Below are 144,179 nucleotides of genomic sequence, written 5' to 3' on the forward strand. Positions count from 1 at the left end.
TAATCTATTTAAAACAGAGAAGATTAAGATTGCACTAAAAGATAATTCAAGCTAGGTAGATTAAAATCATACTTAAAATTGCTGCTTGTGATTACTTGACATATCCATAAATACATGTCAAATTTAATGTCTGGGTGAAATCACTGACCAGAAATCTATGTATTTTGGATTCACTTTATACTGTGATTGCAGTACCACATTGTGGACACCTCTTTTTTTAAAGCAAGGGATCTTATTTGTTAAATGATGCTATCACTTAGGCCTTATTTTTATTTGGAAAAATAGTTTAGGTAATTGACAGACAAGTATATTAGTTTCTTGTTTTGTTTTGTTTTGTTTTTGTATCAAGTTTAAGTTACTTTGAGAATTTTATGGTATAAATGTTAAAGGAGAGAACAAAATCTGGAAAGAATCCAGAGAGTAGCCATGAGTGATGTTACTACTAAGTGGCCTAGAAAATAAGATATATGAAGAAGACTTAAAAAGGTAATTGGCTCATAAAAGAGAATTCTAAGGAATAAATTACTTAAAATTCTATTTGAGCCCCAAACATAACATATAAAAGTTTACTTAAATTGTACCAGGGAAAAGGTTAAACATAAAGATGAAATGTGTTGTTATATACTAGAATCATTTCTGAGATTGGTGCTTTAATAGCATTTTGAGGGCAAGATGCTGAATTATAGTTTGTGCTACTTGGATTAAAAAATGTTTATTTTTTCTCTAGATACACCATTTATGATGGTAACAAATGTTTTTAAATGTATTTTGCAAAAACTGGTTAAATGAAAAGTACATGCAGCAATGGCAGAATGAAACTATTTCAAAAGATCTTACCAGGATGAGGGTCGGAATTTGTGTGTACAAGGATAGAGTACCATTCATGAGGGAACTACTGTAGTTCAGTACCAGAACTCAGTAGTTTAGGCTCTAAAACGTTTTTATATGTGTAAAAGAACTCTTTATCTTTTGACAGACTAAAATTAACAAAAACAAGAATACTGATGCAAAAAATCATACCCCCAATATATTCATTGACAATGGAGTATGTACCTGTCATGTATAAAAGATGTTATCATGTTGGCCTGATCACATATTCTTGTTCAGTAATTAGGGTTGTGTGCAGAGCAAAACTGTAGTTTTGTTTGGTGAATATAAAATTACAATAAGAAGAAAATTAATGCGTTGAGCAGATAGATCAGTTTATACTTTGGTCACACAGCACACACTAAAATCTTAGTGGTTCAATATAACAAAGGTTATATTTTCTCTTGAAGAAGTAAAGAAATATGTATTAGTTCTCAAATATTCAGTTGAAAGTGACACACACCACTTTTGCTCACATCCAATCGACCAGAAGGGTCTAATTCAAAGAAGGTTGAGAAACGTGGAATGCATGCAAATATTTGGGGATCGCAAATGACTTTGTCCTGGTTAGATCAGTGAATTATTTAATAGCATGGGTTAAGATAGGCTACTGAAACTATATTTGTAGTTCCAATTAAAAATCCATTTTTGACAGAACAGAATAAAACCATCTTAATCATTATTGGAATGTGCATTTTTTTTACCCAAAGAATTATATTTCTTAATATCACTAAGCACATTATAATGCTGAAAAGAAATGTTGGGGAAAATTATCATTTAAATTATAATGGAAAAACTCTAAAAAATCAGCATTATTAAAAACTGCTGAAAATTCAAAATCTAAGTAGATGACTAAACACCTGGCTTAGAGGAAGAATTGAATAATTGGCTAAAGAAGACATTGAGTGCTAAAAATTTAATTTTTCAAAGACTCTGAAATTATACTGAACATTTCTGAAGATATGAATATAAACGGGTGTCTGTATGAAGGTCTCCTAAAGAGAAAATGGGTTTCAAATGGAGAAACTACCTGGTGCCTGTTCTGTTGTCAGTGTTCCTGCTGTACTGATTCTTAAATATTATGTTAAATATAATCTCTGTTACTATTGATTAGTTTATGTTAATTGAAGAAGGTAATTTTTAACATTTTTTTGTTTCCTCCTGCATATTTGATTGAACTTTTTCTTGTATGTTTGGTCTTGCAATATCACTCAAGCTATATCATTATTTTTCTTAAGTTTTAATTCCTTAAAATTTTGTAATTACAATTTAACCTTCCTTATGTCTAAACAACTCATAGCCGTGTTAAGACCTGTAAGGTAAAGTCTCAATAGACATTTCAAGAAATTCAGGAGCAGTCCAACCCACCAACCCTGCTGCCGCAGTGTGTTTTACTCCTACGTGCTATGTCTCTGGGCAGTTTTATGATGGCCTTCCTACTGCTGATTCTACCTACTACACAGCAATGTAGGCACAAATGAAAGCTGAGCATTCAATCCCTCTTTCCTGCAAACTTGTTTTCTTTTAAATCTTTTTTAAGTATACAGCTCTTCCTCAAATGTTTATTACAATGTCTCTCCTTTATGTTTATTTCATCTTAACATTTCCTCCCCTAAGGTGTGAACCCAGTCAATACATTGCATACATTTATACTGGGGTGCCACTCACTCACTACACAAAATATTAAAAATACATTAAAAAGTCAGAATAAAATCAATCGTCTTTTAGTGTAGATGCCGGACAGTGGGCTTAAATCATGAATAGAGTATGATCTCTGTACTTTGGAGATCACAGAAATGTTGCAGGCATTGTGACAGAACAGAGAAATATATGACTGTCTGGTATTGTCAGAGGAGGTTTCCTGGTTGAGGAAATATCTAAGTTTGATTTTAAAAGAGGAATAAGAAAACGCATGCAGTTCTAGCTCTATGAAGCAACCTCAGTTTAACTAGCTGGGTTAACTGCCCTCTGTGAATTAGTATAACACAGCCCCAAGGCAGGGATGGAATAGAAGATTGCTTCCTGATGGAACCCATGCTCTCCAGCTCCATACAATTGAGTTGCATGCTTATCACATACTGCATTTATTCTTAAATAACATGATTTTAGAATTAATTACATATTATATAAATGTAGCAGAACAAAATAAAAATCTCTTATATAAAACATTATTGGAGCATTTTGAAAATAATTGATTCTCGAATACATTGCTGTCAATTTAAGTATAGGACAATGCTGAAAGAAATGGTGGGAAAAAAATAAAGTAGTTACAATAACAGGTTTTTTTTAATGTTGTTCCAATACAGTTGTCTCCATTTTCCTGCCACCACTTTACCTCGGCCCACCCCTCCCCACCCCCCACACTCCATCTTTCACTCCTCTGGCTTTGTCCATGGGTCCATTATACATGTTCCTTGATGAGCCTTTTCCTTCTTTCCCCAGTCATCTCCCTCCTTCCTCCCCGCCGGTTACTGTTAGTTTGTTCTCTATTTCAATGTCTCTGGTTAGATTCTGCTTGCTTATTCATTTTGTTGATTAGGTTCCACTTGTAGGCGAGATCATACGGTATTTGTCTTTCACCACCTGGCTTATTTCACTTAGCATAATGTTCTCCACTTTCATCTATGCTGTCACGAAGGGTAGGAGCTCCTTCTGTCTTTCTGCTGCATAGTATTCCATTATTTAAATGTACCATAGTTTTTTGATCCACTCTTTTACTGGTGGGCACTTAGGTTGCTTCCAGCAGTTGGCTGTTGTAAATTGTCCTGCTTTAAACATTGGGGTGCATAGATTCTTTCAAATTAGTATTTCAGGATTCCTAGGATATAACACCAGCAGTGGAATTGCCTGGTCAAAAGGCAGTTCCATTTATAGTTTTCTGAAGACATTCCATCCTGATTTCTACATTGGCTGCACCAGTCTGCATTCCCACCAACAATGTACTAGGCTTCTCTTTTCTCCACAACCTTGTCAGCACTTGTTGTTTGCTGACTTGTTTATGATAGCCACTCTCACTAGTGTGAAGTGGTATCTCATTGTGTTTTAATTTGCATGTCTCTGATGGCTAATGATGCTGAACATTCTTTCTTATGTCCCTGGGCCCTCTGTATGTCCTTCTTGGAGAAGTGTCTGTTCAGGTCCTTTGCCAAATATTTTTCATTTTTTTAATTTGTTTTTGGAGAGGGAAAGGGAGGGAGAAAGAGTAGAGAAACATCAATGCATGGTTGCCTCTCACATGCTCCTCATTGAGGACCTGGCCCACAACCCTGTCATGTGCCCATGTGCCCTGACTGGGAATCCGAACTGCGATCATTTGGTTCACAGGCCAGTACTCAATCCACTGAGCCACACCAGCCAGGGCACAATTTTTTATTGGAATATCTTCCTGGAGTGGTGTCCTTTGAGTTCTTTATATATTTTTTAGATCACTTCCTTGTCTGAGATATCATTGGCAAGTACATTTTCCCATACAGCTGGTTCCCTTTTTGTTTTGCTGATGTTTTCCTTGGCTATGCAGAAGTTTTTATTTTGATGAAGTCCCATTTGTTTATTTTTTCCCTTTATGTCCCTTGCTCTAGGGGACATTTTGGTGATAACTTTTTTTTTAAATTCAGATTGCTTTTTAGTAGAGTCCTATGCTAATTCAAACATCCCAGATATAATTGTTTATGGATGTGCTTATTACAAATCATGGAATTGTAGTCAGTGGGCCCACAGTAAAGAAATACACTCAATTCCACATCAGAATATATATGTATTTTTAACTTATAGCACATTTTTTAAACTTTAAATGTATTTTATTAATCATTGTCCACCTAACATTTTTTTCAATAAAATTACCATTATTCATTTTTATTTTTTTGGAAAAGAACTTTTTAAAAATCAGATAAAGTAACCAAAGTATGGCACCAAAAGCCATTGTTGTAGAATAAAATAAACATGACTGTTTTTTTCTTTTTTAATAATTAGTTTATGTTCTCATTTGATTCTAAAACAAAATTCAAAGCTAGTTTTTAATTAAACACATTATCATGGAGAAAAAAAGAATACCAAGAGAAGAAAGTTTTATTGTTTTTTTTTTTCAAGAGATACCATCAACTCCGTAGTAGACACAGAAAGTATACACAATGTGAGAGTGATAAAACTTTTGCCATCATGAACAAAAGAATGTTCTCTATTACCAGATCACTGAAAGAGTACTTATTCTTCCACTCAACTTATATGCCCAGCATTGCACAGGTTACTCAGGGTATTCAAGAGGAGTTCCTGTCTTCTGGGAAGTAGGACCTGGTGTGGTCAAACAAACAGAACATTATAATTCTGCATTCCAAGTAAGTTCTCCAGTTATAAATACTACATAAGAGTATTAGATTACCATTTCTGTTTTAACAAATTACTACAAACTTGGTGGCTTGAAACAATACACATGTATGGTCTTACCATCCAAAAATCCAGAAGTTCATAATGGGCAGAATTAAAAGATCTCTCTACCACTAATATCAAGGATCCATCAATCAACACATGATTATTAAGAACTTTCTATATTCAAGGCTCAATATATGGTACTGTCACTGTTCTTGTGTAATTTATAGCTCTTTAATAGATGAGCTAGACATTAATAAAATGATCCCCAAAATGTAACATTGCAGTTACAACAGAGTAAGACCCATGAAGATAAATTTTGTGAGAATAGGGGAAAGACCTATTACTGGGGACCAGGGAAGGTCTGGTCCGTGAGGATTTAGCACAGGGAGGAGGGGTAGGGAGTGCATTTAACCCAGAGGACAAAACATGTAAAAGACCTGGAAGTAAAGATTGAGGTTCAGTTAAACAATTAAAGGAAGAAAAGTGTAGGTTTTTAAAAATACCTCTGTTGTTAACACTTTAAGGTATTTTGAGTAAGAATCTTGATCTGATTAGACTTGTTTTGTGAACTAATTTCACTGGTAGAGATGGGCAAAGGTGGACACAGAGGGACAGGTTAATAGAACTTCATTGTAATAGCCCAAATAGGAGATAAGAGTTTTGTTTTGTTTTGTTTTTCAGGGATGAAAATGTGGAGAATAAAGAAAAATGGATGGAGTCTAGAGATCTGCAACAGGAAAGACCACGAAAACTGCTGGTGAATTTGAAAGATGAGATAAGATGAACTATAAACAATGATTTCTAGTGTTCTATATGGGGAAAGGGAATATATGCTAATGCTGTGCAGGGTTAAGTACCATCTATAGAGAATTGAGTTTGTTGGGAGAGGATACAGAGTTACTTGTCAGATGTGTAGAAATAAAAATCAATTTTTTCTGAGTTATGATGCATTTCTGATTTGTGGGGTAGTAATCAAATAAAAAATAAAAGGATATCAGTAATGGCTTAGAGAAGAGGATCTGAAGTGCCCATTTTTCTACTACTAAGTATGGTTTTATCTGGGGTGAGTTGAAGGGTGGTGGGGAGAACTTTACACACAATAGCATCTGGAAATTTCATGTTTATATAGCAAGAAACAGAAGTGTAGGGATTTTTCTACTTTCTGGTCTATCAGTACAGATTTAGAAAGTGTGAAAGGAAGGTGGATTGCTAATACAATAAGTAAATTAGGAAATTTGGGGTTGAAATTGGAATATTACAATAAAATTTCTACAGTAGAGCATATTAGTAGGGCAATATCAAGGTTTAAGTGTTGACCATGGAGATAAATTAGTTGCACTTATTGTTTGACATTGACTCTTTTCCCAGCTGTATGACTTTAGGCAGGTGACATAAATACCTTGCATTTATATGTCTTATTAGAAAATAAGGATAACAATAGCTGTGTTGTAGGCTTATTGTGAGTTTTAAATGGACTAATATATAACATATGTAGCAAGTACACAGTACATGATGAGTTGTGCATGTTATTTTATTGTATATAGTATATGGATCTTTTCCCATATTTTTACTATAATATCCCCTAAGTATAGAAATTTTTATCCACTTAGCAGAATAAAATGATACAACCAATTTTACTAGATATTTCCTGTGTAACTCTTTCTTCAAGGAATAAGAAAATAGTAATATTATTTTTCAACAACTTAATAGAAGTTTCTTTTCTTTTTTATTGCTGTTCAATTCCAGATGTCCCCATTTCCCTCCCATTACTTTCCCCTGCCCTACCCACCCCACCTCCCACATTCTATCATCCCTCCCCCATTGTCTTTGTCCATGGGTCCTTTATACAAGTTTCTTGACTTGAACCTTCCCCTTATTCCCCCATTAATGACCTCCCCCCTTCCCTCTGGTTACTGTTAGTTCTTTGTTTTTGTGTTTCTGGTTATATTTAGCTTGTTTGTTTGGTTTTTTTTATTAGGTTCCACTTATAGGTGGGCTCATATGGTATTTATCTTTCACCACCTGGCTTATTTCACTTAGCATAATGCTCTTCGGCTCCATCCATGCTGTCACAAAGGGTATAAATTCCTTCTTTCTTTCTGCTGTGGAGTATTCCATTGTGTAAAGAATTATTCCAAATAATAAAAAGCAAAGGCCTGCAACCAAGACTACTCCACCCAGCAAGGCTCTCATTTAAAATGGAAGGTGAAATAAGGAGTTTCCCAGACAAAAGAAGGTTAAAAGAACACAAGTCCACCAAACTGGCATTGTAAGACATACTAAAAGGACTGCTTTAATAGCAGCTTCTTAATTGTAATAGAATTCTAATGGCTACAAATAAAATGGTTGCCTACTTGTTTGAAGCATTATTTAGTATATTTGCATAGGTACACTTTATGGTCTTATAACTCTTACAGTTTCCTCCTTATTGTTATTGCAATTATTAAAATTTAGCTGCCACTGGACATTTTCAGTATTAAAAACTCTTTTTTAAAGCAAGAGCACAATTAAGTTGAAATTAAGCCATTAAGCTGAAATTAATCCTCTCCAAATATGAACAAGGCCCTCTGTAAATAAAAAAGGAAGGAGAAATATCACTCTTGAAAAATTTACCACTTCCAAATCATCTGCTGCATATGTTGTCTAATTTAACCATCATAAGATACCTATAACTGAAGCATTATAAAACAAATATGTAAACAGATATGTAAATACTATTGGACAAGTACATTTTGTCTCCAGGCTGAGAAAACAAATGCCTGGAGACAAAATGTACTTGTCCAATAGTATTTACATATCTGTTAAGTAGTGGGCACAGTATTCAAATTCAGGCATCTAACTGGTTTCAACATTTGATTTCATTTTTACTAGGTTTGTCTTTATTTGTAGAAGAATTTGAGCTATCTGTAATGTGAGTTAGGTGTAATTTAGACAAGAGAAAATTACTTCATTTTATGAAACATTTTCTAGTAGCATTCTGGATATCAGAAACTATTCTTCAGGGAAATAAAACACTCTGTGTTGGCAACACAGGAAATACACATCTGTAGATTTCATAGTAAGTGTCGCAGAAATTAGGAAAGTTGCAGATGATATTTTTAGAAGTGCACTTGTGGCAGATCAGATTCCTGAAGACTAAAAAACGGTTGTCATAACACACTTATCGAAAAAGCATTAAGGGATGACAAGTACAAGAACAGAAAATTGGTTAGCATAACATACATTATGGGGGAACTACATTAGAAAAACAAGTACAAAGAATAAAAGCTTATAAAAGCATGCCACGTTCAAAGTGAAAAATAAAATTACTTCAGTATTGCCTCAACAACTTATTTCAGTTATCATTTCAGACACAACTTCCAATTACCTGTGGAATATCCACAAATATTTATATTTATAATAGTTTACCACCTAAAACCATGCATTTATTATTTTCAGTGCAGCAAATATGTTCATAGCTCCAAATAAAGAAGCACATAAGGTATCAGTAGCACTCTCCCAATTAAATACATTAGCATGATTTTGTTTTTGCTCTTCCTATAAATATGCCTGGCCAACCAGTTATCTAATAGGTAAGTGTTAGATGTATAGATTAATAGTTGCTGCATATCCAACCACTCCAAATTCAATGGTTTAACAAAAAAAATATTTTCATGCCACTGTGCCTTCTACACGTGGCAGGGAAGCTGTGCTTCATGCTGTGGGTTTGGTTGGGCTTAGCCATAGAGCTCTACATTAGGTGTGTTCACCTTGGGGCCCAGGCTATGGAGGTGGCAGCTACCCATGCATGCTGGTTAATTTTAGGTGTCAACTAATCCCTGAGCCATGGGGTACCCAGATATTCATTCAGTGTTATTTGGGGAGTTTCAGATGATGTTAACATCTGAATCAAAACCTGGGTAAAGAAAATTGCCTTCCCTAGTGCGGGTGGCCTTCATCCAATCAGCTGGACATCCGAATAGAACACAGAGGCTCACTCCCCCTCAGGTGAGGAGGAACTCCTTTTCCTGACTACCTTGAGCTGTGACACAGATCTTTTCCTGCTTTAGAACTCCAACTGAAACATTAGCTTTTCTTGAGTTGTGAGCCTACTGGCTTGCTGACTGCAGCCGGGTAATCTCTTCTTTTGAAAACAGCTTACGTAAGGCCTAAGCACAGAGCTTGCTTACTAGTACTTTCAACTCTGTTTTATTAGCCAGAACAATTGCATGTCCAAGCCTAGAATCAGGGGGAGAAAGGGACACTATGCTTATTACGTGGCCTTGGTAAGGGGGAAAAGTGGTACCATTTATTCATCATACCGTTATTTTGTGACCAAAGGAAAAAAAAGAAAAGCATAGATTTGTAATTGGCATAATGGTTATGAATTAATTGGACTAAAGTTTGTGTAGAAAAATAGAATATTACAAACAAGTCTGAGGTGGAAGAAAATATATATTATAGTGTACTTAAAAATGATAGTCTTAATGTAGTATAAAGACAGTAAAGATAGATAACCTATAAAAGAAAGGTTGGAAAAATTGGCAGAAAGAATGAAGTGCTATCTTCTGAGTTAATTAAACTGTTATCATTAGCGTAAATGAAATAGGATGGCACCAGAGAGTTTTAAAGAGTAGGGAAAAAGTGATCATATATGTTCAATTATGAATTACATCTGATTATGATAATTTCATCAATTTTACTCTCTTAAAGAATCATCTGTTGTTTAAGCCCTGGCTGGCATAGCTCAGTGGATTGAGCAAGGGCTGCGAATCAAAGTGTCACAGGTTCGATTCACAGTCAGGGTACATGCCTGGGTTGCAGGCCATGACCCCCAGCAAACACACATTGATGTTTCTCTCTCTCTATTTTTCTCCCTCCCTTCCCTCTCTAAAATAAATAAATAAATAAAATCTTTAAAAAAAGAATCATCTCTTATTTAATTATGGGTCACAGAGAAAATGTGTACTTAATTGTGAGGGTGAATCTGATCATGGATCATAGGATTTAAGTTCCATATAGACAGAAGAGGGGATAACCTACACTATACAATTTCACAGACAAATAGAAATTACTTACCTAAAGTACATTATTTCATTTATTTATTAATTCTTATATTCCTCCATGCCCCTAACCCCAGTGTAGGTTACAAGAGGCAACACATGGTTTTTAATTTACATTAAAGAGCAAAAGATATATAAAACTTTTAAATTGTTTTGTCAAGGTCATTTTGTCAGTGAATTTATCAAATCCTTCTTTAAAGATCTTATTCTTACTTTTCAAGACTTATCTTCTGCTCTTTTTTCCTTTATGCAGCATGATCATTAGCTTCACAGACACTGTTTTGTTTTTTGTTATTATTCCCACTGGAATTTGCATGCCAATTACTCTTTATATATTGTAAGTTGTTGGAGGACAGAGGCAGTAAATTATTTTTTATCTTATCATTGCTCATGAAATATGTGTGAAGCATATTTTTTTTTCAGATACTAATGTACACAACAAGGACAGAAAGAGATTGGATACAGTTTTGTATTGATTCTAGTAGTACTGGCCCATAGCAAGTGCTAAACATATATTTCTTGATTGCTATTATGTACCAAAAATAATTTTGAATAGTTTTCTTCAATTAGCTTTTTAATATTTAAAGCTTAGTTTGTGTCAATAAAACTTTATTCTTAGCCAAAAACATATTTGATGTTTTTTCTTGTCAAAAAATATCTCTGTAGTAAGCAGAAATTTTTCTTCATGATTTTTATGCTTAGTGTCACATCAGTGAATATATTACATTATGGGGCAAAAATAAAGCTTTGCAGATGTAATTAAAGTTACCAATTGATTGCATTTAAGAAAGAAAGATTATGTTGGATTATTCAGGTTAACCCAAAGCAATCCCGTGAGGACTTAAAAGCGGAAGAGGAAGCCAGAGAGACGTGGATAAAGGGTCGGTGAGAGATATGTGAAACATGAGAAGGCCTCCATCTGCTTTTGCTGACTTGAAGATGGAGGGAGCCACATGAAAAACATGAGTATTCCTCGTGGAGAAGTGTTGTGCCAATGACTAGTGATCTCGAAAAAGGAACCCGAAGCTTAGATTGACTCACAGCTCTGCAGACACGTTGATCTTGACCTTGTAAGATTCTGGGAGGAGAATCCACTTATGCTCTCCCAGACTTTTGACCTACCCAAACTTGAGATAATAAATAGGCATAGTTGTAAGCTGCTACATATTTTGGTAATTTGTTATGCATTAATAGAAACCTACCGTATGAACTAAATCATTGTTCATTGCTATCACGGTTTGAGTTTCTGAGGTAACACTTAAATATTGACATTTATCACATAAGATTGATAAAAGTATTTAATTGTGTTTTTAATTTATTAATTATAATAATGATACTATATTTACTTTTAGTAAAAGCATAATCAGTGAATGAACAGTATATAAATTTATATATGTTTCTAAAGAGGACTTGTATTATAATAGAAAAAGGACTGGAACAACTACCTAAATAGTAGACTTTAAGTCCAGTAGTACCCTGTGACATTGAACAAATCTTTTGTCTTCTCAGAATACTACACTTTTTGTTTTAAAAATAGGGGTCATACTAGGTCTCTTCTCTACTCAACAGGGTTGTAAAATTCTAATGTTATAATGTGTTACAAATGTGCTTTGTGAAGTATAAAACATAATGTAAATGTAACATAATTAAACTACAGCTAAGTAAAATATTAATGTTTATTATTTTCTTAGTTAATTAAAAATAGTTTCCATAATTCCTTACTAATTATTTTTCATGATTAGATGTAGCTTTCTCAAAAAATTTAGATGGACTGATAAATGGTTTGGTGGATATTTTAAGGTGTATGTATTTAGAGTTTAGAAGATGTGTTGGAAGGAAGATTTAAAATGCATTTAGAAAACTCCTCTTTCTGCATAAATGATTTTAGAGGGTTAATACCATTGCAAATGTCTCACTCTTTAAATGTCACTGTATAATTTATGTACTTTTTGAAAGCAAAGTTGCTCAAGCAGCAAATTCAAAGTGACAAGGCTCTTTATATCATATATGCAGCATTATTAATTTTGCAGCATTTCAAGGAGATGCTAAAAATAGTATGTCATTAAACCACAAATGTACATAGTTTCCTAAGGTCTAAGTACTTACAAGTCTAAACTCACAAAGAAAAGACGAAAGCATTACAAAGTTCATAATATAAATAACAGAGTGAGAAAAACATATATTGCCTTAGGCATTATAATTAATGATCAATAAATCCTTATCAGTTTTATATATTATTATCTCAGTTTTAGAATTTCACATGTTTTCCTTTAATGTGGTAATTCTTTTGTACACCGGGACCTCTCTGTTATTTTCTGGCAATCAAATTAACCTAGTGAATATTTAACATAAACAATCTATATGTGAGTGTTTTCATTAGATCTTTATTAATACAGAATTTTAAACTTTTAAGATTTTTTCTTTTTTACTGGTTTTGAATATATTGCTATGATGTGCTTCTACAATATTTACTCTGAATGGGTTTGCTGAACTTCTTTTATCTGTGGTTTGTAGTTTTCATCAAAGATAATCCTTGGCAGTGATTTCTCCCAATATTTTTTTCTTGTCCAGTTTTGTTTTCCTTGTGCTTCATTCTATTGCTGCATCTTCAACTGCACCAATTGCTCTGCACTGCTAAAAGTTCCATTGTCTTATCTTTTTAAATTATTGGTCTTTTTGCTATTTTTTAGTTCCCCTATCACCATATTCATAGTTGTGTTTGTATTCTTGAGCATATGGGGCACATGCATTATTTCTATTTTAAGATATGTATCTACTAATTCCCTCTTCTCTCTCATATCTGTATCTCTTTCATGTGATAAACTTGTCTGTTGGCTAGATGTCATATGGTTTTTCTTTCTTCTTTATTCACTTAGTAATTTTACATTGCATTCTGGATATTATGAATTCTATATTGTTGGGTGATGAATTTTGTTGTATTTCTCTAAAGAGGTTTGGGCTTTTCTTTTTATGTGGGTAAATTAATTGCCATTGATGTGAGCCTTTGGAACAGGTATTAAGCATTGTTAGGGTGGGTTCAGAGAAATCTCTGGTTTACAGCTGATTTTACCTAACTTCTAAAGTGATGCTAATATGTAGACTGTCTGACGTCCCATAAATTTAAGTTTATTTCTCTTTTTAACAGTTTTTGAGCTCTACTTTTTGTTTAATTGGTATTCCCCCAACTACCTCAGGGAATGTCACCACATTCTGGTAAAGACCGGTAAAATGGGAAATATTCAAAGAGACCTATCTGTAGTTCTCTGAAGCTCTCTGTGCCGTCGACTCTTCCCTGCTATAGTGCCTAATGCTTTTGAGCCTGCTTTGCATCCTTTATCTCTGACTTCTGGCTCTTCAACTCATTGAGATTGCTTGCCTTCGTTTGGTTTCTCTTTCAGAACCACAACCTGGAAACTGCCTTCAGAAAGAACTGGTGACAATCCTAAGGCTGGCTTATTTTTTGCTTTTCTCCCAAAGATCACGGCCCTGTTCTAGGTGTTGTCTAATGTCTGAAGCATATTATTTCATACACACACATGTGTATGTGCACACACGCACACATAAATAACAGCAGGGGTATTCTTATGGCAGTGCTTTATGGGAATACTCTTAAAGTCATTTTAAAAATAATTTTCTTCTATCATTCACTGAAAATATCCAGAGATAATGGTATATTATAGGCATAGGACACCCAGTGCCCAGCTTTTTTGCTTGAAAATACTATTATGCACCAACATGAACCAGCACCCTTGAGGGGTGTCCAGCCTTTTGGTGTCTCTGGGCCACACTAGAAGAAGAAGAGTTTTCTTGGCCCACACTTTAAATATACAAACAGTAATGAAAACTAATGAGAAAAAAGTTTTAAATAAATTTATGATTTTGTGTTGGGCCACATTCATAGTCATCCTGGGCTGCATGCAGCCTGCGGGCTATGGGTTAGACAGCTCTGCTTAGAGCGATGATGACTGATTTCAAATATGGGACAGGGAAAATAAAAGATGACTCTGGAAATTCTCATTACACTAGGAAGTAAAAATGCTAAACAGTAATAATAAAGCTGATATGATTATACTTCGATAAAGCAGACTTTATAACATGGGGTATCACCAGGTATAAAAACATTCATAAAGATAATGTGTTAATTTAATAAGATTTAAGAATATTAAACTTGTATCTACCTAATAATAGAGTTCAACAAAACATGAAGTAATGATTTTCAGAACTAAAATGAAAACAAGTGAAATCCATCATTTTTGTTGGACATAATGTATGATTTTAGTTTACATACATTTCTAGAACATTAAAGGCTAATCTCATCTAAAGAAAATCTCAATAGTGGCTGCTCTTGGTGGGACTTTGAAAATAAAAAGATTACGATATTTTGTCATGGTGATGAAAATACATTTTTTTCTTAATTGGGATAGTTGTTTAACAGGAGTCCCATTTTTTAAACATCTTGAGTCATACACTTAAATATGTGTATTTTATTCCATTGTAAATTCTCAGCAAAACCTCCTATCACTGCCCAGTGTTCTGCATAACAGTCTTTTGTCACTTACCACATTTAATATTGGACTTTCTATGTATTTGTATGTCTTACATTGGTATCTCGGTACTTGTCATTAATTCATTCCAGAACTCATGACGAGTTCTGTAAACCCACAAGTACTGAACAATGAAACATTTTCTCTTGCAGGATGGCATCGTGACTTATACAAGTTCTTGCAAGTGCAATAAGTCCCAAGGAAAGACCCAGTACTGAAACATTTTATTTTTCCTTTTCAAAATGCAATGAGTACAAGGTTTGATGGGTTTTGATGCTGACAGTATCAAGGTATGACTGTATTTCCTTCTCTGTTGTGTTTGTGGAGTCTTGCCTGAGTTATTTATTTACCTTTGCCATCTATTTATCTATCTATCTATCCATCTATCTATCTATCTATCTATTTATATTTTTAAAAGATTTTATTTATTCATTTTAGAGAGAGGAAGGGAGGAAGAAAGAGGAGAGAAATATCAGTATGTGGTTACCTCTTGCATGGCCCCCACTGGGGACCTGGCCCACAACCCAGGCCTGTGCCCTGACTGGGAAGAGAACCAGCAACCCTTTGATTGCCAGGCCAATTCAATCCACTGAGCCACACCAGCCAGGGACCTTTGCAATTTATTTACTTTGTCCAATTTAGATAATTAATATATATCAGTTGAGAAAATAAAGATTAACTATAAATATTCTACCCAACATTTTAAGTTGGACTAACTTTGTTTTGTATTACATAACAGGGACTGGGAAACAGTGCCCCACACAGCCCAGTTCACCCACTGCTTGACTTGGCATGGCCTACAAGCTCAGAATAGTGTGTCTGTATTGTAAATGGTTAGAGGAAAATAAAGAAGAAAATAGTGTATGGCAAATGAAATTTTATATGATATTCAAACTTCAGAATGAATAAAGATTCATTATAACACAAGAAAGTAAAAGATGAAAAAAGATACACCATGCATATGCTGAGTATGATAAAGCTGATAGGACCTTAGGATTCAGGGCAAGGGGTAATACCAGATATAAAGAAGGAAAATTCATAAAGGTAAAAGTTGAAAGTATTATTGCCAGTTCTAAGATAGATTTCAGGAACCAGATTTTAACAAGTCCTATGTAACAATACCTGCTGTAGGGTAATTGGAATAACAAAAATAAATTCTAATCATGAGCTACACAAATAATCAGCTATTTCATAAGATGCAAAGTAACAGATGGGGTCATGCAACAGATTTAATAAGAGGAGCATAAATGATTATGTTGGCTACAGAAGATACAATTTAGAAAGCTGTGAGATAAGGAGATAACTGGTTTCTGCCTACACAGTTTCAGCAGCTTTGCAAAGATGAGATTTATAAATACTTTATAAATTAAAGAAATTGACTACAGCATTACTAAACTGAAAGTACCACCTACACCACTTGTACAGTTTTCTATTAATAGTGAGTGAAGCATTAGCTGCCAAGGCCTTGGAATAAATTATTATGGAATTAGAGCTTGCAGAAATGAATTATTGCCTTTCATATGCACATTACTTGTAGCAAAAAAAAATACCATATTTGGAGTCAATCTCTTGTAGAGTCCAAGAGCTACACAGTTACAGTGACATAGAGCTTAAACTTATAGCCTTATTAATGTTTTATAGAATTGGGGTGGGGAAGATAAAATGGATAATAATTTAAATGAAGATGAGGTGGTTCTTCAGTACATCTTGATTCTTTTTTGGTCTCTTAGCTACTTCTAAGAGTACAAGAAGGTACTTCTTGTTTTAAGAAACTCATTCTGTGACACTACTTATTAAGGAGGAAATACATACAGCATTGATTACATGAAAGATTGTAGTTAGAAAATGTTGAGGTCCATGCTTAATAAATTGTGATCTACCTCATCTCTGCCATGTGGGTGAAAGCAGGTTTCATTTCGGGATCACCTATCCATAATTAATGCAGTGATTGTAACTCTTATTGGCAAATAACAAACCCACAGGGGATTTGCTTAATCAAGAAAGGAAAATTTATTAGCGCAGTACAATATACAAGTAATTCACAGTTTATAAGGACCTCATGTGCCCAGGCCTCAGGAAAAGAACCGGAACCACCACCATGATTGCCATTAGGGCTATCTGTCTCTTCCATGATTACTCTGGGTGGTTTTCTTGTTCAGTTTTGCTCCTGATAAACCAGCTCTCATAAATGATAATGTTTAGAATCTTCTATGGTAGAGAGATGCCATAACTAAGATTAAATGTCTAGAATCTTTGCTGAGGAACTGTTTGGCTCAGTTGGTGTCAGGTAGCACCTCTCCTGTTCTAATCACAATGCGCCCACCCGCAGCCCTGTCCAAAATAAGAAGTCTCACTGTTCTAATTGGACAAGTACTCACTAGTCAAACTGGAAACTAGAAAATACAGTACTAAGATCAAACTGATGAAATATCAGTTGTCTAAACACTACTCTCACCCATAAAACAAGAATGTTTTGCTTGTGTTGGTGACAACTTTATGGGGTTGTGGAGCAGAAAAATGAAATGATGTATGTTAGTGATATTGGCAATCTGTTTGGGCACCAGTCACACAAAATTCCTCACTATATTTAAAGAATTTCTTCCTTTATGGTTCTTGTTGGGAAGGTAAGCATGCTGCACTCACTATAGGAGCTCAAAATATTAGACTCTCCTATTCTAAGACCTTCTGACTAGGCATGGACACGTAACTGGGGGCGGAGGGGGCACACCCAGGGACATTCCACAGGGACTGTGCATCTCCATGGAGATTTTTATGTTGGGCCATGGCAGCTCAGGTGGTCATGTCACTCACCCTCATCTTAGTCAGTGACAACAGCGGGGCTGTGGCGCTATTCAGTGTTACATTGTGTCTCCCCCTGACCAGGTTTAACAGCCTTATTAGACCTTGGCTCTACTTGCAAGCCTGGCCTTCCAGCTTCTGGTGGTTTTGTTTTGTTTTTTCTCTCTATGCTCTTCAATTGAAACATATAAACTCAATATATTTTTCAATAAATTTATTTTCTGTGTAGGCAGAAAAGATTTAGATCCACTTGAATTGGTTTCCATTGCTTGCAACTTAGGACTCTAATAAAAAATGAAAACTAGTAAGTAGTGAAAATGCTCATGAAATAAAATTCATTAATGTGGAAACTGATTTTTTATTTAAATGCCTCAATCCACCAACTGAGAAAGCTGTTGAGAAAAAAAAAACAGTAAGAAAAATAGCTCAATATGAGTCCATGTCCCTTTTTTATTATATATTTTTACTTTAGTTTTTTTACAGTTTACCTTTAATAGTGGTTTCAGGTGTACATTGTAGTGGTTAGACAATCATAAACTTTACAAAGTGTTTCCTCTGATATTTCTAGTACAAACTGGCACATATATAGTTATCACAATTTATTGACTATATTCCCCATGCTCTACTTTTTATCCTTGTGACTATTTTGTAACTACTTATTTGTATTTCTTAATTCCTTTACTTCTTTCACCCAGACATCCAATGCCTCCCCGGCATCCGGCAGCCACCAGTTGGCGTTTTGTGTCTATAAGTCTGGTTTGATTTTGTTTGTTTATAGTGTTCCTTAGTTTCCACGTGTAATTAAATCATATGGGAGCACATGCCCTTTTAAAAGTAACACTTAGTTACATTTGTCAGAATTCATTAAAAAGACATTCAGTATTTATACATTGAATTGTATGTAAATTATACTTCAAAACAATAAGAAAAAAACACTGGAAAATACTGAATGTGATTAATATATATGAATAGTGAAGTATTTATGGGAATGTACTGATGTCTGTAATTTTATTTAAAATGCATCAGAAATAAGATAGATGAATCCGTAATTAGAAGGTTAGGCAGACGAATGTAGATACATAGATATACGATAAAGCTAATATAGTATAATGTCAATTCCAACAGAAACATAGTACATACATGAATTTTAACTGTAAAATTCTTTCAGTTTTTCTGTGTGTTTTAAGTTATTCTAATAATATGTTGGAATAATAACAAAAATCTAATGATTCAAGAATCAGCACTTCCTAAGATTAAGAATGCATTCTCAACTATTATTTCTTGCATTTGAGAATCTAGGTGAATCTCTATTCATACTGTTTTCATAATCATAATGTACATTGCTTTAACTCTTGTACTTTTGGAGTTTCTAAATGTAATGTATACCATCCTCACTGTTTACCATGACTCATCTTAAATATTCAAGTTTTTAATTTTGCAATAAATAGTTATGCATTTTAGAAATACAAAAAGAGCAAAATCTGAAAATATAAATGTTGTATATACTCACTACTAAGAGATACTTGGTATATGTTCTTCTAGACTTTGCTCTAATAAATGCCCTGTTAAAATCTGGAGACCAGGTAGTGAGGGATAAATACCATACAATCTCACCTTGAAGTGGAACCTAATCAACAAAATCAAACAAGCAAGCAAAATATAACCAGAGACATTGAAATCAAGAACAATCTGACTGTAACCAGAGGGGAGGTGGGAGGGGATAAACAGGGAGAAGGGGGGAAGGGTTTTCAGGAACATCTATAAAGGACACATGGACAAAACCAAGGGGGTTGAAAGCAGTGGCGGGAGGTTGGGACAGCTGGAGTGGCAGGGAGTGGTGGGGGGTGAATGCAGACAACTGTACTTAAACATCAAAAAATAATTAATTAAAAATTTGGAGAGACTAAAGCAAGTATATAGGAAGCATGTAAAATATTATCTATGTCATTGAATAGATCTGGGGAGAAACACTGCTTTTTAAAATCCAAATTTGTCATTTTCCACCTGAACTTTATCATGACAGATAGTTGTTTTTATTCTTCAGATTTCTCATTTACCTATCCCATGGTTATTTTATGTTTTACTGATTTCCTCAGCTTGTACAGTATTGTACAGATACTTCATAATACAATACTGGTTTATACTGTCTCAGTAGCTTAGGGACTGAAATATTTATCAAACACTGCTTAAATGGCAACATTATGAATAGTGCCAAAATAATATTGAGGAAATAAAATTTATTTTAAGAAACATTAAACAGGTCATTGTGTCGAATGGTTAAGATAAGTAACTTCTGTGAGCCCCAGTTCTTGAAACTTAATAGCTTTAAAAAAATAAAATAAAATGCTGTAGCACCTCAATGGGTGCAAATCACATGCTCTGTAAATATAAGTGATAGTTGCTATTAGAATGTAACCGTTGATTTGCACTTGTTAATACACTGACACACAAAAGTGCTCAAAAACAATTTTGTGCTCAAAAGATGTTTCAGCATTTTCCAATAAATGCTTTGCACATCACTGATATTTCTATTAAGCCCCTTTCATTGATAATTGTGTCCTATCTTCAGCTTAGATAATTACTGAACCCACAACCTCTGAATTTGTTGAGTCTCAGTAAATGAGATTTTGTTATTTAAGAATCTAATAAAATGAACCTCACCTAATGTTCACAATCCTTTAGTAAGACATGATTTCTTTTTCCTTTTTTCTTTTTTTTTAACTTTAAACAGGACTAGTGACTCTGATACTCTATTTGTGAGTAATGGGTCATTAAAGTAAGTACAGGTTTTGTTCCTTATGTGTGTATGTGTGTGTGTGTGTGTATACATATATATGTATTTTTTCTTCTTGACTTCAAGCATTTCCATTTGTCATGTAACAGCAGTTACTCATCTATTCAAATCCTTTGTAAAATTCTCACTTTCCATCAATGCTTGCTGTATTTCTCAATCACAAACAAGAACAAATGATATGTTAATTTTGCTGTACCCCTTATCTAATGGAATTTCCCTTCCAACCCACCTTATGTGAGTCAATTGACATGGGGCAGGTACCAGCTTCACAGATGGATTACTAATGGCAACCACACAGCTGCTGAGTTTTGCAACACAGGTGCTTGGATTGGCTTTGTTTGCCTGCCAGCAATATGCAGATTTTTTGGCAGACCCCTTCGATTGTAAAAAGAAGCAAAGACAGAGCACATACCCAGTCAATTGACACTCATTTTATTCTGCAATGGCACTACAAAGTTGAGTCAGGCTTGCTGCTATTATTGCCTCTTAGTCTCTGACTCACTGTCATGTTCTTGACCCCTATGTGCAACTTGCAAGGAGACCATTTTGGTTTAATTACAAATGTGCAAATTTAGTATGGAGATAATGTTTCTTTATATAATATTTACTAACAACAAAGAAACTCGAAGACAGTATTTTTTCTTTCCAATTCATAATGAAATATTTTGACCGTGTGTGTGTATAGTTTTTAAAAATAAAAAAGCATGTTTGCTATTAGTTTTCAAATTAAACTTTTGATTTTTAAAGCATACCTTTGTCCTTTGTACTTGAGAAAGAGTGATTGCTATTTATATGTATGTGGGTGGGCCTGAAAATACTGCTTGTGAGCTATTTTTCAGCATGAGTGCATATGAAAATTTGTCTGTAGTGAGAATTTATGCACTGGGCTGGTTTCCAGGAATACTAATATGAATTAGAGATAGCTCACCCTTGAGGAATTCATAGTAGAGTTGATGAGAATGTTAGTGTGACACTTTATATTAGAAAGTATAAATAAAGTGAAGTGATACTGCTAGGGCAAAGACACCTGTCTGTGATAAGGGTCAAGGAGAACTGTAGAAAAGACACTGACGCATACTTAGGGCCTATAGGATGCATAGTACTTCACTAGGAAATTATGCAGGTGCCGGTAGTTCCAAGGAAAATGAAGAGCAGGTTTGTTTTGGAAATGAGATTTCTGTATGTTAGAAAAATAGTCATACTAGAAATGAAGATCTAGGAATTTATCCTAAGTATGGGATTTATTTAAACATAAGCTAGGTCAATTTTAATTATCTTCAGAACAGAGAACTTGAATTATACCCTCAACTAATAAACATGTTCTGCTTCCTAAGTTTTCCCATCTCAGCTGCCCCACGTAACTGTACCACCATGTAATGAGTTAATTAGACCAAAAATCTTAGATTAATTGTCAAGTCTTTCTTTTTCTTCACACTCATATTCAATACATATAACGCTTTGATCATTTCATCTTCAAAGCATATTCTATCTTCTTATTTGGATCTTCACTGTGAGTATTCACCTTCATGCCGCCGTCATCTCCTGTCTACTATTTTGAAAGCCTCTTTACTGGAGGCTTATTACAGCCTCCTCATACTGCCTTTCCCAGGAATCTACTTGCCACACAGCAATCACATGAACTTTTAAAATATAATTGAGAACCCGCCATTCCTATGTTTCTTACCCTTCTAATAGCTCCTTACTGATTTAAGACAAAATGCAAATTCCTAATGCTCTTTTAAGACCCTACAAAATTCAACTTTATTATCTGTGGTTCCTGCTATCCTTGCTAAGCTCCAATCTTTTTGTCAAACATAGTAAGCTTATTTTTGCCTTGATGTTTTGGCACTAGCCTAGAATGCTCTCTTAGATTATTTGAATTGTGGACACCAAGGAAAAGATTCATTTGCTGTGAACCTCAAAAGGAATTTATTTTGAGTCCATAGAGTCCATAGAGATGGACTCTATGGTCAATTAAGGACCCAAATTTTATAAATAATAAGAGCTTAGTGGCTGCTTGCTTACAGGGGCTTCTCACAAACTCTGTATTCAAAGAATCTCAGACTGACCTCTCTGCCTCCCACACTATGCCCTCGTCAGTTATGCCTGGCTGAATAAACTTTACAAGGGAGTTCCTGCCCCATCTAATCAGAACTGCTCCATGATGACCAGCCAGAAAGTGCACACATTGGATACCTCATGTACGTAAAATGGACCTAACTGGACCATGGGCAAGAACTTTTGCCTTGTTTTCACTTTGTCTTGCGGAACACAATTTAGGGTGCTCACTGAGTCTGTGTCTCCTAGGCTACAGCTCCTTTTGCTCAAATAAGTGTTTTTAATTCTTTATTATAGTCTAAATTTTGGTTAACAACATGAAGGTCTTGTTCTTGCTATCTGCATCTCAGATTTAGGTCATGACCACTCAGCCTAGGTCATCCTCCAGGCATAGGTCATCACAGTGCCCTCTAAGTAAGACCTCTGGGTAGTTGGCAATGGGAATAAGGAATTCGTGACAGAATATAAAATGATGCACTACTTTCTTTATAGAGAATTTTTGCTGTGTAACAAAAATGTCAACGATAATATCTAATATGTAAGAGTCGTACTTGTTTTATTTGTAAACTATAGATACCAATATGGTGGAAATTCTAGAAAGAAGTTTTTCATCTTTGTGGGTGTGTTGTCTGTTGTCATTTTCTTAATTTATTTTTTTATTTTATGTTTTCCCATCACAGTTTATCCCCCATACCCTCTTCTACTTACACCCATTCCCTATCCCTATAATCATCATACTGTGGCCCATGTCCATGAGTTCTTTCTTCTTTTTTCTTTTCTTTCTCAATCCTTCCACTCCCACCAACCTCACCAACCCCCAGAGTTGTCAGCCTGCTATGGGCCTGCCTCTATTTTGCTTATTTAGAGTTCAGTTTATGCATTATTTCTTTATTTAAAAGATTTTATTTATTTATTTTCAGAGAGGGAAGAGAGGGAGAGAGAGAGAGAGAGAGAGAGAGAAACATCAATGTGTGGTTGCTGGGGGTCATGGCCCGCAACCCATGCATGCACCCTGACTGGGAATCGAACCTGCGACACCCTGGTTCGCAGCCCGCACTCAATCCACTGAGCTACACCTGCCAGGGCTTATTCATTATTTCTACATGTGAGTGAAAAAGCTAGAAGTAGCTTTCTGTTGATCATAAATCAGTCCTGATTATCTGATAAAGACCTGTATGAACATGATATTTTTCTATAAATTATGAATGCAGCTATTTTATTTATTTTTTAAATTGTATTTTTAATTATAGTTGACATTCAATATTATTTAATATCAGTTTCAGTTGTACAGTATAGTGGTTAGACAATCATATACTTTACCAAAGTATTCCCCTCAGTATTTCCAGTACCCACCAGGCACCATACATAGTTATTGTAATATCATTCACTCTATTCCCTGTGCTGTACTTTACAACCCTGTGACTGTTTGTAACTACCAATTTGTAGTTCTCAATCCCTTCACTTTTTTCATGGGCATAATATTCTTATTTTTAACCCTTAGTTACCATCCTATTACATCTTATCAGCCAAAAAATGGAGGAATGATGTGTGTCTGGGTAACATGAAGGTCAAGGGAATTCTGTTAGTGTGTAGTTACAAGACAAAAATGTCAGTGCTACTTTTCCTTTATCTTGTGAGAGGAAGAAAGGACAGAGGCTCGGCAGGTCCGCATATCCATTTTATCTATACCAACAGCCTAAAGTACAGATACACTCTGCAACTGATTGAAGTAAATTGTAAGTGCTTATTTGAACATTGCATTATGGAAATTAATGACTATAAATTGTATTTTCATTTAAGGAGTTTTAGTGTGTTTTTTCCCATGTAAAAGAATTAATGTCCTGGTTAAGATCCCAGAATTATGTGCCACAGAGCATGGAAGAGCCATTTTGGCCTGGAAATGTTAAGGGCAGATGTGATCAGTTATTCATAGACATTGAAAAACTTTAATAAATCTTTTGCAAGTGCATAATTTTCAAAAGCACAGCCTTCGTGGATTAGTTAGCAGTAAAATGCTATTCCAAGCAGTTGAAAGTATTAACATTATGGATGGAATTATATCTCATCATTCATTATATTTCTGAACAATTCCTGACAAAAAACAACTGTGTTGGTATTCAGTTGTTGTTACTGAATATTTTCCTCCTGAGACTAATTAAACAACAGGTTTAGCTGCCACTTTAAAATTATGTTATTATTTGGTTCAAATAGGTGATATATGTACATGTTATAAAGTAGAAAGGCACTCAAGTGTAGAACATGCAAAAAAATTCTCAGTTCCATATTTCTATCAAGCCATTTAGTTCCTTCCTCAGAGTCATTCACTGTTATTCTTTTAAAGTGTGTTTCCAGAGATAATTGTTTTCATTTATTGATTTTTTTGGAGAGGAGGAAGTGAGAAACATTGATTTGTTGATCCACTGATATGTGCATTCGTTGGTTGATTCTTTTTTTTTTTAAGATTTTATTTGTTTATTTTTAGAGAGAAAAAGGAATGAGAAAGAAAGAGAGAACAACATCAATGTGTGGTTGCCTCTCTTATGCTCCTTGCTGGGGACCTGGCTTGCAACCCAGGAATGTGCACTGACTGGGAATCGACCACGACTCTTTGGTTCACAGGCCCATAGTCAATCCACTGAGCTACACCAGCCAGGCATTTATTGATTCTTGTATATGCCCTAACCAGGGATCAAACCCACAGACTTGGAGTATCAGACAAGGACCTAACCAAATGAGCTACCTGGGCAGGGCCCAGAGACCATTGCTTTCAAACAAAAATCACAATACATCCATAATGTTATGCATCCTGATTTCTTCCAATTCAAAAAATTGGAGACTTTCCTTATCAACACATAAAGATTTACCTAATCTGACTGCTAAGTGGTATTCCATCTTATGAGTAAACCAAATTAGCTTCAATACTATCTTAGTATTACTAGACCTTTATGTTTGTTTGTTTTTTTCTAATCTTTATATACAGAAAAAATATTTTACAGTCTAGTTGAATTCCTAGGATATGCAAACTACTCTCGCTCTTTCTTTCCAGAGAAATAGGGTCCTTTCTCAATTTATAGAGAAAAAAAGTTGTATTTACCATACTTTTCCTTGATTTATAAAAAACTCTTCTGTCCTCTTATTTCAATTTTCACATTTAGCAAACTGATTGTATTAGATCTCCTTTCTTAATCTTTTCTATTAATCTTTTTCTCTTTTTTGTACTTTGTTTAGTTTTATTTCATTTACTTTTCAATCCTATTGCTATTTTCACTGTGTTTTCAGCCAGAACAGTTCTCTTTTGTGTTGCTCCTAGTGTGGGATTTACACCTGAGAATTGTTTATCCCTCTTACTTTTTTCCTCTGATTTACTAACACATGTGCTGTCTTTCTCTGTTAAGTGCCACATCTTTTTAAAATTCTTGTATTTCTGCTGTAAAGTATTGGTCATGCTATCTCTCATTTTATTAAGATTTAAACCCTGGCTGGCATATCTCAGTGGATTGAGTGCTGGCTGTGAACCAAAGTGTTGCAGGTTCGATTCCCAGTCAGTGTACATGCCTGGGTTACAGGCCATGACCCCCAGCAACCACACATTGATGTTTCTCTCTCTCTCTCTCTCTCTCCCTCCCTTCCCTCTCTAAAAATAAATAAATAAAATCTTCAAAAAAGATTTTAAAAAATTTTGTGGCAATTTTTTGTCATAATTTTATCTGCTCCACGAAATCATTTTTTTTCCTACTGAATGTGTTTGTCCATTCTTTATTTTTCTGTTTCCTTCTTTTTATTCCAGAGTTTTTCTGTAAATCTAGTGCTGGCTTTTTAGTTTCAATGAGTTGAATTCTGGGATCAATAATTTGCAGAATTTTTTTTGTGTGTAAGGCAGTTTTTCTTAGGGCATTATTGAATTAGGGCATGATTTACTTAGTTTATTATTGAAGAAATATATTCAAAATATATATTTTTATATTTAAGGCATTTAAAATGTCTTAGCTTAATGATCCCTTCATGTTCATTTTGACCTTCATCAGCCAGGAGTATCTTAAAATAATGAAAAGAAGAGGTATTGGGTAAATTTAATGTCTGAGCAACAAGAATTTAATTTAACTTAGTTAGCAACATGATACCTCCTGGCTCTAATTAAACAGAGCTCAATAAAAAATAAGTTTTAAATTTTAAACAAATAATTATATAAAGTATATTTGAGAGTTATTGACTTATTTATAAAGAAATAAAATCACTGGTAGAGTGCTACTCAAACTGGAAATATAATATTGTGAATTACTAAAATAAATTTAAAGCTTTTGTGGCTATTATCTGATGGTGTTAACATACATTTTTAAAAATATTTTTAAAGATTTTATTTATTTATTTTTAGAGACGGGGAAGGGAGGGAGAAAGAGAGGGAGAGAAACATCAGTGTGTGGTTGCCTCTTGTGTGCCCTCTACTGGGGACCACACCTGGGACGCAGGCATGTGCCCCTACTAGGAACCAAACCAGCAACCCTTTGCTTCACAGTTTGGTGCTCAATCCACTGAGCCACATCAGCCAGAGCTTAATATACATTTTTGATTGTCTTTTTTTATAGAACAAAAGTGTGATCAACAATTGATAATCATTGTATTGAAGTTACTTTTTCTGGGTGATGTACCTCTCTGAGATTCTAATAAAAATTTATTACCACACTGATTTACCTATAGTTTTTGAGAATGTAGGTTTCTTTTTTTTTCTTCATTTCAGCATAGGAATTTGAGCATTAGCATAATATATAAAACCAACCTATATCTCTATATATTTTTAAGATTTTTAAAAATATTTACTCTTATATGTCAGCATCATTTGGACTCTACCATTTAAAATAGTCATATTTCTAGTACTAAGGACTGAGTTAAGCAAAGAGCATAACAGACCTTTGAAGGTAAATCCCAGTGTATCCAAGGGTCATGCAAGGTTGAAATAGTTTGAAACAAAACAAAGAAATAAAATGAAAAACAATATGTAAGAGTCACACTTGCTTTATTCAGAAACTACAGAAGCCAATATGGTGGAAATTCTAAGCAGAAGTAGCTTTATCTTTCTGTGTGTGTGTGCATTGCCCATTGTCATTGTTTTAAATACATATTTCTTTTATTTGTTTTCCATCACAATTCATCCCTCTATATCCTCTTCTATATCTACCCACACCCCTCCCTCCATAATTACCACACCATTATCCCTGCCTATGAGTTCTTCCTCTTTAATCTTTTTTGCTCAATCCCTTCACACCCTCAACCCCCCTCCAGAGCTGTCAGCCTATAAGTCTGTCACCATTTTGCTTATTAGTCCAGTTGGTTCATTAGGTTCCACATATGAATGAAATCATATGGAAGAAGTAGCTTTTTCTTGGTCAGAAATCAGTCTTGATTATCTGATAAAGAACTAGTTTGAACATGTAATTTTTGTAAAGAAATTTTGAATACCACTATTTTATTTATTTTTTTAAATTTCATTTTTAATCACTATTGACATTCAATATTACTTCATATCAGCCTTTACTTAATATGCCTTTACTTCATATGCCTTTACTTAAGGCATAAAACATAGTAGCTAGACAATCATACCCTTTGCAAAGTATTCTCCTTGATATCTCCAGTACATGGCTAAAGCAATTATGTCTATCACACCTACCTTCGAGAACAAACCTTCCGGAACTCACGTAAGTATCTTTTTTGTGACAAGGCCTTCCATTAGAATTTCCTCATAGACCCTACCATATGGTGGATTTGCCCACTGATAGGTTAAAACTATATTAAATATAATCTGTTTCCTCTTCCTTTTCCTGTTTCTTAAGAGTTAGACCAGGAATTCCCACCTATTTCTGCCAAAATTTGTCAACACTTATTCACATAACACTGTATTAGCATAGGGCTATGGGAAAATAATTTATCTAAAAGAAATGGAAGAAATGATTATGTCCAAAGAATACTTGCTTTTGAAATTGTTAATGCATAAAAATAAGAAAATTTTAGAATATTTATGAATAATAAAAATTTATTTTGAAAGGTTAAAAGGAATTTTTGCATTTATGAAATTACATCAACCATAAAGAGAATAAGTTGAAATGAAAACTATCTGGGAGGCAAAACAAAAATCACTACCCTTAATAACAGTGGTAATAAGATAATAGATTAGCTATAGAAGGCAAATCAGAGAGGAAGAGCAAATATCAGGGGGGAAACATCCTAAGTGAGAGTAGTTCTAAGGAAGCAATAAAGAAAAATTAAAGGGAGACTAAATTGGGACAGTTTGATGTAATTAGACTCAAGAATAATAGGACCAGAGGAGGTGAGAATAGAGTGGACAGAGGAAAAATAAGAAACATATATTTAAAAATTGTCACAAAATAAAGATACATTTTAACTAGTAGATTGAAATACCTTTGACGACTTAAGGAAGAATATGTTAGATAAATAATAATTAAATATATTTGGCAAAATTATACATGTGTATGTGTGTTTGTGCATTTCAGTTTACTATGACTGCTGTAATACATTAACACAAACTTTATGACTTAAACAATTCAAATTTTTCCTCTCTCAGTTCTAGAAATTAGAAATTTGAAATAAGTTTCACTAAGTCATAACCAAGGTCTCATCAGGGCTACCTTTCCATCATTGGCGCCAGGGAAGAATTCATATTTTTGTCTCTTCTAGATTCTGGTATCTGCTGACATTCCTTAGCTTGTGGCTGAATCTCTCCAATTTCTGCCTCTGTGGTCACATTGCCTTCTTTCTCCTCTTCTGTGTTGTCAAATCTCCCCTCGGTCTCTTTCTTATAAGAATACATGTGATAGCATTTAGTGCCCTCCTGGATACTCCAGTAAACACCCCCTTCTCAAGATTTTATAACTTAATCATTTCTGCAAAACTATTTTACACACTACAAGGTAACATTTACAAGTTTCAAGATTAAGAAGTAGATGTCTTTTGAGGACCCATTACTTAACCTTATGAGCTACATGTATGCATGCATGCATATGTAAATCTTATCAGTACCCAAAAAGAGATATGGGTTGTATGCATGGAAACAAAACTCTACTTGTTTTTAGATTTTTATTCTCTCAATAACTCAGTATAGTTGAAGAAAAATATTTAAATGGTGATATTATAAATTTAACCAAGTATTTATTTATTTGCAAAGGCAAAGCAACCAAAAGATTCACTGAGCCATAAAAACCTTGGTTTATTTTTTCTAAAGAAAACATTTTGCTGAATTATAGATAGAAGGTAGATGAGTCAAGATTACAAACTTATGGAGAAGAGAGTTGTTTTATAAAAGTCTCGCAGTAAGCACTATGGCTTAAGAGAGACTCAAACATCAAATCAAGTCTCAGTGCTAGAGAGTGGGCTCTGCTCAGTCCAGATTTACACTCAATCTCTACGTAATCTCCTTCAGTCCAGTGGCTTTGTATAACATCTTGATGCTGGAGACAACTTAATTTATATCTCCAATCTAGAAATCTTCCTTCAACTCAACTCTCATTTAACAAAGAGTTTTTTTTTCTCTTTCTTAGATATCTAATAGGCATCTGGAAGTTAACACACTCTCAAACAAACTCTTGTTTCTTTTTTTTTTTACTTTTTAAAAAATTTTAATTGTTCAAATACAGTGTTCTGCCTTTTACTCCCATCCCAGCCACCCTCCACTTGTTTCTTTATTTAGACCTTCTGGACCTACAACTTTCCTTTTCTCAGAATATGATAAGCCTATTCAACCAGTTACTTAGGCAGAAAATGTTTATTTACACCTCTAAATTAACATTTTTTAATTAACACATTGAATGAATAAATAAATTATGAATTAAAATTTCTCTCAGTAAATACCAGCACATATTTTAATATATATATGTTATGTAAGCATATACATTTTTATAGTAGACAAAAATTCACATATATGTAACTATATATCAAAAAACTTAAAAAGTTTTCTTGGTATGATTACAATTTTTAAAAATATTTGCTAAGATTTATTTTGATGAACACACATCTTAAAATTTTGAACCAACACTATTAACTTTTTCTACAAATAAGTCAAAGAAAAAAAGAAATGATAATTAATTGGGATATGGATATGAATCATCAAATTATTTTCAAGATGGAGGACCTCCTCAGGTACTTGTCTTCTTACATGGTAAAAGTAGTTTATCTCTAAAGTTGCCTTTAAAATCTGTTGAGTAGGAGTGTTTTATATGGGAAAATATCCCAAAATATTACACTCTTGAATTTCTTTAGGTGAGATCCAGGTAGATTTAAGAAAACTGATACCCCATGCATTGGATTGATACTAGCAATGTGATACTTTTCATCAGGACATTAATATACAATAATTTAAATATTTCTTCAAGGAATAGGGATAATTTAAAAAGTTGAAAATATGATAAAAAGACATCATAGAAATATCAGAATGTTTTCCAGAAATTGAAAAATATATATGAAATAGAATTCCATATAATAGTGCTAGACAGTGATCAGGAAACTTAGGTGTTCTGGAATTTGACACAGTCCTTGGAAGCCTTACATCTACTTTAAGAGAAATAAATAGTTGCCTCTCTACTTGCCTTTAATGCCAGGGAAATTGAGAGAAAGGACATGGTACTTACTCTCCATCTTTGAAATCTTCAAAAATCTAAAAAGAAAGAAGGAATAGTAGGGTTCTGTTAGAATTTTCACTTAACATTTTGCATATGACTTCAAAGAGAAAACTCCAAGGGAGATTATTAAAATTTTATCGTTCATGGTTATGTGAAAATGTTAATTCACTTACCAAAGAGAATATTATACACACATTTGGTTTAAAATTGAAATGCTACAGCAGATGTTAGCATTTGAGTTTTTCATTCACTTAATACCTTGCACAAAGATAGTAACTTCAAAATTATCATATTACAATGTTGTAAAACAAAGGCACATTTCAACTAAAGAAAGCCAGAGAAATATCTTTAAGAACAGTGGGAAAGGAAGAGTCTTCTTGCATGAAAAATGTTGTTTTGGGCTTGGGGCTATAGACTAAAGGCTCATTTCCATTGCTGTGAAAAAACCATAGCTAAACCAAGTTATGTTCCTTCCAAACTCATGTTTCTGGGAATCACATTTCCTAGGGCCTGTACCCAAAGGCCTAATAGTATAATGAAAATTTGCATTATACATATAAATGTAATCCTTTATATCACAAGGACTTCTAGACAACAGAACAAAAATCTGTAGCTATTACTTTGCATTAAAGAAAATTAAAGGAGAAGAGAAAAAGGAAAATAAAAGAAATAATATGTGAAAAATGAATTTGTTCCCAGCCATTCTATCAGGAAAACAACATCACCATGAAAAGTTACATTTGATGTAGAAAGGAAGAAGAAAAATATTCTGAAATATTAAGTAAATGGTAAAAATTAAAAATGTCAAAAACTTAAAATTGACACAAATATGCAAACTATTATCTGCTTAACTTCTTACAGGGGTGTTCAACCTTTTGATGTCTCTGAGTCATACTGGAAAAAGACAAGTTGTCTTGGGCCACACATTAAATATATTGTGACACATAATCACAAAAATATCTCATAACATTTTAAGTAAATTTGCAATTTATTGTTTGAACACATTCATAGCCATCCTGAGCCACATGTGGCCCCTGGGCCACCAGTCAGACACCCCTGGAAAATATTAGGGGAAAACCAACAAAAATAGGCATTCAATACCTCATAAATTCAAGTTCTGCCACCCTTTTCATTAGGTTGTTAAGAGAGTCATTGTTTCTGATGAATATCTGCTGCAATAAAAATATTTGCATTTTCCTAGTTAGAAAGTGGAAAATTGGTAGGATTATAATGGTTCCTAGGTCTTTTAAGAAGTCTTGGCTGTTGGTTTAAGCTGTTAAAGTAAAAATTTAGTGGACAAAGTCAATGGGAAGGGATGATTTTATTCAAGGCTGCTGCAATAGAGGAGAGAAATTGAACTCCTCTGTAACAAAAGCTGTGAGGGTGTTAAGTGCTAAGGTGAGTTAGTTAAAAATTTCTTGAGGACATTGGGAATGGGTTGACCAGTTGGTTGTGTTGAACACATTGAGTCATTATTGAATTTGCAAATGTTTTTTGTCTATGATTAGGCCATCTGTGTTTGGTAATCGGCTCCCATCAAAGTTATGATCTTACCTTTCCACAGAGACTGGCAGATGAAGGCACTATCTTTTTAATCCCTAGTTTCAAAGGAATAGTTCCCAGGTCTTTGAGAAACACATGTCCTGTGTAGTAAATCTGACAAGAGGCTGGGAGATTTACATACATCTCCAGGGGTGGAGAAAGAATTAACAATTGTCAGATTTCTGAAATAGGTCAGAGGCCTGCAGTCTGGAAGAAATCTGTCCAAAGTTTAGTCAAACTGAGGAGAACATAAGAGAAGGAAGGAATTCCTACCATTCATGACAGCATGGATGGAACTGGAGAGCATTATGCTAGGTGAAGTGACCCAGGCGGTGAGGGACAAATACCGTATGATCTTACCTATAAGTGGAAGCTAATCAACAAAACAAACATGCAAGCAAAATAGAAGCAGAGACATGGAAATAAAAAACAAATGGACAGCGACCAGAGGGAAGTGGGAGCAGGATAACAGGGGAAAGAAGGGAAAGAGTCAAGAAACTTGTATAAAGGACACATGGACAAAGACAAAAAGACAATGGTGGTGGAGGAAGGGTTGAATGTGGAGAGGGGAGGGGAGGGCAGGGGCAAGTAATGGGAGGAGATGAGGACAACTGTAACTGAACAACAATAAAACAGAAAACAAAAAACAAAAAAGGAGTATCTTGGTTAAGGCAATGACTGAATTTATAGTGCAGTTGAATTAGCTATATAAGTAATGTTTCTCTGGTGTTTTTCTTTTTTCTCCCCCTTGGTTAAACTTAAGCATAGCTATCATAGGTAGATAATCCATGCACAGATAGATAGATAGATAGGCAGCCAGACAGCCAGACAGACAGATCATTCTCCTGGCATATTCATTTCAAAGATTTTAAAAATTCTTAACGTTGTTAAATAAAATTTTATAGTATATTCTCCAGAGAATTATTTGTTAAGTATATTTTTTCCTCCCTGACCTGTTTGAAGGAAATCGAAATAAATAAATAAATAAATAAACAAACAAACAAATAAATAAATAAATAAAAGCAAATTAAATGAGAGGGTTTTTGCTTAATCCTTTTACTTTTTTAACCCAGCCCCATACCCCCTCTCCTAGGAGTGTTAGTCTGGTCTCTGTCTGTGACTGTTTCTATCTTGCTTGCTATTGTATTATGTTAATTAGATTCCAGATGTGAGTGAAATCATGTGGTACTTGTCATTCTCTGGCTGGCTTACTTCACTTACCATAATGCTCTCCAGGTCCACCCATGCTGATGCAAAGGGTGAAATTTCCTTTTTTATGGACTTGTGGTGTTGTGTAAATATATCAGCTTTCTTATCTACTCATCTACTGATGGATACTTGGGTTGCTTTCAAATCTAGGCTATTATAAATAAGACTGCAATGAATATAGGGGTGCATATACTCTTTCAAATTTGTGTTTTGGGTTTCTTTGTACATATTCTCAGGCTATATCTTACTTTAGTTTTTAATACGTGACATATGAATAGATAGCCATCATATAGTATAATGCATTCTCCTTATTTGAATATGGCAAAATCCCCTTTATACTCCATCTTGGAATAATTCAGTGAAAGTTTTTATGGTGATCTTTTGCTGAACATTAATAGACTCCTATGTGTATAAATGCATGTATTTATGCATCTACCTCTGTGTGTGTGTTTGTGGTGGTCCTTTCTTTATTTTTTGACCTTCTGATGGTTCCACCAAGATTGTGTCTGTAAATGACCTATTGGTTTATCTTCACATTAAATGCATTCAGTCAAAAACCTTGTATTCCCTTTATTTCTTACCATCTTAATTTTAAAACAAACTATAAAGAGAACCTTTTGCTCTAGTTGGTGTAGCTCAGTGGATTGAGCATGGGCTTCGAACCAAAGCATCTCAGGTTCGATTCCCAGTCAGGGTACATGCTTGGGTTGCAGGCCACGGCCCCCAGCAACTGCACATTGATGTTTCTCTCTCTCTTTCTCCCTCTCTTCCCTCTCTAAAAATAAATAAATAAAATCTTGAAAAAAGAGAGAGAGAACCTTTTTTAAAGATTTCATAAGACTACAACTACCACAGGAAATTTGACTGCTGAGTTTGCTTTCTTCAGCAATGTTTGGAAGGTTCCATTTATTAGAATATTCTGTTAAAATGTCACAACAGAAATTACATTAAGATTTATCCATGGAATTTATTTTCTGATTGATCAGAAATTAATTACTTTACTTTTAAAAATTATACCTTTCCTCTTGATGTTTCATATATTAAAGATTCCACATTAAGAGGGGGTTCAAGTGATTCCGAGAAGCATAGTGGATCCTGGAAGGACCCTGCAATGGCGCCTGAAATCAAAGCCTGATAACGCACCTACCACTTGTGTATGTGTGTTTTTCCCTTCATCTCAAGATAAGGAAGAACTAGAAAGCCAAAATGTCCATTTCTAGCAATACTGAAATGCTGTCAAAAGTGACTTTGCTTTTATACCAACTCTCTCTAACCAGCTGAAGCTGATCAAGTACCATGAACTTTGAGTGAGGATGGCAGACTCGTACTAGCTCTAACTATAGTCACACAGGAAAAAAGAAAATGAGACTGACTTAAACAGTGTATGGACATGTAGACACACTTTGTTACATCTTGAGTACTAGTTTTCAATTAATATAAGCAACAAGTCTGCAGGTTTTTAAATCTTAACTTGTACCCTTTAGTGAACTACAGTGAATTTATTCACTAGGTATGATCCATTGCCATGCAAGTTAGTAAATGTAGTTTTGTAAATTTTAGGTTTTAAAAATAGTATTATTTGTCTGTCAAAAGTATAAATATTTGTCTCTTAGAATAGAACAATGTTCTTATGAAAACTGAACAATTGTTCCTAATCTTTCTGGGTCTAGCCAAGTTTTCTATCCCAGATAGTACGTAACTTCTGACTTTAGATTTCTGCTCATCTATTTTTTTTTTATTAGTTAGTTATAGGAAGAGCAATTTACATAAGCACATGTTTGGGGAAGGTCAAAGAGTGGGGAGTTGCAAAAGGGCAAGAGTTGAAAGAATAAAGAATATGATTTGGTGATTCTAAGCATGTATATATTTTTAAAAAATATAAAACTGATGTATATTGTTTTACATTTTTTCTCTTAGTAGCTTCATTTTGTTTCTACCCAAGGGACCAGTCTTCTTTTTTTAAGATTTGATCTTGTTGCCCTGGCTGGCATAGCTCAGTGGACTGAGCATGGGCTGCAAACCAAAGCATCGCAGGTTCGATTCCCAGTCAGGGCACATGCCTGGGTTGTAGGCCACAGCCTCCAGCAACCACACATTGATGTTTCTCTCTCTCTCTTTCTCCCTCCCTTCCCTCTTTAAAAATAAATAAATACAATCTTAAAAAAAAAGATTTGTTCTTGTTTTATGGTGAAAAAAAAGGGAGGCATAAATATTCTGTTTCTTTTTGTTATTCACATTGACATTAAATTCATAAATTAATTAGATGAAACAATATTGTAAATTACAGTATCCAATGTTTCAAAATCTAATCATTTAAAAAAATACCCATCTATGAGTGGTAATTCAAATAAACATCCAATTAAAAAGAGAATAAAAATACTTTTTAGGAAATAAATGTTGAAGTTATTTGGGAAATAGACTTGAAGCTGTAAATCATTTTAATGTGCATATAATTAATTGTCAGTTTTAAATTGTGAAATTTACTTAAATATGTTGTAGCTTTTTGGGTTTTGTAATGCTAGGTAAAATGCTAAATGATAGATGTGAGAAGTCGATATTATCCTTGTGGCATTTTTGTTCAGCTATTTAATAGCTTTCCTACTAGGCATGTAAGAGAGCAACCAATATTTTTGCCTTGATTTACAGGAAAATGAACACTCTATAAAGGGTAAATCTATTAATTAGAGACCTGTGCAACTTTCTTTCTTGCTTGTGTAATCGTTAAATTGATTTTTCCAGTCCATCATGTAATTGCTCCAGCGATGGAATCCTGCTTTCCACTCTTGTTCTGCTTCATCAATATTTCCTTTAAAACATAGAATAAATTGAATTAATCTAAATTTAATTTTTCTTTATGTTAATTGTAAAATAATTTTTATAACAGATGCGAGTTTTTTCAAGTACACTGCACAGCAATTTTTATTTTTCATTATTTATTATTAGCTTTTCTTACTACCTGAATAGCTTTTAATAAATTGTATGTCATATAATAATGCACATAATGTACTTGTATTAAACATATATAAGGTACAAAAATGTATAATACATAAAATGCAAACATTGGTGTATAGATCATATGTTGAATTACATTGCATTGCATATGTTTGTTTTGTTTCTAAAAATATATATAATATTCATTTTATTGATTACCCCACTCATAACAAAAATTTTAATACAACTTACTTACATAAGTAATTATAATTCAGAGTATTATTTCTGATGAAATGTTTATATCACTATATATTTGCAGAGATAACTTTGCAATTGGCACTCTGTATCAATTTTGCACTCATCCAATATCAATATATTTTAATTCCAAACAACAATTAGTTGTTAAAAATAGTTTATTGAAACTAGTATTGGAAAGCCATTTATTAATTGCTTTGCAAATTAGAAAGACTACTAAAATAATCTCTGCATTCAGTAATTTGCAAAGTACATTCATGTATCAAGGGAGAGAGCTGTTTTTGTCAAAAATAATGTGAGGCAATGAAGCAAAAATGGCCTATGTACAACAAAAATCTTAAAATCCTGACTTATTTGAAAGCATATATCTTGCATTAAAGAATAAAGTTTGTGAACAATAGAAACTTTAAATTATAAACTTTTAAAATCATATATTTATATTCCAGATATAAATAGTCTAGAAGATGCTTTTCATTATTTAAATTTATAAGTGGTTTATACCTCTGTAGCTATTTTCCTTTGTAAACATTTAGGATGGCAAGCTAGACATTGATTTTTAAAAAATTTGTTACTTCTATTTTCTTAAAAATAAGACTTAGACTTTTTTAAATATATAATTTTCTGTGAGGAATTTTAAATAAATGATTATAAATTTTAAGGTATTAATTTAGAGAAGACAGTTCATATGTTATACTGTAATAAAATATACATACAAGTACCTTTCTTTCATTTATACAATAATGAGGTGCATTCATTGATTCATTTTTAGTTTATATAAAAATCAAAATACTTAAAACATTTGTACTGCCATCAAAATATTCTCTGTAATTTAGATTAAACTGAGGTTTGCAATGTTCATAATGTTTGGAAACATTCAAATATTTGAGAATTTATACAAAAATGTCCAATTTTTATGCAAAAATTACTTTTAACGTTCAATGACTATAAAGGCTCAAAAACATTAGATGTGGGAGAAAGATGTTTAATATCATAACCAAATTAGCCATTTTGTATTATTTCTTATGATAACTATTATGTTTAAAATGCTATATGCATGGAAGAAGGACTAGAAAGTTCAGAAAAAACAAAGTATTTGATATAACAAATAAATTATTGGCAATTTAGCATTTAGATCATAAATTCAAATACTTAGAGAAATTGTCTCAGATATGATTTTCTTTTCTTATTGGGATAATTCCAAAACTATTAATTCATATACAAGCAAATTTATTTGCTTATGTGTCATAATCAAATCTCTGTGTGATATATTGTATTGACATACTTAACTTTATATTGTATAAATGCTCTGCAAACCTGACAATATTTTTCATTTGAAAGTACTGAACTTTGACTGAGATGATAAAATATAAATAATTTAAATATTTTTAACAGACTTCAGAGAAACTGAATATGCTGAAATAATATTTTGAGTCTCATGACATAAATCAAAACCAAAACTGAAAGTTTTTCTCCTCCCCTCACCCTCTCCAAAACGAGACTATTACTTAAATGTTCATAGATTTACCATCTGTGAGAAGTAGATTACAATGTACAAACAGCTCTAGCCAGTGTGGCTCAGTTGGTGGAATGTCTTCTCATGGGTCAAAAGGTCACAGGTTCATTTCAGGTCAGGGTACATGCTTAGGTTACAGGTTTGGTCCCCAGCTGGGGTACATTTGAGGAAATTGATTGATATTTCTCTCTCACATCATTGTTTCTCTCTCTCCCCCCCCCCCCTTTCTCTTCCTCTCTAAGCATGTCCTCGAGTAAAAATATAAAAATAAAACCCCTCCAAAAAAAAGCCATGCAAGGCACTACAGTGTGAAATAAAAAACATCAGTTTAGACTTTGTAGAGACATGGGTTGAAATTCCAGATTGAGCACTTATTGTATAAGTGATAGAAAGAATTTTCAACTTAGGTCAATCCTTCCTCCCTACAGAAACAGTAATAAAAATAAAGCCATATTTTGTCTTGTCAATTAAAAAAGAGCAACATTTCAAAGGAGCTGATTCTATTTAGTCAAGTATGACAAGTTAAAAAAATAAATCAACACTAAGAGGTAAGTCAATCCAAAATTGTTAACAGTTCACATTTGAAGAAGAAATTAAATTGATATTGAATTTTGTTGAGCATTATAAGAAGACTATTTTATGTATTTTGAGAGTTCACTGAAAATGTCTTCTGCTCCTCTTACTACTTGCATATTTCCATATTTGTTGACAAATTATTATAATTACTGAGAAATACATATTCTTTATGCAGTATATCAGAATTTATTAGTTTTCCTGCTATAATTTTGGTTATGTGATGATGTAAAGGGACTTACATAAACTCAGGCTAGGCTTTGTGAAGATTTCATAAATAAAGTGAAACAAAATTGGAATTTTATTTAATTATAGGTTAGTACCCATTTTTGGTGTTGTTGTTGTAATGTTTTGTTTTGTTTTTAATGAAGGATAGAAAATCCAGAATTTGGAAACAAAAAACATTTTGATTTTTTTCTCCAAATCAGTTTTTCACTTTCATTTTTTGGTTTTCATTCTTGCTAAATGATTAGCAAACAGAAGTACATGATTCTTCTAAGTAACCAATCCGAGTGGTAACTCAGGTCTTAAACTTATATGTGGTCTTCTTTAGTTTTGACAAGTAACAATGTGTCACCATTTATTCAAAGGCCAAAGGAGCCAATGGATATAATATGTGAAACTGAAATGTTTTCTTTTCTTTTAAATAAATACACTCTTTCGCTTTTAGTGAAAAATGTTAATTTCTTGACATTGACTGGGTAATTTCTCTATTTTCTTTTTCCCCCCAATGAGATTTTATAGTTAAATTTTTAATGAAAACTCTGAGTGTGATAACATTTGAAACAAATATTGTACATTTTATCTCTTGCAAGTGCACATAATAATAGCATAGGCATGTGCTAATGTATGGTTGGAAAGTTAAGTGCTAGAATTCATGTGTTTAAACAAGTTTTAGGGGTTGTTTTATTTGAGAACATTTATTGCTCACATGTAAACTACTACTTATAAAGCTTACTGAATTTTCATCTCAAGTGAGGTAAGCATTATTACATTTCTCCTTTTAAAAAATCCAGTCTTTAATCATGCTTTGAAATTTTACTTGTAGAGCTTCCTTTTTTAAAACAATATTTTCATTAAAGTTTCCACCCAGGTCATCTGAACAACTTCAATGTTCAAAACATCAAAAATTGAAATGTTTGAAGTTTTGCAACTTGAAAAATATAAAGTTCGATAAAAACATGTGCTTTTAATTTTCTAAACACCTTCATAAAATTATTTATAAAACCTAAAAACCTTTAATTTTACATTGTTTTTCTTTGTTTAAATGTAATTTTATTGTTAATGAATACATTGTTGATGTTATAAAACCACATGCATTTACTTTAAAATTTATAAAGTATGTTTAATGTAACTTTTTTGATAAATTATCTGAGATAAATAGTGCTGAGTTATTGTTATATTTGCAGGACACATGGGACTATTCCCAGAGCATGACAGTAACCCAGAGCTAGCAGGGCATTTCCCCACAGTGCTGCTCAAACTAAAAAGCTGTTCAGCACTGCATAAGAAGGAGCAGAAACTAGCTAAAATTTTTAATGTTTGTTTATTAAATCTACTTTATGGCAGTTTAATATTTAGAGATAGAGATTTTGAAGTACATCTACGGAAACTGCTAATTCTTAAATTTCATTTCATCAACAAATAAATTGCAATAGACCATATGTGCCTGAACCGGAATGGCTCAGTTTGGCTTATAATGAATTAGTTAGTCATTTACAATCCCTCCAACCCCTCTCTTAATTTTTCTCAAATGACGACCTTCTCATTTAAAATATTTTAAGTAAAGATTGGGAACCTGTTGTGTGTGATATGTTAAATGGTACCTCTTCTCTTGGCAGATTAAACATGTTACTTCATTGTTATTCACACCCAGAGGACACAAGGGCATCACTGTGTCTCGGCCAAGGAGTGCGGAGCCCATCTCTGGATATATACTATGTCACAGAACATTTGGTAATATGCAGAATGCTGGTATATAAGAAACATTTCCCAGACAGATGGAGTACATAATTATAATTTTGGTGAATAATGTGTGATAATCAGAAGGCATATTAAATAATAAAATATAGCTCCGAGGTGCCCCCATTTGCCTGAAACTAACCCCTTCCCTCTCTAAGGGGGGGTTAGTTTCTAATAAGAAACTAAACATATCTATTAATTTGTGATATTGAATATATAGTTTGAAAATTACAGTGTTACGATAAACAGAATGATAAAGTGTAAAGGAAGTGGCCAGCAATATGTCTGAAGGTTGAAAGTCAGTTTACTTTTATTTGAAAAAATTTAGGTAGAAATTGCCTGGAAGAGTCACGTGTATTATAAAACAAATGGTCATTTTAAACCCAGGCATTGAATTGGTTATGTATGTTATTTTTTTACTGTCACAAAAAATGTGATTATTCACGTTGGATGTTCAAGTTGATTTAAATAATTTTTCGCTAATAAATTTTCAAATAATATAATATTTGAACCGATTTTCTTAGTATCTCCCTACATAATTCTAGAAAACCACTCCTTGAAGATTAGTTAACTAAATTACTATCCATTTACTGCATTATGCAATATATGTACATGTTCTTAGATAAATGTCTCCAAGTTCTGAATACATTTAGAAATATTTGTATTGTTTTAAATGTAAATTTTAGAGTTTTCTCTTTTAGAAATTAAAAGTTCCACTATTTATCAATAATTTGTTTTATCTCTGAGTATAAATTATATTTTGTTCTAGTTGTAGTTATAGATATTATTTAGTTTATGTATTTGTTTATTCATTATCCATGAATTAATTTCACAAAAAAAATAGCTGAATGGCCAACAGTACCCTATTTTAGTTCCACAACTGTTTTATGTTCTTCTAGGGAAAATTTTATATTTTACGTTTATTTGTTTAACTACAAAAATGCTACTTATGTAGTAAGCTCTCAAACATAGCCAAACACACCCAAACTTGCTGTAGGAAAGTCGTTAATATAATGGACTCATTGGAATCAAGTAATTAAAATGTTACAGATTAACACCATCACCATGGCCTGGATAGTCTAACTTTTCCCTCTTTTACATAACCCACAACCAATTATTGAACTAAATACTAAAAACACACACTTGTTATTTCCAAGATTTTGGGAAAAAACAGTGTCCAGAATCGGCATTGTTGATCACGTAGCTTAGTAAAAACTTTTGGTGACTCTGTGTTCAAGGTTAAATATTTTTGTTCAGTGCTTTTGAAGACAGGCCAGCTTGTACTGCTATTCTGGGTCCCATCTGGATTTCTAAATCAAAAGAAAAAGACATTATAGCTCCACTGAAATCATTGTTAGATAAAAAAATATTGTTTTAAAAAACCAGAGGTTTTTAACAAGTCAGAAAAATTTGTGGATCTGGTTTAATGAGGTCAAGCATAAATGAACTCGGATGAATGTTTTCAGTACCTCGAAGCAGTATGTTAGTTAAAATTGTAGGAAGTAAAATTTAGAGAACTTTTTACATGCATCTCTGCATAACATTCATGGAGAAAAACATATTTTCTATTCAATAATGATTTTTTTAAACATGCTCAAAGGTTAGTGTTATTATTTTTTTCTCTTTTCCCTTATCCCAGGCTCAGTCTTTTCACAATGAACATTAATAACATCTACTAAACATCTCTTGCATCTATCTCATTCTGTTTGTTGTCCTTATTGCCTGAGTATGGGACCAATTACACATCTCCTTATTATGTAATAAAACATTACTCTAGGAAACTACCTTTAGTCTCACTTTTAAGTTGATCTTACCTTCTTGAAGATCTGTTCACAGAATAAAATGCTTTTAAGAATTCCAAGTGAGTTCAGACAAAGGTTAATAAATATGATGCCACTCATTCTTCCAAGCTTATTTTCAGATATTTTCTTCATAAGCCAGCCAACAAGAATTAGGAATAGTTCCTTAGTAATGTCCTTCTTTATTTTGATTTCTTTGCCTTTGCTCCAGCTATTACTTCTGCTTGAAAGTATTTCATTCCCTAACATCAATTGTCTGATTCAAAACTTGTATATTCTCTTTTTGTGATGATAATTTTCATACGTCTCATTGTATTTTTAATAGTCCATTTTTTTTGTTTTTCCATTGCTATTTTTTCTCATATGCCCTCTTCTACCTCCCCTCTACCCCACACAAAAAGACAAACACCGTATGTAGAATCGTATGAACAAACAGAACTAACAAGCAAAATAGAGACAGATTCATAACTAGAGAGCAAGGATGAGCAGGATGACAGTAGGATGTGGGGTTGAGCGGTGGAGAGACCCATCAAAAGAAACAGAACTCATGGACAAGGACAACTGTGCCATCATGGTTTTTAAATCAATAACACTTGACTCTATTTTTAGAAATTTATAGTTCTGGCTTCATTTACACCTTTGCAGCACTCATAATATAGTACTACCTTGGTCACACAAATGGCAACTCCAATAGTGAATGTTGTGAAACTGGCTCCAAGTAGAAAATCCATAGGTTTTCCATTAATATATATTTTAAGCAAGAATTGTGAGATAAACATTGCTCTAGGCACTAGAAATAGAAATAAATACAGGAAACATAGTCTCCATCAGCGTATGTACAAACAAGCATATCCATGAAAACAAAGAACCACGAAGATATGGTAGCCTAAACCAGACATAAACAACAGGCACATCATCTGAAGGGGGAGCAATGGCTACGTTTGAAAGCACAGTAACTGAAGGAATGAACTCCAGTTGAAGGAGAGGAGACGAGGAACTGAACAAGAATGAATAGTTGGGGAAACTGAAGAAAGGGAACAGAATTACAATGGGCAGAAATAATGAGTGTTTGTTTCAGTTCAAATATTAATGAAAACCTAGTTTTCTTGGATGCTAGGGTAGGGGAAATACTATTAGAGTTATAGTTTTAAGATGTTAGTGTTAACACATTAAAACCTGACAGTCTAGAAAAATGGTTTAGACTTTAGCCTGTAGGTATTTACTATTCTTGGGAGATTTTTTTACTAAATGGCTTACTGTGAGCAAAACATTTTTGAATTATTGACCTGGGGGTAATATCTAGAATAATTAAGAAACCTGTAAAGTAGTCACAGGTACTTCCATCATGAACAGAAGAGTGTGGTGATAAGGAGTAACAAGCCATTCCTTTCTCTTAGAGGCATTCTGCCTTAAGCAAAATCATATAAGAAAAATTCCAGTTGAATTTTCCTAAAAGTTCAGCACATAAAATTCTTCATCATTCAATACTTTGTGTATGGAAAGGAAGTTGGCAGTAGTGATAGCAAATGTATTTTCTTTTTTACCACAAGCCTGTGAACACAGTGGGTTTTGGAAAGAGAGGCAGACATTCATCCAACATGATTATCTAGAGGCAGATTTTTCATCAAGAACTTATATCAAATAAGCACCACAAATTTATATTTTATAATAGATGCAGACATACTCAACCATGAATTCAGGCACTTTAGCAATAACTAGCTTTTGATGGACTAGTTGATTTTACTTAAGAATTGGATGATTTAATAAGATTTATTAATAAGCAGAGCTATTCAAGCTAAACCCATAATATAACAAGATTGAAACCTCCTGCTTTAGAGTATTATTTGGGAGAGGTCCTGAAGCAATTTCTCCAGTTCACAGATGGCACACTTGTCTAGTTGAATTATTGAGTCTTTCTCCTTTCCTTCAAAGCTTTAGAAACTAACAACTACAGCTGCTGGAGGCTGGATGTTACACCGGGATAACCACCGGTCTGATTCGGTACAGCAATTCTTATGTTCCTAAATTGCCCACTTGCCTTCTAATTCCACTCTAATTAACTTATGGCAACATTTTAACTGCACATTCATTTCTGGGTTCTGCAAATGGTGACTTAAGCAGAGCTGACTTGTACTTGAGTTCAACAGTGAAGCAGTAATGACACTGCCAGTGTTGATTTAACAAACTTTGTCTCATGAAATAACTCATGACACTCCAAATTACAATTCAGAGATAATACAGTTCCTTTGCCTATGGATTCACATTGAGTTTTCAAGAAGTGATTGAAATAGCTACTGAAAAGATGAAGCATTTTACTTTGTAATTTGAAGAAATATACAAAGACTTTAAAGTTTAGCAAGAGATATTATTCTCTTCCTATCTGTAACAATTAAAAAATTTTGTGAAATACAACATATTTTCCAGATATATTCTTAAAATACATACAATTTTAATCTCAACATTGTAAGATGCATTTAAACATCTTAACTTTACTATTTTAAAAACAAAATCTGTTCTTGTAACAAAATAGAGAATTTAAAATGATAATGCCTAAAATTTTCTATGAACAAGAATGATTTTTGTTTTATTTTCACTATCATATTATTTTTGTACTTTGCAATATCTAAAAATCTATTATGCTTATCTTCTTATATAGGTCTGAAAAGTTTTACATTTTATTTTATTTAACCAAGAAAAGGCAGATCAAGCCCTGGCTGGCGTAGCTCAGTGGATTGAGCATGGGCTGGGAACCAAAATGTTCCAGGTTCGATTCCCAGCCAGGGTACATTCCTGGGTTGCAGGCCATAACCCCCAGCAACCGCACATTGATGTTTCTCTCTCTCTCTCTCTCTCTCTCTCTCTCTCTCTCTCTCTCTCCCTTCCCTCCCTAAAAATAAATAAATAAAATCTTAAAAAAAGAAAAAAAAAGAAAAGAAAATTTAAAAAAAAAAGGCAGATCATCTTTGCAACATCTGTTAGATGCTAGAAATAATAAAGTGGAGAGTAGAAATAATAGGCAATGACCAGTAAGTATCAGTGAGGAGGGGCGGCAGTGAGGGGGGTGTAATAATGATGGAGGCACCGGTGAAACAGTGACACTAATAAACAGGGAAGGATACACAAGACGATGCTTTTCCTAAGGTCGTGTTCTTGGCTTCATTTTGCATACAGAAAACTCCTAAAGATAAAGAGAGACATTTAAAAGAAGTTTTCAATGTGTTCCAGGGGAATTTTCTGTGACTGCAATACATTTTTGAACTTAACCAAATTTCATTACTGATTTGGTTTAATTATGTGTTCTAAAATCTGCAATATTATAGTTGACTAAAAGAGAGCTTTCTTAAATTGTTATTAATAATTATATATATTCTTAATTATATAACCAATCAAAATAAGTTTAGGACCCACTGAATTCTATTATAGCAACTTTGTAGTAATTCATTAATTCATTTCCAATATCTCAATCATACTGGCTCCATTTTAATCTACAAAGCTAATCCTAGATTGATTGGTTTTATAAAATTTCTTGTATTGAACTTCATGGTTTTCTACAGGCTTCTAAGATGAATCTTTAAAAAAAATGGAATAATTTAAATAATTTTTCTTTGTATACATATACAAATATGCCTGTTTCTGTTTGAGTCTTGTATAGTATACAGATTGCATATGCATATTTGTGTATATACATATATGTGTTGCATGTGTGTCTGTATTCTGCAACTCAAATATTAAAGAAACCAAATACAATTGAACAAATATTAGTTACATAAAAATTTAATTTATATTATAACATTCTATTGCACCTCACTGTAAGGATGCCAAATTTTATAAATAATGAGTACATTTTAAGCATTTTGCATGCTCAGCATCTATCATAAACCTAAACAGGAAGTTCAAAAATATTTGTTAAAATGTGAAGTGAATAGCCTTCAGAACTTTGGATATTTATTTGCATTAATTCAGTATCTGTTATAAATTATTAATTTTCACAGTATTAGTAAAGAGAAACTCACTTTACTCTCATATGTTAAGATAAAAAAGTCTTGTAAATATTACTTTAAAGATTAAAAACTTGAAAACTCACATTGACTCTTTAAGTGCCTAAAGATATAATAATACTATATTTATCTTCAAAGTCCTGTATCAGCTGATGAAAACTAATAATATGCATGAGTGTCTCTTAAGCCTGTTCAATTATGTCCTCCATCTAGACTCACTGTCTATACTGTTTTCCCCCTGGATGAATAAAGACAATAATATCAGTTACTAAAGCGCCTTGGAGTGTATAATAATGCAGTCATGCTTAGAGTACTCTTTATAAGTGGATTACTTACAATTTAGATTATATTTAATGCAAATATCTAAATCTAGTTTTTATTGGTTATTTGCTCCCTTCTATTACTCAACATTTTCTTTGAAAACTACAGAAATGAAGGCAGTAATTTTTGAGGAACAGTTCCCTAGATTCCTTAGTTTGTTGTGTCCTCCTCACTCCAACAGGTTTGTTTGTCTAGGCAGGAATCTGGTCACCCAAGGGCCAGAATTGCGTTGATACAGTGGGCACATTTGCAGTGATTCAGACATTGTCTATAAATGCCTTCTTGAATCTAAATATAATATGGAAGTAGAGTCCATGTTCAATTTGGTTATTTTTTAAATTATTTTATCATCCTTAACTACGGATTGGGATACTTTCTAAGCTTCTTCACAGAGAGATTGGAATATAGATCTGTATGAGAGAAAGAATAGAAGGGAAAGGAAAGGACGAGAAGGAAAGGGAAGGGAAGAAAAGGAAATAGAAGGGAATCCAAAGGGAAATATATAAACTGTGACTTTGTTACTAAATTTTCTGAAAAAGTAAAATACATCAGTGAGCCAAACTTTCTAGTGGAGGACAAAAAGGAGAGGAATATTTATTTCCACTCAACACTAATAAAAAGAAACAAATTACATTTCAGGTTTAAAAATATCATTAGAAAATTGAAGTACATTTAGCTGTACATCATCTTTCAATCTGAAGATTAATTAGCAACTCTAGTAACTTGAGACCTGCATAATATGGGGCGAGATTTCAGCACTAGAAATGGGCAAAGGCCATTTACATTATAATGCAGTTAGACATGTGCTATGAAAATGGATGCCAGGTAAAGCAAGAAGAAACTTTGGTCTAAAAAATTATTTTAAAAATAAACCTAAATACAACATACAAGGTGAAAATTCTTAAGTGCTGCCTTGTGTTAGGAACTTTGTCTAATTATTTAAAAAAGATTTTTATTACAATCATCTAACAAAGGACCTGGCACTGGTTGTTAGTAAGTGAGGTAAATTCAATCGTATTTGCAGGGAAAAGTACTAAAAAAATGACTTACACACAAAGATTATATGCCTTTTAATCCAAATCTAAATCTTCCAACATATTTTCACCTTTGCTAAGATGTAATTTTTGTTCTTCTAAACTTACAACTAGGAATCAAATGTCCACTTTAAAATACATTTTTTTATGTTTTATTAGAACATTTGAATTTTCATTAGTAGTTAAAAGAGGTTTTGTACTCAACCAACTTTCCTGAATACTTCATGAAAGTCATTGGGGGTGAGTCATGCAAACAAATCAATTCCCAGTGCAAACATTTTACAATTAGGTTGCATGTGTTGAAAGGGCAAAATATTGTCAGGAAAAGGATCTCAAAGATCTTTATTACAGTGTTGGTATGATGGATTAACAAAACTTTCATTGTCTGGAAGATTATTTCTTCTTTCCTCCTCATTTTTTTTGGACAGAAGTTTTGCTTAATTTCCTGGAGAATTAAAGAGGAATACTAGGCAAAGTTGAGCCTCTAGCTCTCCAGAAAATTAACTGGGCTGAATACTGGATTGATCTAGAGAGAAGCAAGAACCTTTCTTTACTTCTTTCCTTCCTTCCTCCCTTCTTTCCTTCCTCTCTTCCTTCCTTCCTCCCTTCCTTCCTTCCTCCCTTCCTTCCTTCCTCCCTTCCTTCACACACACACACACACACACACAATAGAAGTTGTTTATATAGAATATACGCTATAATGCAATAACATAAATATAATATAATGCAATATATGATTCCTTTATCTAATATATAATAATATTTCTATACCATCATATAAATATCTTTATATTTACAAATTATATAAGTATACAATTTGTTATATATAATTGCATAATATAAATTTTATAATATATTATATAATATATAGCTATATAATATTTAACAGTATATCTTTATATATGTACAATATGTGTGGCATATTATATAAAGGTATATATAATACATAGAATGCATATAGTTATATATTATATATAATTATATATATAATTCCTTTATATACCCCTCCTTTCCTCCTTTTTTTCTTGCATCTTTTCTTTTTTTATTAGTTCAATAAATGTATACAGATATCTTGCCTAATTTCTAAGTGTTGTTCACTAATGACAGAAGAAGTGCTTTTATAATTTTGTTTGCACCTACTTGTTTTCTAGTGTCAGTAGAGTAATTGCTATCTTTGGGAAGGAATCACATGAATCTCAGAGGGGCCTGGAGGTTTGTGGAAAGTTACAATGCATTTGCACATATGATGCCAGAGAACTTATTTTAATAAGAGGGCAGACAGCAGGGACACTAGATAAGATAATAACCCCAGACTTGAAACAAATTAGTGGGGTTTTTTTGAGTCCTCCAAATTCTATCAGTTGTGTTCTTCACAACAATTTGTTTTAGTCTGTGCCATAAAGTTGATGACAACAAGCCCAATCTTCTAGGAATAAGCCTGAGAAATTCCAAGGAAAAGTTATGAAAACTTAATTTTGTAGTAGCATATAAAAGTATTAAAATAGCTTGATTTTAAGGAAACATGAATATTACAAGGGGCTGGGGAAATCAAATGCTCTAAAAAACTATACACAACTTTAAAATATTGTAATTTTTTCCTCTAATGGGTAATTTGAGCTTATCAAATATTTCTTCTTGAATTCAAAATTATTTCCTTTTAGCCCTGGCTGGCATAGCTCAGTGGATTGAGCGCGGGCTGTGAACCAAAGTGTCACAGGTTCGATTCCCAGCCAGGGTACATGCCTGGGTTGCAGGCCATAACCCCCAGCAACCGCACATTGATGTTTCTCTCTCTCTATCTCCCTGCCTTGCCTCTCTAAAAATAAATAAATAATTTTAAAAAAATTATTTCCTTTAGAACACTATTTGCTGGAGGGAGATCCCTATATGCACCTCCATTTGACAGAAAAATTCCATGAGAGCCGAGAGTGCACCTGTTTTTACCCATGTAACCTAGCACAGTCAGTGTTCAATGGAAGGTGCTTGGTAAAAGTTTTGCCTACCAGGAAGCTTGCTGAAATGAGGAGACCATTTCATTGCAGTTGAATTCAGTGCAATGCTATTACAAAGGTACACATAGAAGTATCTCCACTTTTCAAAGAAAAGGTTTAAGTAATATGATGAACACATTGCAAACTAAAATTTTAACAATGTATATATTTGATTTTATTTTTATATTTACAAAATACCGTTTCTGGGGAAAGTAAGGTGAAACGAATGTGTCATGTTAAGTTGTATATAAGAAAAAGACACTATTTTTGAAGGAAACTTTTAGCACAACAAACAGTTTAAGTTTTACTGCAATACAAAATAAACTCCCAAATTATGCTTGATAAATTTGCCAAAGTGAGCAGCCAACCATATTCCATTTGTAATCATTAATATGGTTATCGTGGAAAATAATACTATTTGAATGGTTAACTTTACATAATTTAATTAATGGATGAAAACACTTTACCAAAGTAATGTTAAATCTATACTAACATTGAATAGATAACAGTAAATATTTGCTACTTACCATATAATATACTGTCTTATTTTTCAATATATATTCTTCTATTATGTTATATGACAAATACTTATAAATTAAAATTATCTTATATTTTTCACTATTGAACGTTTATGATGTTTCATTTAAGCCTTCAATTATTAATCATTTAAGCATCATATTTTATTAGCATGGAATTGAAAATATTTTATAATCAAAGATGTCCATTTCTTACATTGTTGCAGTTAACTTTTTTCTGGAGATTTTCCCTAGAATTTTTAGTATTTATATCATTTTTATTTTTTTTTACTCAAAGGTACATATTATGTTCTTTAAATAAACTTGAAATTTTCTTGAAGTAGTGTTCTCTAATCTCCTATTCAGCATTTTATTCTCTCTAGGAAATATGCAGAAAGGTATTCTAGCTCCTAGTTGTTCATTTTCCATAATTAGGTATATGTCATTTTCTGGACAAGATCATTCTAATCTCAGACAACTTTACTCATTACTAACTCTAGTTGTTAAAATAGACCTGTATTCAAGCTCTACTAGAATTTCAGGCGCTGGGGTTGCTTTTTCACTTGTTCTCCGAAAGAACTTTTTTATACTAGTACTGGTACTGGTCTTTATATAAGTTTTACCCAAAGATTCTCTGCTTTTGCCCACATAGTATATACCTAACATTTCCTTAATGACAGAGATTTTGTTTTACTTGAAAGTAGAAACATTTAAGTCTTCACACAAGCACCTTTTTTGTCCTGAGGACCAAAGATAACCTCTTCACTTGTGAGACAATGAGGCCTTTCTATCAGGAGATGTATTACATGATATGGCCAGTATTCTGTTGACTATTTTTGAATCTGTAATAGAATATTGAACATTTTTTCAGAAAGCAGTTTGTTATTCATTCATTGAAATTTATTAACTTCTCTATGGGCAACACACAGAGCAATGAATAGAACTGATAAAGTCCCTGATCTCAGAGGTCCATCAATTTAATCTATGGAAATAAAAAAATAAAAGTGCATTAAATATTTAAAAACTCATATGATAATATTGTCTATAAATAAAGACAAGAAGTATAGCCAAATATCTGTAAAGAGCATGTAATAACACATAACAGGCTACTGAGTCACAGAAAATTGCTGTAAGAGGAAATAGAGAAGGATTATGCCAGCAAACCTTACTTCCTGCCCTGCATCTTGGCTACAGCTTCTTGGCTCTTACCTAGAAAGAGAAATGCGAGAAGGAGGAACAGAGTGGAATTTGCAGACCCTAAATACAGCTCAGGCAATTTCTTCCGGACTCTTCTTTAGTGACAATGATGTATGTGACTTCCAAATGACTTATTAATTATAGCTAAGTCAGTCACAGGATTTCACTTCGTATATCCAAGGCAGAAGGACTACAATAAAAACTACAACAATTATTCTCTACTGAAAAATATGATTTACTAACTTGTGAATTTAAAGGCAGTGTTGCCTGAAAGCCATTTTATGCAAAAATATCTAAGGTAATGCTGAAGAATTAAAAGTGTTGTTTCCATCAAAGTGTATGCTTTTTTAAGATTAGAGCTATATAGCGTGGGCTGTGAACCAAAGTGTCGCAGGTTTGATTCCCAGTCAGGGTACATGCCTGGGTTGCAGGCCACGGCCCCCAGCAGCCGCACATTGATGTTTCTCTCTCTCTCTTATTCTCCCTCCCTTCCCTCTCTCTAAAAAAAAAATAAATAAGTAAATAAAATCTTAAAAAAAAAGATTAGAGCTATATAAATATTTCTTGATACGATCAGATATGTTTTCAGCAGTTTAAATGAACATACAATTATGAGATTTAAAATATAAATATGGAACACAATATATAAAAATAATAAATATAATTTTAAAATTAGAAATATGAAAATATCCTTAATCTGAGAAGTAAAATAAAATTTATTTTACATGTAGAGAATGGTAGTTTTATAAATATATGCAATATCCCTGCAATATATTCATTTTATGACTTAAAGTTTGTTATTTTTTTCTGACACTAGGCGCTCTAAAGCATTAATTACTTTAGGTACAATAATTTGAAAACAATTTTAGTATTAAGAAATGAGGTAGAAAAAGCATTTATTTATTAAAAATATCACTTGGTATGTGACTCTGGGCAATTCGCCTAACTCATGAATCATAGATTTATTTGTAAAATAGGGATGTAAATGCATTTTACAAAGAGTGATTGTAAAGTATACATAAAATATTTCTTCAGAGTATTCAGAACCATGATGGATCTTATTAAAATGTTAAATGAGCGCTGGCTGGTGTGGCTCAGTAGACTGAGCACCTGCCTGCAAACCAAAAGGTCACCAGTTAAGATTCCCAGTCAAGGCACATGCCTGGATTGCAGGCCAGGTCTCCAGTAAGGGGAGCTCAAAAGGCCACCACACCTTGATATTTCTCTCCCTTTCTTTCTGCTTCCCATCCCCTCTCTAAATATTAATAAATAAAATCTTTACAAAATAAAAAATAAATAAAAACATATTTATAAAAAACATTTAATGAGTGGAAGCATGGATTTGATGAGGATGACAGGGCAATAGTGAAGATTGTAGTGAACAGTCCATTCTGGCTGTCACTTGCAGGTTTTCCACAGTAACATACACATTACTGGATATGTTTTCCCAATAAAGCTGTCAGGTAGGTTTTATTAAGGAAATACAGACACAGAGGAATTAATTACCTTTGCAACTACGTGGTAAACGTGGACTTCAAAATTAAGTATATCTTCCTCTAGTGGCTATGCTCTTTCTAATCCCTAATAGCTTATTGGAAGTTTAAAGAAAAAGCAAGGCTTTTTTTGTTGTTGTTGTTCCTTTTTGGAGATGAAAGAAATATCTAGCTATTCCTATGTAAGCAAGCATTTAGATTTTCAGTTTTTAATTTAACTTATTTCAATAATTTTAGGATTGGGAAGTAATTAAAATTAAGTAGTATTTCATTTTTTAAAACTGTAATTTAAAAAATCTTCAACCCAACTCTTTCTTAAAAAAACACATTCTATCAAATATGCATTTATCAGCAGTTTATTTATCTGTACAATATTGAGAATAATATCCATGAGATAGCTTTTAATTTAAATATGTATTTATTTTTATGTTGTGTCTCTTTTGCTACTACCATTATTTTCTCTTGTATTGTTAGCCTGCTCTTGTGTACGTAGTTTGAAAAAAATATTTTAGGTATATTTTTCCTTCCTACATTATAAATTAGTCATCCTCTATCTAAAGGGAAGTAAGAGGAGTAGAAAACATTGGTGATGAGGAGACACATCTAATTAAGGGTCATACCAAATGCATTTGCAAGACTTTTGAAAATTGCACTTGCCTCCCTAGAAATTTTTGATAAAGATACCCGCCTTATATTTTACCTTTAAAATCCCTGTCATTGTGACCAGAAGCAGGTAAGATCTCACTATTCAAATGATTGTAATAAATTTAAAAAAAACTGTCACTTAGATTCTAGTATCCCAAGGCATCACTTTAACTCAAATTTTCTTCTGCTTCTATCCTCTTCCTTGACAAACTTATCCAGTCTCAGTTTTAATTATCTTTATATGTGGGGACTCACATATCCCCAAATTTCTCTGATCAGCAACACCTTGCTCAACTTACAACAGTAATACTTCACATTTTTCTTACCAAGTCATGATTTTTTCATTTAGTTAATAAAATGGAGATAAAAACTCAAATAGTTAATAATTTTTATTTCTTATTTTTGAGATATATATTACAGAACAACAACAAAAAGTTTCATTAGGTTCCTCACTTTAATTTCTTCAACTTTCTAGCATCTGGGATATTTTTGGAAGTTTAGAAAAAAATTCTGCAGACTGATGTACTTTACAGTTAAATTATAATATTTGTTTATTTTGATATTATATGATATTCTTTTCTGTTTCTTTTTTTGCTGCAATCTCTCATAATAAAGATCATTTTTAAAGTAAGTAATATTTTCTAGAAGATTGTTTGCCCAATAAGTTTCCTTAGGAAATATAGCTGAATTTCTCCCTATCTAAAACACAATCATATTTAACACATTTGGAAAAATTTATAGTTGTTTTTAAAAAGGTATCACTGCACAGTACACTGAGATATTCATGTAAAAGTTATTGCAATCAGAATGAAGAAATTTTATTATTAGAAATTTTATTGTAAGCAGTATATTACTTATAGTAATATTACTGTGGTTACAATTTTGTTGATTTAAATTTCACTAAAAAAACTAACTACCAAATATGGTCCTGCTCATTTTAAATAATGTCAAGTATTTTGACACCAGCTATTGAAAAAGGAGTGATGGATATGTTAGATACTGTTTATGAATTCATGTATGTAAATAAAAAATCAATTAAAAAAATTGGACTTGTCACATACATACTTATTCTATATATCAGTTATAGACATCATTAGGAAACTAACAATTTGCATAAATTTTTAGTCATTTTTATGTTTAATTATTATTTTATAAGGGGTACTTTATAAGGGGTATTATTTTATAAGGGATATTTTATAAACAAATGCTACATAATTTGTTATGATAAGATTGTCTTTAAGAAATATCTCCTTTTTTAATGATATTAATTTGTTCTTCTTTTATAATCTTAATTGCTAAAACTTTAGAAGACTTAATCTGATTAGCATTTAGACTGATATGTATATATTTCTAAAATGCTATTCATATCAATAAAACAGAGGCATATACTATAAAAATGCTGAATATAGTCTTATCTATGGGCAAGTTATGAAAGTGAAGTGTAGGAAAAAATCTATCATCAATTATAGAGTGATATAATTAGAGTTATTTACTCCTTTTGATTTTGTACATTATTAACTTTCAACAATGAGAAAGCTACATTTTTTCCTTATACTGTACATTTAAAAGTAAACAATGCATTTGTATTCCTTAAGTAATTATGAGATGATTTCCTGTTATGATAAATGGATGTGCATAATAGTATGATATTTATCTTGTGAATGACAAAACAATGATACACTTTTATTTTTCTATAGTGTAAACATGTTTCACCTTAATTTTATGGAGGTTATTTGCAGGTTTGGGTAGGTGACATAAAGCCAACATGAGTGAAAATATTAAAGTCTAGGTTCAAAAAATAGCTAAATCCAATTTCCAGGCAGTTTTAATTTTTAAAAATTTATGAAATATTCAACTTTTATGTCAAGACTACACTAATATTCAATTTGAATGTTTTTAAAAAGATTTTTTATTGATATTTAGAGAGAGGGGAAGGGAAAAAGAAAAAAGAGAGAGAAACATTCAGTCCTTTGCCTCTCACACACCCCCACTGGGGATCGGGCCTGCAACCCAGGCATGTGCCCTGATATAGAATCCAACCCACAGCATTTCATTGTGCAGGGCCATGCCCAACCCACTGAGCCACACCAGACAGGACCTTAATGTGAATGTCTGTGTGTCTCCTCTGTGACATAATGAATACAGCTTAAATACTTAAAGAACACTTTTATTTTTAAAATGTTATGTAACAAAAAGCTAAGATGCATAGAGTTTAAAGATTTTTTACATTAAATATTCTTTAAAAGATGTTACTTCCAATTATGTATGTGCCTGTGTCATCTCACATGTGTAGCTATTTTGACCCATTGCTTATATTTAAAATCAGTTTATCAGTGGCACATAAGGCAAATGTTTGTTAGGTGTTTTCCTCTCTAAATATCTCACACATTTTAAAATACATTTTTTTTGTAATCCAAGGGTAGTGTACTTTCATATTACAGTACTTCCTTAGATAAAGTACATAATATAATACTGTAGAGAGTATACAGTTCTCCAAAAAAAGGTAGCATGGTTATTATGATTATTAAATTTATAACAGTAGAAGTTGACTTTAAGCATGTGTACTAGGACATGGCCACTCTTTAAATTTCCTTAACTGTCAAACTTTTAAAAAAGTATCATCAAGCTAAGTATTATTTTATTATCATCACATTGAAAATTGCCACTATTTCTTTGATCTTTCATGGAGGTCAGTAGAGTTTTACACATCTTAAAATTTTGTATGTTTATGATTTCTAGTAATATTTAAATTATCATTGTTAATCATGGTTGCTGTGTGATAGACATTGTGTTAATTGATTTAAATGCATTCTTTATTTTCACTCCAGTTATAGAAGTTGAGATTTATTGGGAGACACTAATAGCATGTTTTAGGTAGGCTAAATTGTTGCTTACTGAATTTTTTAAAATATATATCTAACAGGAAGAATTAGTTTTAGTATCTACAGTTATACTCAATACAAGCTACAGATAATTTATTTCTATGTTGTGATTTTCCAGCAGAAGATTCAAATTCACAGAGAAAATGTCTGTGAAAGTTATCCGTATTGTCTCTACTAAGCAGATTATGTCCACTTAAAATATCTTTATATGTGCTCTATATAGTGTCCTGGAAGAGTGTTTATTTCTAGTACATACCCTTCCTCCATCTGTGTGGTTAAGGTGTGTTTTAAGGGATTCACTACAGACCTCACATAGCTTTATCATTTTATACATGTGTTCCCATTCTGCCCTTGAGTGTGTTCCTTTGTTATCAGTTTTCCACTTGAGGGAAGGCCATGTCACTGGGGCAGCAATCATCACTGGTCAAATTGCCCCTGAGAGTAAGGATGCATGGTGCCATCTGCTCTGCTCCAGTGCCCACCCGGAGAACCGAGTTCTTCCATTTGAAATGAGTAGTAACTTGTTAAATACTGGTTTCCTTGTCGGTATTTGAGGCAAGCTGTTACTCCTTTTATCTCTTAAAAATGTTTTTTTGTTCTTTAGTATACCATAAAATGAAGAACTGGCATGGTTATTTTGTCTTATATGACAAACTGTGACAAGATCAAAGGATAAAATGGAGGGGGAATTTCTGGAAGAATATAACTATCTGAGGCAAGGTTAATACATGAAAATATGCAGTTAGTGATAGTTTCCCCCCCTTTTTTTTTTACAATTTACTTGTTATAAGTCAACTTTACTGAAATTTATTTCACAACAATTATCGAATGAAGATGCTGCAGAACACTATCAATAACTAAGATAAATACGATTATTCTTTTATTTTTTAAATCAGCCATGGAAAAAGCAGCTATGTTAAATTTTAATTAGTAGACCATAACATAAAAACAAAAGCAATGAAACAATTTTGCTCAAAAAGTGGATCACTCAAACTGCATAAATACAATTATTTTTATATTTAATAACTATGTATTAAGTGCACATTTAATAGTATACCTCGTATGTGCAAAAAGTAGTCCTCAAGTGCTATTATTTTTACTGTAGCATAGTCATTTTATTTTATCAAATTCATTTTTCTACATTGCATATTTCCCTGAATGCTAAAAGACACATAAAAGACACTATATAGTATGTTAACATGGTCTCTGGGTCAATATTTTGTCACTATTTTTACTGGTTCACATATCAGAGGTTCTTCCCCAAGCTGATTGCCTTGTTGTTGTTAGTCTTGGACCTCTGGGTCTGTTGTAAAGTTGCTTGCTTCCTGCCTTAGCTCTCAGAAAACTGCTGCTTCTGATTTGTCTCTCGTCTTTTTTTTTTTTTTCAGAACACCAGGTTGTTTTTTGTTTTTTGTTTTTTAATTCAATTACAGTTGACATTCAATATTACATTAGTTTTAGGTATACATCATGGTTATACATTTATATAACTTATGGAGTGATCTCCCAATAAATTGTCTCTCATCTCAAAAAATAAAATAGTTCTCTAAAATTTAGGGCGCATTACAAGTCAATAGGGTCCAGATGTTAAAATACAGCCCTGTATGTGGAATAAATACAGGGGTGGGTAAAAGCAGGTGTAGAGGTGTGAGTATGGAAAACATAGTTTATTCCTGTAGTATGACTCGGTTATTATAATATTTATCATTATTATTAATCTACTTTTGTTCCAACCCTGTATCAAATAAATGTTTCATGATAAATTGTTTTGGTGTTCAAAATATTTGGGTGCTGTTATTTTCCCCATTGTTTCTTATCTTTTGATTCCCTTAGTTTGTTCTCCACAAAATCCAAGTTATAAACAGTCTCACTTCTAAGAGCTTTCACTGTATTTAGATGCACTGTTTTCTTAAAAGAAAATAAATAATGTAATAAAATTAGGTGGGTGATTATGATGCTGACGCAAAACCAAATTAGTCACATTAATCACTGTACCTTTCCCATCAGCATAGAAACATGTGATATCTCCCACATAAAAGCAAAAACAAAAAAAACCTCACTCCCTCCCTTGTCCCCACATACCTTGATTTGATTTCCTCGCTCCACTTCAGAGTAAAGTTCTTTGTGAAAGTTGTTTCAAGTTGCAATTCTAATTATTCTCCTCCTGTTCTTCCTGGAATCTTCATTAAAGTTTTTGTTCCTACAAATCCTTCAAAACATCACATATTTCTGCTACAAATAGCATTCACATTTCCAACCCCACAGACCTTTATATAGAATTCCATGTAGTTTTCATTTTATTCATTCTATGTTTGATAGATATATTAGCGCCCTCCTTGAAATGCTTTCTTCATTTGATCTTGGGGAGATATTTTGTTCTCCTAGCTGCCCTTCCAACACATTGGCTATCATTCTCCCTGCTGTCATTCTCTCAGGTGGCTCTTCCTCCACCTGACCTCTAGTCATGGAGTACTCAGACATCTGCTCTGTATGCCACCGCCATAAATGACAGAATCCTGTCTCATGGCTTTAAATGTATCTCTAGCTCCTACCACTCTCTTGATTTCCAGACTTCAGTGTGCAAATAGCTATTTTGTTGCTCCAAGTGTCCGCAAATAAGCGACTTAAATTTAAAATGCAATTGTGACTACACAATCCCAACTATACACTCCCGTAGTCATTCTTCTTTCAGGAAATGGTACCCCTTCATCTGGTAAGTCAGGTCAAAATCCAGGAAGCATCCTCGTCTCCACTTACTCTCTCATATCGCATATCCAACCTATGGGTAAATATTGCCACATCTTCTTTCAAACCATATCCTGAATCTGGCCATTTCTTTCCACTTAAACCAAATCCAAGACGCAATCTTTTCTCACCTACATTTTTATATGGCCTCCTAGCCTTCCTGTTTCACCCTTATTTACCTATTGCTCAGAGAGATGCTTGCAAAAGTTTAGTATAATTATAAAATTTAGTATCATTAACACAACTGCCCCAAATCTTCTGTGGCTTACTGTTTCATTTAAAGTAGATTCCGAGGACTTATCTAAGCTTCAAATCTCATATACATATTGGTCTTCTATGCCTCTCTGACTTTACATTCCACCACTTACTACTCACGTATTCTAGCTTTCTTGTTCTTTCAACATCTTAGAAACTTCAGTCATAGGCATGTCCTCACTGCTCTCTCTTCTGAGAAAACTTCTCCAAGATATTCCCATGATAACTTTCTCCTAGATATCCACATGATTCCACTCATATCATGCTCTATGCTTCTAACTATGTTTAGTAATTTTAGAGTTGGTCATTATGAAATATATTATATGTTTATTTTTGTCTTTTTCCTTCTATTAGATTGTAAGGCCCTGTGAAGTAGAAATTTTCTCTGTGCTTTTCTTCCCAATATTTTTTTTGTTCTTTTTAACCTTTTTTTCCTGCATATTTTTCATTGTTGCTATATCCCCATTACCGAGGTAATGCTTGATGCATATAGACTTTCAAATATATTTGTTGAATGACTAAATATAAACAAATCACCATGATACATGATACATCTGCATACAAAAATTTTTAATTTGTGATTAGCAAGTGCCCTATAAAAATATAAATTCTTATTTTAAGGAGATTGATAAAATGTGTAATTCTGCGTACTTCCAGAAATATTACCAAACCAGCAAAACCATAACTGACATTATGGATTTTAAGTAAAACATGAAATTTAACATGTGACAACATTGTTTATTGGTTATTTTGTTTAAAATGGATTATCAGAAAATGTACTTTAATTAATATTTTAACACTAATAAAATAAACATTATTTTGATGTCAATCCTTTCAAACTGATACACCAAAAATAATTCAATTTAATATATATAAGGTAAAGAGTCACTTACTTTTGCATAACAGTGGTCTATTAGCAAGTAAATATTAACATTTCATTTATGATAAATCTGTTAGTCACCCAAACAGGTTAGCAGTAACTATTATAATAATAGGAAGAAGCCCAGGAAGTGTATTAACACATAGAAAATAAAAAGAAAATGCAGCCATGCTTCCCAGCACTCTGACCTTAAGTGTTACTGAGTGGGACGGCAAATGTGAGCAAGGATAATTTCTTGGGACACCTTCAATCTAGCCAAACACATTTTAGTTATTTTTGATGATGAAAAAGTAGAAACCAGATATCAGTTATACAGTAAAAATATTTAAAGTCATTACATTACATTCTTTGTCATTTGAAGTTATTATTTTGTATTTGAAAAGTTGTTTAAAGTATTACATATTTTGTATCTCACAAGTTTTGTTAAGTATTATATTCATATTATATTTTTATTATACTATTTATATGTATATATTACATTTATATTATAAACTTAATTGCAAATGATTAATTAATTCTGATGTGAGACTGAAGTTAAGATTTACAAATATGATACTTTTTTCAAATATGGAACATACTTGGGAAAATATGGAGAACAAATCACATTACTTCCAAGTATATGGATCCTATAGAGATGATTTTTCATGTTTTAATGAGCTCCCTTATAGTGCAAAAGCATTACTTTTCCCCTGTTCCCTATGGTAGATAGAGTATTTTCAAACACTTAGTCAAACGTATTTTACTTTTATAGCTCTTTTTACAGATGTAGCCCTTTGGGGATCTGATTCTTCCACCTCATTCCACAGTCATTGACCGTGAAATATTGCTGCACTCCTAAATGGCTTTGTAAGTGATCTTATGTACACTTTAAATTGTTTCATGATGTAATCCTTCCTTTTCAAATAAGTTACATGAATGAATATACTTTTTTTCCCACCTGCATATGTATTTTACCTGGTAAACTTGAAGTACTTTAGCAGGAAGGCTGCAGCTAATGTTTACAGTTTTATTTCTTGAAAAAGAATCCCTTACCTAAGTCCTTAGCAGGGATAAAATGACTTGAAATAACAGAACATTAATGCCATCATGATAGCAAATAAAATAAATCCAAGGGGGTTTGAACCCTTGCCCTTTTGCAAAGCCATCAAAATGTTCCAGTTAGGTTAATTATGATAATGTACCACAATAATTATAGAATCAGAGGGTAAGGATTTTTTCTTTACTCTGGAAACCACATGAGCTATTAGCTGTCAGAAAATCTAATTATATGCCTGATAATAATTGGACTAGATGGCCAGATGACAGACTTTCACAAACTTAAACTTGTCTCTATGTCATGATGTCTAATTTTAGCCTTTTCTCTGTCCTTAATTCTGTAACATTAACCAGGCAGGTATCAGCATGCTAACATGTGAAAATTATAAGTTTGCAACCAAATGCATTTCCTAAGCATATTTAATGAATGCTTTCAATAATTCACAGTGAAAGCGGCCTGGTAAATGGATAATACAAGGAAATGAAAGTTAATAGCCTTGAGTCATAGTTAATCTTTGTTCTGTCCCTTATTTGATCCAATTCTCTTTTTTCTACAACCACACTTTTCTCATCTGAAAAAATGCTTGATAGTGTCATCATTTCAGCATGTTTTATTCTAATTCTTGTATTCCATACCTCATTGGTGTAATGGTAGCATTCATGTTAATACACTAAATTTAACGACTATCTTTTTGCTATATTTTAAAAAATGTGTTGTCATGATATCCTAGAATATTATTTCAATATAATATTGAAAGGTATAATAACTGAATAAATTCAAATGTAACTTTAAAATTAATTTCTCAGTGAAGGGATTTGCATAAAATCCATGTACGGAGTACATACGCATGCTAACTTCCTATACGGACATTCAGAATAAGGGAGTGCTGAGTCTCCACTTTTGCTTGTTACTTTCCCTCAGTTTTTCTATTACTTTTAGAAGCATAAAACAATGCCAGGTATGAGTAATCAAGAAGTACATGAAGAAAACACAAATATACCCATTTGAAAAATAAGTAGGATTAAAATATTGTGTTTTAAATTGCTTTATTTTTCTGTCATATATAAGTAAGTAAGCTGGGAACATATCTACTAAACACTATACATTATTAGGGCAACTTCACATTATACACATTCAGTATGTTATTATTCAGTGCATTTCTAGTAGTAAATGCAGCTATAGTAATGCACATGAAACACCCATCCCTCTGTGTGTGTGTGTGTGTGTGTGTGTGTGTGTGTGTGTGTGTCTCCTAAACAATTCAAATCACAAAGTGCATTGCTCTAGGAATCTGGAAAATCTGTAACTTTAATGATTACAATTATAATTTAGTACACAGAAAAGTCCTTACTTTTATATTATCTCAATTTTTTTCAAATATCTTGTGAACTAAGAAATTAGGACATTGCATTTAATTTAACCACACCTAGTTTCTAGCACAAAAATCAAAAATTGCTCTCATTTTTAAGTAGATTATTGAACTATGAGAATGACAGTTTAATTATATACTTTTATTTCTATTTAGTAAATCATACCTTCTGTGATAAATTTCCTTGCAGTATAAAGGAGTAAACAATAAATAAAATATATGAGAATAGCAGCAGTCATGATGGTGTAAAGATACTTACAACTACTTTAATTGTTGTTTTTCAGGATATCAAAATCGGATAAAATAAAAGTGACTTGTGCCATAACATTTATTTCTAGCAAAAACTTGTTAGGAAACATTAGTCATTTCAGAGGTGCTCTAAATAAATTAATTATCACCAAAAAATGAAAAGGAGAAGAAGAAGAACCAGAAGCATGTTAACTGGCTCAATTTTTCAGTTTACCTTTATTTGTTTGAAAACTTAATTGATCGATTAACATTAAACCAAAAATTGTACATTTTTGGAGTGGAACCCAAGTTTAATGTTAGGTAAAAATAGATTAAAGTAGTTTGTGCTTGGTAGAGGAAAAATTTAATTTTTTCATAGAAAAGAGAAATACAATCCCCTGTCAATAATAAGTCATATTTCAATATGTCTCTATGGGAGGTATATTTATATCCCCATTTTGCAGGTTAAGAAAACAGTAAGAAATTTTACATAACATGCCTCAGTTTATGTATACATGGGATCTGTAGAAAGGTTAACACTGGACACATCAGGGCAATCACATATGACAGGGAAGACTGCATTGCTACTCAGGGAAAGGCTGCCCTTGAGTTAATCCAGGAGAGAAGCTCTGAATATAATACCAGAGAGGATATAATAAACAAAAGTGTTTCACTACAACAGTAGGAGGCAATTAGAAGGATACTGGAATAATGATCTTCTTCTGTTGTAATTGTATTTGGTCTTATTTTCCTTCTTTAGCTCTTCTGGTTTTGCTGATAAACCAAGTCTGATTCACCAATTTCCTGTATCACTGGGATAGTGTTGAAAGGATGTTATTAGGTGATGCTTAATTTAATTTTTTGGTCACCAAGTTATTGCTTGGATGAATAATTGATGGATATATGGTATACTGACATTTCAACATATACTATTACCATATGTTAGATATAATGCATATATGGACCTCTGTGCTATTTGTGTAAGATTTTAAGTTCATTCTTAGAGATGGAATTGAGGTTAAAGTAGGAGCAATCAATATATATGGATGGTAATTCCAGTTAGCAAAAGCCTACTTATGCCTCTGTTTTGTAACTAATAAACACTGCAACTAAAGATACTGAATTTGAACAACATAATGTTACCACAGAAAGTGTTTTCTTTATTTTTGTCAAAGACTCAAATTATAAATGTTTTATATATGCTTTGGAAATTAATTCAATATTTTAAAGTAACTGAAAAAATCAGTTCTTATAACTGAATGAGAAATGAAAGGTTAAGTTTCCCTTAAAATACAAATCTGAGAGAGGCTGGGCTTTTATCTTTGTCTATAGTGGAGTGACTGAAAGTGGATTAGCATTCCCAACATGAATAATTATAATACTTGGACAACAACAGAAACAAGGCAATTGGTTTCAGGAATTTGATATTAGATGGTGCAGGAATTTGATGATTGAAACCAGGGGAACTTCTAGGTGACTCCATGTTTAGTGTGGCTACTTATGAGGATAATTCCTTGTCCAACATGCAGGATGCTTCAGCCACAGCAGAGTACAGTACCTCCACTGAGGTTAAGACACAGAAATAAGACGTATGGAATATGGAAGAAGCTAGGGTCTGTAAAGGCAGAGCTCCAGAAAGAAGAGAACTAGGCAAAGGGGTGAACTAGAATTCTCTGCAGGGGTTCCCTGTAGATCTTTGGCTGAGATCTAAGCCAAATATATATTCACACATACACATATACGTATATACATATATACATACATATACATATATATAACTGACAAATTTTGTTTACATCTTATTAATACCTCATTAATACTCAGTGTTCAGCTGAATGAAAGCTCATACCTCATGAGTAAGGAATATAATGGGACTGAGTCTATACACAACCTAACAGATTCTTAAACCAATGACCTGCAATATCCTCAGTGAAGACAGACTTTTGAGTTTGAATGGGCCAAATTGGAGGGCTATAAAATATGTTGGATGTTCCATGGATCCACTCTAACAAAATATAAAACTAAGCCTATTATACATATGAGACCAATTCAAGTGCATACACATCCTTTAATTTAAGTGCCTGATAAAATAAAACATATTTTTCAGTGGAAGCATACATTCTTCAGAGGAGGATAAAATAATAGAGAATTTCTACTGCATATCATTCACAAAGTTTAGCACAAATTTGAAAATTATTAGATATGCAAAGAAATAGGAAAATAACAACTAAACTCATGAACCAGATATTAGATGAACAGACAAAACCTTGAAATTATTTTTGATATGTTTACGAACTTAAAGAACAATGCCTTCTAACATAGGAAAGAAAGAGGAATCTTTAGCAAAGAAATGAAACTACTAAAAAAATGAAATTTTAGATCTGAAAATTTAAATAAGTGAAATAAAAAAGAATTCAATCGATGGGTTCAACTACAAATTGGAGAACATAGAAGAATCAGTAAACTTGCAGGAAAATCAATAAAAATAACCATTTGAAAAGTAGAAGCAAAACTGAAGAAAAGGGAAGAGGACTTTAGTGACCTGTGGAATAAAATTAAGCAGCTTAGAATACGTATAATTGGAGGTTTGGGAGAAGATTTAAGTGTGAATGATGCAGAAAGAATATTTGATGAAATACTGACCCAAAATATCTCAAATATGACATTACAATTAACAGGAAGTATCTTAGAGAACCCCAGAACCCCCCAAAATACAAAGAAATCATACTTCATAACATTATGAACAAATAATTGAATATCAGAGATGAAGAGAAAACTTTGAAATTAACTTTGGGGTAGGGAGGGAGAGGTTTTGTATGAAGAGTATAATTATAAAAATAAATGCATGCTTCAAACCAGAACTGAAAAATCAAGAAGGCAATGGAACACACTTTTACACTGATGAAAGAAAATTTTTTTTAAAGATCAACTCACAAAACCCAAAATTTTATATTCTTAAAAAATATCGCTCAATTTTGGTAAATTCAAGATATTTTTATATAAAACAAAGCTGACAGGATTGTAATGAGCCAACCTGGACAATGAGAAATCCTAAAAATGTTCTTTGGCATTAAGAAAAATGATACCAGATGAAAACTAGAATCCACAGGTAAAAATCAAGAACACTGGAAATGGTAAATATGTAAGTAAATGTAGAAGACTATTTTTCTGTTTTCATTTCTGCAGTTACTGATTGTTTAAAGTAAATAATATTTAAGAGAGATTTTATATTAATGCATTGCCTAAATGTATGAGAACAATATAAAAATATGGAGAAGAATGCATGGTATACTATTAATGGCTTACATTTGTGAAGTAGTAAGAGTAAAATAAGAAATGGGAAGCAAGAATTGTGAAGAAAGTGGGTAATGTCTGTTGCAAAGTTAAAAGTGGTTCAATATTAACTCTAAGTAGACTGCGTTATGTTAAATAAATGATTATTGGTACTAAAGCAACTACCAGAAAAAAGCAAAGGGGAACAAAACATTTATATAAAATGAAAATAAATTTAAAAATTTAATTAATGCAAAAATAAAGCTCTAGAGCACAATAGAAACAATGAATTAAAAACAAAATAAAGCAAGGTTTTTTGCTTTGCCAGACTAAAATAAGCCAGACAGAGAAGGACAAATACCATATGTAGAATCTAAAAAAACAAATAAATGAATAAAATAGAAATAGACTCATAGGTTCAGAGAACAAACTGATGGCAGTTAGAGGGGAGGAGTGCTGGGAAACAGGTTAAAAAAGATGATGGGATTAAGATGTGCTGATTGCTAGTTATAAAAGAAGCATGGGGATACAAAGTACAGAATAAGGAATACAGTTAGCAAGACTGTTATAACTATGGTGCCAGGTGGGTGCTTGTATTACTAGAGGGAACACTTTGTAACCTATGTGAATGTCTATCTACTGCACTGGATATCTGAAACTAATACAAAAAAGTGTTGAATGTAAACTGTAATTCATAAATAAAATTAAAAAACCAAAAATATAACAAGGTGATATGCTTAAAGAAAACCATATTGATAACTACATTAAATGTTAATGGATTAATTATACCAACTCTAAGGAAGGTTAAAAAAACAGGTGGGTTAGATGAAAAGATGGAACAAAATGCATTATGTAAACACAACAGGGGAAACTTTATGCTTCTATCAGTATCAGACAAAGCCAATTTCAGAACAAAGAGAGACATTTCATTGTGATAAAACAGTCAATTAGGAATATGTAATCTTTTAAATGTGCATCTAATCGAAAGCATTAATTTAAGTTGTAAAAGGAAAGAAAGCAGAGATAAATGGAGAAATAAATGGAACCACAATTATAGTTGAAGATATTAATACCTATTTTTCCAAAATTTGAAACAAGTAGACAACAAAAAGAAAGAATATCACAAGACCTGGTGGGGTGCAAATGGAGACAATTGTACTTGAATAACAATAAAAAAAAAGAAGAAGGAAATAAAGTTCCAGACAAAATAATTCAATAAATAATCAGTTTTAAAATAAAAAAGAAGACCTGAGAACCATGAATTAGTTATTTACAAACACACCAATACACCACGTTGAATAACTGAAGAATGCACATTTTTTCCAAGAGCACAAAAAATAATCACCCATATTGATCATATATTAGGTAATGAAATAATTCTCAATATATTTCAAAAGGGAAATCTTACAGAGTATAGTCCCTTACTAGAAGCAGGTTAAATTAGAAATCCATAAGAAGATATCTAAAAATTTTACCAATATTTGCAAGTTAAATAACAGACTACTAAATAACTCAATGACACAGTAAAAAATCAGAAAGAAAAATTTAACATTATTTTGAATCTAATTGTAATGAAATATACAGTGTATGCCTGACATTTTTTTAAGAAGGAGAAGCATTTATTAACACATTCTATAAACCACAATCTTGAATCTTTCTGAAAGATAACTATAACTCCTAGTTCTACTTTTACCTTTCTTAATGTATCTTTTTGGAAAATGTGGAAGTACATATCTGCAATTTTTCAATATTCTTATTATTGCCATTTGGAATGACTAATTCTTTGTAATGGGGAGTGTCCTGTGCATACCAGGAAGTTCAACAGCTTCTCAGGCCTTTATTTACCGCATTTCCAATGGTGACACTTAAAAATAGCTCCAGATGTTATTACCTGGATTGAGAATCAGAGGTAGGTTTCCAACCCAAACACTTACCAACTGTTTTCATTGGCGCCTACTTAAATATTCTAAGCTTCTATATTTGTTCACAAGTTTGCTTTGAAAAAGGATAATTCCCATCAGAAGATTAACATTGTGTTTGTCATAGTGTCAACTCTTAACAAATATGAAATATCTCTGTTCAGCTGTGTAATCATTGACTTTACAGCAACCCATCAACTAAAATGATATCTTGTTATCACTAAACTACTTAAAAAGTTTAATTTAATCTTTTGGTTTATAGTTTTATGTATATGAATTTATCATTATAATTAAAATGTGTCAACCCTCATTTATTTACCATTAACATATGTTAAGCATAGAAATAGATTAAGATTGAACAATCTGTTCTATTAGGTATTACAGATTCTATTGCTTGATCTGTCACTAGCCAGTGCCATAAACAAGATATTTACCGCATCTGACTCTCAGTGTTCTCCATTGTGACATGAGAAAACATGAATTTCTTGTTCATTTCAACATGCAAAATACAAAATGTTTTAAAATTATAGGCATCGATAATTTTAAGAAATATTTCTCATTAAATTGATTATAATCTCTAGAGTTGTAAGAAGTAAAAACTAATTTGACTAATTTAATATGAATATAACCTTTAGGAAAAGAACAGAATAAGATATAAGTAATTCTAATTCAGCTCTAGCAACAAGATAACTCTTAAGCAGACATTTAAATTAATGTTAAAAAGACGCAAGATATTGCACAATTTCAAATAATACAATAATCCGTGTATCTTATAAAATTATATTTTTACTCATGCTAGCTTACAGATTCTCATTCAATCATTAACTAAATATTTGTTATGTATATATACCCAAGTCACTACTTTAATGAGTATCCGATATTACCACAATTTTTCTTTCAAGAAGCAAGTTTAGTGTAGTCGAGGAGGCTCAGGATACAATAAAAGATAGTGTAAGGACTAGGAACAGTCAATAACTTCTGTGAGAGCAAAAAGGTTGTCTGAAGCAATTAAAACTCTAAGAATTATCAATACACTTGATGAAACACATTAGTTGTTGAGGACCTTAAAAAATAGCAAGACTTCTATTACTAAAAAGAAGAGGGTAATTGTCCTAAACAGGGCACAGAGCAAGAACAAGGTAAAGCCTGAAATCTTTGATACCCATGATGTAACTGCCCTAACAAGCAGCCAGGCCCTGTTGAGAAATATGATTGGCAACAAGATTAGAGAGACTTTTTAATGCCAGGTGGAAGAAGTTTAGCTTTATGCACAATGAGTTAGTATCAACATTTTTTAAGAATTATATCACAAAAAGCACTTTGTAGAAAGATACACAGAGTAACATGGATTACAATAATTTTCAAGTGGGAGTAGGAAAAGAAAACCAGAAAATAGTAATACCACTATCAACATTCTTTTTAATTATAAAAGGCAGTATGACTGATTGGATTAATGTATTGACTATTTGGTGATTTTCAATAAGTACTCCTTTTAAAAAGCGATGCCCACATTTCTATTTTTTTATTATTCTAAATGACACAAGTTATTCCAATGTATACCATAAAATTCGTTTTTGGTTTACAAAGGCAGTTTTTTAAAAGTCTTATTTTCTATATATAGAAAATATACAAATTAAAGTATATATTCGAGCAGATTATTTTTTCTGACTCTTGTTTTAAAGATTTTATTTATTTACTTTTAGAGAGAGGGGAAGGGAAGGAGAAAGAGGGGGAGAGAAACATGTGCGAGGCTGATCAGTTACCCCTCACGCACCCAGAACTGGGGACCTGGCTTGAAACCCAAGCATGCGCCCTGACTGGGAATCCAACCTGTAACCTTCCAGTTCACAGGCCGATGCTCAGTCCACTGAGCCACACCACCCAGAGCTGACTCTTGAGGATATATTATACTATTTTTAATGTATGAGGGAAAACATGTTATTTTGTAAAGTTCTGTTTATTTATTATCAGCCATATGACACCTCAAGTGGAAAAACAGTTTAGCTAAACACAAGGAACCTTGTAGCTCCTGACACATGTCACCTGAAAGTTCTAAGCAAACCTGTTATGGGGAAAAATTCAACAAAACGGCAAACTCTGTATATTGGGCAACCTAAGAACCAGCCTCATGCATGTGTTGCCCTGTGGTTTCCCTGAGCCGGCGTGTTTCTGCATGTGTCAGTTGCCACTGTCCCCCTGCTTAAGAGATTGAGAAGATAAATGTGTACTCTTTCCGAAACCTGTGAACATTAAGAACTTTCAGGTTAAAAACCACAGTCACAGTAATTTCAATTCTCAAGGTAAACATCTGTTTTTGTACCAACTCCATCTTACATTGCTAAAGTGTTCCGCAGTGTTTGGGAAATGATATCACAAAATATTTTTTCATAAAAGTTTGTTGATGGTTTCCTTCAAGCATGCCAATGCAAAGAATTGAAATCTACTATGTAATAAAAAGCAAAACCACCCTAAAGTACAAAGAGAATAAATATTTTAAATGTTTCTGCGCTTTTAATGAAGTCTGCACCAGACACCAAGCAAGGCTAAGCAAAACAAAACAAAACAAAACAAAACAAAACAAAACAAAACCAGACTAATTACAAAAATTGGCACTTACCCATATTTTGCAAAATTTGCCCAACGTTTCATTATGGATCTACTCAAAATTTCCTCAGCTTTTGTGTAATTTACTCTTCTCTCCAGAGGTAAGCCAAAGACAAATTCAATTTCATAACCATGCATCACTCCCATCCATTCAGGCCAAGGGAGTTTAGATGACTGGTGTTCAAAATAGTAGAAAAAGGCATCATTTCCCAAATCTGTGAGCTTTTTGGTGAACTCCAAGGCAGGGCATATGAAGTTGTAATCCCCAACAACGTCATCCAAGGCCTCCCGGTATTTTTCAGCTCTTTGATCATCTAAAAAGTCCACGTAATGGAAAAGTATCGATTCCCTTCCAAGTTCACTCACTCCTTGAAAAAACATTTTTAAACCTTCTAGAAATTCTTGTCTAGTTATGATACTGTCATTATCTTTGCTGAAACCAGGAGAACCATATACCAAAAATGCTGTTCCTTCATCTTTATTAACACCCACCAAGATCTGGGTTTTTTTGAACTGTCCAAGTTGAAGTAGTGTGTCTGGCATGTCAGTGAGAAAATCACCATCCACCAGTGGACCAAAAGGTACTTGCAAGAGCGTACCGTAGGGAACAATAAATACTTCATTCAAAAGAATTTCCTGGGGGTCTTTATTTCGGAGACATTTGATTATCTCAGTCTCATTTTCTCTAAAGCAACCCATGAATTTAGCTAAGGTCAATGTTCTGTTCCTAGCTTCCTCAAGAGAGTTGACTGCCCAACGGGCATTAGAAGATCCACTTTGCAGAATGGCTCTGGTAAACAATGGGTGGCTTCTAGGGGAGAGTAAATGAAGGCTCACTGAAGCTGCTCCTGCACTTTCTCCAAAGAGAGTTACACTTTTAGAATTTCCACCAAAAGCTGCTATATTCTTTTGGACCCACTGAAGTGCCAACTGTTGGTCAAACAAGCCCATATTACCTGGTGCCTCAGAATTTCCTGGTAAAGCTAAAAATCCTAGGGCACCCACCCTATAATTCATTGAAACTACAATAACTCTCTCAACTCGTGCCAGAAACTTGCCATCATAAACAGGCAAAGATGACGTTCCAGTTTGAAAACCACCACCATAGATCCACACCATCACAGTAGCGTTTTTGGGCTTAGGTACTGGAATCCACACATTCAGGTACAAGCAGTCTTCACTGAGGTCAGTATTTGGATTCCACATCTCTGACCCAATAAAGCCTGGGAAACTTTGATCTGTGTTCTGATAGCAAGAATTTGAATATTTTGTGGCATTCCAAATATCAGACCATTTGGTCAAAGATTGTGGCTTTCTGAACCGAAGTCTACCAAGAGGTGGCTGTGCGTAGGGAATTCCAAGAAAGGCTGTCACTGTGCCACCAAGAACTGACAAGTTTATCCCTCTGACTTTACCACTCTTGGTTGTAATGATGATGTCTTCTTCAGAGTGTGATTCCCCGATAAGCACCCAGAGCAGAAGAAACAGCAAAAGACATTGGATGTTTATGATTATACCCTTGCTCTGCATATTGGTTTCTGAAAGAGATAAGTAGCAAGTTTTAACAGCCTCATGCATCTGGCACTATATTTTGTTGATGATAACTAATATATAGTAGCTCTAATTTATCTTATAAATGATGAAAACTAATAAATGTGCAACCACTACAAAGGTTTATGTAAAAAAAAACAGAAAGAGTTGGAGACATTTTAGTTTTCAACTTCAAAAACAAGTGGAATGAGAAGGCAGAAACTATTTCCCTTTGGCAAAATTTATTATCAAACCTCTATAAGGAAGATTTAGTATTTCATACAATGGAGACCCAAATAAACTGGAATTATTTTCTGGAGGCAGACCCATTGTAGTACAGGCTTCCCTCGCTAGGTGAGTGTTCTAGGGAACTGTCTCTATCAGTGCACCAGCTGGAATTGTGAAGCCAAGCTGCACTTGGCTTCAGTGAATTTTTCTGAAGACTCTTTGAATGTGTTTGCACATAATGGGTGATTTACAAGCACCTCTGCCCACACCATGCTGAGCGTTCAGCAGTTTTTGACCAAAAATGGCATGAACCACATGCCCCACCTTCCCCAAGCAATATTTTTTTTTGTTCACTTCCTGGAATGAAGAAAAGTCCTCAGAGGGAAACCTTTTGCTGAAGCGGAAGAGGATAAACAAACAAAAAAAAAAAACTGCAGAAGCAGAAAAAGGCATCAAAATTAAAAGACATCAAGTTCAAAAACAGTTTTGAGCAATGGAAAAAACGTCTTAATAGGTGTATTGCCTCAAATGGGGAGTACTCTGAAGGTGATTCAAGTTTAAAAATGTAAGAATAAATACACAATTTTTTATAAATAAATTCTAGGATTTTTGGATCTCTCCCTTGCATAGGAAGTTTCTCTCAAGCATGTACTAGTTTGTACACTTCTTCGCATACACAACACTACCACTAGTGGCATTAAGTTGTACTGTATTTATTACAGGTGTAATTTCTACCATGGTTAGAGGAGGAAATAGAAGCTCATGCAGTCTCTGAAATATTTCCAGTTCTAATCATGGCTGGCTGGCTCTTGACACAACTGTGAAGTAGGTTAAGAACATTTAAGGATCTTAAGTCTATTCTTGTCTTTTTCTGTTTCTTTCTGTGGTCCTTTTTGACTAATGGCTTATTCCTCTATGCGATCTCAAAGAACTTTTGCTTCTTCCACTTTTTCTAGGAATTTCTCAACTTTATCCTTTTCATAACTATCAAAACACAAGTAACTCTGACCATGCCTAACACATTCGACCTCACTAGCTGCACATACTTTAATAATTAACTAATATACATATACACAGTGAATAACCCCTGAGTGTAAAATTCCTTCTAAATCAGTATCTTCTCCCATATATTATCAGCCACTGGTTCTCTCCATTAGCATTGTAGTTCAGATAAAGAAGACTACATGATTTTTTAATTTATTCAATTTTAGAAAAATTATCTAGTATATATCCACAACCCTACCTTTTCTATTTTTCCCATAGTTCTTACAGTATTAACAAATTAGTTTTCATACTGTAAAGAACAAAAGGCAATTTATTGTATTATTTGCTATTTAACAAGCAACAAATAGATCGTCCAAAATCTCTTCTGACTATACACTGAGATCATATAAAGGAAGAAACCTTTAGGCATAAAGGACCACAGAAGGGACGATGGAAACAGATTAATTTGTATATTGACAGTTAAGAAAAAGGCTATTGTTGAGAAATCACTACAAAAAGTGGGGAAAGATTAAGTAATCTTTGAGACCAACAAAATTATAACTGTTCAGCATTTTATTAAATAATACTTATTTGAAGACATGAAAGACCATTTGGGGAGATCAAATTTTATTAAATATTCAGAGTGAACTCTCAAGATATTAAAAATAATATAAATAAAAATCAGATTCAGAAACTTTCTGTGACAAAGAGGGAAGGAAAATGTAATCCAAAAATAATTTTAAAGAACTTACACCTTTATATAACTGAAAGAAAACTTGACTCACATCGTCAAATACAAACAGCAAACTCATCCATATAATGGTAATAAAGGACAACAAATATACAAACTATTCTCTTTAATACTTTTTGATACTATAATTAGAAATCCAGCTAATGTGTCCAAGAAGCTAATCTTCTGAGGATTAATAATTTGTGTTATAATTAGTTATTATCATTATTTTTTAGATTGTCTTAGAAGGCGAATATAAGGTCCTATCCTTATAACCATCCTAGATATAAGATACTCATATTTTAAATCAACCTAATTCATCACTGCTCATAAGACAGCTAATGATCAACAAGTACTTTTGATTATCCAAAAGCATCTGAATAACCCATTGAATATATTTTGTTCAGTGTCAAGTACTTATGGATATATCTGTATCTCTACTTCTATCTGTCTCTATCTTTGTTGATACCTATGACTGTGTCTATATCTACATATCTACTCCATGTCTAATCTCCCTCAATATATGTATATACATAAATATATATATGTATATGATTTTTATATTTTTTAAAGATTTTATTTATTTGCTTTAGAGACAAGAAGGAGGAGAAGGAGAGGTAGAGAAACATCAATATGTGGTTGCCTCTAGCGTGTCCCCCACCAGGGATCTGGCTTGCAACCCAGGCATGTGCCCTGACTGAGAATTGAACTGGTGACCCTTTGATTCAAAGCTGACACTCAATCCACTGAGCCACACCAGATAGGGATGATAATATATATATATATTTAAATTAAGTGATTGTTATTTTTAATGTTCTTAATTGTGGTACAATTGAGTTTGTGCCAAGATCAATTAAATGTGTTATTGAACCATAAATATTTTAACACTTTTTATACTGTTGTAATTTTAGGTATTATAACTATATTAAGTGGAATATTTATATCATAAATAATAATAGACTTGACATTTACTAATAAAATTTTATACTTCCAAAAGCTTAGGAGTTTTAGAGGTAGTGCTAACACAGTTGTTTTTCCCCCTTCGAATAATTCCTTAGCCCTTTCTGTTAAATAAATGGAGGTGGGCATCTGGAGTAAAACAAAGCACTGTGATGCAATTTTTTTCCTTTTTTAAAAACATGCTTTGGAAAGAAAAAGGAATTAAAACACAAACCTGGTTTACTTTGAACTGCATTTCAACAGATTAACCACAGCATCACTGGTGGAACACATTTCTCTCTTCAATTTACCTCAATCAGTGTTCTTCTGCATCTAATGTAAGGATTGTTGGATTTTTTTATTGGTTTTATATAACTATTTTTTGTGTTTAAAAAACAAAAATAAAATCCTAATAATTTTTGGTTTCTGATAATTTTCAAATTATTTTTATATAATTTACTAATTATTACCAAAATATTTTGTTTTTCTATATAATTAATAAATGTAAAAATTTTATTGCATATGTTAAAAAATGTTTGCTGTATCAACTAAAAGGTTTTAATATCATTCTAATGCCATTTCCTTTGACTTTGCTTCTTGTATGTTTTTATTTATAGTTTATGCCAAGTGGATCTTATATATAGTATGATTTATATGAATAATAATCTTTCTCTTTTAACAATGATATATATGAGTAATCACTGTGTAAACTACACAATTAGTAATATTAAAAATAATTCTAAGCATGTATTTTTTAGAAGAATGGCAATATAATTCTAATGCACCTTTATGCTACCTGCTGGAAAGCATTACATACCATATTATTAAATATAAACTATAATACTCAAACATGCACCTGTACACACACTTACTGTTAGTGTAACCTAACATTTTTCTACTTAGCTGCATTACTTTATTTAAATAAGCATTATTTTGTCCATTTATTAATTTGTTATTCTCAAACCTAACTTGTTGCTCTGCAGTTTTATCCTTAAGAGTGTTTATATTTTTAATATGTACCATCACATGATCAAATAGTGAAAGCAGAAATAATAAAAGGTAGCTATGAAAAGGTCTATATCTCTAAATATACTAATAATTAAAATATTCAACAAAACTTTATTCTTTTCTATTATAAATTCTGGTACAAATTGACAACTATCACATTAAATAAACACTTTAAACACAGAGAACACATGTTGATCATAAAAAATACAGTGAATTTTGATGCAATGTACAACTAAGTATCTGAATTTAGGTTAATTAACTTACTTCCATAATGTTTAATATTTGAAAGAAAGGCTGCAGTTATTGTTGGGATGGCAAAAGGAAGCGAATGATGAGAGTAGGAAGAGGGGAAACCTGAAAGACAATGAACACTGCCGTGTTCAAAGTTCATACAATGCTCCAGGATATAAAAGTCACCAGTAAACTTTTGGAAAACATTCTAAACTTTTAAAAATATAACTTACAAAATAAAGAAGGTACAGAAATAATTTTCTACATTTCATATTTTAATACAAGTTTTTAAGTAGAGAGTTCCTTGACCAATTAGTAGTTACATACAGTCTGAGACAAGGGCATAAGTAAAGGATTGATATACAGAGGTATGTATTTGCCATGCTTTCCATAATGGGATATCAGCTAAATTTTCTAAACAATGGTGCATTTAAGCAGTTCTCAAAGAATGGTCACGTAAATATTGATAATACTTTTCTCTGAATATATAGTAATTTTCCTATATTTTAAATGGTTATAATAAAATACATTTTTATACATAAATAATGGCTCTTAAAATTGTGGGGAAGTGCTACATGGATAATATGATTTAACGCAAGCACTACTAAAATGAATTTGGTTAAATTAAAACAGCTATGCTATTATACTAAACCTTAAAGGCTTGTTTTGTTGTAAGCGAAATGAACTGGGGAACTGAGGAAGTCTGTTTATAAATAGACTATAGCGCTGTCTTTCACAGACCCTTCAGATACCGTTAGGCAACAAAAGGATGTGTGTAGATAGATGACAGTATATTAGGTATGAGAAACATAAGATCTGTATCTGTCCTCAATCGGGAAAACATTCACAAACTTTTTAATGTGTGAATAATTTAAACATTTAATATTAGATATCTTGGATTTCCTTTGAAAGTTGAATTTGTTTTTAGGTTCACAACTATTCAATTATAATTCTCTAACATTTGGGGCAGTTTTTATAAGAATGAGCACATTTTGCTAGAAAAGCACTAAAATAAGACAACGTATAATATAAATATGTTTCATTAATCATTACTGAGGAATAAGTCAAAGCTCAAACTGAATTTGTTAATAAGATGCCACTTAAAAGATATTATTAGCTTGTGTTTGAAAACTGAAATGCAGGGTTGATCCCACATATTTTCTTAGGATTAAAGAGCAGGACATTATAAACAAACAATAACAACAAATCTAGGTAAATAAAGCAAAACTTTGCAAATCAAATTAGAAATTTTATTGAGCATCCAAAAAGCCTTGTTACTTAAAATTAACAGAGAATTCTAAAGATTCTCATTTTAAGGATAAAGCCACTCTCTGAAAGCTCATCCTCATTCCTTTTAAAAAGTAACTGTACAGATCGAATATATCTATTATAACTACAAGATAGTTTATATTATGGAAAGCATTACACAGACTATTAATATCACCTAATTGAGGCATACTCTAAAAACTAAAAAATACAACTAGAAATCACTAGCAATGAAATAATTTTGTTTACATTTAGTTTACTTTTAATAATTCATACATTTTACTCAATACCTAATTTTCTGATTATACAAGAACTGATATCATTAAAATAAAGATAGGTTTACAAGACCAGACTACAGATAAAAGTCTATATTTGTTTATAGACTATAATAAAAATCACAATAAATATAAAATACTATGATATAATTTACATATATATTAAAAGAGGACTACAAGGCACATGGTCCAAAAGTTTGTAAATCAAATTAGGAAATAGATTTTCCTTTTAGATATGAGAAACACAGATTTTCCTTTGCCTATTGATACTGTTCAAGTTTCAGATGGCAAAAATGTTGATTAAGAAAAGTACTCTATCACGCCCGACAAGAGAATTATTCTTTTCATATAACTTAGAAAAATACGGTAAAACTGGTGAAAGACCATTTTTGTTACTCTTTTAAGGAGAAATTCATTAAACATTTCATTTAAGGGAAAAATAGCATAAAATGTTTGCACTTAGGGAGTGTGCTAAAAACACACATAATAGTGATTCCACAAGTGCTACGATCCTTTATGTAAAGTTGAGCAAATTTATTATTTCCTCAGCAGTTAAATGGACTCAGTCTGTGTCCCCTGAATAATAGGAAAATTCATGCATACGTCTGCTCACTTGTTTCATCTGACCTTTTTGCTATGACTGCCCCCACAGTGCACCAAAGGGGCACAACAATACACGTGAAGGTATCACACTCTTCTAAGAATGAGCTTTGCAGTAACTTGCGTTGCTGCACAGAAATGCAAATTCAGAGTAACTTACCCGACAACTGCAACAAGATGATAAAGTTTGCAAGGAGTGGAAATCATGTATTACTTCAGGGAAATGCAGTATGCAGCTGCTGCTCCAGCCTGTAAATTGGACTGCACTGACATTACAATCAACTGTTACTGACAAAGCTCGCGAGACTTGGCAGCAGCAGCTAGATCTAGAAGCAGCCAATCTTTACTTTCTGACATCTGTTCAAGGCTAATGGTATGAATGCAATAGTGAATCATTTACAAAGTATTACCGGATTCATGGTTTAAGATTGCAGGCAGTCATCTAAGAAGGAAGAAAAAATAGAAAGAAATGCTTCTTTAAGAGAAGCTGAAATCGAATAGAAAATGTGGGGTTTTTTAAATACTACCAGAACTTTTAAGAATTTTTCCTCTTTATAGACTATTTTCTTAGGATCATGTTAAGATTTAAAGATGTACATGTTCTAAAAAATGCTGTTATTGAAAACTTTGTGCCTTCAATTTGTGTTAGTGATAAAGGAATGTAAAACATAAATTAGGAAACAACACAATTACTCTGAGGGCAAAGGTATGAAAATCAAAAGATTAGTTATATTAAGTGAGTGAATGTCTCTTATATGCATGTCTTTTTAATATATATGAGTTAAATATTATTAATCATAATTTTAGTTGATGAAGCTACGTAAGACTTAAAAGGATCACAAACTTGCTATATATCCTATCATTAGTAGTTTTGAAATCAGCATTTTAACCTAGATTTGTCTGATGTCATTTCATGTCACCTGTTTCCAAGCCAATAGCTATTTTGTCTTTTAAAGTTATCCAGGCTGGGAAAATTATTACACAAGAGGTATTTATTAGATAAACTTTATACTGTATACTCATAATAATTTGTGGTTTGTTTAGAATATAGTTTATATAATGACAACTGTTCTCTAAAGGAGAAAACTTTTTGAAAATGGTACACTGACAATTTTGCAATGTTTTTTACAAAGATGGCATTTTTGTAAAAATGTAGTCATTCTGATGGTCTGCAGGAAAAATAATTCATTGGTTTAATATATGTTATTTTTTATGCAAATGCCAAAATTCTTCTCTCCAACATAGTTCCAATGCATTGATGTCTCTATTATCTATGGTCAGTCTCATTCTCAAATCCTGCAATTTTTGAGAGATGTTTTACCCATTGACAAATTCAGCAGGGCATTTGGTATACTCCCAATATCTATCTACTCACTATTCTGTAAAATATACTACATATATACACATATTTTAATTTTAAACAAGAACCTAAACAATAATCTCTTATAAGAATTTTTTTTTCTTAAACACATTTCCACTGGCTGCCTAGCAACATCAACTGATCACAAAACCTTACAAGTTTTCTCTGCTCAGGTTTTGCTTCAGGGAACTGCCTTTAGCTCCTGCTCCTATAGTTCATGATTTCTTGGTTGTACCCATTATTTAATGCATAATTTCAGTGCATTCGTCTTTCTGTCTTATTTGAGGGTTTCTTTCTTTGTGGCTGATCTGCTGCTTTACTTCTGTGGTGTCATAGTGGGAGGATGTAGACACAGGTGGTGAGTCTCATTTCAGGGTCATAGGCAAGTGTTCCCTGACAGCCTGATGGTTATATGCTCATGCTGTTAGATGTTGTGTGTGCCTTTAAGTGACACTGCTGAAATACCGCACAACACCACACAGATTTAACACTGTTCAGATTTCGCAACCATGTATGTTGAAGCTCAGGGAAGATAACTGAAATGGTCTTGACCATGGTTATTGCCAGTTAGCCTATTTCAGTGACTCTGCTTTTAAGGTTTAGTGTAACTTAGTTACCACTGGGCTGGTTGTTTTCTAGATAGCGGCATTCAAGAAAATTTGAAGCAGTGTGGGAAATATTAATTAGTAGTATAGATTCATCTTGCTTAGGCACTCTGATGTCACACAAGTACTCTACCTTTGTTAGTTTTTTACAAGAGCAATGTATTCTCTAAATAAAATATGAATTACAAAGTGTATATTTCTGCATTTTACATATAACAGAGGTGAAAAAGATCAAATGCTATATTCCATTGTAGCTTTTTAAATCTATGTAGAGTTGGAGTTACATATAACAATAGTTAAATAGGTTGTTATCATAATTTTGTTTCCTGTTTTAATACATTTCATATTATTTTGATTAACATTTTTAAATGACTGAATCATATATCAGCAATGTGAATATCATTGCACTATTTGTTACTTATATGATGACAATAATAATTTTAACTATTAACTACTATGTGCGTACAGTATTCTGAACATTTTGGCTACATTTTAATATATTAACTCATTTAAAACTGAAAACCACCTTTTAAGTAAGTACTATTATTATTCTTATTTTATGGTGGAGGAAATTTAGCCACAAAGTGTTTAAGTAGCGTGCAAAAAAATCATACAGGCAATGAAGGTGATTTCTAATATAATTTTATGCAAACACTATTACATTTGGCAATTTTGTGCATGAATAATTTAATTGCAAATTTTGCTTATTATCTTAATATGTCCTTGCAGAAGTTAAGTAACTCAGTATGACTTGTGCAAGATAGTGGTTTTCTTTTCTTCTTTGCAGTCTTCTAAAATCCTCGCACTATAGCTGTTGAATAAGAATAGGTTTTCAACAATTCCTGCAAAAAACAGAAAATGTTTTTACTCAGAATAAAACTGAACAAATCCCTGGAGCCAAGAGATCAGACATGCATACCTGGATGTGGCATGTGTTTAAAGTGGATTTCTTGACAGGTTTTATAAGTGAGCCCAACTCTGCAGGCAATACAATTATTTAATAGTATGGTAGCAGCTAATATAGAAGTGCCTGAAGTCAGTTGCATCAATGAGACAAAACAAAGATTTTTAAAGTGAATGAAGAATGAGTGATGGGGGTCTGAGCTAGCCTGCTATGTGACACAGATTCAGGAAGTTCCCAGACCACACTCCAAGGGGCCGAGTCCCAGGGCCGGGCTCCTCAGGGACTTGTTATTCCATCATGTATACGGTTTATCTTTTTTTCCAATTTAATAATGTTCAATGATACCTTTTACTTTAAGCTTATTTGAAAATGTGTCAAACATAGTTTTTTGACATCTATTTTCATATAATTAACATCATCAATTATTTTTCTTTGACTCTAATTCATCTAACTCACTTTTGTTGTAAAGGCAAATTAAATTTGTCATGGAAATAGTAACAAAAAATGGACAAAACAATTATACAGATTTTTTACATTTATTATTTTTCATGAAATAATTACTTCAACCAGAGTTTTTCCAAAGGATGTATACTTTTATGGCTAAGGTACATGTGACTAACTACCTGCACAAAATATTATCAATTTATCCTCCCACCAGCAAGCTAAAAAATATGTCTCCTTCATGCTCAAAAGACAGACAAGAGTCTCATGCTTTCCAGAGGGAAGCAGGGGAATAGCAAAGGGGGTCAGATATATGGTGACAGGGAAGGATTTGACTTTGGGTGGTGGGATCACAATGCAGTGCATAGATCATGTATCAGAGAACTTTATACTTGAAACATATATAATCTTATTAACTCTCACCTCAATTAATTTAATGAAAGAAAAATGAGCTATCAAACTATGAAGACATGAAGGGAAATTAAATGTGCATTACTAAGTGAAAATAGAGCACAGATGTTAATGATTTCAACTATATGATGTTCTGGAAAGGCAAAGCTGAAGATATAGTTAAAAACATCAGTGGTTGCCAGATTTTGGGTGGAGGGAGGGATAAATAGACAGTAATACTATGATATAGGATTATACTCTGATTATTTCAAAACTGTGGATACATGTTATTATCTGTGTGTTCAAACTCAGACAATGTACAACACCACGAGTGAACCTTAATGTATACTGTGGACTCTGAGTGATGATGATGTGTCAACATAGGTTCACCCATTGTAACAAATGTCACATTCTGGTGGGGGATGTTGATGATAGGTAATACTACACATGTGTGGAAGTGGGGATATGTGGGAAATCTCTGGACTTTACTCTCAATTTTGCAATAACCTGAAACTGCTCTAAGAAATAAATATTATTAAATAAAAATACAGTTGATTATTGTTCATTTCCCATTTTTTTAATTTTACTTCACAAAATAAAAATTTACATTTAACTGGTTTGCTTATTACTGTGATCAATTATATTTTCATGTGTTTATTAGTTTCCAAATACTACTTTTATTTAGATATAATTTTCAACTTACAGAAAAGTTTCATAGCAGAATAAATAAGTCTCATATACTTTTACCCAGAGTCACAAAATGTTAATATTTTGTCCCATTTCCAACAGCATGCTCTTTTTTCATATATATCTAAATGATAATTCAGATATGTGCCTATTTTTTCTGAATCATTTTGCTGTTATTTGCTGACATCATGTTGGGTACTGCCCTGCCTGGTATCAGAAGCTGTAACCACCACCACCTCCCCCTCTTCCCCCCGCCAAGGCTAAGGCTGAGGGAACGACCTTGGACCCTAAGCCACCGAGGAGACAAAAGCTTATCTCCCTGGCAGGAGCACCACTTCTGCTCCTTTTACTTCACCCTGCCTGGCCCCCAATGCTTGGTCGGTTAGCCAATGACGGGTAAGATTCCCCAAGGGGGCAATGATCTAAGACAGGCATGATCATGTGGAAGGCCTTCAAGGAAGGATTTTGGGGGCTACAGCAAAAGGGGGTGATGGACCCTCGCCCCTTGGCTTTGACATAGCCAGAGTCCTCATTGTCTGCAAGAAAACCTCCTAATCTCTTGGCTGCCTTACTTTCCTTGCTCCACCTAAGCCTGAAACAATGACGGAGGGTGGTGCAGCTCTGTCCTGGAAAGGGCGGGTTCCCTGGGTGATCAGGCCTAAGAAAGAATATGTAAAATCCTGTGAAACCTGAGTTGTTTAGAATGCTTTCAATTAACTGATAAGTGTCCAAGGAAGAAGTTAAGTTTGTTCCTCAAAGTTTTACAGCCCTTTAGCTATCTGACCCTAACTCAAAATAGGCCCTCAGAGTTCTTTGTTATCCGTTGTTTGATCCTTACTTCCTGGCAATGATTAATGAGATTTACCTGAGTTCTTGTGCAAACAAACCCAATAAAAGCCATTGAGGAACAGACTCTTGGTCCTTCTCCTCTGAGAGATTGGCCACCTTTCCTCCCCAAGCAGATCAGGTCTTGGTAGACTTATTCTCATCCATGGCAGATGGGGGGGGGGCTCCTGTAAGATCTATGGATACAACCTGCTCTCTGACTGTATAAATAAGGGAATTCAATCAGCAGTCTAATAAATAGAAAACACAATTAAATAATGCTCTTATTGAGGAATGATTCTAGTTTAAGAAGACACCTAGTATATATAAAAGGAATAATATGTCAGAAAAGAATTCACAGACCCCGATGAAAATATTAATACAGACAAGTATTAATTTGTATTAACAAATTTATATTAAAATCTTTAGGTGTACAATTGATATGGAACTGGAGATTCTATATTCCTGAGAAACCACACAGTTTACATTAAGAATTTCATAACTTAAGCAAAAGGTAAAACATAGCATCATGGATGATGGAATCAATAGAATATTGGGCACATAGCAGTCCTTAATATACTTAATTTATTTAAATTGAACTTTTATCAAACTTTAAGATATGACTTATACTTTACATAAAATAAAACAAATAAATGAACAAAATAAACTATATCACAATGAAGTAACCAAGTGACTCCTGAAGTTGGCACGTCCCGGCCTGGTCATTTCAACAGAACAGGTTCTGGGTGAGACTGGACAGCACGTCCGGGACCAAACCAGATGCAGTGGGTGGCACAGGATAGAAATGGGTTGGGATGCCAGAGAGGATATTTGGGAGTCACATTTGAAGATCTAAATAATTTCTGGGCATTAGATTAATGTGGTGAGAATAATGAGAATAAGGAGAATAATGTGGTGAAAGTTCTTGGTTAAAGGAAGTGAGTCACAGAACATTATGAAAATATAATCCCATTACAGTATGCATACACACACACACACAGAAAGATTTGGAAAGACATGAATTAAGATATTAACAGTGGGCCCTGGCTGGTGTGGCTCAGTGGCTCTGTATAATAGACAGATAATATATTATATTATCTGTAATGCATGTGTATCATTACTATAATTATTATTTCTATATCCTCAAATAGAAAGTGAAATATAACTATAGTCAAAAATTCCAGCTTGCACCTCATGTTCAGATGATCTAACTGGAGTTTTTGTCTTGTGTTAATTGAGATGTTGAAGAATTGAAATGATACAAAGCTGCCCATTTGACATTATTGAAATTAATATGTATGTATGGAAAAATAACATAAAGGCAAAAAAAGTTGCACTGTGAAGACGGTGAGGCAAAGAGATTTTATGGTGAGAGGAAGTGAATAAAGTGAGAGGCACTAAAATTTAAGAGAAGAGAGTGATATGGTCAGCTGTCCTCGAGCAGAAATTTTGGGCACAGTCATTGGAATGACTTTAGGAAAGTTCGGTCTTTGTGGGGAGGTGTAAATCCCTCCTGAGAATCCTCAGAGATGTTAGTAGAGACTAACATTGTTTTCCAATGATCTCAAGCAAGTGTGTTAATCTGTGTGTGTGCCCCCAATAGAGACATTGGCTGAAAAAATAGGCAGACGTGGGTCTAATATGAGGGGAAAAAGAGACTTATGTAATGTAAAATAAAGTTGTTATGCTACTATATTATAAAGTGGACATTATAACATTTGACTCTCCATTTCTACAAGTATAATTTGACAAGTTTCCAGTTTGTATACAACACATTTCAATAAAAATAAGCTTTTATAAAATATTTTTGACCATTTTAAGAGCACATTTTGGAGGCATACAGTGACTTCTGAGATAAGAGTTGCAAAAAAGCAACCGGTGGCACTTTCCCCACTAAGTTCTTGCCCTCATTCCCAAGTAATCTCTTCTCATTTTTTCCTTCCAGATAATCTTCTGTCTTCTCTGCTGTATTTAGGGATACCTCTTTTTTTTTCTTTGATTTGAAATTTTGTTTTAATTACTCCAGGATGATTTTGCAAAGACCAAAAATAGACTTTATTTTGGGGAAGAGTAAGAAAAATAGCCAAAGCCACATGTAGAAATTGTGAACTGCTGAGACTCATTTCTGTTTTGCAACTAGCTTACAAATGCACTGCCAAGTAGTCTGACACTTAGCTAAGCATTGGATTGCCAGTGCATTACTTCAGTTACTAAATATAATCAGGGCATTAATAATTAAACTTGTTATGTCTTATTACAGTCAGTGTCTTCATATTGTTTTTCAGTGTTTTCATATTTGATGATTACATTTATGGAAAGATTTTTATCATGCAAAGAAAATGTATTCAGAGTCTATTACTAAATATGGAGAAAAGTATTTTGTTGAACATGAGAAAACTTACATTAAGATAATTTGCTGCCTCCAAGTAATGATTCTACCTTTGATTTCTTTCTTAAACCCATCAGATGCCCCTTTAGTCTTTCTCTGTATAATCATTTTTCTGATGTCAGATTTCTGGTTTTGTTTAAATGATCAATATTATATAAAACAGATTAGTTCTGAAAATTCTAAGAAGTATGATTTGAAAGGGTGACCTATCTAGACCTTACAAAGTATTCCTCTCCAGGTAAATTGATATACATATCTAACTAATTTTTATGCAGTAATTGTTAGAACTATGGATGTATAAGCTTTATGGACATAGAAAAGTGATTACTTCATTTAAAACATCTAAATAGGTCAGTGAAAGTGGTCAGACAACAAAAGAAAAGGTGCTCTTAGAGTAAATACCTTAATATGTAGTTCCTTATATGTTAATTTTCTTGTGTCACCTTCTTATATTTGAGTTGATAAAATGAATGTCAGTTTGCTTATCTTTGTATTCACAGCACTTTGTGAATTCGTTGGCACCATAGTAGGTACTGTATAAAATCTGGTAGTTGTTTTAATGTAAATGTAAATGTAGAAAACATAATTTTTCCCAAAACCACTTTAAATGTACAGTATGTGTATTTCACTAAGAGTTTCACTGTTAGAAAGAGAAACCATACTTAAAAAAAAAAACAAGAAATGTTTCTCATCACTAGAGATATCTTTTGCAACCACTCATCTGTTATAGGTGATTATCTGCTCCAGGATTTGTCAGTCCCTTTCCTCGAAGGAGCTTTCTCGACCAGTTCAATTCCAGCTGGATACACTCAATGCAGCAATTTATAAGGTTAGTTATACCTCTCTTGTCTAAGGAATAAAATTGAAGATCTGAAACGTGAAATTTGGGAAGGTGTTCTTGAACTAGTCATATGCATCTCCAAGTTGAGTTCAGCTCTTTGTGGGAGCCATGAAATGCAATGGCAAAGAGGGACTTAATGGAGCTTACTGGTAGACCACGATTAGCGCTCTTATGCATTGGCAATTATAACTGAAATCCACACCTTGCTATTCTTGCTTTTACAAAAATCTGTATAAGATTTCAATGCACTCAAACTTAAGAACAGCTGATTACTTATGATACTTTGAAGGCAAACTATTAGTGGTATTTTGAGAATATTTTTATGAGAACTTAAGTTTTCACTTACATTTTACATTATGTAATGGGACTCAGTTTTTTCAATCTGCAGATTTGTATTATATTTGTCTGGGACACTACTGGTAAAGGCCTTTTTTCTGCACATAATTATTAATAATACTGTTTTTTTTTTACTCTCAGGAATTTAAAGACAAACCATATAGGCCTGTATAGATAGGTGAAAATGAGCCAATGAGAAGTATTATACATATATAAGTGGTAAAAAAATAAATATGAAGTCAGAGTTTTCAGTAACATCTTTTTCTGTAATGATATAGCTGTTAATGACTTGTATATATTCAATCCAAGTGAAGAAGAGTATCCTTTCGTATGAGGTCACTCTATAAACAAAGCATGATTTTCAAAATCTCATTAGAGTAATTACTTTTTACCATATTTTCTTCAATGCATTGCCAAAGCATTTCTTCACCTAGAAGGATAAGCCTGACATAGGAAGGATTTATTGACTCTGTAGTCTGGACTGTGACATCGTGATGAACACAAGCCCTGCTTCTCACCACTCACACTTCACCTTACAGGGTTGCAGCTGTGCTTAGCAACAGAATGCCAGATGGCATGGGGACATCAATTGATTAGTACTCAAGAACAATGTCACCTACCGAAACAAACCACAGACAAATTGACAAAGACAATGCTATGTTTGCAGGCCTGAATGATGAAGCCCTTTAAATAGGTTTATGCCTGCAGTCTTTAAATGTGTGCTGCTTGGAAAATTTTGTTCTAGGGAGAAGGGAGAATCTTAATTATATAACTATGCGTGTTTTTCTGGGAACTTTTCTTTGATGCTTAATCCTCTTTACTCGCCTGCACATCTATAAGCATAATATAACATATTAAAGCTATTTGTTGTCTGTCACTGCAAATCCAAAATTACCTAAACTCTCTCTTTAAAATGCATCCTTAGCCACCTTATCGTGGGCCAGAGACAATGGCAAATAGAATTACCTAAAGAGTTCTGGAATTCAAAAGCTGTCAGCGTGAGTTATCTGTTCACAAATAATGTCTTTTCTGTATGCCTTGTTTTATAGAAGGCATTTATTATCATGTTTGGCATCGTATGTAGCATACCTTGAATCATTTGCATTCAGACCTTGGATACAGGCTCTACCCGGTTGGCCTTAGAATAGATGCAATGTTTGAAAAGCACACACACCAGGTTATTCAGCTTAATTTCAGTAAGTAAGTCAGACTGATTTTTCAAAAATATTCTTGGGGAACTTTTTGATTGTTGTAGCTTCATCTCAAATTTATGTGAATTGATGCTAGTACAAATAGTGAAAATTCTATTTCAACAAATGTAGTGTACTGCTGCTTTTATAAAATTATGGGTTGCCTGTAACTGCAACCCATAACTTACCTGTTTCAGGTAAGTAGGGTGCATTTACTTAAGTGCAAATATAATATTACTCTGGACTCAAAATTGATCTACTGTCTTGGATTTCTGAGTTACTTTCACTGAAATATTTAGTAAACACAAAGTTTAAGCATATTATTACTGCCATTTTCTACTTCAGTGGTTCTTTCCTCACCTTGACTTTCTAGTTTGATACCTTTGTTCAAAGCCAAGCTTTCTAATCTTCATGGGAGACATTGTCCATGCACATCTTATTTTCATTGAACTTGACCCTGACATTCACTCCCGAACTGCTGTCTGCTCAGCTGCACCTACCTGGTTTGGCTTCATTTTAGATCATCGGGCTGGTACTCACAGGTGATGACTAGATAGCTCCCCACTGTCTCACATCACAGTTACCAGGTTCTGCTGCTCCCTGTTTCAACTTGGGGCACCTTGCATCTACCATTTCTCAACATTGCCATGTTCTTAAAGAGCACCTGTAGCTCTTGCATGTTTCAAGAAAGCTCTGTTCAGCTCTCTCTCTGCCTATGAATGTCAACCTGCTACTTCTACTTTTCTGTTGCTCTATCGTGCCTCAGGCACCAGGTCTCCCCTTTTAGCTTGTTCTTTGCCCTATCTTGCATTTATTTTTATCCCCCTTCCCACGTCACCCCCATCACCCTGCTACAGAAGTAAGGGTGTTGGCCCCTTATCAGAGGGCTACCCAATATCTTAACAAGCTCTCTATTCTATATATTTATATTTCCATCACTGCTTACACATTTACTTACTTTCTAAGCCACAGTAAATCTGTCTTAATTTTTATATATATCCTTTCTACACTTTGGCTTTGACAAAAAGCTATTCTCAGATTTCTAAATTCTATCTTGATATTTGAAAAGAAATTTCTATAAAGTAACAAAAAAGCAAATTCTATTATTTTCCTGTAGACTAAAAAAATACTTTCTGATGTGAAACCAAAAATTGATCAATAAATACTTTATTTAGGCTTTAAATGAATTTCCTCTGATACAATGTATATTATTATTTCAATGGGTATGGAAGTTATGATACAACTGAGATAACAGTAGAATACTGTTTTCATCTGCAAAAATATTACTTCAATTTCATCCTATCCCAGTAAAATGTTGTTTCCTTGAAAAAGACACTTAATCTTATATAAAGATGTCATTTCATTATAGAAATTGAAAGCTAATGTTATCAACTTAATTTTTCTGTTACTTACCATGCTTCCAAAATGGAAACAGTAGAAGACACTGTGTCTCAAATAAATTGTGCATGGGAATCACCAGAAGGGCTTGCTGCAGCAGATATCTGGGCACTACTCCCAGAGGTACTGATTCAGTAGGTTTGCAGTAGGAGCAAGAATGTTCATTTCCTTCTCTAGTAAGTTTGCCAGCAGCACAGGCAAAGTTTTCTCTGAGCAATTGTCTATTCAATTGTGAGTCACAATTGCATCTGATATAAGAGTGATGCCAGTGTCCTCCCATCCTGAAATATGACAAGAGTCTGTTCTCACTTCCCAAGACATCTCCAAAGTGACCTAGTGTCCACATTACCAGCTACACATGTTCTTCCTGTCCTGCTTCTAGAGACCAGCCTTGCAACCTCTTCAAATATTCTTTAGGCCACAAAACTTAGGAACTGAGCTGTACAAATTTGTATTATATACCTGAAAAGAGGTTCCAAAATTCAGAAAGATGCTTTCAAGGTTTTTTTTCTTTTTTTTAATCCTCACCCTAGGACATGTTTGTTGTTGTTTATTTTTTTTATTTGAGAGAGAGAGAGAGATCAAGGTGAGGAACATTGATGAGTTGTCACCTGTATGCATTCTAAATGGGACTGAACCCACAACCTAGGTATGTGCCTTGACCAGGAAATGAACTGCAACCTTTTGGTGTATTGGATGACACTTCAGCCAACTGAGCCACCTGCCCAGATTATTTTCTATGTCCTTTCTTTCTTTTCTTTCTCCTTTCTCCTCTCTCTCTCTCTCTGTCTCTCTCTCTCCTCTCCTCTCCTCTCCTCTCCTCTCCCCTCCTCTCCCCTCCCCCTCCCTCCCCCTCCCCCTCCCTCCCCTCCCCCTCCCCTCCCTCCCCCTCCCCCTCCCTCCCCCTCCCTCTCCTCTCCTCTCCTCTCCTCTCCTCTCCTCTCCTCTCCTCCTCCTCCTCCACCTTCTCCTCCTCCTCCACCTTCTCATCCCACTTTCCCTTCTCCTCCTCCTCCTCTCTCTTCTTCTTCTGAATAATCAGTTTCTTCTTCCATGTTTTACTGTGGTTCTCCCCCTAAAGCATTATGACCTTGGGTTCAAATGACTGTGTTTCTAACTCTCTCTCTCTTTCCCTCTCTCTCTCTTTACCCTAAGGGTTGGTAATAACTCTCTCATGCTGACAATAGTCTCCATAAGCAACAGGTCTTGGATGTTCACACATTCATTTCTGAGCAGCTGAGTTCTTTCCTTATATATCACTCCAACTTCATACATTTTCTGGTGTTATTAAAAAGATTTACAAGAGGTCTAGAAGTAAATATTGAAGCTCCCACATTTGTCATTTTGAATGGTGCTCTAAATTCTTGCCACATAAGCAAGAATCTTCTCTTTGTGATGACTCATGGGCAACCTTGAGGAAATTGTTGATAATGGCCTTTATCAGCCAACGAGGAGAAGAAGTTGTAACCTATGTGACACCTCCACCCAGCACTTATGAGGCATGCCTTCATGTGGGAGCTGATGTGCCTCAATCATGGTCATGGATCCCATTAGCTCCACAATGACAGTGTGACCCAGGCTGGCTAGGCTTATCATGCGGCATTTCTTTCTCCATGTACAGCCTCCAGAAATCTTATTTCTTATTGCAGTGTTTGGTGTCTTCTTCCAGACCTCATTCCAGGCCAAATGAGATCATCTTTCTGGGGTTCAAAAGCCTTCCTCTGTTACCTCTCCAATTCTTGTTGTGACATAAGCTCACATTTTACCATGTTAAATGCATAGTAACTCCACTTTTGCTTTCTAGGAATATTTTATTCTCTTCATAAAGCTCAAACTTTATAATCAAAAACTTGGACTTTGAAATAGACTTCTAAAGCCTATACTGTAAGGGTATCTTTCTTTTTTTTTCTATTCCTCCATAATAAACTAAATTTCTTGAAGCAATGTGCATAACCCAGGTGGAATCTGTATCTTCTGTAACTAAGGCACATCAATTGTTTGCTCTAATTGCAGATAAAGACTAGCCAAGGTCTGATAATTAATGTAAAATGCCAAAAACAGTATTTCAGTAAACAATGCTTCATATCAGACACATGCCAACATTTTATAAGAGGATACTGACCTCTGAGTTGTTAAAACATGATAATCCAGATTATCGTTTCCTTCTGTGATAGACGCAGCATTTTATTAAACATCCAGGACCAGTGCTTAACCTGGTGATTTGAATATAAAAGTCTTAATATATTTTGGTTGAACAGATTAACAGAAGACAGAGATGTACACACTAAAGACATCTTGGTCACTTTAACGTTTTACATTCATACAGAAAATGGCAATGATATGAGGTTCCGGGGGTTAATTTATGGCAGAGGTTCTTAAAGTTTGGGAATTTGGGATACTTTTATATCCTTAAAAATTTTTGAGGATTCCAAATAGCTTTTTATATGACTTGTAGCTATTAATATTTACAATGTTAGGACTTACAACACAAATTTTAACATATTTATTAATTCATTTAAATAGATATAAACACACTATATGTTTGGTGTTTTTCCTCTTTTTTAAAAAATTGTTGCTCAAATACAGTTGTCTCACAAAATAAATAGATTTTTCAGATCGTAAACAAAGTTAATCAGAAAAGTAGCATTAACATTTTTGAAAATCTTTTAAAAGTTTGTCTTAATAGAAGATAGTTGGATTCTCATATCTGCTTCAGATTTAATATGTTGTAATATCACATGTTACATGGCCTCTGGAAAGTTCCACTGTACACTCATGAGATAGTGAGTGTGAAAAAGGCAAATGAGGTCTCAGTGTTATGAAAATAGTTGTGACCTTGTAGAACCCCTGAAAGGGTCTCCATAGAAACCCAGGGATTTCTACACCATATTTTGAAAACTGTTAGTCTGATCATTTCTTGGTTGTTTTCTTGTTTTGTTATAGCTACTAAACACAATACCTCAAAATAAAGTAAATAAGTAAAAGTAAAGAGTAAAGAAAAATTAAGATACAAAGAAAAAATGTTTTTTCTCCTCATATCTATTTAATCTATCCTTTGAAAATTTTTCTGTATATTTTTAACACTTTTCTTAACAAAACTATATTTAACTTGAAATATAAACTGAAGGAAAAAAATACAGCTTCCACAGTTTTCTATTGAACCAATAAATTATTATGTTCCTTTAAATCAGAAAATGACTGTTTATGGGCCACATTAAAGAAATAAAAATATTAACAATTTGTAAGTTCTAGTTTTAGTATTAACTGTCACAATTTTCTCAATGCAAGTCCCTGAGAGTATTTAAATTTTTTAAATGGATACATAAAATTTACTTATGTCTCTAAAAATACACCTTTTTAAACAAATCTCAAATGTACGTAGTTAAAGAGTGCCCATAATTTATCTCAGAAATGTAAAACTGAAAGACAGTTGATGCATAATTGGAATCACAATTCATCCCTATTGTTTCCTGGATTTAAAGTTTATTGATGACTCCTAATACAAGGAATATGTAGACAAATGAGAATTTCTCATATGTAATTTTGAAATATCTTAAATTAGTTGACATAATTAGTAATATTTATATATGTTCCCTATGGTTCCATATCTACTCCACAGAATTTTTAGAAAGTGTCTACATGGCAATTTGTGAGCAACAGACACACACAGAGACAAAGAGACAGGCTGTAAATATAAGGGATGGATTAGAAAATGCTAGGTCCTATGTATGTTCCCACAGGTAAATCGGAGCAGCCCTAAAACTGTGTTCACATTTGATACTCAGACACCAGAATATTAGAGAGTTAGATATTCCATAATTAAAGAACCAAGAAGTAGATCGTTATGATACATGTTTCTGTCAGTGATTCCTATTCATATTATATCAAGTGATCTATCTGCCTTCCTTGGGAATCATCACTCAACCTTCTAAGTCACTAGCTCCCTGTCAACATCATCTTAAAGCACTTTATAGCTCATGTTGATTAGGTTTGTGGCTTTAGAATACATACATATATACACACACACACACACACATATACATATACATGTATACATATATTTGTCTGAATTGTCTGTTTTACCTGGTATTCTGTAACCTGCATTTCAAGGAGAATTAACATAGCACCACAATTCACATGTCTTAATACAAATATCTTATTTTTTACTTCAAATGGTATTTTCTCCATATAACAAGATGAAGTTTTTCTCCTGAGAGACTGGAGAGTTCCATGACTAAAAATTAAAATTGTATTGAGATCTGTAAATCCAGTTTTGTAAATACCCTTAAGCCCAGAGTATGTTTCACTTCTTTGGTTAAAATGAATGAACTCTAAATTAATATTTTCTTTCAAAAATTTAGCTGAGAAACATTTAACCCTAAAGCTTAAAACCACCAAATATAACAAGTCCATTTTGTGGGGAATATATCACCCTTAAAGCAAAGCACAACATAGCACTAAACATTACTGAAAGCAACCGCACCATATCAATGCCTTTCACAACAGAAGGCTGTGTCCTTCTCTGAATGTACAAGTGGTATGTGATCATGAACATCGCATTATAAGCATCTGTGCAAAGTTCCCAGATTCATGCCATGATTTCTACATATTGGATAATTTATCATAGTGCCATCTGTTTCAAAAACATAGTTGCCAACATAGATGGATTATCAAAAAATACATTATTTTGTCTTTATGTAAATGCTTCTGACGATATGTGCATGCAAATTCTGCTGAGATCATTAGCTTTTAAAGGCAAAATAGCATTGTAAAGATGGCATAACCATAAAAATAAATATAATTTCAATCAAAGCAATAACTAAACAAAAATCATCACCAAGTATCAGTCATTCTGATCAGTATATGAAAAAAAATGTTTGATAATAACAAAATAATTTGGGGGAGGGAATCTAGATGTTTTTCCTCTCTCTCCCATTTGCATTTGGTATCCTTTGAGCATAAACTTATTTCCTTAGAATCAAAGTGTACATACATGGTTGGTTATTTTGTTTATAAATACAAGTGCTGTCCTCTAACACTAAGGATTATGTTGTAAGTGATCAACAGTGGAAATAGAAGGTAGCTACCTAAACTATTACATATCACAATTTTTTCGAAGCATAACCTTAATTGTAGCTCATAGAAATTCTGACTAAAATGGGTTTTGAAGTCAGCGAGTCCAATTCCTTTTTATGGTTGGAAAATTGTTATCCAAAGTAGTTAAATATTTACTATGAGAGAAATAGTTGTATTAGTCAGGGTTCTCCAGATAAACAGAACCATTAAGATATGTATGTATATACAATTTTATTTTAAGAACTTGGTTCACATGATTGTAGAAGTGCAAGGCCAAATCATCAAGACAGGTCAGCAGGCCTGAGACCCAGGGGAGGATCACAACCCAAGTTCCAAAGCAGCCTGCTCACAGAATTTCTTCTTGCTCAGGGAAGGTCAGTCTTTGTTTCATTTATACCTTCAACTTTTTGGAAGAGGTTCATCCACATTATGAGGCTAACCTGCTATGCTCAAAGTTCAATAATTTAAAAGTTAATCTCATCTAAAAAACAGCATCACAGAAATCTCCAAAACAATGTTTGGTAAAACATCTGGACTCCAGGGCCCACACAAGTTGACACACAAAAAGAAATGATCACGCTAGTGTATATGCTGTGCCTTCAGGGTTCTATGAACAATGATCAGGGAACTGTTTGGGTAGTTCCACAGTATTTATTACACACCACCTACCCTTTAATGAGTCTGCTATGAGACTGTTCTTTTTAAAGTGCATTTTAAAAAGGTATTAAGTATATAACTTCTTTATCAACTGAACTAAGATGATCACTATATTAAATGACCAGTTTAAGGATGTTACATAAATATTAAATAAGAAATTTGTCTAGAATTTTCACACTGCTTATGAAATTTAAGTCTGATCTCAACTCTAGGTCTATTTTGAAACTAAAAGAATCTTAGTGTGTTAGAGTAAAAAAAAATTACACAAATATTTACACCACAAATCACAAATGTTGAAAGGAAGCTTCTCAAAGAGACTTTTTTAATAGTTACTGTGTTTTATTTTACTTTTTTTTAAATCATTCTTTTTTTCATAGTCTTTTTTTAAGATTTTATTTTTAGAGAGAGAATGGAGGGAGAAAGAGAGAGAGAGAGAGAGAAACATCAATGTGAGGTTGCTGGGGGCCATGTCCTGCAACCCAGGCATGTACCCTGACTGGGAATCGAACCTACAACACTTTGGTTTGCAGCCCGAGCTCAATCCACTGAGCTATGCCAGCCAGGGCTTATTTTACTTTTTTAAATTTTTCTTTTAATAGCTGATCAAGTACAGTTTTCTGCCTTTTACCCCATCCCAGCCCTCCCCACAGCTTTCCCCATCTCCCTCCCATTTCCGCCCCTCCATGTTATTGTCCATGTGTCCTGTATACTTGCTCCTGCAAACCCTTCCCCTTTCCCTCAGAAATTCTCTCCCCTCTCCTCTCCGGTTACTGTCAGTCTGTTTAACTAAAGGTAACTATCCATCCTTAATACGCCATTATTTTATATTTCTGTATCTGTATCTTTGCTATTCCTTCTCTGCTTCTCAACACATGCTTACTCTCTAAAACAAAATTTAACTATCTCCTGAGCTTGTAATTATGTTCTGGTGGCTCCCCTCCTCCATGCTCCCAGAGCAACTTGCATGTATCTCAATCCCACCCCCTCCTGTGACATAGTTTGGAAGCTTAGGTGAATCAATATTATTTTGCACAATAAATATTCTAACATATTTTGTTCTTTATGACAACTATATATTTCTGAAACTATAAAAAGAAAACTTTAAATATTTTAGGACTAGTCCTGGGCAGTTTTATTAAATGAAATAGATAGGATTCAACCTTTTGATGAACATAAGTCTAGATCTCACTATGATGTCTGTATTTGTTAATGCTTTTTATTTATTAGAAAGTAATACCTGTCCCATGTTATATTTTAAACTCAAATGTAAAAAAGTTTCACAGTTTTCTCATTTGCAAACAGTGAAAGCAGTGGCTTTTTATTTCAACATTAATTTTAATCAAGGTTGAATCAAAACGTTAGGGATGTATAATATTTATCACTCTAGTTGTAAAATATTTGATAAAAGGTATTGTGTTTTATTCACCCCTTTATTGGTGGCACATGTCATCTGTTGTCATAGGTACTACTCAGTGCTTGCTATTTTAAAAAGCACTCATAAATTATAAATACTGTGTGACTTTTATTAAAAAATTTGATTTTGGATTTTTACCCAAAGTAAACATAGTAAAAGTACATGTTTATTTTTCTATGTCTTCACACCATTTTTAAACACCCATTTGGCTACTAACATGTTTTTTATACTTCACTAAGTTTAGGGATCCCATGTCGTCTTTCTTTCTTCACATCAGAAAGAATTCTAATTTAAATATCTCATTAAAGAATGTTTAAAAACATACATGGATATGTAACAGGGTGCAGCCAAGAGGGGAGCCTCAAATAGGGATCTGTAATAAGATCCAGAAGAGCCTGGAGATAATTGGCTCCACACCACAGGGCCACACCTGCCCAGAATCTGGCAGCTGTAGCCAATTGTGGGAGGAGCCAGAAATGGGGCTTCAGAGGAAGATTGGCGCTGGGATTTAAACCGAGACACGGCAGCCACTGAAGGGGGAGAACCATGTGCAGCCCTGCAAGAGAGAACCACACAGCTTTAGCAGAGTGAAGACTCTCTCGGCCCTGAGGGAGAGAACCACGCGGCCTTGACGGAGTGGAGACTCCCATGGCCTGGGGAGAGAGGACCATGTGCCTTTGCCAGAGTAGGGACCCTCGCAGCTTTAGGAGATACGGTACTCTGGACTGGGCAAAGGGGGAAGGAAGGAAGGACTGTGTCTGTTTGTGGGTGCTTTAAGGGACTTTAGGATTTTTGGTGAAGACATTAGGTCCCTACTTTAAGTTTGAATAGCATTAAATAAATGTTTCCTTTCCTTTTCACAAATCTCTGGCATTGAGAGACATCTTTCCTCTGGCGGCAGACATAACTGACCTGGGGGCTTCTTTCAGTAATAGTATATCGTCCCAGGCCCCCCTTGTTTGTTCTGTAACAGATACATTGCCAATAAGTTTTTAAATTTACATAATACGTAACAAAAATTGATAGGGATAAATATAAATTCATGTTGATTGTCAACTGCCACACTTGACATTTAGGTACATTTTATCTTGAAATTTATAATAAATAAATATAAGCTTTTTATATGTGTATAGAATTTCATACTATAATAAACACATTCATTTGTATTCTCAAAACTGATTCTCTTCTCAAAAGTATGTGAGATGTTAGGGTACTTCTTAGTTTTAATGGAATTAAGATAATCTAATTAGCCCAGTTCAGTTTTCAAGCAGGAGCACCACCTGTCTTAGTTTAGAAAATGGCAGTTGTCCAATCTTGACTTAGTAAAATGTAGCTAGAAAAGTAGAGAAATGGCCTCATTGGTAAAAGTTTGGGGGCTGGGTTGGTATAGGAGATGTCTATTTATATGACAGCATCTTCTAAGTGTATTTACATAGGGAAGCCACTAAGATTTGCAAATTCGTTTTTTTTTTATCATCTATTGCTATATAGAAAATTCCCACAAACTTAAAGGTTTCAAACAACACACATCTATTATCTCCAAGTTTTTATGGTTCAGGAGTCTGGGCCCAGTTTAGCCACCTACATTACATAAGGTCTCAAAAGGCTGCAGTAGGGGTCTTGATTATCTGGAGGCTGGACTGAGAAAAAAATCTGTTTTCATATTCATATTTCCTATGTGTTTTCATTTCATAATCCAAGGTTTTCAAAACACTCATTTCTTTGTCGCTGTGGGATTGAGTGCCCAAGATGCTGTCTGGCTAGAGGTTGCAGGTCATTCACAGCTGCTAGAAGCTGCCCCCAGTTCCTAGCGATGGCTACAGTTCCTAGTCATGTTGGTTTTGCTCGGCATGCCATTTTACTCTACCGAGTCACGAAGGAGATTCTCTAGCAAGACAGCTAGCAAGATGGAGTGTTATTTAAAGTAACAGCCACAGGAGTGACAGCCATCAGCTACTTTTGCAAAATTTTGTTGATTAGAATCAAGTGACAAGTCCTGTTCGCACTGAGGCGGCGAATATTACACAAAAGCATGAAGTTCACTTGGCCGAGATCATGGCACAGGAGTAGAGGGACCCTAGGGTCTGTCAGCCATAGTTGGTAGGGACAGGTTTTGTCAGCCCCAGATGAAAACAGCAGAAGTTAAAGATTCTGTCAAGTCTTACACGACTAGCAAATGATGACGCTAAGACTTAAAAATAAATCTTTCTTGTTCCCAGAATAAAAACCTCAAGGTGATGAAAAGTTGATATCTAGCTCTTTTTGGCTCCAGGACTTCTGTTCTACATCGCAGTATCATGAGCCAGTTCAGTCCTGGCTCCATTCCCAACACCGGCTCCAATCTTGGCCTTCACCCAGTGTTCGCCACTGCATCTTGTTGGCCGGTGAATTGTTTCAGATGCCTGCACCCTGCACCTGCTTCTGGAATTCCACATTCAGAGAGGCAGAGCATGGGGAACAGGCCCCTGGGACAATGTCTGGAAAGAGAGATCCTAAAGCAAGCAGAAAATAACTCAATAGAGAGCAGAGGAAAATCTACTGAAGAACAGAGAAAATAATAGGATTAAAATAAAGAAAAGTGGGGTTTCTCCTCCTCCTTATATTCTACATGCTATATATTGGATTTTTTAAATTATAGACGTTATAAATAAAAAATTGTAGGTGGCAAATTAGTACCTTTGAAGGCTGCATATTTTAAGAATGTAAAAGTGAAGTGGGCTGCTGTCTACTTCCCTCCCTTTGGGCAGAATGACAAAGGTGATCCTTTGTGGATGGTGGACAAGGATGTGGCATAGAGATTAGAGATTAGGAACCCAAACCAATCACCAACATGAAGGGACCAGAAATTGAGGTATAGTCCTGAGGTATACTGAAGCCAAGAACCAGAGACAGCACCAGAGGAAAGGCTAAGCAGTAAGTCTTTCAGAGTGTTATCCTGGGAAAATACTTAATAACTACATTGTGCTTGAGGATGATTACTTGCTGTTCAATTAGCTGGCTGCATGTGTCAGGAGTGTAACCGACTCGCAGATGGAAGATGTATATCCTGTGGCATCAGGAAGTCCTGAATACCCTTTACTTTATTCATTCTACATGAGGCTACAGTCACTCATCACATAGAGCAGTGTGTAAGAGACAAAAATACCTGCTTTCATGGAATTTCTATTCCACTCAGGGGATTCAAGTGCCAACATACTAAATACACATATTATACAGTGATAGGTGATAAGTCCCATTGAAAACAAGTAACAGGAGAAGGGAGTCAAGAAGTGTTAATTATTGGAAAGTGACATTTAAATAAAACTCTAGAAGGAAGTAAAGGTGTGAGCTAAATAGATACACTCTGAGGTGGGTTCTGCTTGCTGTGTCTGAGGGATCACAAAGAACTAAGCACGTCTGGAGTGGACCAAGCAAAGGTAATTGTGGATGAGGGCAGAAAGGTTATGAAAGGTTTTATCATCTTGGACATGGTAAGTCATCATCAAGGTTTGGGCACTGACCCTGAGTGAAATGAGAAGCCACTGGAGATTTTACATAGACAATAGGAAGCCTGGAGAGATTTCATCATTGATATGTTACATCTACAAGCAGCTTTTAGTGTTCTCCAGAGACTGATTTCTGTCTCTACTCTTTCCTACCTCCAAGTAATAATAATCTCATTAGAGTTACAGGAATTTCCTGACATTGCATTTGTCTTTAATTCAAGCAACAGATAATCACTTATGTTCCTTTAGCATGGTTTGGGAAATAATGTACAAGAATTTACAAACACACCTTTAACCAAGCAGCACCTGAGGGGTACTTTATAATTTTACTTTATCCATGGTGATGTTTTGGTATTTTAATAACATCTTTAAAATCTAAGTCTGCAAAATATCTCTCGATGAATTTGTAAATCACCAAAATCCAATGATAGTACTCTGCATTACATCAGGTTCAGGACTAGGTCAGTGATGCCTACAGTTCATATTCTGATTTCACATATTTTCTTTCAACTCATTGTTAAATATAAAATGACCCTCCTTCATATTTCCAATTGTCCTGATTTTTCATACCTTCAATGTTCTCTAAACTTTTTTCCTCTTCTTTTCCCATTACTTTTACTCTCACAGGTATAGCCAATTATCTGGTTGCTAGATAAGAGCTATTGCTATGCATTTTTCCACTTGACTGAGCAAATCTATCAAAAGATACAAGCATTGAGGATTTTGTCTCTTTTTCCATCTCCATTTTAAACCAGTGTAAGACAGAGAGCACTTGCTACACAGATTTAAACCCTTTCCCAGTTGGGCCTTCCTTGGCCTGGAGTGAGGGTCAGTCCATTTGACTCTCATTTAAATTGTATCCACTAACATGGCCTTGGAAAGCTGACATTTTGGCCTTTTCTGGTCTTCTCCTTAATTTGTTAAGACTGTTGGGAGTGGTGAGGAATGTTTGTTGAGCCCCTTCAAATCCTAGATACTCTTTGTAGATTAAAGTTTTATGTTGGCTTGCAGACACAAGAAATTAGGAGCCATGGTAACTGTAAGAAGGAGATATATCACTGAGAAGCTATGATTTTCTAATGTTTTCAGCTATGGGCTACAATTCTCCTTATAAATCTCATTTCTAAAATGGTAATATGCTGTTACTAGGAGACATATTCTAGACTGAAAGGCTTAATCCATTTTGATTGAACTAGAAGAAACAAGCGTATAATTTTTGTCTCTGTTAAAAAAAACAGCAGTGTAAAACTCCATCATAAAATACAAACAAAAGACATGAACATGGATCACTCTATTTTTAATTGAAGAACATTTATGTACAGGGAGTTTATGCATCAGTTTTAATTGTATAATTTTGTGAGTTTTGACCAATGTGTAATCCATAAAACCAAAAGCTCAATCAAGACAGAGAACACTTCTATCACATCAGGAAGATTCAAGTAATTTTTACAGAATATGATTTTTCAAAGGGGTGGAGTACAACAAAAATAGAGACAGACCTAATTTAGAAAATATCAGAGTATCCAGGGTTAAGTATAGTTTAAAAACCATCCCTCATCACAAATCACATGGAATGTGGGAGGTCAGTGTCTGAATGTATGTCGTTCCTCTGCCTTCAGAGTGTTACTTATGAAAGTGTATGGTGCAAGTCAATGCTCTCAGACTGGAAAAATGAGAGAGAAGCCTAAAATATATAATGAAATAGGTTCCTAGAAACAATATGGCACGTATTCCAGTGCTTTTCAACCAAGATTTCCTTTAATCTCAGACCTCACCCATTTGTTAATTTGAAGGCAGAAATTTTCCCATGAGGTCCTTAGCCTTATTGTTAAACCAAACTATGGGGTAGGTGCAGGTTAGCTCAGTGATCAGGGTGTCTCTCCATATTATCAGTTGTACCTCGTTGGTAGCTCACTTGTTAGCGGTAAGTGAATAGCTTATCAGTGTGGGTCCTCTTGGCAGAAGAGCTTCTACCACCCTTGTAGTCTGATGTTTGCTTCCCCCACCCAGCTTTACTGAAATATAATTGACATGTAACATTGTGTAAGTTTAAGGTGTACAACATAATGATTTGATACATGAATATAATGTAAAATGATTATCACTAAACATATTTCATCATCTCACATAATTACCATTTGTGTCTGTGGTTTGAGAATATGTGAGATCTATTATTTTAACAACATCTATGTATATGATACTGTTAACTATAGTCACTATGCTATAATTTAGATCCCTGGAAGTTGTCCATATTAGAATCTGAAGGTTGTACCTTTTGACTAACATCTCTGTATTTCCCCCACCCTCAGCTCCTGGCAACCACCACTCTGCTCTCTGTTTCTATGTTTGTTTGTTTTTTAATCTACATATAATCGGTGTCACACAGTATTTGTCTTTCTCTGTTTGACTTATTTTACTTAGCATAATATCAAGATGTTTGCTTTTGTCATAAGGAAAGAAATATAAATTCACTCATGAAGATGAACAAATTACAGTTTCTAGACATTTCAGCTGAATTTTTACATCTAGATATAATTTGATATTTTGGTTTTTGCTCCCCTAAGATGGCTTAACAATCTGCAACACTTATAAAATGCAAATTTCTTTGTAAAATAGCTCTAAAGCTTTTGTCTTAGGAAAACAAAACAACAGCAAAAAAATTCAAACAAAACATAAGAGCAAATTAAATAAAAGTTTTTAAAAATGTTATCAAAGGAAATAGAAACCATTAAGGGAAGATTCTTCTTAATTTAGAGTGCTATGCTATATGCCTGTTAGACGATGATGATGATGATGATGATGATGATGATGATGATGGTGCCAAAGATGATAGCAGAACTTAACGGTTCCTTCCTAGTGCCAGACTCTGAATTAAATGCTTTGACTGCATCATCTCATTGCATATCTACCACTACTCTAAGATATAGGTAGCAACATTATCCATGGTTTGCAGTTAAATAAAGCAAGGCTTAGCTACTTAAAATAAGTAATGTCTGAGGTGTCTGAATGAAGAGTGGCAGGTGCAAGGTTCAAGCACAAGCTGTATGACTCCAAAGACCTTGAACTCAGTTTCCATGGCATGTTTTTCCATGTATAAACCATGAATGATCTACGTCAGTGTCAGTGGAAAATGGAGGCTCTTTGGCCTCACACTAAACCTTAAATATTTATGTTCAATGCTAATAATTAAAATTGACCAACTTCACATTAAATATTAAAGCACACTTTCAGTGCATATGCTCATTTAACATCTGTAGGTGCATCTGTAAAAACAGAGAATGAATACCAAGGAACCATTTCATCCTTAAAATACATTATTAGACTGAAACAGAGATAATCTGTGACTACTTGATTGTCTATGAAAATTGCCTAAATATCATGGCTTGATAGAGAATGACTTCTTTTTACTCTGTGTAAAGTTCTTTTAAATGCATTGTAATCCAGTGGTTCTCAACTATTTGCCTGTCCTTCCACACACCCAAGTAATACAATGCAGCCCTATCAGAAAGACTGACTAAAACAGTGATCGAAAATGAGTAAGGAAGAATGTGTGTGCGAAAAAGAATGTATTGGTGGAGGAAGTAGTTAATTAAAATGACTTCCCTATACCATTCTGATATAACACCTAGGTTAGCTGAGAATCTTTGATGTAATTTTTGTTAACAATTACTACTGCTAATTTCAATAACATGAATTTTTTTTTTCATCTTAGTGAAAAAAAATCATAGAAAACATTACTGGTGAAATTTATAAAAATATTTATCTATAAACCAAATATCACATATATAATAATAATATATACAAAACTGTCAGATATTAGCCAAGATGAGAGTCCTTTGTATCTTATTTTATTAAAAGGAAATTAAAAAATTACTTGCTATTCAATGAGGGGAAAATAATATACTTTCAATACAAAATTGTAGTTAATACTTTTTACCATGTAGTCAATATTTAAGAGAAAAAAGGTTTATAATATAGTGTCTATGCTGATACAGCATATGACTTTTATATGAATATAATGTATAGAAAATAGCCATTTCAGAGATTATTTTATAATTTAGTACTGTAAGTTCTAAATATTTTGATGCTGAAAAATCAATGATCAATTCCAGTTTAGACTGACAGATGTCCTCAAATTAAGATGTCAGATATTGAATTAATCATTTAAAATAAAATCATAATACCAAATGTTGCTACAAATTGTAATGGAAATTGTCATATCAATTAAGATGAAATCAGTAATGATCCATATGTTATAAAGTCATAATTGTACAGCTGAGTCATTACAGAAGCACTTAAGTTTTATGTGTTCATGAATAGACCGTTGACATTTTAACTCTTTTCCTATTTTTGGTTCTATAAAAATAGTGATATGAAAGAAAAATACACCATTTTTGTTACCAAATTTCATGGTGTTTTGAGATAAAAAATAACTTATTGCAAGTGGATACACCCTGCAGGTCTCCATAATCACAGCTCTACATCTCCATAAGAGTGCACGATTATCACAATATAGTGCACAGAGCCATCATTTTCTTTGTAACTTTTACAAAGCCTCGTGAAATCTTGCCTGTATTGAAGCCCTCTGTGAGCATTACTTATCAACCCTACTGAACTATAAGTTCTTTGAAGGTAGAGTCATAGTGTTCATCTTTGTTTTCATATTTGTAGCATAGAGACTTGAGAATGGTGGATTTTGAGTAAAAAAAAAAAGGAGTTTTCTGTGCCTGCTCTTTCCATAAATGCCTTGAGCAGAGAGGTTATAAAAACAGCTATTTCATTTCCATGCTATAAACCATAAGAGAGCCAGGACCTGTGGTTTCTGTAAGCCGTTATCACAGAACTGTACTATTTGTAGTTGTCATAAACACTTACTTCAATAATGGAAAAATTTAAAAAGCATTTTCTTGCGTGGATATGATTTCATTAAAAATTTTCAAGTTTCTTCTCTCCAATACATTGTGAGAATTACTTCATTTGCTTATTCATCACCTACCACATGCAAGGTTCTAAAGGAACAGGAGAGAAAAATATAAACATGTCCCCTGCAGCACGCACAGACCTTACCAAGCATCTCAGAACTAAAGCAATCAGGATTCAGTCTTAGGATGCTGAGGGAGGAAAGAAACATTGTAATTTAGGATAGAGGAAGTAAGAGGTGGGGTCAGGAATGTAAGACACTGCTCTGTGGGCCCCACCAAAGCAGTGCAGGATTCTGCTGTAATGTAGAGTTCTAGGTGCATTGTTTGCAAAGTCAGTTTCTGAAATAGAAATTGTGAATTATGCTTTTTAATATAAAGTCAGCTCTCCTTCTTGAACATTGCATATAATGAAACAGGCTTTTATTGTTATTAAGGATTTTGTAGTGCAGATCTTATGCTAAAAGAACCAATGTTAGGGGTTATGTAAGGTGGGAAAGGAGAGGCTGAAGTAGTAAACCTACTGGTGTCTCATCTGAGCATGGTTCCATGTGTCTGGAATCATGTCACCAATCCAAAGTCAGGAAATCTCTAAACTTAGTTCAGAGACAAGGGGTATGGATATACAAAGGTAGACTTGGTTAATAACCTAAATTAAGTGAATATCATCAAAAACTATTGATTTTGCTAAAGTACTTAATTTAGGTAACCCAAATTAGACTAATATGTTGTATATTAATTATCTAAATTATACTTACATTCTATGGAAATAGCTAATAACAGAATTAATCAATTTCTTATGTTAATTGAGAATTATAAATCAAATTATATCTTACATTTCTGTTCACATTGGCATTTTAATTATTAAACCGCAACAATTAGATATTTCAGTTAATAAGATTTCTTATTTTTACTAAAAGAGATCAAGAAAAATATAATAAAATTGATTTTTAATTCCAAACTACAAAATGTTTTTCTATGTAGCTAACCTTCTAAACAATACAGAGTGTGATCTTTAATGACTGTTTAAAAATGTAAATCTAGGACACATACATAGCATAATTATAATATACATGTAAACTTAATTAAATTTTACCTACAAAGAGGGAAATTTAGTTTAACACAGTTTAAAAATATGTATAATGAGTGCTGAAATAAAGAAATATTCCCTTTAAACATAGTTTCCCAGAGAAATTAGAAGTAGGATTATTTTCTTTTATTAAGAGAAACTGAACTTGACAAAATTTTCTAGTGCTCATCTTAGGCAGAACTCACTTCCTCTGTATCAGTAGTTTTTTGTGAGTTTTTATATGCATTCTCTCTGAATACAAGAAAAGAGAGGCATACTCTGCAATTTCTAAATAAAATCATCACTGTCAGAGTTTCACATATACCTTAATGGTAACTTTTCTCTTTTTGCTCCTACAACCCATTTAACTAATGCAATAAATACTTTAATACCTTCTGCTTTTGATTCCAGTAAAATGCCCTTGAGCCCCCTTCCTTTCTTTCATGGCAATATTAACATCTAAATATAATTAATAATCAATCTAACAGTTGGACTTGAGAATCTGTCTTATCTCCCCTTATATTTCTTATACAACTTATTTTAGGCTCACAAAGGACATACTTCTGAAAGCAGACTTAATGGACTCCCAAGAATGGGCTAGGGTGAGACAAGTATGAGAGGTGAAGAAAATAACACTCTCATGTCTTGAATATTGTCTTGACTTTTCAAAAATTAAGAATAAAATAGTTTCCAATAAAAATGAATATAAATTTTTCCTTAATCAGAGGAGGAACTTAGGATCAACTAAAAGAACCTCCAAATTCTTTTCATCTTGATTTCATCAGCAGAGTTAAATTAGAGAAGTCACTGTAACTCTAGTGGTGCATTAGGCAATTTTACAAACAAAAATTTAGTCATGCACTGGACTACTTTAAAGTTTTCATATAGTAGATATGCTAAATCTCCCCAACATTTCACCAATGTACAACCAATATTCTAAAGTGAACAAAATGTGTTCAAGCTTTTAGTCACATTGAAAAGGTCAATTTAAAATTTATATAATAGAATCAGCCTGCATTAGGAATCTATTTTCCAAATTACTGGTATGGGTGTTCTCGTAAATCTGAATGTTGACAATAAACTTTTCTGTAGGAAAATGGTCAACTCTAAATATATGAAATCAAAGCAGATTTATGCTGAGTCATCTTTGAAAAAGGCATGGTAATATTAAAGTCTGGTTGACAAGATTAAGCTCTTTTAATAAAGACTGAAGTGGAAGATGGTTAGTAAAGGAAGAACAGAGTGTCACATAAGTTAATTCACATATTGTATGTTCCGAGGACTGTGCTAATTTCTATCCTCCTGGTCATAAAATTAAATGAATAAACACATAAACATATAATAAACAAACATTCATAACACAGTTAAAACATATTAATGTAATAAATATATAAAGTATATTTATACATTCAGATATATTCTTGCTGTATGTATATACTGCAAGGCAAAGTGGGTGAGTGTAGCAGATAACAGTTTTCTACTTTAGATTGAGCTGTCAGAGAACATAGCTCTTGGGAGTTACTACACATGCTAATATCTAAAGGGTAAGAGGACCATTTCATGCAAAAAAATTTTAAAAAGTGAAGTGAGATAAAGATTTACCTGTTGAGAAAAGAAAAGCAGATCATCTGGACTGGCACCTAACAATGAAGAGAGTAGTCAAAATTAATTTCCAATTATTTGAGGGCAAAAATAGTGCCACCTTTGATTCTTGTCTAACACCTCCATATATAAACTACCAGTAGTTCTTATAGGAGGCACCTTCCAAATATTTTCATGTCTGCCCTCTCTTATCAGAAGGGCACCAGCTATCATCATCTTTCACGTGGATTATTGTGAGAGCCTTCTCAGTGATTTTTCTACTCCACACTTGCTCTGCTTGTCTATTTTTAATGCAACTGTCACTTCTGTGACCTCATTTCTACCTCATCTTCTATCCTTTTTCTTTGCACATGCAGCTGTAATCACATTAAAAAGCCATAATTATGTACTATTTTTCCAATCTTTGGTTCATCATATCTCTCTCATGAAATTGTTTGAAGAATTATATAAAAATACACGTTTTTGCTGTATAATTTCTAATTTCTAATGAAATATTAGCTGCTACTAAGTTTATTGTTTTGTTATAAAAATGAATAGTCAATGGAGACAAAACATGACAGTTATAGAGACTTTTACTTTCATTGTTCTATTTCTGGTTGTCGCCATAAGTTAACATGCTGCCATTTGAATTTAAACAATATATTTTCATCTGTAAGGCACCTACTTTAAAAAGTTGTTATTAATTTTATATTAAATATGGATGGAGTAGAAATACAATAATATTGAGACTCAAAATTCAGGTTTTAAGTGACTGGAAAGGTGCAAAACTAATAGCCTTTAAGGACAGCTGCCTTATAAGCTACAGGCAAAAGGGCTTGACATATTGAATGACTCCTATATATTAATGGAATATGTGAACAGTGACATGAGATTCTTAATCTCCACAAGCACTGAAGTTGAAGGGAGTTATCAAGAGGAGGTTGCAACAAATTTGTGGGCTGTTATTATGTATTTGCAATTTCTCATGTTGAGTCCTTTATCCCTGTATTTTACATCTCAAATAAAGTAGTAAAGGGACTTGGAGAAAACAACTTACTTCACAGTGACATTTCTTATCTTATTTTCAGACTGCTTCTTGCTCTAGAGATTTCTTTTTATGCTATTTTTATCCTTTCTATTTAAATGATAGAAGGAAGTTCGTGATAAAGGACCAATCACATTTTATAAAACCCATGTGCTGTATGTGGTAGTGAGAACATTATTGTCAACTCATGGTCATTGGCACAAATTCAACACCAACAGGAATCCCCAGTTTGTGGTGTGGAAACTTTATCCAGTGCAGAGCAGTTCAGCTCTTATGACACAGCTCTTCTGTGAGACAGCCAAGGGGCCAGAACCCCCTCCAGATAGACAGTTCTGCTCTGTTTCTTACTGTTCCACTTGACCTTGTGCTGGTCCTCTCCACTCTGCTCTGGCAAGACCTGTTCAATGTTTCATCTCCAGCTAGGGATATGCAGTCTTCAGGGAAAAGCTAAAGGGCTTCCCATAACCAGAGGGGAGCTGACTTATATAGACAGAAGTTCCCACCCCTGGTTCCTGATTGGTCCATCCTCATGTAAATGAGGAAGCCAAATCCCTGAAGTTTGGTCCAAAAAGCACTGTCTTGATTAGTCAAAATGGAGACACTCTGGTCCGTGAAGATGTTGATGGGGGCATAGCTGTTCAGCTCTGAATAAATGGGCTAAGCCTCAGTCGTATTGGTTGAAACAGAATTCTGGGAACTCTTTATAAGGTCTGGCTAAGTTGGCAGAAACACTGTGCAGACAGGCAGTCAGTGTAGAGGCAAGTAGTTCAGTGTAGGCTATTAGGTTCTGCTCTTTTACATTTGAGTGCAGTTAAGCTACCAGGAGCCCTTCTCTGTAGGTATCTTCTTTTTTTAAAAAAAAATATTTTATTGTTGTTCAGTTACAGTTGTCTGTGTTTAACCTCCACCATTCCATCACACCGCTCCCAACCAATCCCACCTCCCTCCCTTACTTACATCCCCCACCTTGGTTTTCTTCTTTCTCAGGGTCCATACTATCAATTTCACTTTTACACTATTTATTGCCTTATCCGGTTCATTCTAAAATTGATGAAGTATCTCCACTCTCTGTATTTAAAAAAAGTCACACAACTCATGTATTCTATATTCTAATTACTCAATTATTTATGAAGTAGTAGTACAATGCCTAAAATTAGAGAGGACTATTTATACCAAGGTACTTAAACTCCTTTTATAAAGAATCTCTTGCCAAGAAAGAATTGAACTGTAAGTACAATGTTATAGGACATGCTTTTCTGAACATATTTGAGCTATGCAAGGAGAATGGTATTTTTTTAAAATCCTCAACCAAGGACACTCCCTTATTGCTTTTAGTGAGAGAGGAAAGGAGAGAGAAAGGAAGAGAAAGCAAAGAAAGTTTGATGTAACAGAGAAGCACCAATTGGCTGCCTTCCATACACACCAGACCGAGAGCTCACATTTGTGGACCTGGAATCAAACACGCAAGCCACGTTTGTTGCTTTACTAAGAATCTGACCCACAACCCTTTGGTGAGAGGATGACGCTCCAACCAACAGAACCACACTGACCAGAGCAAATGGTACATTTCTGATAAATAATAACAGAAATACATTTTCATTTAAAATTCATAAAAGAAGTTCCTAATCTGCATGTTTTATGTAAATCAATGCTCTTTTTTGGTAAAAGTGTAATTTTGTAGACAGAATTAAGTTTTGTTATACATGAATGTACAATATATCTATTATAAGGCACATCGTCATTTACAATGACAAAAGTGCAAATCTTAGTTTATCCTGGAGTCTATTTCTATTTTCTTTCTTATTTTTTAAAAGATTTTATTTTTTCTTTTTTAGAGAGAGGGGAAGGGAGGGAGAAAGAGAGGGAGAGAAACATCAACGTGTGGTTGATTTGTGTGTGACCCCCACTGGGGACCTAGCCTGCAACACAGGCATGCACCCTAACTGGGAATCAAACCAGGGACCCTTCAGTTAGCAGGCTGGCACTCAATCCACTGAGCCACACCAGCCAGGGCCATTTCTATTTTCTTTATAAAAATTATATTCAAACATATAAATTAGAGTTCAATACTATATTCATTGTCTAGGAAGCTAATCATTTATCTCTTAGTAAAACTGAAAACATTATATAATGGGAGTTTTAGAACAACAGTACAGTAGAACAATATACAGTAACATAATGTATCAGTTTTTATATCATTGTTAGCATATTACACAGCTTTCTACAAAGTTTCCACATGTTGTTATCAGTTTAAAAGAAATATAAACATCTGAAAATGTGTAAAATTAATGAGAAACATGCTCTTGTGTTTTATAAAAAAGAACGCATAAAACACATACTTTTATTTCATAACATGGGTTTTTTAAATCAAAATTCTTAATAAAGTATTCACTGATTAGATATTTTAAATGGGAAATCAGAAAGAATAAGTATATTTTTTAACTTGAAATACTATAAATAAGCTATAGAATGTTTTCACTATATACATATATAAATGTATATATCTTCATTCCTATACACATATACATATGCACATTCAGGCACATATAAACATTTATGTGCACATATAATATATACATATGCATATCATATATGTATACATACAAGTGCCATGCATACATATATGTTCATGAGAACTGATAAACATATTTAAGAATTAAATTTGTAGATATCACATCTACCTTACATTAAAGAGATAGCAGATTTGGCAGGATTGATGGCAATATTTTCAGTCTTCATTACTCAGTTGACAAAGTAATTAATTAAAACCCAGATAAGCTGAGCACCATGCCATGTGAGGGTGAGTTAAAAATATGGGGCCCTAGATATCAAATTCTCATAATCAGGTTGTAGAAACAAAACATCAATATACCTACAGTGACCTGAAAGTCAGATTCGTGCCAGAGTAGTTCAAGCCAGTAAAACTATTGCCAGCTATGAAGGATAAAGGGACTTGATAATGAAGCTGGATTCAGATAAAAGCATTCGATACTATCTGGACCTTTTGAATTCTCTTCCTCCCAATAGGCATGGAGATGTGGAGATAAGGATAGGCATTTGGAAGCAGAACTAGGAGATAAACAGAAATGTCTATGCATAGACATGTGCATCAGTCAAAACCACAATAGAATAAATCAAGTCATATACAAACATAAGCTAAGATTGAGCAAATGCCATGAAGTGCAGAGTTTATATGCAGGGGAAGAGGTGAAGAGTTAGTTAATAAGACTCACGGGAAGGGTATAGGCAGAGGAAAAAAAAATGACTCAATTTGAATAATGAAGTATAACATTTTCATACTATTGTGGAGTTGTTTGAAAAGCATTCAAGAATCCATGAGACAGGTTAAAATCAAGATGCAGGGGCTGGGTCCTGTTTTGCTCCTGGGTAGCATGACGTGAAAGTAGGCTCTGTGGCTGACACTCCTTCCCTTTCTCTTTCTCCGTGTGAATTTACAATACAACACCCGTCTCACCACTATATATGGTTACCTCATGTATTAGTTTTTTACTGTTGCTCTGACAAATAACCTCAAAATTGGTAGCTTAAAACAATGCAAATGTATGTTTTATACTTCTAGAGGGCAGCAGTCCTAAAACAAGCCTTTTAGAACTGCAATCAGGGTGATGGTAGGACTGCACACTTTCTCAACATAAGACTCTCGGGGGAATTAATTCCCTCGCCTTCTGACACTGCAACCTTCCTGACCCAGCCTCTTCTGTCTCCCTTTCACAAGGACCCTTGTGATTGGCTGTATCACCCACTCTAATTTCTTCATCTCAAGAAACTTTAATTACATATGTGAAATCCATTTGCCACATGAGGTAACATAATTCACAGGATTTTTTAATTAGGAGGCAGGCATTTTTGAGGATATTTATTCTCTGTAACACAGCTCACACAATGAAACTTCCAGGAACTAATTGGCAAACAGTCTTACAGAACGCCATGTCATGAGAGTTGGTTACTAGGAGAAGTCCTTGGGGTTTGGCCTGCCAGACAAGTTGTTATAGAAGAATGCAAGTTGGACAGACAGCAAGAGTTCTTTATTGTCAAGGAAGGGGATGGATTCATTTCCAAGGTGCATGTAGATAAGAAAACAGCATAAGCTATAATGTAGATGAAGAATGAAGTTCAAAAGGGAGGGATTTCAGTCAGCTGGTAGAAGCAGAATACTCACACAGGAGAATAGTTGGAGGGCAACTGGACAAGTTAGGTTTGGAGAAAATGTGGGATGTTTTAAAAGTCTAACAAAATCATTCACTTGAAACCATAGTCATTGACTTTCCACCATGGTAACAGTGGTAGGCTGAGGTAAAGAAATGCTGGAGAGAGAATTCCAGGTAGCTATCACAATGAGAAGTCACGAAGTACTAAAGTCCTACCTAAACTGTGGAGGTAACATATAGAATGGAAGTTAAAAGGAAAATATAAAAATGCCACATTTGTTTTAAATCTAACAAAAAAAAATATATAGAATATTGGTTAGTCACTTAGTAGTTGTTTTGGTTATCAGAAAGAGACCACTTTCACATAATTTTAGTACAGTATATTACTATAATTGTTCTATTTTATTGTAATTTTTATCTATTTCTTACTGTTACTAAATTTTAAAACTTTATCATAAGTGTACATGTACATGAAAATACAGTGTGTGTGCGTATTTCAGTATTATTTGTAGTTTCAGTTCCAGGCATTCACTGGGGGCTTGAGGGTAACTCCCATGGATAAAGGGGGACTAATGTGCCATCAAACATCTGATTTAATTGGTCTGTCATGAAGACTGAAAATAATGTTTCTTCCTGGTTGTCAGGTCTACAATATTTATTGCTATTACATTAAATTATTAGGTTAAGAGTGGATTCTTCAATGGAGAATAGACACGCTAGACATTATAAAACATAAAAGGTTCTTACTGCATGCCAAAAGATAGCTCTGAAGCCTTATGATAAAAAGATAAGCATAGATTATTTTTTATGAAGACCATAGCAACAAATACAATTTAAACAATGTGTGTTTTTTTTTCATTCTGATTGTTTTAAGTGTTGCTTGTTTTTTCAGTAGTAGCAGTGGATAAAAATATTTCCAGATTACAAATTTCCAAATAAGCAACACTGTATGAAATGAAAACACTGCATCTGGTTGGTCATTTATTAAAAGGTGAGCGGCCAGAGGGAAGGAACAGTACAGGGAACTTTTGTCTTTGTTTTCTTGATTTACAACAGTGGAAGGGTATGTCTCGGTTGTGTTTTCTAAGATGGCTTTATATTTTTATACTCTCCTTCCAGGCTTCTCAGAATGTTGTTAGTCATTCTGTTAAACCTGTGTCAAATAGACAAAGGAAAGCCCAAAAGGACATAACTGTTCTTGGACTGGTTCCTTCTAAAAAGTGGTGACTTGGGCTTTTGTTTATAATTTGTTTTTTTTTTAAGATTTTTTTTTTTTTTTTCAGAGAGAGGGGAAGGGAAGGAGAAAGAGGAGAGAATCATCAATGCATGGTTGTCTCTCATGCACCTCCAGCTGGGGGCCTGGGCCTCAACCCAGGCGTATGCCCTGACTTGGGAATGGATCCGGTGACCTTTTGGTTCACAGGCCAGCACTCAGTCCACTGAGTCACACCAGGCAGGGCTGGGGTTTTGTTTATAATTTAAACGTTCACATTCCTATTGCTAGCAAACCTTTGTAAAAATGAGAAATACTAAAGGCACTGACTATTCTTTATGAATGTGGGTCCCCCTACAAGCGAACATTTCCAGATCTGCGGTTTATATTTTGAAATTTACTAGCTCTTGTGGTTAACAGAATTAGATGGGTGATGGACGATCAAAGAGATTGTTTTCTAAGTGCAGGACTGCCAGCCACAGCCTCAGAAAATAAAACAGGATACTGTTGTTTTTTTTTTTTAATTGAATTTGGGAAGCCAGTGTTTTTCTGTCTAACGATGGGTAAAAGTGTATCTTGTGAGTCATATGTGATGTCAACTAGGATCCATCTGTAGTTGTTTGGTTTTGATATTTTCCACATGAAAAGAATTAGAAAATTGATACTTTTAAAAAAGAATTTGTTCTTATGCATAATGAAAACAATCTTTTAAAGCCTATTTGAGATGAAACATTTCAAGAATGTCATCTTCTGGAAGAGTAACTCTTAGGAATAAATGTTGTCAAATCGGTGAGTTCCCTTGTTCATAACTCCATCATGGGAAAATGTAAGTGTTTAGGTGCAATTCAACCAACTTCCTCATCCATAATTTTGCCCCAGTTATTAAGCCTCTCTCACAGGAGGACAGACTGACCCTTATTGTAGTCTTCATTTTGGCAACTTTTCCTTTATGTTTTACTGTAAACTCAAATACCTGTAGCAGATTCCCTTGTGATTTTAATGTCCCTAATATTTTTGGAACTAGAATTAAATAATTTAACTCATAGTCAGGCCTTTGTTCACATGTTAACTGCTCTTCCTGATCAAGCCCTTCTGTTTTCAGGAATGTTGTCATAAGTTGCTGATGTGGCATCTCCTTGTCAAGCAGGAGATAACTTCAAGGTTGCAAGGAAAATTTAGAAGTATGTTTTCAAAGCAGCTGCTACCAGCTGCTGACACCCAGAAGTCTAATGCAAAAAGTGTATTTTTGACTAAGGAAACGCAGACTTGTCTCTCAGTTCCCTGGAACTCTCCTTCTTCCTTCCTCACCTTTAAAACTTTTCTCCTTGGTCAGGAATTTTAGAGATGGCCTTTGGACATTAGTCTGCCATCCTCCCAAGTGGTGGGCTTCCTGAAAAAAAGCAACCTTTCCTTTCCATCTAACACTTGTCTCTCCAGTGTTGGCTTTCAAGTGGCACAGAGATGAACTTGGGTTTTTCAGTTCCATGCTTATCCTTTATAATTATTTCAACTTTCCCCACCCTTCTTAAACTGGTAGTAACTTCAACTTCACCCACCTATTTCAGTAATTGACCTTGCTGTTCAATTGGATTTTCTATACTCAACCACACTTATTTTAATTTGTTTTTTATATTTTCCAACAGTTAGGATGAAAAGGTATGGTTCACCATCAGAGCCATCCTTACACTTGTATTCTGGCTCTCATCTTTGCTCTCATTACATAAAGTGCATCATGTGACAAAGGTCAATACTACATTGGGAGGTACAAGGGTCTCTTTGACATAGAACATGTGACTCTTTACATTAAATATAAAGAATCAGCTTACATGAGGGTATTGGTAAAGAGTTAGGATTTTACTAAGAACTTTTGGGGAAATTGAGGAATCATTTCATGTAAACATTGAACAGAACTTCACTCAAAAACCCAATCAGTCTAAAGTGTGTGCCATCTATTCCTCAGTCTCTTTAAACAGTTCCCAACAATATGTTCCTTTCCTTTCCTGCCTATATAAAGACCCAACAGTTTCTACTCCCAGGTATTCTGCACTGGATCTCAAACTCTCTCTTTCTGTCTCTCTGTCTCTCTCTCTGTCTCTCTGTCTCTCTCTCTTTCTTCCCCCCCCCCATTCAGGTACAGCGAGCTACCTCTTAAATGTATACTTTTTAAATATCTTAAAACTCTTCTCTGTTAACTAGAAAGTCACTCTTTTGACAATAACAACTTGTACTGAATAGTTTAAAGACTCTACTCTTATCAGAAATCATTCTTCTGAGAAGGGGATGGATAATTACCAATACCCAAAAATAGTTCAGCTACACAATTATTTCATTTCAATACTGTACTAAAAACCTTTTTTTGTTCTTTGGTTCTATCGCCACCACATTTAAACATGATTTAGCTGCTTCCACTTTAAGGGAAAATCAAGCACTGAAACCCACACCCACAGATACACATCCAATCCAGAGGTCCCAGTGCCATCTATAAACAGCTGAGTCTCTAATTCTATCCTCTGTGTGCTTAATGAACAGCTCACATAACTCAAAATTAGAATGTCCAAAATCAGATTTATCAATATTTTTCACAACTTGGCCACCTAAGTAAGCACCTGACAAATTTATTGTATATATCATAATCCCCTGGTATAGGGGAGACTAAAATAGTAGAAGAGAGTACACAGGGAACCGCTAGGGAATCCAGTGATATTGAGTGAGCTGCAAGTGGTCATATGTTCCAATTACTTTCTGAAAAGCATTTTTAATGGCAGTTATTTATTGGATCATTTCTATGAATATTGAATACTGAATATGGAAATATTGAAACTTGTCTTTACCCAAGGTACACAGGGGTTCTGAGAAGCAGCTGGGTCATCATGTCATTACGTACAGACAAAGGACTCTACAGAAAGTGATTAGGACCTGCCTCAATATTTAGAAGTGCTATCCCTGGATTCCACACAGTCTGTGGATTTTGAATCACTGGAAGTCATTCCCACATACACTCCATGAATAAAAAAAGCCAGAAAGTGAAAGTGTAGAAAATAAAAATGACACTATCCTTGCTCTTCTAGATTTCTACCAAGTGATCATCCCCAAAGGCCCTAGTCCAGATAAATTTTATTTTCAAGCTATCTGAGAGGCAGAGATTGAAGAAGGTATTGCCACATCTTGAACTATGCTCAGAACAAGTGACATAATACAGGTCTTCAAGATGTTTGACACTTTAGGAAAATTCTGTGGTTTTTGAAATGAAAGATTTGTGAGAACACAGAAAAACATGCACATATACTGCATATTCCCTTAGTCCCACAGCTCTATGCATTCTCATCATGCAAGTGCATTAAAAAAGTCAAGAATGATATGGCTGCAGGTAGATCATGGCAGTCTGAAGGAGATCATTATTAATAAATTGTCACAATATATATTGACTTCAGTATGCCCTGTGTTGTTTATGAGGAAGCCACTGGTTTTTGGCACAAAGTTTGAAGAACAAATACAATTAAGTACTTATGGTTAATGACAATAAATAAAAATGCCTTTGTTGTCTCAGAGAGTTTTATCATTTTGTATGCTTAAAGGCAATGTTTCCCAATCTTATGACGTGGTATGCAAAGAAAATAACATTTCTATGGGGACACAGATGTTATAGTTTCTTTGGGTATACTCTAGTCTCTTTAAAAACATTTTTGAGTTGAAGCATTATTCATTTTAAGAATATATTAAGGTATTATCTACATATAGTAAATTTCTCTTTTTAGTGTAAAACTATAAATTTTGATAAAGGCATACCATTGTATGACAACTACCACAATCAAGATATAGAAAGTTTCATCATCCTTCAATTCCTTATGTGCTCCTTTGTGGTTTTCATTTTTCTCACCCCCAGTTTTTAAAGGCCCCTGATGTGCATTATGTCTCTATTGTTTTGTCTTTTCCAGAATATCATATCAATGGAATCATACAGTATGTAAGCTTTTGGATAAGACTTCTTTTATGAGGCATAATTAAATGTTAATAAATACATGTTGTTTCATACATTAGTAGTTTATTTGTCTTTATTGCTTAGTATTCTTCCAACTTGGGAAGAAATGGCCAGACCATAGTACCCTTGCTATACTCATTGACTGGGGATGCATGGGAAGAACACAATTTCAACTCACATACTTTGGTAGATCCCAAAGGGACTGGACTTGGAGATGATCAACAAACTTCACACATTATGGCAGGCTTCTTTTTGAGGTAAGATCTGTGTGGCACATTTCTATTACTGCCACAGTTTATCACTTGTGCTAAGGGATAATATGCTTTTAATAATCCATTGTTTACATTATTACAAATGGAATTTATCCATCATTTTTAAGAGCCTCTTTCTTCTGAAGGGAAACTTAGAAGTAAAGGCTTATGGTACACAAAACAGCCAAGGGTCATGACTTTTATTCACCCTTTTCCATCCATTTCACATCTCCCTCACACTCATAGATGACCTCCACAAGTCTTGGTGGTTTATCTGCTGATGTGATCCAAACCCTCATTTTTAAGAAATCTGAGTGCATGGCATATATATGCTTCTTAAACCAAAGTTGTTGCATTTATCCTTTTACAGTTACAAATGGGAAAGAGAAACCCAGGAGGCATCCAAGTAAATTATTTGAGGTTCTCATATACTTATTCTCTGCCAATGGTGTGCAGCAGTTATATCTCCTCTTGCTGATCAGTTTCTGTTGTCTCTGCCTGGATGGGATCTCCTCCCATCTTTCCTTTGGATTAGTCAATGCTTTCTTAGAGCTTAGTCACAATGAGAGGTTTTTCCTATTCCACTTCCTTCCTTCTTCAGCTTCTCTCACAGGTATCAGATCTGCATCATGGTCTGAAAGATTCCTCATCTTACTCCTGCTCCTTTCTCCTTTTACCTTTCACAGTCATTAACCCTAGTAAATACTGTACAGTATTCACTCTGCTCTGGCTTTTACTTCCCAGAGGACATAAACTGACATAATGACTACATGTGGGGAAGACTAGGTCACATGAAAATTTCAGAGTCCCCTTTAAAAAATAAAGACATTTCCATTGGACTAAAATGAATTTAAATGAGATAAATAGGTCATGTACTGGGCTTTGCAGTACCTAGTAGGTAGCCTTCAGAACCTTAAATAATGACATTGGCCATTATTGAAGAAAACATTTAAAGAAACTCAGAGTTGAGTCTTTAACCCAAAATTGTAGAGGCTGTTTTGTATAACTGACTCCTAGTATTACACTGGTAGTATTTACACTCTTTGGCTATAAGAGATAATTATTATGTAATTATTAATTATTTCAAATTAATTATTAATACTAAATTTTATGAATAATTATTAGCCATTATTTTCATGCCTAGTACTTGGACCAGTGACTAAGATGTTGTGATATTATTCTCTAGTAAAAACATCTACATGGAGATAGAACCTGAAGTAGAGTAGTAGAGAAGTGAATACCCCATTATAAACATACTATAGATGATGGGTATGAGTCCTGTTCTCAGTTAATCTGACTGTGAATGCCTATTTTGTGAGAATCGATTGCTGGGTTTCAGGAATTTAGATACATTACAGTGCTTTCCATAGAAAAGGTCATATATAAATTGAATAATAATATATTATAAATATATTACACTAAAGAATACAGTAGATGTAATTATGTGTTTTTATGAGTATATACAAAAAGTTTCCTAACTTAGCCTGTGGTAGATGAAATGAGGAGGTGATGTGTGTGTACATATGTATGTGTATATACATATATACATATATAGTTTTTATTTTATTATATAAATAATTTTAAGGTGATAATTCTAAGTGAGTAGGTGATATATATCATTTTATTATATATATAATTGTTTTACATATGTATAATTTTCCAAGTTTTAAGATGTTTAGGGAAATGAAACATTATATTCCCCATATTGTTAAAGAATAGAATGAGAAGTGTGGAGTATTTAGACATGTGCCTGAGGAGAAATCAAAGGCATAAATTAAGTTTAGTATTGGAGTTCGATTTTTTAAACAGCAATGTGAAATAATTATATTTTTAAAATGTCATTTGTAGGTAGTATAAAGTGAATATAATTTTTTCTAATTTATCATCATTACCTTTCTTCATTACTTTTTAGTCAAGTGACTTGCAGTTTAAAAAAATCCTTCAATCATGCTGTCACAAAGGATAGGAACTCCTTCTTTCTTTCTGCTGAATAGAATTCCATTGTGTGAATGTACCAGTTTTTTTGATCCATTCATTTACTGATAGATGTAACTGGAAAGCATTATGCTAAGCAAAATAAGCCAGGTTGTGAAAGACAAATGCCATATGATCTCACCTTTAACAGAAACCTAAACAGCAAAACAAACAAACAAGTAAAATATAACCAAAGACACTGAAATAGAGAGCAGGCCGACAGTGACCAGAGGGGAGAGAAGAGGGAATTTCAGGGGAAAAAGAGGAGGGTTTACAGGAACAAATATAAGGGACACATGGACAAAAACTAAGGGAGGGTAGAAATGGAAGGGAGGTGGGGAGGGTGGGAGAGTGGGCTGGGCTGGGAGTAAAATACAGAAAACTGTACTTGAACAACAATTAAAATAAAATTTTAAAAAAGAAGACAAAAAATCCTTTAATCAAAATGGGACCACTTATGCTTCTTTGGAAGCATCAGAAAAGGGAGGCCTGAAGAGATTTGTCATCATTCTAAACTGCAAGAACATGGAAGAAAGAGAAAAGAAGGGGACTTAAATATATTGTTAAATGTTAAATTCATATACTTTTTTACTGCTTAATTCTTCTTTCTGATACAAAACTTCTCCTCAATTAATCTATAAATCTTTACCTAATCTTTCTTTTCATACAAAAGAAAATCTAAAAATCACTTATTTATAAACATCTTATTCATTCAACTGTAACACTAAGAATCACTTTTAATTCTAAAAGATAAATCTCTTTTGTGTTTACGTAAACATGTTACAGATGGGAGAGAGACCCAAGCCAAGAGGCTCTTCCTGGTACAGTTCTTGTCTTACCCTTGAGAGAATGATTCACGTGAGAAACAAATGCGTATAGTGGAAATGAGACAGCAAGTTCGTTTATGACACACATGAGCATAAAGCTGTAAGCAGGCACCCAGCTAGTCTAAATGTCCCACATATAGAGAAAATAAAGTTGTTAGTAAATTTATTAGTAAGTTTGCTCTATAAAGTTGAGCCAAGACTATGAGTGGGTACTTAGCTAATATAAGTATGTCAGCTATTGGGGTTCAGCTATACACCTTAGCTGGTTTGTAGGTTCCCCTTACTTCTCTCCTTGGGAATAATGTACAGCTACATTGACTTTTTTCTCAGCCAAGGCTCTTGGTCTTAGTTAGTGGAATTGTTACAGAAGCTCCCTTTCTCAGCATAGGCTCTCAAGCGCTAGGCCCCTCTCCTGTATGATTCCTGCTTGTGACATTCAGGACACCAAGCAATCTTAGTAAAATTATTACAGGAGCTTGTAGAAGCCCCTTTTCTCAGCACAGTCTCAAGGACTCTCCCCTCCTCCTGTGCTATGTTGCTTGTAAGGCTCAGGGCACCTAGTAATGTTATAAAGCCAAGCTCAGGACTGCTGAGTCAATCAGTGAGAGATGTCCTCTGGTGTCCTGCCTCCTGGATTAAGTTCTTTGTAACATTGTAATGGTGAGGGCCCTGCCTTTACTTCCTCTCTGACTACTTATTCCTAGATGCTACCCAACAAACATATATTCAAGGTTAATTTTCAATGCCATTTTTCTTTATTCTTTAAAAAATATGTCAATAAGATCCTCTGTTATGAGCCTGAAAATGATTCAAACCTACTACTTTGATGATAAATAAAATCTAAATCTAGCTTTCTCAAGAGAAGAAATAATCTTCAATATATATAAATATATATATATTTAAATCTGTAGTACTTAATATATAATTGTTCACAGACTCCTTTTAAAAATATTTTATTTATTTATTTTTAGAAAGAAGGGAAAAGAAGGAGAAAGAGAGAGAGAGAGAGAGAAACATTAATGTATGACTGCTTCTTGAGTGCCCCTTACTAGGGACCTGGCCTACAACCCAGGCATGTGTCCTGACTGGGAATCAAAACTGTGACCATTTGGTCTCAGTCCACTGAGGCACACCAGCCAGGGCCATAGACCCCTTTGAATAACTAATAAAAGTGACATTTCCTGTGCTCCCCACAAACATACTTTTGTTCATCGGATAGTTTAGTATAATCAATTGCATTGAAAATGCATTTCCCTCACACAGAAAAGAAAAATAATTCTTACATAGAGTTATATCCCTCTATTTTATCTTTCATGAAAAAAATTAAATTCACTTGTAGAGAAGTAAACCAATTTTTAAAAATTCTCAGTAAAACTGAAAGCAAATTATTTCTGCATGGACATAAAGTTCAAGAAAAACAGCTATGCTTTGGTTTGAATATGACATTGCAATTTTAAACTTCTTTGAAATGGCAAAATAAAGTAATCTTTTAATCCAGTGGGTTTTGACATTTTACTTTATAAGTGATGGAATCCCTTACTCAAAGTTACTCATAATAACAAGAAGTATCTGAAATCCTATCATTTGTTTTTCTAGATAACCATAGCCTTGTGTCAGAAATTACTAGATTCTCAAATAATTTTGTGTTAGAATATGCATCTCTCTCTCTTTGTTCATGTTAATGAGATTATATCTCATGCAAGCTGAATTATAGATGATATATTGGCAAAAATGAACCTGGTTCAATTTTAATGCCAGTTTAACAAAAGTATCATTCAAAAGAGAATGAACAGTTCCCAGGTCTATAAATTTTGACTTGCATTAAAGAAAACAAGGTTCATGATTTTTTACTTCAACCTAAAATGCAAATTCCTCCAGCTTTGAGAAATTTATATAGCTTCCTGCCTCTAACCTACAGTTCTTGTTCCATTTTGGTCTAAAGAAAATGTGATTTTTCAGCAACGTCTATTATGGTGATTGGAGAGTGTCTGATGGAAGATCCATCTTAACTCTGAGGTCAAAAATATCTTCCAAATATTTGCTGAGCCTTTTTCTGTCAAATCATTCTGACAGTAGCTTTCACCTATTCATAAAAACAGTGAAAGTTCTACCAATAAGTGAATCAAACTTCCACACTACCCTAGGATGAGCCTTCAGCATTCTGCATGCATAAAACTTTACAGTCGGTTTTTATTTCTTATCAAAGTGCTAATCTAATGCTTTGGTTCCATTGAAGTTTATAACATTTATAACAGTGGGCAAAAATATTTGTTTGTTTCCAAGTAACCAAAATAAAATAAAAACTAACTGATCATAAAAGAAAGGTTTGTGGTATGGAATAAAAAGATGATTGAAATAGATGAATCACAAGAACAGAAATGCAGCTGAACTACAGTCACTATTGAAAATTCAAAACCCACAACTCTTTCCAATGTTTGTCTCTGTTTTCCTCTGCATTGGTTATTTTTTCCTTCACTTTTATAGGTTCATATTCCAGGAAATATGACTGACACCTTCCAGGTTTTCAATATAATTTCTACTTGGGGAGATGTTATCTAGAATCTCAGCTTCCAGAGATTATTTAATACAGCCTGGATCAGACAAAATTTTATTCTGACCAACTTGACCGTAGCCTGAGGTTATATAACAACTTAGGACCTTCCCTAATAGTAACATAGGTTGGATACTTGTACCAATAAAATTAGGAAATGGCTGGGAAGATATTTTCATTGATGTCACTCATGATATTTTGAAATGAGTTTTAATTCTAAAAGATGTCGTACAGAAAAGAATACCACACAGCAGAGCTACCTACTCTTAAAATCAGAGAAACTAAGCCTCTCAAGTGTTTCCTCAGTGTTTAGAACCAACTGTTTTAATTCTACTGAATGTTTTGCTTGATGGAGACATTTTCTTACCACGTGGAAGTTGTAGATTGCCTTTAAAGTTTTCAAGAAAAAATGGCTTAAAAATGGAATTTTTTCTTGACTATATCAATAGGAATGTAGTCTTAAGTTGGAAACAAGGGAAAAAATAAATAATCATTAGTTTTATACAGTTGCCTAAAAAAGAAAACTGACATCTCTCTCAATAAGAACAAGATATACACAGTCTGGGACAAAAGGAAGTTTACAGTTGTTCATGTCAAAAATAATACAATACATAATAACACAGGAATAAACTCTGCTTTGTGTACTCATAACTGTAAACTTACTTACATACTCAACTCTATATACATATGTTAGTAATTCTTTAACAGATAACATTAGTAATTCTTCAGTAAATGGCATCATGAAAAAGAAAGCTTTGTTGCTTTGTCATTTCAATTTTGTATTAAGAAATTGTTAAACACATTTGTTTGAATGAATGATATAATACATTGTCATGTACCCATTAAATAGATTTAATAATTTTCTATGTATGTCCAATCTTATTTCATCAGTATCTCTCATCTTTGTGTTTTCAAGTAAATACTAGGCATAAAACATTTTTTTGTAATACTGAAATATGTATATCCACAAGGAAATAAAAATTTTAACTTAGTTTTACACAGTTGTTTGGAGCAGATTCAAAAGCATTTTTATACATTGTATTTGGCTGATGAGTCTCTTACATCTCTTCAGTTTTTGTTTTAATTTTTTTGTTCCAGAAATGGTATGGATTTCTCACATTTTGAAATTTTCATCTCTGTTATAGGAGTAACTGCTAATAGATAAAGAGCTTCTCTTTGGGGAGATGAGAACATTCTGGAATTAGATAGTGGTAATGACTATATAGCTTTGTGAATAGACTAAAACCACTAAATTATACATGGTTACATAATGAATTTTATGCTATGTGGGTTATTTTTTTCAAAAGGGAATTAAAGTTAGAACCTTTTACTGGAGTAGAATTAAGGTGTCTTCTGACCCAATGGTTTCCAAACTGGTTGATTAATGAAGTCACGTGAGGAGGTTTCTGTAAAATACAGATTTTCTACACATTTTTATTTCATATGCCTGAGGTGAGACTTAGGACAATTATATTTAAAAGAGATGGTTTGATTATGATTACCATTTAGGTTTCAGAACCATGAAGAGGAGTAGAAAACAAAAAAAATTGACATGCTCAACATCAAAGGGCTAGAAGCAGCTGGCACCAGCAGCCAAGCCTTTCGTTTGCTTTTTCTTGATCTTTTCATAAGGTTGTGCTGCCTCCTGTTACAGGCAGCTTCACATCAATTCAACCGATAGTCATTGCCTTTTATGTCTTTGTGTATCGCATGATGACTCGGGAAAGACCATCTAAGTCAGTGATGCAGACACCAGCCCGCTGTGTTTGAGTCATTATGGATGAAATGACACATTCACATGGACTACCGAGTCCAGTGGAGGAAAAGGGACAGCACGGCTTTTCTCTCAAGGGGAGCAAAAGCCTTGGCCCTTGCTGTGACTGGCCTTTATTGGGTTTCTCCGCCCATTACATGATGGTCCTCATTTACTATGCACAGTTTCACTTTAGGTGGCTACCTTTTACAGAAAACAAGGGAGCCAATCCTGCTAATCACATCACAGAAGAGGGATATTTGCAAACGAAAAGGCAAAAGTGGTTGAACCAGTTACACTCATCCTTGGAAGGTTTGGCATGGATTTTAAGAGGTTACTTTGCAGTAAATGTCCTCAATTCAGGGTGAGGGAGATTTTAGCATAAGCAAGACTCAAAGTGGCCTAGGTACACTACAGTCCTGATTCCCCACAGGAGAACCTATCTGTGGGCGTGGGTCCTGTGCATCTCCAAGTGGGAGCTGGGCCCACGCCACGCAGAATGGTCTCCTACAAGTTAGGTTTCCTTTTTGTTTTCTGGTGATCCATCTCTTAAGCCAGTGATTAAGCCATCTGTTCTTGGTTTCTGCCCTTTTCCCTTGAAAAGTCCCCCTTCTCCTTTTTCTCTGAGAGAAGAAAACTGTGGGGTTTATGTTGCAAATTTGGGCAATAATTCTGAGGAAGAAGAAGTAGATCAAAATAAATCCTCACTTTTGTTTCAACATGATAGGTGTTACTATATCATTATTGTTGTATATTGCCCCTGCCTTTTTTTTCTTTGTCTGTCTGCCTTTCCAGGCCTCTCTCTCTCTCTCTCTCTCTCTCTCTCTCTCTCTCTCTCTCTCTCTCTCTCTCTCTCTCTGTTTTTCTTTTCTCTGGTCTGAGACCATGTTCTTAACTCCTGAGAAGAATGTCAAGCAGTGCATAGTTAATATTACTATGTTCTGTCATTAATGCTTATGCAAATACTTTGTAACTAAAACAAGTATGAAGTTATATGTCTATAAAGAGGGGAAGAAATAAAGGAAAAATTCTAGGGGAATTATTAGTGCGATTTTCACTTTGACCTGTCCGATTACAGAATCTTCATCCTAGTTGGTCTAAAGACCACATCTGCCAGGAAATAGTCTAATATTCTTTATGTAATTAATAAAAGGTGTATGGGGTTATGATTTAATAGGGTGTTCAATTTAATTACGTGAGTTAATAACTATAAAGCACTTAAAATATGCATGACACAGAATGCTTTATAAGTGTTAGTTATTACTAGTATCCTTAGTATTTCCAGCAGACGCACAGCAGATTTCCTTCTGTGGTGTACGTGAAGCTATGTCTTCTGCCTCAGTTCTTGAAGCCACGTGGTTTGCTTCTCTTTGGGGTAAGTGTAGTTGATTTTAGGGGATGGTAAAAAGAATTCTGGGATGGGATACAAGAGATGGAGGCAGGCAAGTAAGCTGATAGAAACCAGAACATTCAACAGGCAAAGCACCAAGGACTCCCATTGCTTCCTGCCAACATATGTTTCCACACAATTTTCCTCAGATATCCTCATGGGAGGAAATCAAGGAAGAGCAAGCCTATTGAAGAGACTTAGCATTTTTCTAGAGAGACTGAACATTAAGTGAAAGGACTGTTTAAATGATTGAAGAAAGAAAAGGAAATCCCTACAGTTATTTCTTTACTACTGTGTTGTATATGATGTTTTCTTCTGAGCATCTATTATCCTTTCTTCCTGCAGTTACCTCATTTGGCAATTTATTTTCTCACACTCTCAATTTATATGGATGGACTAATTAATGGAGGCAGTCTGTATTACAAATCAGTGCATCTCTTTCTACTAGGAATAAAAATTAGCTGTAGGCATATAATTTAAGCCAGTCCAAAATTAAAGTGATATCAGTCCAAGAATGGGATAATTAATAGTATTGTTACTAGAAAAGAAGTTGCATTTGTAATTTGCTTTGTATTTATTGAATGTGAGTGTATTTGAGATTTAAAGAATTAAACTACACATATGACTTCATTTTGGTAGTTTCACCTCTTTACTGTATACTGGTGTTTTTGGAAAAGATGTGATCCTATTTTGTAACATTAATATTAGCAGATGATAATTTTCTCATGTTGAATTCAATGAAAAAGATTTACTAGTTTAACTAGACAGTTACTCTTTTGAAATTTACACAGCAGCATCAGAGATAACTCTGAAGCAGCTTGCTCGAAGTCACAAAATTCTCTCACATGGAATTTATTTGTACTACATTTTTATTAGTTATACATGACTAAGAGTAATATACCTTTCTAGGTCATAAGCACCATTTGAACAGAGATTGTGTGCTGCATTTTGTGTCTTTTGTTATGGGATAAAATTAATTTTCCCACTCAGATATATTTAATAAACTGCATGATCTTTGTCATCCACTGGTGTCTCCTCTACCCTCTTCATTGGAAACATCAGTTGCCTTTGATAAGAATGCCAAATGGGCAGTGTTAGAAAACTTCATATAACCATTGAAGTAAATTTTTAGGCCAAATATGGAACTGTTCCTGCCTGAGGCACCAAGTCGGCAAACTGAAACTTAGATAACTTTTTGTCCCTGTAAATGCTCCACTGGACCAGAAACACAGTATATCCAGACAGCCAATCTCCAACTGCCAAGAATTTGTAATGATTTTCTTGTTCCAAATAAAGTCAGATATGCAATTCCAGATAATCAGCTTAAGCCAAATACTCTTCCCTTATTTCTTCTCTTCCTCAGCAAAATGCAACCTCCTTCCTTGCTTTGAAGTTCTCCAGACTCTTGAGAGTGGAGACTGCCTTCTTCATGAAGTGTAAAATAAAATGTTCTTCTATTGATTAAATTGTTCTCTTTGGTTATATTAAAATAACCTATTACATAACCTTGCTGTTGGCAAAACATATCCAAAAGTTTCGTGCCACTTAGAATTTTGTGTTGCAAAATGATTCTGAAGGGAAGTTTTCTTATGAAAAAAGGAGCAGAAAAAGAATCAACACGTAGAGAATCTCAGGAGTTCTAATCTGATGCATTAGGGACCATAGCCTCTACCATTTCTGATATTAACACAGAATGAGCAACATAAGATTGCTGTCATTAGGGTATTATGATGTTTCTAGAGAGACCCCACTGAGTTCTAGAACTTAAGTCTGGTGCCTTATCCAGACAAATAGTTGTGCTTAGGAGGTTTAAGATTGTGCTGAAAAATGTTCATTCCATCTCATCCACTATTTGCTTTATACATTTAGTTTCACCAAGCTTTCATAAGAAGTGTATATATACTTCTCAAAGAATTAGGTGATAGAAACATAACTTTTTAAATAAAGAGTTGAAATTATTTTTTCTATTGCTAAATGAATGAATAAATAAATGAATGAATGAACATCATTTAAAAAGTCTGAGCATTAGGATAGTTTAATTTGGTATTGAAAAAATAAAATTAGAAGTCATTATGAAATATTAGAGGCTATAAGCTTCATCTGTGATTGGACTTTGGGGATCATTTACTGTAAATTTATAAAGTTTAAAATAGTGATGCTTAAAAAGGAGGAATCAATAAGTGTTTGATATAATTAGTACATGGATACTTCCAATTGTGCAAAAAATATATAGTAATGCAAATTTGAATGAGTACTGGCCAGTAATACTTTGCAGAAGCAAAGTTATTATACAATCTTTCATTATGAGGAAGAAAACAGTGACTTAAAAAAAAGGAATAGTCAAAGAACATGAATGAATGACTCATAAACATGCACTACAGAGAGGGAAATTACTGTGGTTGAGAGAGATGGGCTGGGTGGAGAGGAGCAAGGGGAAAATTGGGGGGACAACTGTAATAGAATAAATAATAAAAAATAAAGCAGAGAAAAAGAAAAAAACCCAAGTCTCAAAAAAATATTTTAATAGACAATTATTATCCTCTTTTTTCATGAGTTCAGTTAATTTTACACTTAAGTGAAACCAGACATAGAAAACCAGATTCTGCTCAGTGGACATCTGTCTGTAGTAGATATTCAAGATTCAGGTAGAAATTTAGTTCATTAGAAAGACTTCAAGGTCAATGGCCCCCAGAATTGGAGTGTGCATATCCTAATTTCTCATTTTAATTAAAATATTTTAAAAAATCTTTTTAACTTGAATCATTTTTTTCCCTTCTTCTCTGATCACTGTGGCTATGATTTCCAGTTCTATGTTAAATAACAGTTGTGAAAGTGGACATCCCTGACTTGTTCCTGATCTTAGAGGAAATGCTTTTAGTTTTTGCCCATTGAGTATGTTAGCTGAAGGTTTTTCATATACAGTCTTTATTATGTTAAGGCATGAATACTCTATTTATACTTTGCTGAAAGTTTTTATCATAAATGGCTGCTGGATTTTATCAAGTAATTTTTCTGTAGCTATTGATATGATCATATGATTTTCATCTTTCTTTTTAAAAAGATTTTATTTATTTGTTTTTAGAGAAGGGGGAAGAGAGAAAGAAGAGAAGAGAAACATCAATGAGGGGTTGCCTTTCACACACACCATACTGGGGATCTGGCCCACAACCCAGGCATGTGCCCTGACTGGGAATGGAACCAGTGACCCTTTGGTTCACAGGTAAGCACTCAATTGACTAAGCCACATTAGCCAGGCCTCATTTTGTTTATTTGAAGTATTATATTTATTCATTTGCAAATATTGTACCTACCTTACATCCTTGGGGTAATCCCACTTGATCACAGCAAATGGTCCTTTTAATGCATTGCTGGATCTGTTGTGTGCTAATCTTTTGTTGAGGATTTTAGCATCTATGTTCATCAGACACATTGACGTATACTTTTCTTACTTTGCTGTATCTTTACCTGGTTTTGGAATTAAAATAACACTGACTTTGTAAAAAGTTCTTGTAAGTCTTCCTTTTTCTTGAATTTTTTGGAATAGTTTTAGAAGGATAGGTGTTCATTCTTCTTTGTATGATTGGCAAAATTTGCCTCTGAAGCCATGTGGTCCAAGACTTGTTTGTTGGGAGTTTTTTGATTACTGCTTCAATATCATTAATTGTTATGTCTGTTCAGTTGTTCTGCTTCTTCTTGATTCAGTTTTGGGAGATTTTATAATCTAGAAATTTACCCATTTCACCCAGGTAGTCCAATTTCTTGGCATATAGTATTTTCTTACAGTCTGTTGTATTTCTGTGGTATCAGTTGTTACTTCTCTTCTTTATTAATTTGAGTCCTCTCTTTTTTTTTTTCTTAATGGGTCTGGTTAAAAGTTCATCAATTTTGTTTACCTTTTCAAAGGACCTGCTCCTGGATTCATTGATTTTTTCAATTGCTTTTTTTTGTAGTCTCTATGCCATTTATTTCCACTCTGATCTTGATTATTTCCTTCCTTCTACTCCCTTTGGACTGTCATTAATATAAACAAATCAACAAATAAGAAGTGCTGGCAAAGATGTGAGAAAAGAAAACCTTAGTGCACTTTTGGTGGGAATGCAGACTATGCAATGACTCTAGAAAACAGTATGGAGTTTCCTCAAAAACTCAAAAATGGAACTTCCTTTTGACCCATTGATTCTATTTCTAGGAGTATATCCAAAGAATCCCAATATACCAATCCAAAATAATATATGCACCCCTATGTTCATAGCAGCATTATTTACAATAACCAAGATTTAGAAAGAGCCTAAGAGCTCATCATTAGATAAAGAGATAAAAAAAGAACTGTGTAAGTATACACATGGAATACTACTCAGTGGTAAAAAAAGAATTCTTACTTTTTGTGTCACAGCATGGATAGAACTGGAGACTATAATGCTAGGTGAAATAAGTCAGCCAATGAAAGACAGATACCATATAGTCTTACTTATAAATGGAATCTAATGAACAAAATAAACTAATGAGCAAAGTAGAATCAGAGACATAGAAATGTGGAATAGACTGACAGCTGTAGAAGAAGAGGGGAATGTGGGGGTTGGTTGAAAGAAGATGAAGGGATTAGTCAAAGAATAGAGGAGGTCTGTCTGGAAAAAGTCTAGCCATTGTTAATATAATGACAACGGTTTCCATGACATCGATATAACTTGGCAATCAAAAAGAGTGGATTGGAAAGTGCATGCTTGAACAATAACAACTTCACTGAACTAGTCAGAGGGGGCGGTAGATGCCATTGAGTGAGCATACATATTGTGTGGCCATCACATTCAAAATGACTGAGTGAGTAGAGCAATGAAACTGCGTCAAACTGTGCATTGAGCTTGAACATTCCTGCATGGGAATTATTCAGAGAATTCAGAAGACTGCAGCTATGGGCAACTGGTGATGGGCAGCTTCATCATGACATGTTTCTTCATGCATCATGTCTCCTTAAGAGTGTTTTGGTGAAATATCAAATCACCCAGGTGATTCAGCACCCATATAGCTTAGATTTGGCACCCTGTGACTTCTGGATTTTTCCAAAACTCAAATCACTTTTGAAAGAGAAGAAATTTCAGACCATCGATGAGACTCAAGAAAATACAACAGGGAAGGTGATGGCTATGGAGAGAACTGTGTGAGGTCCACAGGTGACTACTTTGAAGGGGACTGAGGCATCATTGTCCTATGAACAATGTTTCTTGTATCTTGTATCTTCTTCAGTAAATGTCTCTATATTTCATGGCTTAATACCTTATGGACATGGCTTAATACCTTATGGACAGACTACTAATATGCATGACCCATGGACATGAATAATAATCTGATGATTGACTATGGGAAGGACAGGCTAAGGGGAGAAGGACAGAGGAGGGATTGATGTTACTGTAATAGCATAAACAATAAAAAATGAAAAAAATAGTTTTAAAGTACTGTGCCAGTGCATTATGTGAAGTATCTTCAAGTAACACTGAAGAGTAACCACATTCACTCATCAGCATAGTTTAACCTGGTTTTGTTCTTTCTCCAAATCTTAAACAATAATTGCATATGAACAAGTCTTTCAATCACAGAATATTTATAATACTGTGTGAAGAAATATAGAATGATGGAAACTAGTTTTAACCAGAGATTTACATGTTATCTCATAGTGAAATGAAATACTCAACAGATTTCAAATATAATGTAGTACATATTTCAGTAACAAAAACCAAAGTGTTCCAAAGTTTCTGGAAATGCCTTGATATCACACAACTAAAATGTTGTCTACAGTAGTTTACCAGGCATATGGTAAAAAGTAAACAAATACTCTTTAAGATAAGAGATTAATTTAAATAATACATAAGAAAGCAACTACTTTTCTTAAATTTATATATTTTTATTTTTCAGTCACAGAGAAAGCAACTACTTTTCAAAGTGACGTATACGATAATTGAAACTTTTTGAAAATAGAAGTCTGGTAGTGTTCTCATTATTGTTATTCCACTCCTTAAATTAATGTGATAATTATCTATAGAAACACTTAATTTTGTACAATAAAACTTAAAAGCATAACTTTTCTTACTTCAACAGTTTTGAGTGAAGATTTTCAGTGTGATTTGAATCTCTTTGTTGAAAGTATAAAAATATAGTATATGTCAACTAGTTATAAAAACAACCAATATAAAAATGAAAAGCAATAGGTTCAGTTTCAGCAAAATTTGGCCAAGTTGGTAGATAAAATTAAAAGAAAAATAATACTTATGAAGAAACATCAATGGTGACATTTATTAATTTAGACCTGTGCATATCTACAGGTTACCTTTCAGGTAAGGCAATGAATATTAAACTAAACAAATTTAGGAGCAGAACTTCAATCATCACAAAAGGTTAAATCTAGCACTAATGGTCACATTGATTTTATTTAAAGAAATTAGCTTATCTGAAACAAGATAGTTTTTGTGTTAACAAATAAACTAGCAAATAAAATATTTTAAGTACATATTTCATCCTGTTTCTTTAGAAACTTTTTTTCTGTGTCATTTAATAAAGTAGTACATTAATACAGTTCTCAAATAAATGCATACACATTTATTAGAGTGCCCATTCAAGTATCCAATTGATAAGAATACTTGTCAAAAATGTTTGCAGGCACATAACCCTATTGTCCCACTCCCTGGTTAGCTTAAGCAGCAACAAGGGACAGCTCACAAGGCAAACATGCCAGGGACCAGGGCAGAATGAGAGAAACTATAGCAATTAATCACTAGGTACACTGAAACACCTCTGGACATGTTCTGTTATCCTCCTCATCTCTTTCCCTCTGCTCATATAAATATTTACATGTCTTTCAAAACATAAATGTCACTTGATTTTAACCAGTGTTTGATGAGATAAAGCAGAAATTGGGATTCTAATCGAACATATGACTTCAGAGCCAGTGTTTCTAATGACTACTCCAATTGTCTTTCTTTGTTTCTAGTAAAACATGTATTTCATAAATTTTGTCAAAATTCGTTGTCGAGGTGTCAAGAACTATGTTAAATTAAATATATTCGGAGCATCATAGTCCTATTCCTTTTTACTGTGAATGTGTTCAGTGTTTCCCAGTTGAGCATGATGTTGGTTGCTAATTTGAATTGATATTGATACAAGCTATGTAAGTGTAGATATAATCATAGTAACAAATATTGCTTGTCTTTTAGATATTTAAAGAAGTTTGACAAAAATTGAGTGTTTATACTTATATGACATTTTGTCCTTTATTTTACAGATTATACTCTTGTTCCTCCATGATTCCGTTGGATTTATTAATTTGCTAAGTGTATTATGGAGCTATCTATATAACCACAATATAAAATTTAGCTGGTCATGGCATATTATTATTCTTAATATACAAGTAGATCATATTTAATAATACTTTATAATTTGTGTTACTTGTTATAGATGAGTCTGTGTATTTATTCTATATTCATCATCTTTTTAAAAAAATTCCTTTATTTACCTTGCTTATCCTTTCCCTATGTAGTGCATTTTAAATAGCATAACCATATAATTTTTATGCTTTCAATTTGCATGTACTTACTTATAAAATAACAGCATAGTGCATGTAAGTGGGGTGAAATTTTGATAATATGCTCATTTTATTCAGACATTATTGGACTCTTGAGGTTTCCTAAAATTTCTAAAGTTTATTTGGAAAATTCACATTTTCCTTGGAAACTAGCAGTTCATCTAAATGTAACAATTTATTTTATAATGTTATGTGAAATTATATGTCTGTGTTTTTTTTATTTATTTCTTTTATGCAATTGAATTTTAATCATTTAACACCTTGGCTGAAATATAATTCATATACCACATATTTTTCTCATTTAAAGTGAATAATTCTATGTTTTGGGGAGTTTGTTCTGTTTTGATTTTGTATTTAGAGTTGTACAAGCACCACCATAATCTAATTTGGGAACATTGTTATTATTCTAAAACATTCAGTATGAATTAGCAGTCATTCTGTGTTCCTGTTCCCACCCTCAGGCCCAGTCTACCTCTAACCTACTTATCTCACAAATTCAACTCTGCTGAATATTTCATATAAATGCAATAATATAATTTTTGGCTTTTTCATCTGTTTTTTCACATTCATTATCATAATTTCAACCTTCATCTTTTTTGTAGCATGCATTACTTGATTCCTTGTTATGACTGAATAATATACCATTGTATGATATATCTAAATTTGTTTATCCATTCATCAATTAATGAATATTTAAATTTTATACACTTTTTATTTATTATTACTAATGCTGCTATGAATATTCATGTACAAGTTTTTGTGTGGATGTATGTTTTCATTTCTTTTGTATATATGCTGGATTGTAATTGTTGAATTCAATCTAATTTTTATAAGATTATAGTAATGATAGTTAGAAAATCAACAAGAATTTATCTAGATTTATTGAATTCTTTCATGCTTTCATATTTAAAAAAGTAAATAATTTTCTTCTGCTTTTCATGAACTTTCCTGAAATTTGAAGAATAAATATACCTTATATATATTTCTCATATATGAGAAATCCATATGGGTTTGTTACAGGAAAATAAGATATTGATTTTTTTCTTATTTTTTTTCCCAAAAGATGCCATGAAGATAAAAATTAGAGCCATTTGAGAAATTAAGAGTTGAAGCAAGGGGATTTTATATTATTTCCATGTGGAAATTATATAACATCAAGCAAAAATTAGTCAATTATCTGTGTGCTGAGTTGCAATTGATTTTAAAGTTTTTTTTCTTTTTTAAGATTTTATTTATTTATTTTTAGAGAGTGAAGGGATGGAGAAAGAGAGAGAGAGAGAAACATCAATGTGCGGTTGCTGGGGGCTGTGGCCCGCAACCCAGGCATGTGCCCTGACTGGAAATCAAACCTGCAACACTTTGGTTTGCAGCCCGTGCTCAATCCACTGAGCTACACCAGCCAGGGTGATTTTAAAGTTTTAATCAGGTGACTGCTATATACTAAAATGTGATCTTACTGCTGAATTATTTTACAATTAAATATTTTAGATTCTGTTATTGAGTCATTTAGATGTATATATAGCCATATGTATCTATCTGTCTGTCTACACACACGTACTCATTCCATATATACATATACACACACACAGGATGGAGCAAAAGTAGGTTTACAACTGTGAGTAAACAAATGAACAGTTATTGCTCTTGGATAATTAATAATTATTAATTATTGTATTATTTTTCCACCTGAAAAATTGTAAACCTATTTTGCCCCACCCTGTATATTAATCTCTGAAATAACAGGTCCAAAATAAAATAAATTATTTTTGCCTCTTCATTCAATATCTTTCTTTACATTCCTTACCAATGTTCTTAAAATTCACCACAATGCTAAAACTTCTTTAAAAGAGAACAGTCTGAGTCATCTTGATTCTTTTTTCCCCCTAAAGAACCCTGCATGCTCTAGCTTCACCTTATTACTCCATAACCAGTCCTATTTTTTATAGGACCCACCAGGTCTCCATGATAATCCATAACTGGCCTTTTCTGAAGTTCCAGAGTACCATTCTCCTTCTTTTGCCTGCAATGTTTGATTGACTTATTTTTGTTCTTTAAGAATCAAATAGATTCCTTCCTTGATCACTAGAATTTCTCATTCTGAAACTTGTTTAATTCTTTCAGAGCACTCATCAACAAAATGAATTATTTTTTTGTGACTTTACTAGACTAATATGCTCTCCAATAAGGAAAAATATCATGTATTTTATAATCACCTTACAGAATTAACAGTAGAAGTTATCAAATACATATTTATGGATTGAAAACATAAAATAAAAGGTCAAGTCAAGCCCTGACTGGTGTAGCTCAGTGGTCAGGTATCATCCTGCACCTGAAAGGTCTCAAGTTAAATTCCCAGTCTGAGCACAAACCTGGGGTGTGGGTTTGGTCTCTGATCAGGGTGCTTACAAGAGGCAACTGACTGGTGTTTTTCTCTCACATCGATGTTTCTTTTTTCTCTCCCTGTCTCTAAAAATAAATAAATAAAATCTTTAAAAAAAAATCAAGTCCAGTGAGGTTTTATCTTATCTGTTGGTGACCCATGGAAGAATTAATAAACCAATAGCATACTATCACCTTGGACTCAAAGTGAATGAGAGTTACTATTATATTTTTAAATAACACATTCTTATTTCCATGTAAGAATGGAATGGAAATAAGTGTAAACTGCCAAGAAAAATATAAGGTACACTTTTGTTAATTTCATGGAATTTACAAAGGTAAAATAATTTCTTTAAAAATTAATATTGCTTTATTCTGGTGTCTCAATTGATTGGAGCATTGTCCACACACCAAAAGGTCACAGACTTGATTTCAATCAGGGCACATACCTAGGTTGCAGGTTTGATCCCCGGTCTGGGCACATGTGGAGGCAGCCAATAGATGTTTCTCCTTCACATCAATGTTTCTCTCTCTCCCTCACCCTATCTCTCTCAATCTATAAGCATAGCTTTAGGTGAGGATAAAAAATTAGTGTTATATGCAAATTAAGACTATGAATTTTTTTCCAGTCAGTGACTATGAAAGATATATACATTTATCCTTAAAATCATCACACACATTGCAGAAAGAATAGTGAATAGTGACAACGCAAGGCCATGCATTTTTCCTAAATATGCTGACATTGTGTAAAATATTTTTGGATCTTCTTTTTTAGGATTGCACTCACAGGCTACAGTACATTCTTTTGAATATTCACTGCCTTAGAAAACGTTTATCATTTAAAAGTATATTCTACTTTTGGAAACTACTAAAAACAATTTTGAGTTAAGTTTGATAAATGAAAGAGGGGCTAAGTTGTAAGATACTGCTTCAGGGAAAGAAAAATGCTATAACTAAAATAATAAGACTGAATATCAGGATCAGCTTACAAAATTGGATTTGAAGTAAATCCCAAGAAATTCCAAAATTTTTGAGAAAATTTGCAATAATACTGGAATAACTTTATTGCCTTATAAATATGAATTGCATAGTTCTAACAGATCTTTCTAAATATCAACCTCTCTTTATTATCAATATTCTGTTGAACATCCAATATTTTCAACCTGTTCAATGTCCTATATCGTCATAGCTAGTATCATCCACTTCTGCTTCGGAAACCTCTTGACGAAGTAACCATAGTCACTTTGGTTTCTCGATAAGACATTGGAGTAAGAGTCCTCCGATTCATACTGGTTTTGCACTGGAGCAAAATTCTTTGAAGAGTCCACTTGAATCAAGTGCATCCGCTGCTTTTGACCTAGTTTTGGCCTAAAGGCTAAAGGGAATTTCCATGGGGCAAGCCTGGCTGCAAAAATGTATACACATATTTTGAGTCTGTTTCTTTAGTAGGTTATCTGCATCAACACTGGAAAACAGAGTCTGGAAAATAAAAGCCTGAATTCTAGTCAACGTTTTGTGGTTGGTGTACCACAGGAGACTATTTCTCTGGGGGGAATTTCCCGTAGAGAGACAAAGTCCCTTATGGCAGCCAGGAATCACTGCCCAAACCTGTAAAACAAGGAGGCCTTTTACTGTCATGTCCAAGTGGATTTAATGTTGCCATGATAGACTATAGGAATGGCTGAGCTTCAAGACAGAACTACTATTAACATTCTTTCCTAAGGATCCTTAAGCATCTTGCTACCTCATTTCTCAAGTGAGCTACTATATGGTCCAGTGATTCTTCTAGTTATTGTCACTAGCAGTTGTAAATCCTTCCCCTGTTTCATGCAGTGGAGGTAAACATCTCTGCAGTCTGCAAAAAGTCAGAACCATTGGTCAGCTGAGGACTAATCTCAGCACTAATGTAATAGAGCAGACTATAGTCAGCTGCCAAATTAGAGAGGAACTACCCCTGCCCAGAGGAAAGTGAACAGCAACTATTTCAGCTATTTTTGAACCTATCCTGGGAAACACTCTATAACCACCTCCTCATTAACAGGCAATAAAATGAAGAAAAATATATTGCTCACACAACCTTATAACTTGGTCATCATTTTCACTGTTGATTGGATAGACTTCTCTCAAATCCTGCCAATTGGTTTATGAAGCCTTCATCCATTCTCTTTCAGAAAGTCATGTACATCACATCACATCACATCCCCATGACTAAAACTGTCAAGAAATGTGCATGGTCATAGATTTAACTCTACTTTCAAGTTAATAAGTTAGTTTGTCACAGTTTTCTAAGTGCTGAGAGAAGACACAAAACTCCTGGGTTGTAGATGAAGGGAAGATTACTGCTCATAGCGACAGTAGTAGTCAGAGAATCAGCATTGTTGCATTGGTTCCAAGAGCTATAATTCCTACAGGGTAGATAAAAGAAAGTGTTTAACACTGGAGCATGCAATTGGTTGTGTTATAAGAAAGGAACATGGAGAGATTCCTAATATTTTATAAAAGGCAGCAAGCATGCTCATTTTTAACTTTGGAAGAAGAAACAATTTTTAGCTTCCAAGGTAGTAGGTTATATAAATATCTATCTATCTATATAATATAATATGTAATGTAATATATAATACACATAAAGACAATCTGAAGCAGATCATTCTATGCTACAGGACATACTATATCAAACAGTACTGTCTCTCAAACAGTAGCCTTGTCAACATTCTCTCCCACAGGCATTTATCTTCTAATGACATCCAACTTCATATTCAGCACATTCACTATTTATTTATTTTTTGGACTTTCATCTACCTTACTTTGCATGGTAGCTTAGTATTATAAAAATTATTGTGCAAACTGAAACTGCACAAAATATAATTAATATTCAATTAAAAACTGCCTTGTTTCCTGGCCTTCAAGAATGTTTGTCAGAACATTAAAACTATGTTAAATTGGTTATAAATACATAAGAAAAAAATAGTAAAATTAATACCCATTTAGTATTGGTTAATTTCAACATTAGAAACATTGAGATTTAAAGTGTTTTATTTATTTGCTAAAACAAAAACTATCAAGTAGTTGAACAGTATTTGCCTTTTTCTCATCTCATAAGTTACAATGTAGAGTGAACATTTTTCTCATTTTAAGAATTTTCATGCTTCTAAGTTTCAGTTAACTGCCAACATTTGTTGTTTATATTTTTAATGTTATAAAATATTTTCAAGAGTTACTTTAATGTGAATTGTTTTTGCATATGTCACTTCCTCTAGGACACCTACATTCCTTTTAAAGGGAATCACTCTATTTACTTTAATAAGTTTACCTTCACTGAGTTCCTCTGGCTGCAGATCAAGACTCTTCAAATGCTAGATTTGTCAACATTTCCACAGGCACTTATCTTTTAATCACACCCAATGTCATATACAGCATTTTTACTATTTATTTTTCTGTTAGGCTTTCATTTTTGTTGCTCAATTCCCTCTCTCGATCACCCATTTTTTGAAAATATCCGTAGGTTTATTATTGTTGGTAGGCTAGGAGACAACGCAATTTCACACATGGCTGTCTGTGCTCGTATGAAATTAAATGAATAAATGAATAAGAGATAAACAGTGACCAGTCAGCAGCAGATTCTGAAAGACATAGCATGATAGGACACTGTTACACATTTGTTATTTACATAGTGATTATGGAATGAAAACTGGATAGTAAAATTTGTACTTTGTGCAATTACTAACAGTTAATATTCCATGGTAACTGAAATATGGGAGAGAGAGAATGTGTGTGCTCTATCTTTGCTGTTATTAATGGACTTGAGAATTTCTCAGAAAGACAGAGGTTACTGTAAGCCCACCAGCCTTTTTCTCTTTATCATGGAGTGAAGTTATTATCCATACCAGTTGAAAGACTTGTGAGATTCTTTGCAATATATATTAGCCACCTCAATCCCAGTTGATAGACTGAGAACATCTACTAAATTATTTAATTATCAAGAAAAATTCAGAAATAATTTCTGATGCAACAAATTTACAAAATTATGTCAATTCAGGGTGCCATTTATTTTGGGATAGCTTATCTTTTAAGGGACTCCAGGTAATATATAATATGAAGTTTTCTTCTACACTCTCTATATATTTATTGGTAGATTATAAAAATTTATTTGCTAATTGGAAACAAATGTATAGAATATTAATGTGCTTATGAAATAATTTGAATAATGACATTTCCATGTTTTAATATGTAATATTTATTATATTTATCTCATTACCATTTAGTCCCGTTATGCACCTCTCCTCCTGCAATCACCACAGTGTTGCCACGTCCATGAGTCCTTTCTCTTATTTGCTCAATTCCTCCACCCCCTAACAACCACCCCAGGAGCTGTCAGCCTGCTCTCTTTCTATGAGTCTGTCTATTTTTGGTTATTACCTCACTTTATTTGCTAGATTCTACATATAAGTGAGATCAGGTTGTATTTGTCTTTCTCTGACAGTTTCATTTTCCTGAGCATAATATTTTCTAGTTCCATCCATACTGTTGCAAAGGGTAAAATTTTCTTCTTTTTTTATAGCCGAGTAGTATTCCATTGTGTAAATGTCCCATAGTTATTTTATCCACTCATCTATTGATGGATACTTGGGCTGCTTCCTTATCTTGGAAATTGTAAATAATGCTATAATGGATATTTAAATAATTTTAAAACAATTATTTAAATTTATAAGATTTCTTTCCCTTACAGTTTTATTTCTTAGTGTCATTTCCCCTAATTATAATTGTTGTAACTTGGATCAATTATAAAAAATGTTTCTGTAAACATACAGTATTGCAACCAATAATGTTTAAAATAGAAAAAGTATTAAATAAAAATTAAAATAATTAGATTTGGTTTTTGGTATTCCAAAAACTGTATTTTGAATGAAGGAACATCTAATAATTTGTTTGCTATATATTTCATTACTTACCACAGATCACTCTATGTAATTTAATCATGATCTGATAAGAGCAAATACAAGATTTTTTAAAAAGTAATGCCAAGTATAATGTCACTGTATATCTGTTAGAATGATGTTTTTGAAATAAAGTCTTTTCAAATATCTTCCGCAGTGAAACAAGTAAAAGGACTTCCTTATATTTTGTTTTATAAAAGATGATTTTATTCATAACTAAGCATTTTGGAAAAATCTGTTCTTCCAACTTTGATATATATATTTTTAAAATAAATTACTTTCAGGCATATGAAAGACTTTAAGGAGGTCTTTGAATAATGATGGTAACAGTAGAAATTAAATAAACTTGATAGCTTATATTTGTTTTATTGCTAATATATTTTATGACTTAACAGCATTGCAGTGTTTTCCTAATTTTTGCTACAAAAGGAAAGTAAAACAACAGTTTATTGTGGCAATACTTCATACTGGCCTACTTCTGTAAATTGTCTTTAAGCTCTAGGGTACAAGGAGGAACATTCATGTTTTTAAATTGGATACAAAAGCAGTTTCTATCCTGTAGCTGCTGTAGTATAAATTGTCAAATAGAGACTATTAGAGGTGTCTAAACATATTGCACTCAGCACATTATAAACACTTTTTGTGGTGTGCTCTACCTGGGGTGAGCTAATTTAGATTTTTATTGAATATTTTAAAGATACAATGTAAGTTATTAAACATTTTGAGTTCGCAAAAACATGGTTCTTGTGGTATGTGATGTAAGCTCAGTGCTCTTCAACATGTGTCTTTTTAGAATGGAATGTAACCACTGAGAGTTTCTAGGGGAAAAAATAAAAGAGAAAAAAGCAGGAGGGTAAAAGGAAGGAAGAAGGGAGGGAGGGTGGAAGGGAAGAGGGAAGGGAAGAAAAAGGAAGGAAACCAGAATAAGGAAGACAAATAAAACTAAGAATTAAGCAATTACACACAGTTATATTCAAGATGTGGGAATATATGCAGACATTGCAAACATTAAAATAATGCCTTCACAATTAACCTCCATGTGTAACATTCATAGTTAAATACCTTGAATTTCTGCTATGGGGAGTAAAGGCAGTCAGGTTATTTCTGACACATTCTTTTCCATACAGATGGAGGTTCCTATTGCCATGGTTGCAATCCACTTTTTAGATAAATAGTGCAATGAGGTAATCAATCATAGTGTCCCCCTCTATGTAGAAAGGCACTAATTTAAGATTTGTTCCTTTTATATATTAAGAAAAAACAACTATTTTCATTTCTGTAGATGCTTATTTTAATATTCATAATTTGGGAGCTAAGAGAAAGGGAGGGTTGTGGGTTTTTTAATCCTAGTCTCTATATTTTCAAGTTTATACTGAAATTATAATAAGCAAAATTATGATTTTATTAGATTGGCTAATTCAGATTAAAACAAATTCATAGGTTTTGATCATATTTTCAGTATAATGATTAGTATTACTCTTTCCTACTTATATTCAAATGCATATTTCTGTGTAGTTATATAAA

The 144,179-nt window shown here is 33.6% G+C and overlaps 1 protein-coding gene and 1 long non-coding RNA gene across 7 annotated transcripts; both read right to left on the reverse strand.

Annotated features, from left to right (window-relative positions):
- Positions 1–4,955: 4,955 nt before the first annotated feature.
- On the reverse strand, positions 4,956–79,352 carry BCHE (butyrylcholinesterase). Of its 6 annotated transcripts, none has more exons than XR_006787223.1 (7): positions 79,214–79,352; positions 71,276–72,800; positions 42,222–42,388; positions 36,534–36,650; positions 31,103–31,128; positions 29,108–29,274; positions 4,956–5,154 (listed from the first exon to the last, which is right to left on the reverse strand). XR_006787223.1 is itself a non-coding variant. In XM_045851961.1 (7 exons), exons 3-6 carry the CDS (start codon positions 72,790–72,792, stop codon positions 31,121–31,123), a joined length of 1,809 nt encoding a protein of 602 aa, XP_045707917.1. In that variant the 5' UTR covers positions 72,793–72,800; positions 75,909–76,006; positions 79,214–79,349; the 3' UTR covers positions 27,464–29,274; positions 31,103–31,120. The 6 variants fall into 6 exon arrangements, 5 of the variants coding, with proteins under 5 accessions (XP_045707917.1, XP_045707918.1, XP_045707916.1 ...); XM_045851961.1 differs by lacking the exon at positions 4,956–5,154 and adding an exon at positions 75,909–76,006 and having other exon boundaries at positions 27,464–29,274; positions 79,214–79,349; XM_045851962.1 differs by lacking the exon at positions 4,956–5,154 and having other exon boundaries at positions 27,464–29,270.
- Positions 79,353–81,685: 2,333 nt separating this feature from the next.
- On the reverse strand, positions 81,686–108,829 carry LOC123827547. Its single transcript, XR_006787229.1, has 3 exons — positions 108,642–108,829; positions 92,542–92,632; positions 81,686–81,860 (listed from the first exon to the last, which is right to left on the reverse strand). It is a non-coding gene; the product is annotated as an uncharacterized LOC123827547 (long non-coding RNA).
- Positions 108,830–144,179: the final 35,350 nt, after the last annotated feature.

Source organism: Phyllostomus hastatus, unplaced genomic scaffold, assembly GCF_019186645.2.
Source record: "Phyllostomus hastatus isolate PE091 unplaced genomic scaffold, TTU_PhHast_1.1 phas_contig_86, whole genome shotgun sequence".
In the NCBI taxonomy this organism is placed as follows: domain Eukaryota; kingdom Metazoa; phylum Chordata; class Mammalia; order Chiroptera; family Phyllostomidae; genus Phyllostomus; species Phyllostomus hastatus.

Coding starts and splice junctions, on each gene's coding strand:
- BCHE (XM_045851962.1), bottom strand. CDS start 72,792: ATGCAGAGCAAGGGTATAATCATAAACATCCAATGTCTTTTGCTGTTT. Junction 42,389..71,275: donor GCAAATTTTGCAAAATATGG/GTAAGTGCCAAT, acceptor CTTTTGATTTAG/AAATCCAGATGGGACCCAGA. Junction 36,651..42,221: donor CAAAATCTTGGAAATAACAA/GTGTGTGTTTTT, acceptor TATGTTTTAAAG/GAAATATTGATGAAGCAGAA.